Genomic DNA, 141,636 nt, shown 5'->3' on the forward strand with positions numbered 1-141,636 from the left:
CTAGAGGATGCTGGGGATGCTTCAAGAACCATGGGGTTTATAGCAAAGCTCTAGAACGGGCGGGAGAGTGCGGATGACTCTGCAGCACCGATTGACCAAACAAGAGGTCCTCATCAGCCAGGGTATCAAACTTGTAAACTTCGTAAAGGTGTTTGATCCCGACTAAGTAGCATCTCGGCAAAGGTGTAATGCAGAGACCCCTCGGGCAGCCGGCCAGGATGAGCCCACCTTTCTGGTAGAGTGGGCTTTCACCGATTTCGGTAACGGCAATCCTGCCGTAGAATGAGCCTGCTGAATCGTATTACAAATCCAGCGCGCAATAGTCTGCTTAGAAGCAGTAACCCCAATCTTGTTGGGAGCCCATAGGACAAACAGAGCCTCTGTTTTCCTAATATGAACCGTTCTGGCGACATAGATTTTTAAAGCTCTGACCGCATCGAGAGACTTCGATTCCGCCAAGGTGTCAGTAGACACTGGCACCACAATAGGCTGGTTTACGTGAAACCACTTTGGCAGAAATTGCTGACGAGTTCTTAACTCCGCTCTATCTGCATGGAAGATTAAATAGGGGCTTTTGTGAGACAAAGCCGTCAATGCAGATGGCCGTCTTGCGGATGCTAAGGCCAACATTATGGCTACTTTCCAAGTAAGAAATTTTAATGCAACCTTACGTAAAGGTTCAAACCAATGAGATTGCAGGAACTGCAACACCACATTAAGATCCCATGGAGCCACAAAGGGAGGTTGGATGTGCAACACGCATTTCAAGAAGGTCTGTATTTCTGGAAGGGAGGCCAATTTCTTCTGAAAGAAAATTGATAAGGCCGAAATTTGTACTTTAATGGAGCCTAACTTTAGGCCCGCATCCACACCTGCTTGCAAAATATGGGGCAACTGCCCCTGCGGAAAATCCTCCATAGGAGCTTTCTTGGATTCACACCAAGACACATTTTCTCCAAATACGGTGGTAATGCTTTTCTAGCCTGAAGAAGTGTGGTAATGACTTCACTGGGAATACTTTTCCGGGCTAGGATTTGGCGTTCAACCACCATGCCGTCAAACGCAGCCGCGGTAAGACTTGATACACGCACGGCCCCTGTCGTAACAGGACCTCTGGAAGAGGAAGAGGCCAGGGATCTTCTAAGAGCAACTCCTGAAGATCTGGATACCAGTCCCTCCTTGGCCAGTCTGGAACAATGAGCATCACCTGAACCCTTGTACCCCATATGATCTTTATCACCTTGTAATGAGTGGAAGTGGAGGGAACACCTAGACTGACTGAAACACCCACGGTGTTCCCAGGGCGTCCACCTCTATTACTTGAGGGTCCCTCGACATGGAACAATATCTTTGAAGTTTCTTGTTGAGGCGAAACGTCAACATGTCTATTTGAGGAATTCCCCAACGACTTGACACTTCTGCAAAGACCTCTTGATGAAGACCCCACTCTCCTGAATGGAGATCGTGTCTGCTGAGGAAGTCTGTCTCCCAGTTGTTTACACCCGAAATGAAGATCGCTGACAGAGCGTTTACATGCCTTTCCGCCCAGCGGAAAACTTTTGTGGCTTCTGCCATATCCGCTCTGCGATCCACCCTTGCGGTTTACGTAACCCACTGCTGTATGTTGTCCGACTGAATTAAGATGGGCAGATCACGAACAAGATGTTCCAGAATGTTTATGTGCCGACAAGCTTCCTGGCTTGACCATTTTCCCTGGAAATTCGTTTCCCCCAGAATGACTGCTCCCCAGCCCTGGAGACTTGCATCCATGGACACCAGGATCCCATCCTGGATCCTGAACCTTCGTCCCTCTAGGAGGTAAGAACTGAGCAGCCACCACAGGAGAGAAATTCTGGTCCTGGAAGATGAGATTATTTTCCGGTGCATGTGCAGGTGAGACCCGGACCACATGTCCAATGGGTCCCGCTAAAAACCACTCTGGCATTTAACCTGCTTACATAACAAAAAAGGAAAGCCAAGCTAACCAACTTGGAACAATTCAGCAACGGCTGAAACAATACTGAACCAAGTAACAATGCAGGAATACGAAGCACTGGGCGGGTGCCCAGCATCCTGGACTACTATAAAAAAGGATTTACTGGTAGGTAATTAAAATCCTATTTTCTCTTACGTCTTAGAGGATGCTGGGGTCCATTTAGTACCATGGGGATATACCAAAGCTCCCAGTACGGGAGGGAGAGTGCTGATGTTCCTGCAGAACAGATTGACCAAACTGTAGGTCCTCAGAGGCCAAAGTATCGAACTTGTAGAACTTAGCAAACGTGTTCGACCCAGACCAAGTAGCTGCTCGGCAAAGCTGTAAAGCAGAGACACCCCGGGCAGCCGGCCTGGAAGAACCCACTTTGCGAGTAGAGTGGGCCTTAACAGATTTTGGACACGGCAAGCCTGCCGCAGTATAAGCATGCTGGATAGTAAACCTGATCCAACCTTGTTGGGATCATAAAAGGACAAACAGAGCGTCTGACTTCCTGTGACGAGAAGTTATCTTCACAAATTTTCAAAGCCATCACCACATCCAAGGACTTTGAGGTAATTGAGTAGTCAGGTTGATATGAAAAGCAGACAACCGTCGGAAGAAACTGCTGACGAGTTCTGAGCTCAGCCCTATCTTCATGGAAAATCAAAATCGGGGCTCTTGCATGATAAAGCCCCCAATTCAGACATACGTCTAGCAGATGCCAATGCCAACAGTGTGACAACCTTCCAAGTAAGAAACATGAGGTCCACCTCCTGCAAAAGTTCGAACCAATCCGATTGCAGGAACTGCATCACCACATTGAGATCCCAAGGTGCCGTAGGAGGCACAAAGGGAGGCTGGATGTGCAGAACCCCTTTCAAGAAAGTCTGAACCTCAGGGAGGGCAGCCAATTGTTTCTGGAAGAAAATGGACAAGGACGAAATCTGGACTTTTATGGAGCCCAAGCCTAGGCTCACATCCACATCAGCCTGCAGAAAGAGGAGAAACAGTCCTAGTTGAAACTCCACCGTTTGATACTTCTTGGATTCACACAAAGACACATGCTCTTTCCAAATTCAATGGTAATGTTTAGACGCAACTCGTTTCCTAGCATGAATTAGGGTAGGAATGATCTTTTTCAGAATGCCCTTCCTAGCTAAGATCTGGCGTTCAACCACCATGCCGTCAAACATAGCAGCGGTAAGTCTTGATAAGCGAATGGCCCCTGTTGAAGGTGGTCCTCGTGAAGAGGAAGAGGCCTCGGATCCTCCAGGAGTAACTCCAGAAGATCCGCGTACCAAGCCATCCTTGGCCAGTCTGGAGCAATGAGGATCACCTGAACTCTTGTTCTTTTTATTAGTTTGAGAATTCTTGTGATGAGTGGAAGTGGAGGAAACACATACACTGACTGGAACACCCATGGAGTTACCAGTGTGTCCACCGCCACTGCCTGTGGGTCTCTCGACCTGGAGCAGTACCTGCAAAGCTTCTTGTTGAGGCGAGAGGCCATCATGTCTACCTGAGGTACGCCCCATCAGCTTGTCACCTCTGCGAACACCTCCAGGTGGAGGCCCCATTTCTCCTGGATGGAGATCGTGTCTGCTGAGGAAGTCCGCTGATAGCGCCACCGTGTGCTTTTCTGCCCAGAGGAGGATTCGTGTTACCTCTGTCATTGCTGCTCTGCTCTTCGTTCCGCCCTATCGGTTTATGTAGGACACTGCCGTCACATTGTCCGACTGAACCTGAATGGCCTGATATTGAAGTAGATGTGCCCCTTGTAGAAGGCAGTTGTATACGGCCCTTAGTTCCAGAATGTTTAAATCGGAAGGATTGATTCCAGACTTGACCACTTTCCTTGGAAAGTTTCCCCTTGGGTGACTTCTCGCCAACCTCTGAGACTTGCATCAGTGGATAGAAAGATTAAATTCTGAATAACCGAACCTGCGGCCCTCGAGTAGGTGAGACGTTTGTAGCCACCAGCAGAGTGAAATTCTGGCTTTCGGCGACAGGCGTATCCGCTGGTGCATGTGAAGATGTGATCCCGACCACTTTTCTAGGAGATCCAGTTGGAAGGACCTCAGTATGGAAGATTCCATACTGAAGAGCCTCGTAGGAGGCTACCATCTTCCCCAGAAGGCAAATGCACTGATGAACCGATACCTGGGCTGGCTTCAGGACATCCAGTACCATTGATTAGATCACCAACGCTTTCTCTACCAGTAGAAACACCCTTTGCACTTCCGTGTCGAGTATTATCCCCAGGAAGGGCAATCTCCTTGTCAGTTCCAAATGTGACTTTGGGAGGTTCAGGATCCACCCATGATCCTGGAGTAGTCGAGTTAAGAGAGCAATACTCTGCAACAACCTCTCCCTGGAAGACGCTTTTATCAGGAGATCGTCCAGATATGGAATTATGTTCACTCCTTGTCTGCGGAGTAGCACCATCTCTGCCATGACCTTGGTGAACACTCTCGGTGCTGTGAAGAGGCCAAAAGGCAGCGCTTGGAACTGATCGTGACAATCCAGCAGCGTAAATCTGAGATAAGCCTGGTGAGGCGGCCAGATCGAAATGTGAAGGTACGCATCCTTGATATCCAGTGATACTAGGAATTCCCCTTCCTCCAGACCAGAGATCACCACTCTCAGAGATTCCATCTTGAATTTGAATTCCCTTAAGTAGGGGTTCAATGACTTTAGGTTTAAAATCGGCCTTACCGTACTATCCGGTTTCGGCACCACAAATAGGTTGGAATAATAACCCCTGTGGTGTAGGTGAGGTGGAAGTGGGACATTATCATCTGTTTTGATCAATTTTTTAATGGCTTCCTGTAGGATAGCACTTTGTCAGTGAAACTGGTAAGCCTAATTTGAAGAACCTGTGAGGTTGGAGTTACTGAAACTCCAGTCTGTAGCCCTGCGTAACAATGTCTGTCACCCAGGGGTCTAGGTCTGATGACGCCCAGATATGTCCGAATTTTTTTTGTCTTGCTCCCACCTGCCCGATCACCAGACTGGGAGGTCCACCGTCATGCTGAAGATTTTGAGGAAAAAGAACCTGGTTTCTGTTCCTGAGAACCTGTTGGAGCAGGTTTTTTGGATTTTCCCTGACCACCCCTAAAGGTGGTGGAAGGGGACTTAGATTATTTACATTTTGCGGTCCGAAAGGACTGCAGTGTGGACATAGGATAAGACTTCCTAGTCGATGGAGCTGCTGAGGGAAGGAAGGTTGACTTACCCGCAGTTGCCGTGGAAATCCACGCATCCCCAAACAGAGCCTGACCTGTGAAGGGTAGTTTCTTCACACTTTTCTTAGATTCTGCATCCGCAGTCCATTGGCGTAGCCAGAGTTCTCTGTGTGCAGAGACCGCTGTCAAAGTCAGAAAAATCTCTACACACACTGCCATATTTGCACCTCATACTGGTCCGCGCTGCGCATGCGTACGCTCTCCCGTACGTGCACATACTCACAGTCGCGGGCACCCGCAGGCGCACGGTATGCGTATTTACGGTAGAGTTTATGTAATCGTAGCGTGCGACTCATTCGTTACATATTTTCACTATTAATGTATTTTGTAGATCATGGTCCCTTTGATAGATACTGAAAGTTTAGTTAACATAGCACGTTCCTGAACAGAGAGATCCCTCTTTGTATTGTACGAAGGGTCTAACAGGGGTCATACAGTAGTGTTTGGTACCCATTGGAAGAGTATTTAAATAGCAATATTCCGGTGTTGGTTTGGAGCGGATTAATCGCTCGTGCGAATAGTTATGGACATAAGAAGTTTATGTCCATTTACTATTATTTGTTCTTACTTAGTCATGCGGCGGGAAACTCAGTATCCCACCCACCTGAACAGTTGGAAACAGTCACAGCCCACCTGTATGAATCAACCTATGACCTTTTGTTATAATGCGAAGCCGAATTCCTGTGTCCAATGAACAATGAGATTGTAGGGACCATTGAATTGTATTGTGTGTGGGGCATAAATAGGCAGGCCGACCATATCCAGTTCACTCTCTTCAACGGTTCTCATTGCTGATAATCGGGAGCTGGATATCGAGGCGCATGCGATCGTTTCCCCTTGTGCGTAAGTGTTTCTCCGCAATCATATTGTCTTGATGTTATTGTGAGCCATCTCATTTCTCTCTCTCTCTTCTATTTCTCCCGTATTTTTCCCTTAATTGTATTGTATTGTATTGTATTTCCTGTGTAGTTATCTGGTTAGTTAGTCTATGTTATATTGTAGTGTATGCTTTGTACTGTGATTCTTTTGCAAGTATAATAGTCATAATACATATAATAGGTTTTGGACCCTAAGCCCAGGTATCTGTGTATTTCTTATAGTGTTAAGTATTCCCTGAGCGTCGGTGACGCCCAAGCAGCTTTGTAGTTAATCAGGTTACACCAGGTTGCACTTACACTCTGTCACCACACTAAGGTTTACTGTATATTTCGTTGTTAAAGTTATAGATATAAAGGTTTAACGTTATAAGCGTCTGCACCGCTGGTGATCTCCTCGTGGTCCCGAGCGTCCGCTACGCTATAGCGAATTATTACGTTAGTCGGCAGCCAATAGCGTGCCTGCCTGTGATCTCTGGGCCGTAAGCGAACGTGACGCTTGAGCGTCTCGACTACGGTTGAGCGATCGTTACGCAACTTGCGTACCCTTACGGTACTTCTTACGTAGATAGCGTACAGTGTTCTTAGACCTCTTAAAGTGTTTTATATACGATAAATATTTAGCTTTATCAATTGCGGGCTCGTCCAGTCCTTCACATATCTGCACTAGGTAGATCAGCAGACATTATCCCTCAGCAAAGGGCGGGAGGTTGTATCCCTCGTAGTGCTGACGGGATAAGCGTCTGCTTCGCTTAGGTAAAGGGTGCTGAAGGAATCCGGGAACCGGAGGTAAGAGCAAAACGCTAGTGTCTTTTAAAACTGTTTATTTTTCTATCTTGCGTACACACGCACACATATATATCTGCATTCCTTTTTCATTTGTGTATTTTCGTATATCACTCTCCTGTCTGCCAGTTTTATAGTTGATAAAAGTGCTAAAAGAGATTTGCTGTTATTTCATAATTTAAGAATAGAGGTAATAAAGTTAAAATATAGACAAACACACAGTTTTGCCTGGGAGATAAGGCGAAGTCAGTGTGGTGTGTGGTAGATGATCAAGGATCATCTACATTGATAAAAGTATAAATTGTGTTACGGTGGATCTTTGCTTTGCGTGCACGTGTCCCTAACAAAGACTTGCGTACGCAATCCAAAGGCCGACGCACGCAGCGTATATTACGCAACGGAGCGTCCGGTTACGCCCACGTAGCTCAAGTCACGATAAGTTGATTTTTAACGCAAAGCGATAAATAACGCAAAGCGATAAATAACGCAAAGCGATAAATAACGCGAGGCGAGAAATAACGCAAGTCTATTTTTGGGTGTCCGAAATTTAAATTAACAGATCCTGCTCCTAATTGGTAACACATCTGGTCTAAAGAAAAATTTCTGCGCAGAAATAGAAATAGAAACAAAAGTGTACATGTGATGAGTGAGTGTTTTTGTATTACATAAGTTTATATAACTTGGAGGTTGAACCAAAAGAAATCACCGAGTACTCGTGAGGAACATACGTGTAAGTGACATGCACGGTGGCTAGGGAGGCATCCTTAGTTAAACATACAATTTGAGCATTAGAGTATAGCGGACCAGGAGGTCGTATAAAACAAGACCAGGAGGTCGGACCAGGAGGTCGTATAAAACAAGACCAGGAGGTCAGACCAGGAGGTCGTATAAAACAAGACCAGGAGGTCGTATAGAACAAGACCAGGAGGTCATAGTAGACCAGCAGGTCCAGGTACAGTAAACAAGGAAGTCCGCTATACAGTCCACAGGCACAACACCGAAAAGGGTTGGTGCAACACCCATATAGGCCATACAAGCTCTCGCTGAAGGAATTCGCAGCCGCAATTTTCGATTCCATTGGTCTTTCCGTACATAAGCTTAGTTGCTTGTGTGCTGAACGATTGGACCGCACGTAATTGTGTACAGTAGTTCGTAATCTGACCTAGTACCATTAGAGTAAAGGGGTCACAAACGCTATTTGTACATTCTAACGTGATTTGTGTAATTTTTTATTTTTTCAAAAAGGGAAGTTCGCTGGTCACTCAGGAACTATCTGACAACCCCACCTTTACTGGAAAGGGTAGTGCTCTTCGGATCACACTCGCATTTTTCAAGTAAACAAAGGTTAATAGGTGCCCTGGGTCGAGTGCGCCAGCACCATATCGGTGTGATCAGGTCGCATTGGTCGGCGTGGGCGAGCGAGTGGGGTGCTCGGTAAACTTCACCGTCTGCCTATCGTGAATATTTTGGTTTTCTGTAAGGGTTCGCTGAAGACCCTGATATAGAGATCAGAGGTAGAGCAAGCAACACCTGCAGATTATGGGGGCCAGTTGTTCAGGAAGGGGGCGATCAACCTCGGTTCGGGTTGACTCTGTAAACCGACCAGTAGGATCGGCCAGATACGTAATGTGTGAGAAATATGGAAATCACACAGAGGTTTTATGTGATGAATGGGAGAGAATGACGGTACATGACGGGGAGAAATTCCCAAGAATAGGTAGCTTCAGCCCAGAAGTGTTACAAAATTTAAGGAGGAGGATATGTCTCATAAAATCAGCAAAGAGACGAATCAAGCATTATGATTATTTGCAGTTGTGGCAACAGGAAGGTGAGATACAGAGAGGTTTGGCTCAGGCGGCGGGATCTGGGTCGGTCAGGAAACTGATAGCCACGGCCCCGCCGCCACCATATATAGCGGGAGAGAAGTTGATTGCGGAGAAAGACGCACTAAGGTGTAACACACAATCACTTAGTAACCATGTAAATGTTAAAGATAATGTTGAACCATTAACCCATGCAAGTATTAACCCGTGCAAGTTGTACCCTGTTTTGAACTTTCCTCAGGAGTGTGATCAAGAAGACGATTCGGCAACAATTTCAGCGCTCTCTCTAGCGGCCACCATATCGGAAACCACAGTAGGAACTGCTCCACCCCCGAGATTAGTAACAAAGGCCCCTAGCGGAGGGATAGGTGAGGTCGTGTCAACGGGTAAGTACGGCACCATACATTATGCTGAAACAATTTCACCAGAGGCTGTAGAATCTACACAGAATGAGGTTGTTAGAGTAAATCCTGTTAAGGTAATAGTAGTTCCCAATGGGAAAACAGACACGTCAGGAGCCACACCCGTTAGGAACATTGCCATGTATTGCCCGTTTACCCGAATGGAATTGAGGACCATAGTGTCTGAATTCCCTGACCCTAGAAAAGATTTAGTTGCTAGCCAAAAATACATCAGGGACCTAGGAAACACTTTAGAGCCCAATAATAAAGATTGGCAGATATTGCTAAGAGCTTGTTTACCCTCCAATGTCGACGCAGCTCAATTCTTAGTTGACTGTGGATTAGATCAGGATGTACCTCTTACAGATGTGTACAACAAAGATAACGTAAAAAGGATAAATTTACAGTTAAAGGAGTATTTCCCAGCCGTTGTTAAATGGAACAAAATATTCTCCATTAAACAAAAGGAGTCAGAAACGGCAGCAGAATATTTTCACCGGGCACTATTAGAAATGGCAAAGTACACTGGTATAGAGGACATTAAGACCAATGCAAACCATCAAGAAGTAGCAGTATCTGTACTAATGGATGGTTTAAAGGAAGCATTAAAGGCAAGGGTACAGACCACGCAACCATGTTGGCGAGGTCTGTCAGTGGCCACTTTGAGAGAGGCTGCTATTGATCACGACCGGAACATCACCAGACACAGGGAGTCACAAGGTGATAAGTTAATGTCAGTAAGTATACAGGCCCTGACCACAAAGCAGCCTGTGGTAATATCACCAAACCCTGTGGGTAAGTCAACTGTGGTAACATGTTATTTTTGTCACAAACAGGGACACTTTGCACGAGACTGTAGATCAAGAAATCGACAAAAGTCTTACCAACCCCCTAGACAACGACACGACACACGACATTGGGATCAGGGTCCACAGAGACGGAGTTATGAGCCACATACAGGGGAAACAAAAAGATATCCCCCGAACAGAGACTGGCATGCCTCTGGTAGTTCCCAGCTATCTCCCTCACAAGTAGTTGCTGCCAGCGGGATTCAGGGAGGTCACCATACCCAATAGGGGTGTGGCCATACCTGTAATCTGCAGCCAGTAAAATTGATTGCAAGCCTTGGAAGTGAACCCGAAATTGCAATTAATGTAGCTGGTAAAACTTTAAACTTTCTTGTAGACACAGGGGCGGCCAAGTCAGTGATAAATTCGACAGTGGGCATGAGAACCACTGGTAGGACAATTCCAGCCACGGGAGTAACAGGAGTAGTCCAGCACTACCCTGTTAGCAAACCAGCCGAGATTACAATAGGGCCTTTGCATACCAAGCATTCCTTTTTGCTGGCTGCATCGGCACCAACTAATCTCCTGGGAAGAGACTTACTGTGTAAAATGGGGTGCGTCATTTATTGTACTCCTGAAGGTGTATTCTTGGACATACCTGAGAATCACGCTCAGGAAGTGCGAGACATGTTAGACTCCCCATCAAAATTAATGTCGCATACCATTATGACAAATAGGAATCCATCCCAAGTAGAAGAGATGACATCTCAGATACCAGAGTCACTTTGGACAAAAGACGGACAGGACACTGGATTAATGGCAAACGTAGCTCCAGTAGTTGTACAAGTAAAAGATGGTAGGATAGCTCCAAAAATCCCACAGTACCCTCTGAAGCCAGAGGTGGAGTTAGGAGTTTACCCAGTAATAGAGCGCTTGCTACAACAGGGCATTCTGGTAAGAACGTCCAGCACTGCCAATAGTCCTATCTTCCCTGTGAAAAAGAGTGGGGGGAGGGGTTACAGACTAGTGCAGGATCTAAGGGGGATTAACAAAATAGTTGAGAGTCAGTTCCCCGTAGTGCCAAATCCAGCTGTCATCCTAATGCAAATCCCTCCCACTGCCAAATTTTTCACTGTCATTGACCTCTGCTCCGCTTTCTTTTCGGTACCTCTGCACCCTGACAGCCAATATTTATTCGCATTCACATACAGAGGAGTCCAATACACATGGACTCGATTACCACAAGGATTCATAGATAGCCCAAGTATATTTTCTCAGGCTTTGCATGATTGTTTACAGTCTTTCCAACCAGTGAGTGGATCAGTATTAATACAGTACGTGGATGATCTACTACTGTGTTCTGATTCATTGGAGGCATCCCTGAAGGATACGAAACAGCTCCTGTTTCATCTTTCAGACACAGGACACAAGGTTTCCAAAGACAAGTTACAATTATGCCAAACTAAGGTAAAATATTTGGGACACTGTCTAACACAAGGACTGAGACACCTGACCGCTGATAGAATCCAAGCAATTAGAGACATGACTCTGCCACAAACCCAGCAACAGATCAGAACATTTTTAGGAATGTGTGGGTATTGCCGTAATTGGATCCCAGGGTTTTCCATTTTAGCGTTACCTTTGCAGGAAATGGTCTCCTCAAACAAACCTGATCGGATTTCGCATACAGACGAGTCTGAGGCAGCATTTGAGAGACTTAAACAGTGCCTAACGCAGGCACCAGCACTAGGTATGCCAGACTATGGGAAACCCTTTGAACTATACGGAACAGAAAGTGCTGGTTGCGCGGCAGGCGTACTAACCCAAAAGCACGGTGATGCCAGCAGGCCAGTTGCATACTACAGCGCTCAGCTAGACACGGTAGCGCGATCCCTCCCCACATGCTTGCGAAGCGTTGCTGCGATAGCATTGCTAGTGACAAAAAGCGAAGATGTCGTGCTAGGCCACAACCTCACAATCCATACGCCACATGCAGTGTCAGCCTTATTGAATTCTGCCCAAACCAGACACGTATCATCAGCGAGGTTTACAAGATGGGAATTGGCCCTAATGGCCCCCGTAAACATCACCATAAGGAGATGCAGTGCATTAAATCCTGCAACATATCTCCCAGGTGTGCCTGGTCAGGCACAAAGGGTGGAAGGTTAGAGTGATGGGGAAGGAGGATTTAATACAAAGGAAGATACACATGATTGTATGGAATATTTGACCCAAAATTTTACCGCAAGGCCTGACATCAGTGACAACCCACTGGAAGATGCAGAACTCACGTTCTACACGGACGGTAGTTGTCATAGACAGTCAGACTCGGGAGACTTGTGTACTGGATACGCAGTCGTAGATGACCAAGACACCATAGAAGCGGAACCGCTAGGCCCACCTCACTCAGCCCAGGTTGCTGAACTGGTCGCCCTAACCAGAGCATGTGAATTGGCTAAGGGTAAGTCAGCCAATATCTACACCGATTCTAGATACGCCTTCGGGGTAGTTCATGATTTCGGAGCCCTATGGCGCCTCAGAAATTTCATGACGGCAGCTGGTACACCGGTAGCGCATGCAGCTCACATAAAAAGGCTTCTAACAGCGATACAGGAACCCAACAGAGTGGCTGTTATCAAATGTAAAGCACATACATATAGCCAGGACCCAGTATCGCTTGGTAACAGCCGAGCAGACGAAGCAGCTAAGTTAGCAGCTGCTACCCCCAGACAGACAGACACCACACAACTGATGGTATTTAATACCATCAACACACAGAAGTTGTGTGAGATGCAAAATTTGTGTTCCACACAGGAAAAGGCAGTCTGGAGGGCAAAGGGATATGGCCAGGAGTCCTCAGGACTCTGGACGGATGGACATGGTAAACCAGTGGCCCCCAGAGCATATCTTCCATGTCTGGCTGAAGCAGCTCACGGGCTGACTCATCTAGGCAAGGAAGGGATGTGCAAATTGGTAAGAGCATATTGGTGCGCCCCAGGATTCTCCTCTCATGCGAGTAAAAGAGCAATGTCATGCCTTACCTGTTTGAGAAAGAATATTGGAAAGGCAATACCTACAGAACCATCCCATATCCCACCTGCCGGCGGCCCTTTCCAGGTAATACAAATTGACTTTATACAATTACCCCCTTGTCGGAATTTGAAATATGTACTTGTCTGTATAGATGTTTTCTCAAATTGGGTCGAAGCATTTCCTGCGGCTACAAATACCGCTATGTTTACTGCTAAGAAAATTGTGCAGGAATTTGTATGTAGATATGGTATCCCTAGAATAATCGAAAGTGATAGGGGTACCCATTTTACAGGTGATGTCTTTCAAGGAATGTGTAAGTTGATGGGAATTGATAGCAAGCTGCACACTCCGTACCGTCCACAGGCGAGTGCGAAGGTCGAAAGAGTGAACAGCACTATTAAAAATAAATTGAGTAAAGTGATGGCAGAGACAGGATTGACATGGCCAGAAGCTTTACCCATTGTATTGTACAGTATCAGAACCACTCCCAGGTCCCCTCTTAATCTGTCCCCTTTTGAAATCTTGTTTGGTCGACAACCGCATGTCATGATTAACCCTCAGGATGATTTGAAATGTAACAATGAAGTGACTGTAAAGTACTTGATTAACATGAGTAAACAGTTAAGGAATCAAAATGATAATCTGAAGTTGGTGATTCCTGATTTACCAGATAGTAATTGTCATGACATTGAACCTGGGGATTATGTGATGATACGGAATTTTCTACGCTCAGGTTGCCTTATTGACAGATGGGAAGGACCATACCAGGTCTTATTGACTAGCACTACAGCATTGAAGGTTGCTGAGAGAGAGACTTGGGTCCATTCATCCCACTGCAAGAAGGTTGCTGATCCAGAGAAGTCCCGTGATAAGGAACAGACGGTAGAGGTTGTATCACTGGAGTGTCTGTTCCAGGAGGACTGAGGCGGCACCTGAGCCGTGAAAATCTCAAGACCAAGAGCTGTTGTCGACTCCCCACTCCCTTTTATTGTTTTTCTCCACTTCCCATCCCCTCTCCCTAAAATTTCTTTTTCCCCCTTCTCATTCTTCTCCGTTTCCTCCTATAAGATGGACTTGCCCCAAGAGACTGTGATCCGGATTTTCCGGTTAACCATGATGTTGACCAGAGCAGTCTGTTCCGGCGAGAGTACCATGGAGGTTGAGAGAGGTTCTGGAATGGGTTCTGATGATAAAGATGGAGGCGTAGTTTTCCAAAATCAACCTAACCAACAAGCAAAGGCGAGTATCAGAAAACGATCCGATAACATTGACCATAGAAGAAATTGCGACGGATTGTTAGCTGAAGAAAACTGTATCTGTAGGCTCTGTAACAATGTCATTGAGGATGGGTGCATTAAGAAATGCCAATCCAGTTTTAATATCCATATGGACCGGCATCCATTGAGTGACTATCACTCCTTAGTGGGTAGTGTGTTAAACAAAACAGATTGTTGGGTATGCTCTCAAGTACCTCAAGGTCATAGCAAATCAGGGCTAGTACCATTTCCTTTAACGTTAGGGGAGGTACTTGAGTTAAGTGGTGGGAGACCGGTGGACAGGAGGTTTAATATCTCCAGCCCTCCTAGTTTGAAGCTCCACCAATACCATGTGGATAGGTCCCTATTATGTTTTAACCTCTCCAATCCCCGAAAGCCGGGAAATTGGGAAGTGTCATGGAGTAACCACACCATGACCTTTTCGCATAGAGCAGATAGAATGCCTACAGATACAGAGCTTGTACGCCACATAGCCAGTAGAGGAAAATCTTTCCGGTATAGGTACACCTTAGGAAATAGAATTACGAGAGTTGGAGAAGTATCACCAGGATACTGTGCACATATCGTACAACCTGATACGTGTACTAAGCAGATGGAAGAATTAGGGTCAGGAGATTTCACATGGAAGGTGTGTAATATGGTTATGTCCTACTCCGTCCCATATGTTCTCCCCGATGATGCATATTTCATATGCGGGAGAAAGGCGTACAAGTGGCTTGCCCCAAACTCTGAAGGATTGTGTTATATTGGAAAAGTACTGCCTGAAGTAATGACTGTATCACATGACAAAATGAAAGACATACACCGTGGTGCCCAAGCTCCTTATACTCACACCCATTACGAGCACGTTGTTAAAAGGCACCTGATAGAGAAGACAGAGCATCCGGCCTCTGATCTGATAAGTGAATCCACCGGGATTCAATTCTTAATCGCGTTAGATTTCACCCGCACCGCTAGAGGAGTGCTGAATTATAAATACATATCGGCGCTCGCAAATTTGTTAGATAATATCACTGAAATGTATGATGACACGTTTAGATATACTGGAAGGGAACTTCAAGCTTATAAAACAGAACTGGTGCAGCATAGAATGGTTCTTAATTACCTCACAGCAGTGACAGGCGGATATTGTGTTACATTGGCAACACAGTATGGCGTGAAGTGTTGCACGTATATCACGAATAGCACCGAGGATCCGGTTGAGGTCATAGACCAAAAGATGGACGATATTCTCCAATTGAAGTGGGAATTTCGCCGAAAACACAATCTCACTCTTGCTGCTGTAGGTAATGAGCTGACTGGTTGGGTGTCATGGTTGAACCCGCGAAATTGGTTCTCCGGTTTAGGAGACTGGGCTCAAGGAGTCATAATGGATGTTGGGAAGTTTCTCCTATGTATCTTAGGTGTTGTTATATCAATTGGCTTGATATTTAGATGCGGTCAGGCTTTAATGAAGTGCAATCATCGTACTAGGGTAATGAGTTTAAGGAGTGAGGAAACTGTAATTAACCTGGACTTGATTTATGACCCAAATGTAGAAACAATGATGTGATGAAAATGCGATTTCTACGGTCCGTTTCTTTCACCTGTTTTTCTGTTTTTTTTCTCCAAGATAAAAAGACCCACTTGGACAAGGAAGTTGACGAGACGCTATACAGACAACGGATTGACCAAAGAAGAAGTTTTGACCACTGTAGATACGGACATTTGATGACCTTTGCCATGGATCTCCAGTTTCCCTAGAATTCTTAAACTTACGCTAGCCCAACATTTTTTTTTTGTAAATCTAATGGCATTGACAAAGCTTTTTGCTCGCACCTAATGGGCAAAACAGCGCAAAGAAGACGACTTTCAACTGATACCGAACAAAACTTCAACCGACAGATGTACATTAACCTGACATAGAATACCACTGCATTTTCCATAAGTGTTCTTTATCTTCATCTCTACAACCCTCAGGTAATAACACACATAGTCGATAGGGAATACAGGCACAGATATCAGCAACCACATATCTCCCCCATTCATGTATCATCAACTAAAATGTGCTCCCCCATTTTGTTACAACCAAAGCCAAAAAGAGCTCGGTAAAGTTTGACAGCCCATCCACAGACCCGTACCACGGGATAAGAAGGAATTCACATGTATACTTCGCAATACCTCGAAGCTTGATTTACAACACGTACGGCACGATGATACATGACCCCCCAAACATGGACTCATACACACATGCTTCTGCTATCTCACTAGGTCATACCCTCTTCCCACCTACTCCTCTCTCCTCCCTTACCCAACCATGGAAATGAATTAACCCCTGACATATATTTTTCTCCTTTTGAAATGTTTTAGAAGGTGGCAGTTATTATTGACTGCCAAAGGGTGGACTGTCAAAGTCAGAAAAATATCTCTACACACACTGCCATATTTGCACCTCATACTGGTCCGCGCTGCGCATGCGTACGCTCTCCCGTACGTGCACATACTCACAGTCGCGGGCACCCGCAGGCGCATGGTATGCGTATTTACGGTAGAGTTTATGTAATCGTAGCGTGCGACTCATTCGTTACATATTTTCACTATTAATGTATTTTGTAGATCATGGTCCCTTTGATAGATACTGAAAGTTTAGTTAACATAGCACGTTCCTGAACAGAGAGATCCCTCTTTGTATTGTACGAAGGGTCTAACAGGGGTCATACAGTAGTGTTTGGTACCCATCGGAAGAGTATTTAAATAGCAATATTCCGGTGTTGGTTTGGAGCGGATTAATCGCTCGTGCGAATAGTTATGGACATGAGAAGTTTATGTCCATTTACTATTATTTGTTCTTACTTAGTCATGCGGCGGGAAACTCAGTATCCCACCCACCTGAACAGTTGGAAACAGTCACAGCCCACCTGTATGAATCAACCTATGACCTTTTGTTATAATGCGAAGCCGAATTCCTGTGTCCAATGAACAATGAGATTGTAGGGACCATTGAATTGTATTGTGTGTGGGGCATAAATAGGCAGGCCGACCATATCCAGTTCACTCTCTTCAACGGTTCTCATTGCTGATAATCGGGAGCTGGATATCGAGGCGCATGCGATCGTTTCCCCTTGTGCGTAAGTGGTTCTCCGCAATCATATTGTCTTGATGTTATTGTGAGCCATCTCATTTCTCTCTCTCTCTCTCTCTCTTCTATTTCTCCCGTATTTTTCCCTTAATTGTATTGTATTGTATTTCCTGTGTAGTTATCTGGTTAGTTAGTCTATGTTATATTGTAGTGTATGCTTTGTACTGTGATTCTTTTGCAAGTATAATAGTCATAATACATATAATAGGTTTTGGACCCTAAGCCCAGGTATCTGTGTATTTCTTATAGTGTTAAGTATTCCCTGAGCGTCGGTGACGCCCAAGCAGCTTTGTAGTTAATCAGGTTACACCAGGTTGCACTTACACTCTGTCACCACACTAAGGTTTACTGTATATTTCGTTGTTAAAGTTATAGATATAAAGGTTTAACGTTATAAGCGTCTGCACCGCTGGTGATCTCCTCGTGGTCCCGAGCGTCCGCTACGCTATAGCGAATTATTACGTTAGTCGGCAGCCAATAGCGTGCCTGCCTGTGATCTCTGGGCCGTAAGCGAACGTGACGCTTGAGCGTCTCGACTACGGTTGAGCGATCATTACGCAACTTGCGTACCCTTACGGTACTTCTTACGTAGATAGCGTACAGTGTTCTTAGACCTCTTAAAGTGTTTTATATACGATAAATATTTAGCTTTATCACCGCCATGGAAGTAGCCATTGCATTCAGCATTCCAAGGTCTTTCATGGCCTCTATCATGAACTCAGCAGAATCCTGTATGTGACGCAAAAACAACACAAATCAATGTCACTCCTATCCATAGTATCTAAATCCTCTAGTAATGTGCCGGACCACTTTACTATGGCTTTATAAATCCACGCACAAGCAATAGTGGGCCTTAAAGCCACGCCTGTAGCAGTGGCTAAAGATTTGAGCGTAGTCTCAATCTTGCAGTCAGCCGGCTTTTAGTGCGGTTGAACCAGGGACAGGTAAAACCACCTTTTTAGACAACCTAGATACAGAAGTGTCTACTATAGGCGGGTTTTCCCATTTCTTCCTATCCTCTTCAGGGAAAGGAAAAGCAATGATAAGTTTTTTTTAGGGATCTGGAATTTTTTCTCTGGGTTTTCCCAGGATTTTTCAAATAAATCATTTAGCTCTTTAGAAGCTGGTAAGACGAGAGGGGATTTCTTATTTTCCGTAAAATAAGATTCCTGTTCCGGCTCAGGTACCTTCTCAGTAATATGTAAAACATCTCCAATTACTTCAATCAACTACACCCCCTTAGCAAGGGAGGCATCCCCCGCATGCATAGCCCCATCACCGTCCCCTGTATCAGAGTCGGTATCCGTGTCAACTTGCATTATTTGGGCAAGTGCACGTTTTTTTAGGGTATGTAGGTGGGATATTTGAGGAAGTAGGAGCTGAATGCTGCAAACCCTCTACATTCTCAAAAACTGCATCTCTTTCTCATCATGTGACAATCCACCCATGGGGGTTCAGCTTCAGAGGGTGGGGAAAGCATATTGCAGTCCTGGGTACATGGGATAGACTCTTCAGGAGAAGGTACACACTCTGCAGCACATGATACAGAGCCCTTAAACATAGTAATGTGTATTAATACACACACAGACAGGAAAATGTCAGACACAGTTTCCCCCAGTGTACCTTCAGAGAGTCTAAGGAGCCAGCCACACAGCACCCCAGTGAGCAGTTATTAAGATAACAGCCTGGCGCTGACTAAAGAACCTTAATAGGCTAAATAGTACAGATTACACTCCCCCCGTCTATAAAACCCCCGGTACCGCAGTAACTGGAGTTATCTGGAGGGTCAGCGCTCCCTGTCAGCGTGTCTCGGCGTTCTGCAGGGAGAAATTGGCGCTGGTGAGTGCTGGATCTGCTCTGAGAAGCCCCGCCCCCTAAAATGGCAGGCGGCTTCCCGCACATTGTATCTATACTGGCTTGAGGTTTCAATGCTAACAGGGGGATTAGCCCATTGGCTACATTACCAGTGTCATGGTGATCGCGCTGGCCCAGGATGCCCCTCAGCCGCATCTACAGTAAACAGTTGCTGAGCCTTCCTGGAGCGCAGCCTGACAGAGCAGAGCTCCCACCCTTTTGCCGCCATTCCCGCAGCGACCCGCTAACCGGGCAGCCAGCGTTGAACTCACCACTCTATCTTCTGGCTCTGTTAGGGGGTGGCGGCCGTGCTGTGGGAGTGAGCGGTCACCTCGTGGGATTGCGATCAGCACCCTCAGGAGCTCAGTGTCCTGTCAACGGAGATAGAGAACCATTAACTTCAAGAGTTGGTTCCTACTCCCCCTTAAGTCACACGAAGCAGGAAGGCTGTTGCCAGCAGCTTTCCTGTACCCAACAACTCTTAGAAAAACAACAAAACTAGAAAAACTCCTAGGAGCTCCCCTAGCTGTGACCGGCTCCTCCGGGCACATTTTCTAGACTAAGGGGTCTATTTACCAAACCTTGGATGGAGATACAGTCACTGGAGATAAAGGACCAGCCAATCCACTCCTAACTGCCACAGGCTGTGTTTTAAAAATTACAGTTAGGAGCTGATTGGCTGGCACTTTATCTTCAGCGACTTTATCTCCATCCACGGCTTAGTAAATAGGCCCCTGAGTCTGGTAGGAGGGACATAGAGGGAGGAGCCAGCCCACACTATTAAACTCTTAGAGTGCCCATGGCTCCCAAAGGACCCGTTTATACCCCATGGTACTAAAATGGACCCCAGCATCCTCTAGGATGTAAGAGAAATTACAATTTATTTGTGTTGGTAAAAAAATAATAGGATTTTAATTACCTACTGGTAAATCATTTTCTCGTAGTCCGTAGAGGATGCTGGGGTCCATATTAGTACCAGGGGGTATAGACGGGTCCACCAGGAACCATTGGCGTTTAATAGTGTGGGCTGGCTCCTCCCTCTATGCCCCTCCTACCAGACTCAGTCTAGAAACTGTGCCCAAGGAGACAACATACTTTGAGAGAAGGAATTACACAAATAGTGGCGAGAGTCATACCAGCTCACACAACAGGCAAATCCGGCTAACATGCCGGAAAACTCAGCAACAGCTGAAACAGTAAATAACGCAGAACTTACCTAGGAACCAGGCAGTACTGAACTATAAAAACCAAATGCAGGAAAACGCAGCACTGGGCGAGCGCCCAGCATCCTCTACGGACTGCGAGAAAAGGATTTACCGGTAGGTAATTAAAATCCTATTTTCTCTTACGTCCTAGAGGATGCTGGGGTCCATATTAGTACCATGGGGATGTATCAAAGCTCCCAGTACGGGAGGGAGAGCGCGGTGGCTCCTGTAAGACTGCTTGGCCTCCGATGACCTCAAGATTGGTCAAAGTATCGAACTTGGAAAACTTGGCAAACGTGTTCGACCCAGACCAAGTAGCTGCTCGGCAAAGTTGTACAGCCGAGACACCCCGGGCAGCCACCCAGGAAGAGCCCACCTTACGAGTACAGTGGGCCTTTACAGATCTTGGACACTGCAATCCTGCCGTGGAATAAGCATGCTGGATAGTGAACCTGATCCAGCGTGAAATAGACTGCTTAGAAGCAGGACACCCAATTTTCTTGGGATCATAGAGGACAAACAGAGAGTCACTTTTTCTATGATGAGCTGTCCTCTTCACATAAATCTTCAAAGCCCACACAACATCCAAGGCCTTTGAAGCAATTGAGGAGTCAGTAGCCACTGGCACCACAATAGGTTGGTTGATATGGAAAGCCGATACAACCTTAGGCAAGAACTGTGGACGAGTCCTAAGTTTACAAGATAAAAGCCCCGAATTCCGACACGCGTCGTACAGAAGCCAAGGCCGACAAAGTGACCGCCTTCCACGTGAGAAACTTGATATCAGCCTCCTGTAGAGGCTCAAACCAAGCTGAATGCAGGAACTGCAACACCACATCAAGATGCCAGGGTGCCGTTGGCACCACAAAGGGAGGCTGGATGTGCAGAACCCCTTTCAAAAAGGTCTGAACCTCAGGGAGAACAGCCAATTGTTTTTGGAAGAAAATGGACAAAGCAGAGATCTGGACCTTGATGGAGCCCAATCTCAGTCCCATATCCACACCTGCTTGCAGGAAAAGGAGAAAACGTCCAAGTTGAAACTCCACCACAGGAAATTTCTTGGATTCACACCAATAAAAATATTTTTTTCCAAATGCGACGGTAATGTTTAGACGTTACCCCCTTCCTAGCCTGTATCAGAGTAGGAATGACCTCACTCGGGATACCCTTCCGAGCTAAGATCTGGTGTTCAACTGCCATGCCATCAAATGTAGCCGTGGTAAGTCTTGATAAGCGAACGGCCCCTGGAGTAGTAGATTCTCCTGAAGAGGTAGAGGCCTTGGATCTTCCAGCAGAAGATCCGCATACCAAGCCCTCCTTGGCCAGTCCGGAGCAATGAGGATTGCCAGAACCTTTGTTCTTCTTACCAGTTGAAGAACTCTTGGTATCGGAGGAAGTGGAGGGAACACATACACTGACGTGAACACCCACCGCCACTGCTTGTGGGTCTCTTGACCTGGAACAGTACCTCCGCAGCTTCTTGTTGAGGCAGGAGGCCATCATGGCTATGTGAGGAACCCCCCATCAACCGGTTACCTCCTCGAACACCTCCGGATGGAGGCCCCACTTTCCTAAATGGAGATAGTGTCTGCTGAGGAAGTCTGCTTCCCAGTTGTCTACTCCCGGAATGAAGAATGCGGACATCGCCACCGCGTGCCTATCTGCCCAGAGGAGGATTCTTGACACCTCTGACATGGCAGCCCTGCTCTTCGTTCCGCCTTGTCGGTTTATGTAGGCCACTGTGGTCACGTTGTCCAACTGCACCTGAACAGCCCGATCCCGTAGAAGGTGTGCTGCCTGCAGAAGGCCGTTTTACACGGCTCTTAGCTCCAGAATGTTTAATCGGGAGAAGGGATTCTTGATCCGACCACCTTCCTTGGAAGGTCTCCCCCTGAGCGACTGCTACCCATCCTCTTAGACTTTCATCTGTGGTTAAAAGGATCCAGTCCTGAACTCCGAACCTTCGGCACACCAGAAGGTGGAGTAGTTGTAGCCACCACAGGAGCGAAATCCTGGCTTTCGGTGACAGACGTATCCTCTGGTGCATGTGTAAGTGAGATCCCAATCACTGGTCCAAGAGATCCAGTTGAAAGGATAGAGCATGAAACCTTCCGTACTGTAGAGCCTCGTAGGAGGCAACAATCTGCCGCAAAAGGCGGATGCACTGATGAACCGATACCCGGGTAGGCTTTAAGACATACCGGACCATTGATTGAATCACCAATGCTTTCTCCAACGGTAGAAACACCCTCTGCACTTCCGTGTCTAGGATCATCCCCAGGAAAGACAGCCTCCTTGTCGGCTCCAGATGAGACTTTGGAAGGTTCAGGATCCAACCGTGCTCCTTGAGCAGATGTGTTGTGAGAGCAATGGATCACAACAACTTCTCCCTGAACGACGCCTTGATCAGGAATTATGTTCATCCCCTGCTTGCGTAGGAGAACCATAATTTCCGCCATCACCTTGGTGAAGACCCTTGGTGCTGTGGAGAGGCCAAATGGCAGCGCCCGAAACGGATAGTGATCGTCCAACAGTGCAAACCTGAGTTATGCCTGATGCGGTGACCAGATGCGAATGTGGAGGTACGCATCCTTGATGTCCAGGGACACCAGAAACTCCCCCTCCTTCAGACCTGTGATGACAGCTCTCAGAGACTCCATCTTGAATTTGAACTCCCTGAGGTAGGGGTTCAGAGATTTTAAAGTTCAGAATTGGCCGTTCCGAACCATCCGGCTTCGGTACCACGAAAAGGTTTGAATAGTAAGCTTTGTTCCACTGATGAGGTGGAACTGGACAATGACCCTGGATACCACCAATTTTTGGATACCTTCCAGAAGAATTGTTCTGTCTGCCGGCAGAGCTGGCAAGCCTGACTTGAAGAAACGGTGAGGTGGGAGATCTTGAAACTCCAGCCTGTAAGCTCTGGACAGAATATCCAGCACCCAAGGGTCCAGGCCAGACGTGGCTGAAATGCCGGAGTCTTGCCCCCACCTGACCTTCCTCCAGGCCTAGCTGTCCACCGTCATGCGGAGGACTTTGGGGTATCAGAAGAAGGTTTCTGGTTCTGGGAGCAGGCTTCTTTCCTTTAGCACGACCACCTCTGAAGGTGTTCGAAGGCTTGTTTTTTCTAGGCCTCGCGGGCCGAAAGGGCTGTGACGTGGCTGGTGCAAAAGGCTTCTTCGTAGCCGATGCAGCTGAGGGGAGAAAAGGAGACTTACCCACGGTAGCCGTGGCAATCCACGCATCCAGCGCCTCCCCAAAGAGAGCCTGACCTGTATATGGTAGGCCCTCCACTCTTCCTGGATTCCACGTCCGCAGACCATTGGCGCAGCCAGAGACCCCTGCAAGCCGAGACGGACAAGGAGGAGCTCCCCGCAGCCATGGAACCCAAGTCCTTCATGGAGTCTACCAGGAACCCTGCAGAATCCTAAATATTACGTAAAAATAAATGTACGTCACCTTTATCCATCGTAGTCGATTCCTCCTGCAGAGTGATTGACCACCTGGCAATAGCCTTAGAAATCCAAGCACAGGCTATAGATGGCCGCAGTATAGCCCCTGAAGCAGTGTAAATTGTTTTTAGCGTAGCATCCACCGTGCGATCTGCCAGGTCTTTCGACGCGGTAGATCCTGGGACTGGTAATACCACCTGTTTGGACAGCCTAGAGACTGAGGTGTCTACTATCGGCGGAGACTCCCACTTTTTTCTATCTTCTTCTGGGAAGAGAAAAGCAACCAAGACCCTCTTATGGATCTGGAATTTTTTTTCTGGATTTTCCCAGGCTTTTGCAAAGATAGCATTTAATTCCTTAGATGCTGGGAAAGTGAGGGAGGGGGGGAAACCTTTTGACTGTGTGAAAAAGGCCTCATCAACCTGCTCAAGAGTTGTGTCAGTAATGTGCAACACATCCCTCACGGCCTCAATCATCAACTGCACCCCCTTAGCAAGTGATGCTGTCCCCCTCGACACGTCCCTATCACCTTCTGCAGTGTCAGAATCTGTGTCCGTGTCATCCTGCATAATCTTGGCAAGTGCACGTTTGTGAGAATATACCGCAGGGGACCCCAAGGAAACAGTATCAGACCATACAACCATAGAGGATTTCAGTACCCGAGTGGAATGCTCAGTTCTAGCAACCCTATCTGAAATCTGAGAAATAGTCCCCCTAAGAGGCTAACCATTCCGGCTCTCTAGCTGGGATCTGCGCTAGAACAGTGCAATCCTGATTACATGGGATGGGATCTTCCTGGGAAGATAAATCCTCTGCAGCATATGAAACAGTCTCTAGACAGGTTTGCAATTTCACACCAATCACCCCACATACACACAGGGTACTGGGCAGACAGAGTTTCACCCCCCAAGAATGGCAGAGAGACACAGATTGGAGCCAACCCACACACAGCGCTATTATAGGTATAGGGAGACCCCAAACCAGCGCTGACTGTGTCCCTTAATAGGTGACACAGTCTATACACAGCCTCCCCTCCCTTCTACAACCCCCTGGTACCATACAGATAGCTGGAGGTGCTCTGGAGTGACTGTTCTTCCACTGGCGTGCCTGCAGGCAGGAAAATGGTGCTGAACGCTGCTGGGTCCACTCTGAGAAGCTCCGCCCCCTTAATGGTGCTATCTTCCCGCTCTTCTGAGATTATACTGGCCTGAGGATTTTGTGCTGGCTGAGATCTGCAGACCCCGACAGGCTTGATTTGGTCAGTGTAGGGTTAGGTGCTGACTCAGGGCGCCGCACCGAAGTACCGCTGCGCCATCCGGGAACGCAGTTAATACGGTGCTCCTACCCTTACGCCGCCATCTTCACACTGACCTGCCGCTTGTCAGGGGGGGGACAGTGACTCACTCGCCACACTTAAGCTCTGCAAGGGGGTGGCGGCCTGCTGCTGCGGTGAGCGTTCCCCTGTTGCGGGGCGCGATCTGTCCCCTCTGGAGCTTAATGTCCAGTCAGCGGAGACAGTGGCTCAGACCCCGCAGGGCAGACACTGCTCCCAACAGCAGTGTCCCAACAGCCTCCTGTAAAAAAAAAAAGAAACTCTAAAATAAACTTTTTCTAAGAAAGCTCTGTAGAGCTCCCCTAGCTGTGACTGGCTCCTCTGTGCACATTTTCTAAACAGAGTCTGGTAGGAGGAGCATAGAGGGAGGAGCCAGCCCACACTATTAAACTCTTAAAGTACCAATGGCTCCTGGTGGACCCGTCTATACCCCATGGTACTAATATGGACCCCAGCATCCTCTAAGAGAAAATACATTCAAAACAAGTTGCTATTTGTCTTGTTTCTGATCCTCAAGATTTGCTGCTATTTTTACTGACTAGAGTCCCAATTACCAACCTTGCCACACACTAAAAGATTTTATTTTTAAAGTTACCAATTTTCTGCTACATCACACTGCATTTGCATATGTCCGCCCACAAGTAGGATGATGTAGTGAGAGGAAAACATAGGAAATATAGGCAGATTGAGAACACACACACTGCTCAATATCTGGAGATTGTGGCAGATATTTTTGGTTTGGTACGATAGACCTGAAAATCGATTGTTAGAATGTGTGTTTGCAAGATTTTCCTGAATTATCAGCGAAACGCCGACACAATCATTCGTACACACTATACAATAATTTTGGCCGTTCTTTCAATTATTGGCAAATAGGCTCACTAATTGTATAGTGTGTACCTAGCTTAAGAACTTATTCACATTGACTAGGCGAGATCTCAATCTGCAAAGCTAGAGTCAAAACCATCAAAAACGCCTATCCATTTTGTTCACAAAACAAGTCTCCCATATTTTTCACTTCTCCACAAGCTCATGGAAGGCTTTTGAATAGTATTGCCACCTTCATCCGAGTGTAAAAGTAGCAATACTGTCATATGAGTCACTACCAGGCAGACCGACCAATTATCTAACATTGCCATAGACTGTCAGGTAATTGGTCTCCCTGTCTGATGGGTAGCCTGAGCATAAAGTGTCGCATCCGTCAAGCATGCAGGAAGTTTTTTTTTATGCCCAACAGACCAATAATTGGTGCGCAGTTACAACCACACACTACAATTAGCGGCCTTTATGGCCAGCATCACCTTTAGATTATAACGCCCAATAGATGCCTGGAAATAATCTATGTAGTTCATACCATCCAGCATAAGAAAATGTAATACCAGGTATTTATATAGCACACATATTCGGCAGCACTTTACAGAGGAAAATTTGCAAATTCACATCAGTTCTTGCCCCAGTGGATCTTATAAACTATATTCCCTACCACATGTACACACATTTACGATAGGGTCCATTTTTGTTGGAAGTCAATTAACCTACCAGTATATTTGTGTGGAAGGAAAGAGCACCCAGAGGAAACCCACGCAAGTACGGGGAGAATATACAAACTCCACACAGTCAGGGCCATGGTGGGAATCAAACCCATGACCTCAGTGCTGTGAGGCAGTAATGCTAACCATTACTGTTTATGCCGCCCAATAAGGCAGATGGCATCGCTGCCCATCCTATCCCTGGCATTCCCCCTTCAAAAGAGTTCGTTTTTGTTTTAGCCCTTAAAACCTTTCTGCAAAGTTGGAGGTAACCAGGTACTAGGTACAATAGGTGTACAATTAGACAGCAGTAAGCACATCAGGCAATGTTCTTCTACAGAGCCATTCCACACTGGCTTTAAATCCAGTATGTAAATGAACTAAAAGCCATTCCATGCAATAATATGAATCTCTTTGTTATTTGTGCTGTCGAGTATATAACATTTGCAGGCATACTGGTGCCTGTTACATGCCCATATACGCTGCAAAATTAGATTGACAGCATTTATGGGACCAAACCTCGAGTCAAATCAGATGTCAGTCCGCACAGAAGGCAGATGTCAGAAAAAAAGGACTGTATCCGACAGTGCTTACAGTACTTTATTGGCTCAGGTTATCCAGCCCTGGATAGATTCCATTTTGGCAAAACCTACACTTGCTACATAGAAAATTGTATAACAAGCCATTGGTATGAGGTTATGTTCATATGCTGCGCAACATGTGAATTTCTTCAATAAGTAGAAAGGAAGAAACCGATCTGGCACAAATGTAAAAGGGACAAATGGAAATGAGCGTGTACAGATAAGAGAAACCCACATTCTTTATTTCCAATAACATAATGGTGTTACATTTTTGGTGGTTTTAAGAGAAAAAACAACCATTTTCCAAAAGAAATGTTACATCTTTCCCCCACCATGTCCTCAAAGTCTTGGTTACAGTAATAGGACTATAAAATTAAATAGTGACTGTACATACGATGCAACCTATCAGCTCCACAGGCTTATCTTACATTTCTAGCAAATTACATTGGCTTGAACAGATGTGCACCGGTTACACTTTAATATACATACAATATATTAAATTCAAGTGTCTGAGCATTTACCTCAAGTATTTTGTCATTATACGGAGAACTCCTAAAACAAAAAGGCAGAAGACAAATTAAGAGGGCAATACCAACACAGAGTAAGACTCCATTAGCCAGGGTCGTGTCCAAAGTCTCTTCTCCCGGGTAACGCGCCTGGAGTTACTGGAGACTTGCGAGGAACCCCAAGGCAGCTGCTCACACTTATACTAAGGAGAAGAGACCAGGCCACAAAACCCAATGCAACTCTTTAGTCTATGGGCAAATTCAGGCACTGTGTTAGCTGTACTTTATTAAACCAATCAGTCCCCTAGGCATGAATGACATCACCGAGACAGTGACGCCAATTGTTCCTAGTGCATTATTAGGCTGCACTTACAAGACAAATTACTACCTGGTGTGAAATGGTTAGATTGAAATGACCGTTAGCAGCTTTCACAGGGCATTCAGATAATAAATGTATTATAATCTTTCACTATGCAGCACCATTCCTAACAGAATACATACAATATCCCAGCAGACAGGATGTCATCTGGCGTCAGTCTCCTGAACGCCGGGATCCCAACAGCCAGTACATTGACTGCATCCCTTACTTACAGCAATAAACACCCAATTGTTTTTTTCTTTTTTGATGATATTAAAAGCACATTTGTCTACACATAGTGGAGGCAGCCATTTTGGAGCTCAACGAACACTCATAAGAAAGTTCCTAGTAAATTCATAGGATTCAATCATCACAGAAACAGGACAAGCATGACTGGTGGATAGGCCGCATATGGTCTCCATGGCACGGATGTGAAAGGAGCACTGTAAAGCATACAAAAAACAAAAAAACTTCCACAAAAAATCCTTGACCGTGCTTACTATACACAAATGTACCTCTCTATGGGGACAGCAGCCAAGAGAATGCATATAAGGTCAGAGTTGTTCGCTAGCTGTTTAGTTCGCAGCGATCCGGCAAAAAAACGGCAGTTCTGCGCATGCGGATCAATGAGCACGCGCATCGTACTATTACAACAAACGATGTAGTTTCACGCAAGGTCTAGCAAAGCTTTTCAGTCGCACTGCTGGCCGCAGAGTGATTGACATGAAGTGGGCGTTTCTGGGTGTCGACTGATCGTCTTCAGGGAGTGATTGAAAAAAACCCCAGAGGCGTGCCAGGAAAAACGCAGGCATGGCTGGATGAACGCAGGGCGTGTTCGTGACGTCAAAACAGGAACTGAACAGTCTGAAGTGATCGCAAGCGCCGAATAGGTCTGAAGCTACTCTGAAACTGCACAAAATTATTTTGTAGCCGCTGTGCGATCCTTTCGTTTGCACTTCTGCTAAGCTAAAATACACTCCCAGTGGGAGGTGGCATAGCATTTGCACGGCTGCTAAAAACTGCTAGTGAGCGAACAACTTGGAATGAGGGCCATTGTGCACCAGTGTGAACAATCAATTCATTATTATATTTTTCCTCTATACTAGAGAATCCTGTGTGGGTATGTTGCTATTTAATTATTATTTAAAACCCATGCTTGGCTCCTACATACTAAGGGGCTGCTTCTGAATTGGGAGAAAAGCAAAACAAAAAATAAAATAAATCATAATAAGTAACTTTGTCCCTGGACAAACCATGTTGCATATACATGTATTTTTTGGCATGCAGGGTAAATAGCGGCAGTGGGCAGCTTTATTGTTCCAGCACACTGTAGATTTGAGTTTGGACACACCTCACACATCTAAACCTCTCTGCACCTAAGTATGCCCCACCTGCAGTGCAGCATGGTTTTGCCAAGGTGTAAACCTACTTCCTAAGTAATTGCTTTTCTCCCAGAATCAGCCTTGGGGGAGCATAAAAAACAAATAAGGCACACAACCATTACAATGAAAACTAGCATGAATTTCAAATGCCTCCCCCATCATATAGATATAACCGTGTGCAGCTCCTTACTGTGCAATGATTACTAAGCTTGTAAACACACAGTATCCACTTTAAAAGTTCAATGTATTCTTGTGTAAATGTATATAAACATAAATACATATTATATACACAGAGATGCACATCCTAAAACCATTAACAAACCCTGTCTCCTATAACAAGCACATACAATTAACTAAAAATTAGACAAGACTCCTCCCCAAAGCCACTGTAGAACACAGAAGAAATACTAAAATAAAATAAAAACCAGCCTCTGCAACATCACTAGTACCTAGTAAATGGGCACGGGTACATTCACATGAATATTCATTAAGGCTGCCTTTACTGAGCCTAGGCCAGTGATCGGGAACCTTTGGAACTCCAGCTGTTGTGCAACTACACATCCCAGCATGCCCTGCTACAGTTTTGCTATTTGGCCATGCTAAAACTGCAGCAGGGCATGCTGGGATGTGTAGTTCAACAACAGCTGGAGTGCCAAAAGGTATCCCATCACTGGCCTAAGCAATAGGTATGATTTGACGGGTGTAGTACTGGTGACCGGCGGTCTCCTGACCGCCGGTCACCTTACAGACGCCGGGATCCCGGCGGGGAGGGGCGAGTGCAGCAAGCCCCTTGCGGGGTCGCTGCGCTCGCCACGCTGCGGGCTCGGTGGCGACCGGTCGCCACGGGTTCTATTCCCACTCTATGGGTGTCGTGGACACCCACGAGTGGAAATAGTCCCTGTTGGTCGGCATGCCGACCATCGGGATAGTAAGCCGTCGGGCTCATGGAGGAGGTCATGTGACTGTCGGTCAGCTGACCGGCGGTCACATGAATACCACCCTGATTTGACAGGTAACACACGATACAGAGAGGGAGGTAAAATGTATTTAAGACCAAGGCTGTGGCACCTTACACACATGTAGATAATGCTGTACGAGCATCCGCTATGCCACATCACACATATCCTGAAAGGCAACATGAAGCCCCGTATTAGTCTGTCCTCGATTTGTTACTTCTTGGCTGAATTTGCCTTTACAAAGTTATTGCAGCCCGAGACCATTCACAGCCCCTTTCCTGGGTTACACTACTGTGCTCTTGCACCTGCAATATTTCATGAACTTACACACTTTAATGGAGTTATTGATGATGAGACATGCACTTGTGTGATCTATAAAACCGTAAGTAACATGGCAAGATCTCGTGCCTGAGCAGTAGCAGACATAAAATGCAGCATTATACTGTTGGTATGGAGAGCTCCTGGAACACCGGCTCTACGCTGGTGTGCTGCAAATGGCCACACTCCACCCAGGGTGAGCAGACCTGATGAATCTTACTTTAGATGCCAGTCAGCGGAAAGCATGAGCACACCAAACCTCAAACACTAACAATTAGCAGCATCACTCTAATGCATTTACTTAGACTATTCTGCTTAATTCAGTGGTTCTCAAACTGGTTGCCTCGGGGTACTTACAGGGATGCCCTGGGTTAGTGGTCCAGGAGCAATTCAAATTATTTACGGTCAATGAAACTCATAAAAACCTGTGTCTGTGGCTTCCAACCATGAACAGAAGTGAATCCTGTCCCTTGTCACATAACGGAAGCCAAGGATGACAAACACAATTTATGTAACTTCATATTTTTCTCAACAAGAAACATTTGGCCTAAGACTGCCGTGAAAAAAAAATAAAAAAAATGTTATGACTCAAAAGTTTGGGAACCACTGGCTTAATCCCATTGTAAAAGTAACCGCTCAATACTTAAGAGTCCATTAAAAGCCTAAAAATTAGAAAAGAAAACCAATACACGAAATGAAGAAACGGATCGGTCCCAGGCAACTTGATCACCAAACATCACTTGTTATTGCCACCGTCATCAATGTCCTGGCCTGGAGCTAGCTACCTCTGGTAAGGGCAACCTTGCCCACGATGTTGTGGACCAGAGGCACGAGCTGCTGTACCCTGTTTACCAGTAAATCGCTGTGGAAAGGCCTGTACTGGAGCGCTGTTCCCCGAATTAACTCCATTCTGCTGAGAAAAGCTGGAATCAGACACTTGTGCCCAAGTGGCGCCTCCCTGTGGTGAAAAGTGTCTGTTACGATGATGATTAGGTCTGCTATGACCACCTCTACAGCGAGAGAAAAAGAGAGGTATTAATGACAAATCTACAAATTGATAAAATAAAAAATGAAACATGGTGCAAAGATTTGCATACATTTTGTAATTAAATACAAAACTAAGACTGCAGTTATGTTGGGTAAAAGGTTGATGCCAGTGAAAATGCATTGAGGGAATTTGCTCTATTCAGGCATGTGGAAACCAACATTGCACTATGACCCAGATTCAGAGATGGGCACTATTTCCCCCCCCCCCCCCTCCCTCTTACAATCCTTGCAGAACTTTAGGATTGTCCCTTGGAAATAGGACGAATAGCTATTCCAACCACTTTGCCATCCTAAGACTATGGCTAAAATGAGGCAAAAGGGTAAATTTACTAGGATGGGAGTTCTATTTAAGATGGGATATTGCCCATAGCAGCCAGATTCTGCTTCTCATTTATCTAGCACCTTCTAGAAGATAATACCTGGAATCTGATTGATTGCTATGGGCAACATACATTTTAAATAGAACTCCCATCTTAGTAAATCTACTCCTAAGAGTCCTCTACAGCAAAATATGTGGCCTTAAGAATGGCATGGATCAGAAATCTGGATTTTGGTACTTACCGATAAATCCCTTTCTCCGATTCCACAGGGGACACTGGAGCGCAGTTACAATGGGAAATAGTAGGCAGTAACTGGGAGCTGGCACTTTAAAACGAACACTGTGGCTAGCTCCTCCCCTACTATGTCCCCCCTCCAAGCCAGTATATGTAAAACTGTGCCCGAGGAGAGCTGAAATAGACCAACATTAAAGTAGAGGAGGTTAACGCCACCATGTAAACCGGGATAACACGAAACAAACCGGGAAACCTAACCAAACAAAATGTTAACCGGAACCAAACAAGCAGTCACATAGTGACCTGGAAACCATTAAGCGAAAAAGGAGGAAACAGCGCTGGGTGGGCGTCCAGTGTCCCCTGTGGAATCGGAGAAAGGGATTTATCGGTAAGTACCAAAATCCTGATTTCTCCTTCATCCACTAGGGGACACTGGAGAGCAGTTACAATGTCCTGTAAAACCTGTCAAAGTCAGAAAAATATCTCTATGCACACTGCCATATTTGCACCTCACACAGGTCTGCGCTGCGCATGCGTGCGCTCTCCCGTGCGTGCGCATACTCGCTGTTGCGGGCACCCGCGGGCGCGCGGTATGTGCATTTACGGTAGAGTTCATGTGTTCGTAGCATGCGACTCAATCGTTACATATTTCCACTATATAATGTATTTTGTAGATCATAGTCCCTTTGATAGATTCTGAAAGTTTGGTTAATGTAGGATGTTCATGAACAGAGAAATCCCTCTTTGTTTGATACGAAGGGTCAGACAGGAGTAATACAGTGGTGTTTAGTACCCATCGGAAGAGTATTTAATTAGCAATATTCCGGTGTTGGTTTGAAGCGGATTAATCGCTCGTGCGAATAGTTATGGACATAAGAAGTTTATGAACATTTACTGTATTTGCACTTACTTATCCATGCGGCTGGAAACCCAGTTTCCCTCCCACCTGAGCTGTTGGAAATAGTCACAGCCCACCTGTATGAATCAACCTATGACCTTTTGTTATAATGCGAGGAGGAATTCCTGTGTCCAATGAACAATGAGATTGTAGGGACCATTGAATGGTATTGTGTGTGGGGCATAAATAGACAAGCCGATCACATCCAGCTCTCACTCTTCAACGGTTATCATTGCTGAAAATCGGGAGCTGGATGTCCAGAGGCACATGCGATCGTTTCCTTTGTGCGTAAGTTTCTCCGCAATCATATTGTCTTTCTAGATGTTATGGGCCATTTCTCTCTCTCTCTCTCTCTCTTCTCTTCTTTCTCTCGTACTCTCCTAAACGTAATAGTATTGTATTGTATTTCCTGTGTAGTTATCTGGTTAGGTAGTCTATGTTATATTGTAGTGTATGACTTGTATTGTATTAATTCTTTTGCAAGTATAACATTCATAATATATATATATTAGGCGTTGGACCCTAAGCACGGTATCTGTGTATTTCTTATAGTGTTAAGTATTCACAGAGCGTCGGTGACGCTCAAACAGCTTTTAAGTTAATAAAGGTTACACTGTGTTGCACCTACACCCTATCTCCATACTAAGGTTTTACAGCATATTACATTGTTTATGGTTTAGATTTAAAGGTTTAACATTGTGAGCGTCAGCGCCGCTGGTGATCTCCTCGTGGTCCCGAGCGTCCGCTACGCTATAGCGAATCATTACGTTAGTCGGCAGCCAATAGCGTGCCTGCCTGTGATCTCTCGGCCGTGAGCGAACGTGACGCTTGAGCGTCTCGACCACGGCTAAGCGATCATTACGCAACGAGCGTACCCTTACGGTACTCCATACGTAAATAGCGTACAGTGTTCTTAGACCTCATAAAGGGTTTTATATAAGATCAATGTTTAGCTTTATCAATTGGCGGCTCGTCCTGTCCTTCACATATCTCTGCTAGGTAATTTCAGCAGACATTATCCAGCAGCAAAGGGCGGGAGGTCATATTCCTCGTAGTGCTGTTTGGATAAGCGTCTGCTTCGCTTAGTAAAGGGTGCTGAAGGAATCCGGAACCGGAGGTAAGAACAACACGCTAGTGTCTTTTAAAACTGTTTATTTCTGTCTTGCGTACACACGCACATATCTGCATTTCTTTTTCATTCGTGTATTTTCATATATCACTCTCCTGTTTGCCATTTTATAATTGATAAAACGTGCTAAGAGAGATTTGTCGCTATTTCATAGTTAAAGTGTAAAACCCACATGCAACTCTACCTAAGGTAAAAGGAGAGATTGGTGTGTTGCGCGGTAGACGATCGAGGATCATCTACATTGATAAAAGTGTTAGTTGTGTTGCGGTGGACATTGGTTTTGTGTACACGTGTCTCTAACAAAGGGCTGAGACTCGCGTACGCCAAGGCCGACGCACGCAGCGTAAATTACGCAACGGAGCGTCTGGGTACGCCCACGTAACTCAAGTCACACGACAGTTGATTTTTAAGTAGCGCAACAGGCGATAAGTAGCGCAACAGGCGATAAGTAGCGCAACAGGCGATAAATAGCGCAAATCTATTTTAAATCCGAAATTTAGATTAACAGATCCTTCTCCAAATTCACAACACACCTGGTCTAAAGATAATTTCTGCGCAGAAATAGAAATAGAAGCAAAAGTGTACGTGTGGTGAGTGAGTGTTTTGTATATATAAGTTTATACAATTTTACAGGTTGAACCACAAGAAGTCGAGTTCTCGCAGAGGTACATACATGTAAGTGACGTGCATGGTGGCTAGGGAGGCATCTCTGGTTAAAAATAAAATTTGAGCAGTAGAGAATAGTAGACCAGGAGGTCATACTACAGACCGGGAGGTCCAGGTACAGCAGACTAAGAAGTCTGCCAAAAAAGAGAAAAGGGCACAACCCAGGGGGTTGGTGCAAAACCCATATAGGCCAATAAAGCTCTGGCTGAAGGAATTCGCAGCCGAAATTTTCGATTCCACTGGTCGCTCAGTACATAAGATTAGTTGCTTATGTGCTGAACGATTGTACCGCACGTAATTGTGTACATTAGTTAATCTGACCAGTACCATTTGTGTACGATCCCGGTCATAAAACTATTTGTACACTCTGATGTGATTTGTGTAATTTTTTATTTTCTGAAGGGAAGTTCGCTGGTCACTCAGGAATTGTCCAACAACCAATAGTTACTGGAAAGAGTAAGTGTTCTGCGGATATCCCTCGCATGTTCCAGTAAATAGAGGTTCATAGGGGCCCTGGGTCGAGTACGCCAGCACTAAGGCAGTGTGTGGGTCGTATTGGTCGGCGTGGGCGAGTGAGTGGGGTACTCGGTAAACCGCCACCGTCAGCCTATCGTGAACATTTTGGTTTTTGTAAGGGTTCGCTGAAGACCCTGAAATAAGGTCAGAGGTGGTGAAAGCAACGCCTGCAAGTTATGGGGGCCAATTGTTCAGGAAGGGGGCGATCAACCTCGGTTCGGGTTGATTCAGTAAACCGACCAGTCGGGTCGGCAAGGTACGTAATGTGTGAAAAATATGGCTCACATACAGAGGTTTTATGTGATGAATGGGAGAGAATGACAGTGCATGACGGGGAGAAATTCCCAAGAGTAGGTAGCTTTAGATCAGAAGTGTTGCAAAATTTAAGGAGGAGGATATGTCTCATTAAATCAACAAAGAGACGAATCCAACATTATGATTATTTGCAGTTATGGCAACAGGAGGGTGAAATACAGAGAGGATTGGCTCTGGCGGCGGGATCTAATCCTATCAAGAAATTGATAGCGACAGCCCCGCCGCCACCATACATATCAGGAGAGAAATTGGTTGCGGAGAATGACGCATTAGGGTGTAACAAACAAACACTTAGCAACTGTGTAAATGTTAATAAGTTAACTAATGCAAGTATTAACCCGTGCAAGTTGTACCCTGTTTTGAACTTTCCCCAGGAGTGTGATCAAGAGGACGAATCGGCAACAATATCGGCGCTCTCTCTAGCAGCCACCATAGCAGAGACAACAGTAGGCACGGCTCCACCCACGAGATTAGTAACAAAAGCCCCTAGCGGAGGGATAGGTGAGGTCGTATCTACAGGTAAGTACGGCACCATACACTACGCTGAAACCATTTCACCACAGGCTGTAGAACCTACACAGAGTGATGTTAGTAAACTTAATCCTGTTAGGGTAATAGCAGTGCCAAATGGGAAAACTGACACGACAGGAATCACTCCTGTTAGGAACATTGCCATGTACAGCCCATTTTCCCGAATGGAATTAAGAACCATAGTGTCTGAGTTCCCTGACCCTAGGAAAGACTTAGTTGCCAGCCAGAAATACATCAGAGACCTAGGGAACACTTTAGAGCCCAATAACAAAGACTGGCAGGTATTGCTGAGGGCATGTTTACCCTCAAATGTCGACGCAGCTCAATTTTTGGCTGACTGTGGATTAGATCAGGATGTACCTCTTACAGATGTGTACAACAAAGATAACGTAAAAAGAATAAGTTTACAGTTAAAGGAGTATTTCCCAGCAGTAGTTAAGTGGAACAAGATTTTCTCCATTAGACAGAAAGAGTCAGAAACTGCTGCAGAATATTTTCACAGGGCATTACTAGAAATGGCAAAGTACACAGGTATAGAGGACATTAAAACAAACATAAACCATCGAGAAGTAGCAGTATCTGTACTAATGGATGGGTTAAAAGAGACATTAAAGACAAGAGTACAGACCACGCAACCATGTTGGCGAGGTCTGTCGGTGGCTACTTTGAGAGAGGCTGCTATTGATCACGACCGGAATATCACCCGACACAGGGAGTCCCAAGGTGATAAGTTAATGGCCGTAAGTATACAGGCCCTGACCACAAGGCAGCCTTTGTATAAATCACCAAACCCTGTGGGTAAGTCAAATGTGGCAACTTGTTTTTCATGTCATAGACAGGGACACATGGCACGAGACTGTAGAGTGAAAAATTCACAAAACTCATATCAACCCCCTAGACAACGACACGACACACGACATTGGGAGAAAGGTCCGTAGAGACGGAGTTATGAGCCACATACAGGGGAAACAAAAAGATACCCCCCGAACAGAGACTGGCAAGCCACTGGTAGTTCCCATTGCACCCCTTCACAAGTAGTTGCTGCCAGCGGGATTCAGGGAGGTCACCATACCCAATAGGGGTGTGGCCATACCTGTAATCTGCAGCCAGTAAAATTGATTGCAAATCTTGGAAGTGAACCAGAAATTGCAATCAATGTAGCTGGTAAATCGTTAAACTTTCTTGTAGACACAGGGGCGGCCAAATCAGTGATAAATTCGACAGTGGGCATGAGAACCACTGGTAAGACAATTCCAGCTATAGGGGTAACGGGAGTAGTCCAGCACTACCCTGTTAGCAAACCAGCCGAGATTACAGTAGGGCCGTTACATACCAAGCATTCCTTTTTGCTAGCTGCATCGGCACCGACTAATCTCCTGGGAAGAGACTTATTGTGCAAAATGGGGTGCGTCATTTATTGTACTCCTGAAGGTGTATTCTTGGACATACCTGAGAATCACGCTCAGGAAGTGCGAGACATGTTAGACTCCCCGTCAAAATTAATGTCACATACCATTATGACAAATAGGACTCCATCCCAAGTAGAAGAAATGACATCCCAGATACCAGAGTCACTTTGGACTAAAGATGGACAGGACACTGGATTAATGGCAAACGTAGCTCCGGTAGTTGTACAAGTAAAAGATGGTAGGATAGCTCCAAAAATCCCACAGTACCCTCTGAAGCCAGAGGTGGAGTTAGGAGTTTATCCCGTAATAGAGCGCTTGCTACAACAGGGCATTCTGGTAAGAACGTCCAGCACTGCCAATAGTCCCATCTTCCCTGTTAAAAAGAGTGGGGGGAGGGGTTACCGGCTAGTGCAGGATCTAAGGGGGATTAACAAAATAGTTGAGAGTCAGTTCCCCGTAGTGCCAAATCCAGCTGTCATCCTTATGCAAATCCCTCCCACTGCGAAATTTTTCACCGTTATTGACCTCTGCTCCGCTTTCTTTTCGGTACCTCTGCACCCTGACAGCCAATATTTGTTTGCATTCACATACAGAGGAGTCCAATACACATGGACACGATTACCACAAGGTTTCATAGACAGTCCAAGTATCTTTTCCCAGGCTTTGCATGATTGTTTACAGTCTTTCCAACCAGAGAGTGGATCAGTATTAATACAGTACGTGGATGATTTACTACTGTGTTCTGATTCATTGGAAGCATCCCTGAAGGATACGAAACAGCTACTGTTTCATCTTTCAGACACAGGACACAAGGTTTCCAAAGACAAGTTGCAATTATGCCAAACTATGGTAAAATATTTGGGACACTGTCTAACACAAGGACTGAGACACCTGACCGCTGATAGAATTCAAGCAATTAGAGACATGACTCTGCCACAAACCCAGCAACAGATCAGAACATTTTTAGGAATGTGTGGGTATTGCCGTAACTGGATCCCAGGATTTTCCATTCTAGCGTTACCTTTGCAGGAGATGGTCTCCTCAAACAAACCTGAGCGGATTTCGCATACAGACGAGTCCGAGATGGCATTTGAGAGACTTAAAACAGTGCCTAACGCAGGCACCAGCATTAGGTATGCCAGACTATGGGAAACCCTTTGAGCTGTACGGAACAGAAAGTGCTGGTTGCGCGGCAGGCGTCTTAACCCAAAAGCACGGTGATGCCAGCAGGCCGGTAGCATACTACAGCGCTCAGCTAGACACGGTAGCGCGATCCCTCCCCACATGCTTGCGAAGCGTTGCTGCGATAGCATTGCTAGTAACGAAAAGCGAAGATGTAGTGCTAGGTCACAACCTCACAATTCATACACCACATGCAGTGTCAGCCTTACTAAATTCTGCCCAAACCAGGCACGTCTCATCAGCGCGGTTTACAAGATGGGAATTGGCACTAATGGCCCCCGTAAACATCACCATAAGGAGATGCAGTGCATTAAACCCTGCAACATATCTCCCAGGTGTGCCTGGACAGGCACAAAGGGTGGAGGATGAGAGTGGTGGGGAAGGAGAATTTAACACAAAGGAAGACACACATGATTGTATGGAATATTTGACCCAAAATTTTACCGCAAGGCCTGACATCAGTGACAATCCACTGGAAGATGTAGATCTAACTTTCTACACGGATGGTAGTTGTCACAGACAGTCAGACTCGGGAGACTTGTGTACTGGATACGCAGTCGTAGATGACCAAGGCACCATAGAAGCGGAACCGCTAGGCCCACCTCACTCAGCCCAGGTTGCTGAACTGGTCGCCCTAACCAGAGCATGTGAATTGGCTAAGGGCAAATCAGCCAATATCTACACCGACTCTAGATACGCATTCGGGGTAGTCCATGATTTCGGAGCCCTATGGCGCCTCAGAAATTTCATGACGGTAGCTGGTACACCGATAGAAGCCTTTTGATGTGAGCTGCATGCGCTAACAGCGATACAGGAACCCGACAGAGTGGCTGTTATCAAGTGTAAAGCACACACATATAGCCAGGACCCAGTATCACTTGGTAACAGCCGAGCAGACGAAGCAGCTAAGTTGGCAGCTGGTACCCCCAGACAGACAGACACCACACAACTGATTGTATTTAATACCATCAACACACAGAAGTTGTGTGAGATGCAAAATTTGTGTTCCACACAGGAAAAGGCAGTCTGGAAGGCAAAGGGATATGGCCAGGAGTCCTCAGGACTCTGGACGGATGGACAAGGTAAACCGGTGGCCCCCAGAGCATATCTCCCATGTTTAGCTGAGGCAGCTCACGGGCTGACTCATCTGGGCAAGGAGGGAATGTGCAAGTTGGTAAGAGCATATTGGTGCGCCCCAGGATTTTCATCTCATGCAAGTAAGAGAGCAATGTCATGCCTTACCTGTTTGAGAAAGAACATCGGAAAAGCAATACCAACAGAACCATCTCATATCCCACCTGCAGGCGGCCCTTTCCAGGTAATACAGATTGACTTCATTCAATTACCCCCTTGTCGAAATTTGAAATATGTACTTGTTTGTATAGATGTTTTCTCAAATTGGGTCGAAGCATTTCCTGCGGCCACAAATACCGCTATGTTTACAGCTAAGAAAATTGTGCAAAAATTTGTATGTAGATATGGTATCCCTAGAATAATTGAAAGTGATAGGGGTACCCATTTCACAGGTGATGTCTTTCAAGGAATGTGTAAGTTGATGGGAATTGATAGCAAGCTGCACACTCCATACCGTCCACAGGCGAGTGCGAAGGTAGAAAGAGTGAACAGCACTATTAAAAATAAACTGAGCAAAGTTAAGGCAGAAACAGGATTGACATGGCCAGAAGCTCTACCCATTGTACTGTACAGCATCAGAACCACTCCCAGGTCCCCTCTTAATCTGTCTCCCTTTGAAATCTTGTTTGGTCGACAACCGCATGTTATGATTAACCCTCAGGATGATTTGAAGTGTAACAATGAAGTGACTGTAAAGTACTTGATTAACATGAGTAAACAGCTAAGGAATCAAAATGATAATTTGAAGTTGGTGATTCCTGATTTACCAGATAGTAATTGTCATGACATTGAACCTGGGGATTATGTAATGATACGGAATTTTCTACGCTCAGGTTGCCTTATTGACAGATGGGAAGGACCATACCAAGTCTTATTGACTAGCACTACAGCATTGAAAGTTGCCGAGAGAGAGACTTGGGTTCATTCGTCCCATTGTAAGAAGGTTGCTGATCCAGAGAGGTCCCGTGATAAGGAACAGACGGTAGAGGAAGTTGTATCACTGGAGTGTCTGTTCCAGGAGGACTGAGGCGGCACCTGAGCATTGAGAATCACAAGATCAAAAGCAGTTGTCGATTCCCTGTTCCCTTTTATTGTTTTCTCCACTTCCCATCCCCCCTCCCTCAAATTATTTTTCCCCCTTCTCATTCTTCTTCGTTTCCTCCTATAAGATGGACTTGCCCGAAGAGACACTGATCCGGATTTTCCTGTTGACCAGAGCAGTCTGTTCCGGCGAGAGTACCATGGAGGTCGAGAGAGGTTCTGGAATGGGTTCTGATGACAGAGATGGAAGCGTAGTTTCCCAAGAACAACATAATCAACAAGCAAAGGCGAGTATCAGAAAACGATCCGATAGCATTGACCATAGAAGGAATTGTGAAGGATTGTTAGCTGAAGAAAACTGTATCTGTAGGCTCTGTGACAACGTAGTTGAGGATGGGTGCATCAAGAAATGCCAATCCAGTTTTAATATCCACATGGACCGGCATCCATTGAGTGACTATCACTCCTTAGTGGGTAGTGTTAAATCAAACAGATTGTTGGGTATGCTCTCAAGTACCTCAAGGTCATAGCAAATCAGGACTAGTACCATTTCCTTTAACGATAGGGGAGGTACTTGAGCTAAGTGGTGGGAGGCCGGTGGACAGGAGGTTTAATATCTCCAGTCCTCCTAGTTTGAAGCTCCACCAATATCATGTGGATAGATCCCTCATATGTTTTAACATTTCCAATCCCCGAAAGCCGGGAAATTGGGAAGTGTCATGGAGTAACCAAACCATGACCTTTTCATATAGAGCAGATAGAATGCCGACAGATACAGAGCTTGTACGCCACATAGCCAGTAGAGGAAAATCTTTCCGATATAGGTATACCCTAGGAAATAGGATTACGAGAGTTGGAGAGGTATCACCAGGATACTGTGCACATATCGTACAAGCTGATACGTGTACTAGACAGATGGGAGAATTAGGGTTAGGAGATTTCACATGGAAGATGTGTAATATGGTTATGTCCTACTCCGTCCCATATGTTCTCCCCGATGATGCATATTTCATATGCGGGAGGAAGGCGTACAAGTGGCTTGCCCCAAACTCTGAAGGATTGTGTTATATTGGAAAAGTACTGCCTGAAGTAATGACTGTATCACATGCCAAAATGAAAGATATACACCGTGTTGCCCAAGCTCCTTATACTCACACCCATTACGAGCACGTAGTTAAACGGCACCTGATAGAAAGAACAGAGCATCCGGCCTCTGACATGATCCATGAATCCACCGGGATTCAGGTTCTAATCGCGTTAGATTTCACTCGCACCGCCAGAGGAGTGTTGAATTATAAATACATATCTGCGCTCGCAAATTTGTTAGACAATATCACAGAAATGTATGATGACACGTTTAGGTATACTGGAAGAGAACTTCAAGCTTATAAAACAGAACTGGTTCAGCATAGAATGATTCTCAATTATCTCACGGCAGTAACAGGTGGATATTGTGTCACACTGGCAACGCAGTACGGCGTGAAATGTTGCACATACATTACAAATAGTACCGAGGACCCGGTCGAGGTCATAGACCAAAAGATGGACGATATTCTCCAACTGAAGTGGGAATTTCGCAGGAGACACAATCTCACCCTTGCTGCTGTGAGTAATGAGCTGACTGGTTGGGTGTCATGGTTGAACCCGCGAAATTGGTTCTCTGGTTTAGGAGAATGGGCTCAAGGAGTCATAATGGATGTAGGGAAGTTTCTCCTATGTATCTTAGGTGTTATCATAACGATTGGCTTGATATTTAGATGCGGTCAGGCTTTAATGAAGTGCAAACGAAGTACCAGGGTGATGAGTTTAAGGAGTGAGGGAATTGTAATTCCAATGGATTTGATTTATGACCCAAATGTAGAAACAATGATGTGATGAAAATGCGATTTCTACGGTCCGTTTCTTTCACCTGTTTTTCCGTTCTCCTCCAAGGTAAAAAGACCCACTTGGACGAGGAATTTGATGAGCCGATATACAGACAACGGATGGATTAAAGAAGAAGTTTTGACAACCTGATACACAGATTTTTGATGAACTTTGCCATAGATCCCCAGTTTCCCTAGAAATTTTAAAATTACGCTAGCCCAACACTTTTGTAAATCTATGGACATTGACAAAGCTTTTGCTCGCACCTTATGGGCAAAAGCACAAAGAAGACTGCATTCAACAGACACCGAACAAGACTTCAACCGACAAATGTTCATTTACCTGACATAGAATACCACTGCATTTACCGTAATTATGTCTTTTCTTCATCTCTACAACCTTCAGGTAATTACACACATAGTATAGGGAATACAGGCACAGATACCAGCAATCACATATTCCCCCATTCATGTATCATCAACTAAAATGTGCTCCCCATTTTGTTCAAAATCCGAAAAGAGCTCGGTAAAGTTTGACAGCCCATCCACAGACCCGTACCACGGGATAAGAAGGAATTCAAATGTATACTTCGCAATACCTCGAAGCTTGATTTAAAACACGTACGGCACGATGATACATGACCCCCAAGCACGGATTCATACACACATGCTTCTGCTATCACACTAGGTCATACCCTTTTCCTACCTTCTCCTCTCCTCCCCTACCCAACCATGTAAATGTATTAACCCCTGACATATATTTTTCTCTTTTTGAAATGTTTTAGGAAGTGGCAGTTATTGTTGACTGCCAAAGGGTGGACTGTCAAAGTCAGAAAAATATCTCTATGCACACTGCCATATTTGCACCTCACACAGGTCTGCGCTGCGCATGCGTGCGCTCTCCCGTGCGTGCGCATACTCGCTGTTGCGGGCGCGCGGTATGTGCATTTACGGTACAGTTCATGTGTTCGTAGCGTGCGACTCAATCGTTACATATTTCCACTATATAATGTATTTTGTAGATCATAGTCCCTTTGATAGATTCTGAAAGTTTGGTTAATGTAGGATGTTCATGAACAGAGAAATCCCTCTTTGTTTGATACGAAGGGTCAGACAGGAGTAATACAGTGGTGTTTAGTACCCATCGGAAGAGTATTTAATTAGCAATATTCCGGTGTTGGTTTGAAGCGGATTAATCGCTCGTGCGAATAGTTATGGACATAAGAAGTTTATGAACATTTACTGTATTTGCACTTACTTATCCATGCGGCTGGAAACCCAGTTTCCCTCCCACCTGAGCTGTTGGAAATAGTCACAGCCCACCTGTATGAATCAACCTATGACCTTTTGTTATAATGCGAGGAGGAATTCCTGTGTCCAATGAACAATGAGATTGTAGGGACCATTGAATGGTATTGTGTGTGGGGCATAAATAGACAAGCCGATCACATCCAGCTCTCACTCTTCAACGGTTATCATTGCTGAAAATCGGGAGCTGGATGTCCAGAGGCGCATGCGATCGTTTCCTTTGTGCGTAAGTTTCTCCGCAATCATATTGTCTTTCTAGATGTTATGGGCCATTTCTCTCTCTCTCTTCTCTTCTTTCTCTCGTACTCTCCTAAACGTAATAGTATTGTATTGTATTTCCTGTGTAGTTATCTGGTTAGGTAGTCTATGTTATATTGTAGTGTATGACTTGTATTGTATTAATTCTTTTGCAAGTATAACATTCATAATATATATATATTAGGCGTTGGACCCTAAGCACGGTATCTGTGTATTTCTTATAGTGTTAAGTATTCACAGAGCGTCGGTGACGCTCAAACAGCTTTTAAGTTAATAAGGTTACACTGTGTTGCACCTACACCCTATCTCCATACTAAGGTTTTACAGCATATTACATTGTTTATGGTTTAGATTTAAAGGTTTAACATTGTGAGCGTCAGCGCCGCTGGTGATCTCCTCGTGGTCCCGAGCGTCCGCTACGCTATAGCGAATCATTACGTTAGTCGGCAGCCAATAGCGTGCCTGCCTGTGATCTCTCGGCCGTGAGCGAACGTGACGCTTGAGCGTCTCGACCACGGCTAAGCGATCATTACGCAACGAGCGTACCCTTACGGTACTCCATACGTAAATAGCATACAGTGTTCTTAGACCTCATAAAGGGTTTTATATAAGATAAATATTTAGCTTTATCAAACCGCTCGGCCAAACTGCGATGCAGAGGCCACAAAAGTGTCAAACCTGTAAAATTTGACAAACGTATGTCGGCCCGACCAAGTAGCCGCCCAACAAAGTAGTCATGGAGACCCCAACTGCCCACGAGGGCCCCACAGAGCGCGTAGTGCACGCTGAAATTGAAGACGGAGGTTCACGAGAAGCTGCCAAATAAAGCCTGTCTGATGGTCAGCCGAATCTATCGGGACAAAGTCTGCTTAGAAGCCCGCCAACCACGGCAGGCAGCATCGTATAGAACAAATAAATAGTCCGACTTCCGAATAGCCGAAGTCTTATCCACATAGACCTTGAGCGCCCTGACAACGTCCAACGATCTCAAATCCGAACAGTCCACGAGAGGGTCGAAACCACAAGTGGCTGATTGATGTGAAAATCGGACACCACCTTAGGTAGAAAAAAGACATGCGAGTACGGAGCTCGGCCCTATCCGCATGAAACACCAGGTAAGGAGGTCGACAAGAGAGAGCCCCAAGTTCCGACACCCGTCTGGCCAGAGCCAGGAGAAGGACCACCTTCCAGGTGAGATATTTCATCTCCACCGATTCCAGAGGCTCAAACAACGAAGACTGCAGAAAAGAGAGGACCAGATATAGAGGTCCCATGGTGCTGTCGGAGGGTGAAAGGGAGGCTGTATTCGTAGAACCCCCTGAAAGAAAGTCTGAACTTCCGGCAGCAAGGCTAACTTTTTATGGAAGAAAACTGAAAGAGCAGAGACCTGCACCTTTAGTGAACCCAGTCTTAAGCCTGCCGAGAAACCCGCCTGCAAAAAACTGAGAAGGCGGGCTAAGCGAAAAACCGAAGGAGAAAACTCTCGACGTTCACACCAGGCCACATAGGCCTTCTAAATGCAGTAGTAGTGAGACGATTTGACTGACTTTCTAGCCTGAAGCATAGTAAGTATAACCGTACAAGGAATCCCCTTCCTTTTCAAGATGGCCTTCTCAACAGCCATGGTGCCAAATGTAGCCTGCGTAAGTCTGGATAAAGAAAAAGGACCCTCTTGTAGCCCCGTAGTGGCAGGGGCCAAGGCTCGGCTACTGACAACAGGTGTTGGGTGGAGTACCAAGCCCTGCGCGGCCAATCTGGAGCCACCAGGAGGACCAGAGCGTTCTCTCTTGATGCGTTGCAGAACCCGAGGCAACAACGGGAAAGGAGGAAAGAGGTAAACGAACCGGAAATTCCAAGGAGCCGTGAGGGCATCCATGCCCGCCGCCAGGTCCCTCGTTCGAGAGTAATACAGAGGCAGTTGATGGTTCAGGCGGGACGCCATGAGGTCAATCTGTGGGTTTTCCCCACCGGCGGACCAGCTGACAAAACACCTGGGGATGGAGTGATCACTCTCCCGGGTGCATGTCCTGTCAGCTGAGATAATCGGCTTCCCAATTGTCCACTCCTGGAATGAATATCGCAGAGAAGGACAGAGCATACTCCTCCGCCCAGAGAAGGATGTTACAGTGATGCAAGTGCCGCCATGACGGTTGATGTACAGTACCGTCGTGGCGTTGTCGGACTGAACTCTGACCGTTTGACCGCGCAGCAGGTGATGTGCCTGAAGTAGGGCGTTGTATACCGCCCGTAGTTCGCAAATGTTTATGGGGAGACCGGATTCGTGAATCGACCAGCGCCCCTGAAACCAATGTTCGAGGGTCACTGCCCCCCAGACTTGCGTCTGTGGTGAGGAGAGTCCAATCCCAAACGCCGAACCGCCTTCCTTCCAACAGATGCGACAACTGTGCCTTTGGAGTCAGCGTCACCCGCTGATGAAGGAATAGATGAGATCCTGACAACTGATGTATAAGACACAGCTGAAACAGTCGAGAGTGGAAGCAACCGTACGGCAGAGCTTTGAACGCCGCTACCATCTTTCCCAGAAGGCGAATGCACAGATACACTGACACCCGACGGTGTCGAAGTACTGACCTCACCAGCATCTGCAGAGACAGGATCTTGTCCTGAGGAAGGAAAACCCTCTGATGGACCATGTCGAGAACCATCCCCAAAAACAGCAACCGTTGTGAGGGGCATAAGCGAGACTTATCCACCCGTGCCGAATCAGAAGGTCCTGCGTTATCCGGATATTCTGAAGTAACAGGTCTGCAGAGCGTGCCTTTATTTGCAGATCGTCCAGATAGGGGACAATCGTCACACCCTGCTTCCGAAGCAGGGCCATCATGACCGCCATGACCTTTGTGAACACTCTAGGAGCAGAAGAGAGACCGAACGGAAGGGCCTGGAACTGGAAATGAGGGTCATGTATCGCGAACCTGAGAAAAGCCTGATGAGGAGGCGAAATGGGAACATGTAAGTATGCATCTTTGATGTCTAAGGACACCAGAAACTCGTTTTGCTCCAACCCAGCAATAACAGACTGAAGGGACTCCATCTTGAACTTGGATACCCTCAAAAACGGATTGAGATCCTTCAAGTTCAGAATTGGCCTGACAGAGCCGTCCGGCTTCGGTAAGAGAAACAGGCTTGAGTAATAGCCCTGTTTCCGATGATGAGAAGGAACAGGGATCAGTACCTTTGTGGACAGAAGCTTCTGAACCGCTGCCTGCAAGGCAACTCTACGGTCATCGGAAACTGAAACCTGTGGTGAAGAAACGCTGGGGCGGTCGGGTTTGAAAATAGAGCTTGTAACCGCAAATTATGAGATCCCTGACCCAAGCATCTGGACAGGATTGTACCCAGGCCTCCCTGAAATCCCACAGACGAGCTCCAACCCTGTGGTCCCCCAGGTGGGAGAGAAGTCCGTCATGCGGTGGAAGACTTAACCTCTGACTGGGCGGCAGCTGTGGAACCTCTGCCTCTATGGCCACGGGAGACGGAAGCTCCACCCCTGGCCTGGCCTCGAAACCTGGAAGGGGCACGAAAGGACCCGTATAGCCTCCAAGAGGATGGAGCAGCAGAGTGAAGATAAGTGGACTTGCCTCCAGTGGTCTGAGAAATCCAGGCATCCAAAGCCTTTCCGATTAGGACCTCTCCCGTAAAGGGAAATGCTTCTGCTGCCCTCTTGGATTCAGCATCCGCCTGTCACTGCCGCAGCCAGAGAGCTCTGCGGGCCGAAATTTCCAAAGTGGAAATCCTAGCTCCAAGGATACAGGCGTCCTAGGAAGCCTCGCAAAGATAACGAGCTGATTCGCGAATGTGTTCAGCCAACGGTATCAGCTGATCCGAAGGCAAATCTTCACATAGTCCAGAGGACAATCGTTCCGCCCAAGCTTCCATAGCCTTGTTGACCCAACAACCTACCTGCGCCGGGCGATGTAAAACCCCCGCCGCGAGTAAATAGGAAGTTGGAAACCACCTTGAAAACGATCAGACGCTTCTTCCAGTGAAGTCGCTCCAGGAACCGGCAGAACAGTCTTCTTGGATAGACGAGACACCAAAGGATCCACAATTGGAGAGGTCTCATAACGCTTCCAGGCTATCTGCGGGAAAAGGATAGGAAGACAAAATTTTCTTTGATACCTGAAATTTTGCATCCGGATGTTTCCAGGCTGCCGTTATGAGTGCATCCAGCTCCTCCGAAACTGGAAAGGTCATCGGCAGTGTTTGGTTGGTGCCAAACCTTGAAGGACGCAAGGTATCCTGTTCCGTCTCCTCTACATGCAAGACTGAGCGAATAGCAGTAATAAAGCGCCTATATACCCTGAGTCGCTGGTTAAGAGTCCTCATAAACCTGATAGTCATCAGTATCCTGTACATCCACCAATAGTAGCATATCATTGTCAGATTTGTGTAACACTGAGGCTAGCAACCTCTTTTTTGAAACCTGGGGAGGGGGAAGTTAAGGACGGGGTCTGGGAAGGGAGTACCACCCTGGAGAGCCCTTCAACTGATTTCGCCAGGGACCGAGCCCATGCTGGCTCTGGCATCGGGACAAGGTGTTGGAACCGGGCCGCCTCTCTATCTTCCTGAGAAGCCCTCAGTTCCCTAGTTAACAACAACATAACCTCCGTATGTTGTGTCGTCCAAACAGGAGTGTTCTGCGGCTGTGATGAGGGCTGAATAGATGGCTCAGACCCACAATCCTCACATAACAGGGGATTCTCAGACTGCCCCTGAGTAAAACTTTGCAGAACATTTCTTACACTGAAAATCTTTGTGCAGCCTTGGAGCCCTTTCCAGCCATGGCAGCACCTGTCACCCATCCATACACATAGTAACAGGCAGAAGGGCAGTGGGGGGGGGGGGGGGGGGAAGCAGGAAAGGAGCACAGCCACAGCCCTGTGAGTACTGCACGCTACTGTGCAGTGTCAGGCACGATCAATAAAAAATAGGTGCCTCACCCCTAAGCGCCTCCAGCCCCCACTGAAACTGCTCACTGCGTCCAGATGAAGCTGCTGATCTCCGATGCAGCATTGTAAGATGGCCGCCAGCGGGTGCTGAGCTGCCGGAAGCTGTAAACCAAAGAGCGGGATTAGGCTCCGTCCCCCCTCCCCCATTATGGTGACCTATTCAAACATGCAAGGGTGCCAGCGGTAAAGTCCTGCATCCCCCGCCAGCAATGTGAGCCGCGGCCGGGGGTGCCTCTTATACTTACCGCTGCCCTGCTGCCAGATTCTTCCACTGATGGAGTGGCCCCGACACGCGCCGCATGCAGCGGTGTCTGGCCATCTCCAAAGAGCTGTGTCTCCTTAAGCCGGGGACCATCTCGAGCCGCACGCAGCTGCGATGGGACCCCGCCGGCAGCTCCCGCAGTGCAGACTGGCAGAGGCAGGGCTGCCAGTCTGTGAAGAAAAAAATAATTCAGGAGCAATGAAAAAAAATAAAAATTACAGCTCCCTTGGGCACAAAACAAAGACTGGCTTGGAGTGGGGCAGAGCCGGATTAAGGGGGGTGCCATGGGGTTAAGTACCCCAGGACCCCCTTCCTAAAAGGCCCCCCCCGCCACAGATCGGAGCTCATACCGATCTGCGGTGCTTCCGTCTCTCCTTTGGTTGCCGTGGAAACCTAACAGCCGCGGCGCCGGCGCCACGGCCATCTGACAGTACAGGACAGCTGAGCGACGGCTCAGCTGTCCAATACCGTGCAAAGTAGCAGCCTGCGGCTCAGTTATTATTGGCTGAGCGCGCAGGCTGCAGGATACTGGCAGTGTGTGGATCAGCCGCGAGTGGTTTGGAGGAGACAGAGAAGAGTGATCTCTCACTCTCCTGTCTCCTGTGACAAAGCAACCTGCCAGCAAAAAGTAAGGCTGGCACTGGATGTATTATGATAGATCTGGTAGAGTTTATTTATATATGTGTAAATATGTTTGTGTATATTTATTTGTCTATATCTGTGTGCAAGTATGTGAAATTATATTATATATATATATATATATATATATATATATATATATATATATATATATATATATATATATATATATATATATATATACATATATATACACACACACACACACACACACACACGTATATATGGAGTGATTGAATACACTTGAATCTTTTTTCACAAGACCCTGAGTGCCGCTGTTTGCTTCGAGTATTTCGTAGCCTACTGCTTATATATATATATATACATACATACATACATACATATATGCACACACATGCATATATACACATTCATATACATTTCTATATTGATAAAGAGATTATATATATATATATATAGATAGATAGATATAGAGATAGATAGATATAGAGATAGATATAGAGAGATAGATATAGAGATATAGAGAGATATAGATATATATATATATATATATATATATATATATATATATATATATATATATATATACATACATACTCATCTGGCTCTGTATTAGGGGCCCCTCTATCTGAAGGGCCCCGGGCCCCCCATAGCCTTAATCCGGCTCTGGAGTGGGGGACATAGTAGGGGAGGCGCTAGCCACATATATAGAGTTTTAAAAGTGCCAGCTCCCAGTTACTGCTTACTATTTCCCCACTGTGACTGCTCTCCAGTGTCCCCTATTGGATGAAGGAGAAATTGCCTTCATTCACGCTGGTCTGTCATCTACAGAGGAAGCTACCGTGTGTGATGGGGTGTGGTATTGAAAGTCGACAGTAACTAGGTCGACCACTATTGGTCGACAGTAACTAGGTTGATAGGGTGTCTAGGTCGACATGTTCTAGGTCGACAGGTCAAAAGGTCGACATGAGTTTTTAATGTTATTTTGGTGTCGTTTTCTTCGTAGAGTGACCGGGAACCCCAATTAGTGCACCGCTTCGCTCGCCATGCTTCGGGCATGGTGCCTTTGCTCCGCTACCGCTTCGCTCGGCACAGATTGCCGTTCCAATCGTAGTCCACGTGGATCGTTAAGTTGAAAAGGTTCAAAAAAAAGAAAAAAAAAATTGTGAAAAACTCATGTCGACCTTTTGGCCTAAAGACCCTGTCGACCTAGACACCCTGTCGACCTAGTTACTGTCGACCAATAGTGGTCGACCTACACATCGTCGACCTAGTTACTGTCGACTTTAAGGCCGGATCCCGTGTGATGGCCTGATCTGGTCACTAGTTCAGTGACTACACCAAACCTAGGACACAGAACCTGGAATCACAATCCTCCATCTTTCCCCTTCTTTTTGTAAATACTGATACAGTCAGGAATTAGAGTGGAGCCTGGTACATATCATACTGTTTGGATTTTTCTTCCGGGTATATTTTTACTATATGTTATACTATTATAATTTCAGGAAGAAAACTTCATACAAACAGATAAGATTTACATAATTTTCACTATTGGAGACACATCCATATTTTCGTTCATAGAGCCATTACGCCAAACTGTCATTACATCATGTGATATATTTAGATAATAATATTATCTTTAATTATTAGGAGTTATCCTTTTTTTCTTTTTGCCTCATAGCCACTATTTTAAGAAGGTTGATAATAAAAGTTATATTTTAAACAGAACCCATCATTCCATCATCAATAAAAGTGTGCCCCAGAAAAGACAGTCTTTTTTTTTTTTTCTCTTGGCTCCGGTGCTATACGGGAACCAATCTTTTTTCCATTAGTTTACTGAACTATCTCTGGGAGCACCACCAACACAGCGCCTAATACCAGTTATTTGTTTTGTACATTGGCCAGATGTTGGTTCATACTAGAGCTATTGCTTTAATGATATTATCCTAAAATATCAAACACTTAGATTGAGTGATCCTGTGCAGACTCTACCAATCCTTCCCGTACACCGGGGTTTATTCATGAATGTTCAGCCCACAAAAGGAGTGCCGTAATGTGTGCAGAGGAGGGCTTTTTAAAACGATTGAAATGAAGTTTAACATGTTGGGTAAAATATCTAAATTGAAAATAGGATTTTAATACCTACCAGTAAATCCTTTTCTCTTAGTCCGTAGAGGATGCTGGGGTCACCATTAGAACTATGGGGTATAGACTGGATCCGCAGGAGACATGGGCACTTTAAGACTTTGAAAGGGTGTTAACTGGCTCCTCCCTCTATGCCCCTCTTCCAGACTCCAGTTATAGGAACTGTGCCCAGGGAGATGGACATTTCGAGGAAAGGATTTATTGTTAAACTAAGGTGAGATTCATACCAGCTCACACCTCAAGCATGCCGTACAACGTGGTATTCAACAGAACACAAGCCAACGGCATGAACAAATGCAGCAACATACGGACAATAACGTAACACAACATGTGTGTAACCACAACTAATAACTGCAGATACAGTACGCACTGGGACGGGCACCCAGCATCCTCTACGGACTAAGAAAAGGATTTACAGGTAGGTATTAAAATCCTATTTTCTCATACGTCCTAGAGGATGCTGGGGTCACCATTAGAACCATGGGGTTATACCAAAGTTCTAGAACGGGCGGGAGAGTGCGGATGACTCTGCAGCACCGATTGACCAAACTTAAAGGTCTTCATCGGCCAAGGTGTCAAACTTGTAGAACTTTGCACATGTGTTTGACCCCGACCAAGTAGCTCCTCTGCAAAGTTGCAATGCCAAGACCCCCCGGGCAGCCGCCCAGGATGAGCCCACCTTTCTAGTAGAATGAGCCTTCACCGATTCCGGTAACGGCAATCCAGACGTGGAATGAGCATGCCGAATCGTGTTGTTACAGATCTAGCATGCAATGGCCTGCTTGGAAGCAGGACACCCAACCCTGTTGGGAGCAAACAGGATAAACAGAGCCTCTCTGTTTTCCTAATCTGAGCCGTTCTGACGACAAAGCTCCAAAGCTCTGACCGCCGAGTCAAAATCTCTGGATGTGAAGGAGTCAGTAGCCACAGGCACCACAATAGGTTGGTTTATGTGGAAAGAGGAAACCACCTTCGGTAGAAATTGTTGACGTGTCCTCAATTCAGCTCTATCTTCATGGAAGATCAAATAAGGGCTCTTGTGAGACAAGGCCGCTAACTCAAACACCCGCCTTGCAGATGCCAAGGCCAACAGGATGACCACTTTCCAAGTGAGGAATTTCAACTCCACCTTCCGTAAAGGTTCAAACCAATGTGATTGAAGGAACTGCAACACCACATTAAGATCCCATGGTGCCACTGGAGGCACAAATGGAGGTTGGATGTGCAACACGCCTTTCACGAAAGTCTGTACTTCTGGAAGGGAGGCCAATGGTTTCTGAAAGTAAACCGATAAGGCCGAAATCTGTACCTTAATTGAGCCTAATTTTAGGCCCGCATCCACACCTGCTTGTAGAAAATGGAGAAACCGTCCTAGCCGAAACTCTTCCGTAGGAGCCCCCTTGGGTTCACACCAAGAAACATTTTCTCCAAATACGGTAGTAATGTTTAGATGTTACCCCTTTTCTTGCCAGAATAAGTGTGAGAATGACTTCACTGGGAATACCCGCACGGGCTAGGATTTTGCGCTCAACCGCCATGCCGTCAAACGTAGCCGCGGTAAGTCCTAATACACGCACGGCCCCTGTTGTAACAGGTCCTCGCGCAGAGGAAGAGGCCAGGGATCTCCTATGAGTAATTCCTGTAGATCTGGATACCAAGCCATCCTTCGCCAGTCTGGGACAATGAGGATCGCCCGGATCTTTGTTCTTCTTAGGATCTTTAGAACCTTTGTAATGAGAGAAAGTCGAGGGAATACATACACTGACTGAAACACCCACGGTGTCACCAGTGCATCCACTGCAATTGCTTGAGGGTCCCTTGACCTGGAACAATATCTCTGAAGCTTCTTGTTGAGACGAGATGCCATCATGTCTACTTGAGGAACTCCCCAACGACTTGTCACGTCTGCGAAGACTTCTTGGTGGAGCCACCACTCTCCTGGATGGAGATAGTGTCTGCTGAGGAAGTCTGCTTCCCAGTTATCCACTCCTGGAATGAAGATCGCTGACAGAGCACTTGTATGCTTTTCCGCCCAGCGGAAAATCCTTGTGGCTTCTGTCATTGCCGCTCTGCTTTTCGTTCCGCCTTGGCGGTTTATGTACGGTACTGCTGTTACATTGTCCGACTGGATCAGTACAGGCAGATCTCAAAGAAGATGTTCCGCTTGCAGAAGACCGTTGTAAATGGCCCTTAACTCCAGAACATTTATTTGGAGACAAGTTTCCTGACTTGACCATATTCCTTGGAAGTTTTCTCCCCTTGTGACTGCCCCCCAGCCTCGGAGGCTTGCATCTGTGGTCACTAGGATACAGTCCTGTATCCCGAACCTGCGCCCCTCTAGGAGGCGAGAGCTGTGAAGCCACCACAGGAGTGATACCCTGGTTTTGGAAGACAGGATTTTCCTCCGGCGCATGTGTAGGTGGGACCCGGACCACTTGTCAAACAGGTCCCACTGGAAAACTCTGGCATGGAACCTGCCAAACTGAATGGCCTCGTAGGCCGCAACCATCTTCGCCAGCAACCGAATGCATTGATGGATGGACACTCTTGCTGGTTTCAGAATTTGTTTGACCAGACTCTGAAGTTCCAGAGCCTTTTCCACTGAAAGAAAGACTCTCTGTAGTTCTGTGTCCAATAACATTCCCAAAAACGACAACCGCGTCGTCGGAATCAACTGTGATTTTGGCAAGTTTTGGAGCCAACCATGTTGCTGAAGAACGGTCAGGGAGAGTGCAACTTTTTGCAACAACTGGTCCCTGGATCTCGCCTTTATCAGGAGATCCAAGTATGGGATAATCGTGACTTCTTGCTTGCGAAGGAGAACCATCATCTCTGCCATCACTTTGGTGAAAATCCTCGGAGCCGTGGACAGACCAAACGGCAACGTTTGAAATTGGTAATGACAATCCTGAATTGCAAACCTCAGGTAAGCCTGATGCGTAGGATAAATGGGAACAAGTAGGTAGGCATCCTTTATGTCCACCGACACCATACAATCCCCTTCCTCCAGACTGGAGATCACTGCTCGGAGAGATTCCATCTTGAATTTGAATTTCTTTAGGTAGAAATTTAGGGATTTCAGGTTTAGGATTGGTCTGACCGAGCCGTCCGGCTTCGGGACCACAAACAGGCTCGAATAAAAACCTTCTCCCTGTTGCGACTGGGGAACCCCGACGATAACTTGATTTTGACACAACCTTTGTATTGCGTCGCAAACTACCTCCCTGTCCGGAAGAGAAGCTGGTAAGGCAGATTTGAAAAAACGGCGAGGGGGAACTTCTTGAAACTCCAGCTTGTACCCTTGGGATACTATTTGTAAAACCCATGGGTCTAGGTCCGAACCAACCCAAAACAGACTGAAGAGTTTGAGACGCACCCCACCGGTGCGGACTCACGCAAAGGAGCCACAACGTCATGCGGTGGAATTAGCAGAAGCCTGGGAGGACTTCTGCTCCTGGGAGCCTGACAAGGCTGGTGATCGTTTACCTCTTCCCCTTCCTCTAGTAGCAAGGAAAGAAAAACCTCGTCCCTTTCTGTATTTATTGGGCCGAAAGGACTGCATCTGATAGTGATGAGTTTTCTTTTGTTGTGGAGGTACATATGGCAAAAAGGATGACTTACCCGCGGTAGCTGTAGATACCAAATTATCAAGGTAGTCACCATATAAGGCCTTACCTTTATATGGTAGAGATTCCATACTTTTCTTGGAATCAGCATTCCATTGGTGAATCCACAATGCTCATCTGAGACTGCCATGGCATTGGCCTTTGATCCCAAAAGACCAATATCTCTCGCAGCTTCCTTAAGTAAGGTATGCTGCAGCGTCCTTGATATAACCCAGCGTCAAGAGGATGCTATCCCTATCTAGGGTATCTATTTCAGAAGACAAGTTGTCTGCCCACTTTTCGATAGCACTACTTACCCACGCAGACGCAATGACAGGTCTGAGTAGCGTACCTGTGGTCGCATAAATGGACTTTAACGTAGTTTCTTGTTTATGATCCGCAGGATCCTTAAGGGCCGCCGTGTCAGGTGACGGGAGAGCCACATTTTTAGACAAACGTGACAGGGCCTTGTCCACGGTGAGGGGTGACTCCCACTTTTCCCTATCTGCCGAGGGAAACGGATAAGCTACCGTAATTTTTTTGGGAATCTGAAATTTTGTCAGGAATTTCCCAGACTTTTTCAAATCGCGTGTTCAGTTCATGAGAGGGAGGAAACGTCATCTCAGGTTTCTTCTCCTTATACATACAGACCCTTTTATCTGGAACAGCAGGGTTCTCCGTGATATGCAATACCTCTTTAATAGCCACAATCATGTACTGAATGCTCTTTGCCAATTTCGGATCTAATCTGGAATCGCTATAGTCGACACTGGAATCAGTGTCCGTGTCGGTATCAGTGTCCGCCAACTGGGTAAACGTACGTTTCTGTGACCCCGAGGGGACCTGAACTTGTAATAACATATCTTCCAAAGATTTCTTCCATGCCTGGGTCTGAGACTCAGACTTGTCTAATCTCTTATTAATACGAGCCACATTAGCATTCAAAGCATTCAACACATTTACCCAATCAGGAGTCAGCGATGCCGACATGGTCACCTCCACCGCCTTTTGTGTCTCTTAATACAGCCTCCTCCTGTGAAGAGCACTCAGCCTCAGATATGCCGACACACGTGTAAGAAACACCCACAGACACAATGGGCTTATAGGGGACAGACCCACAGAAAAGCCTGTCAGACACACACACAGAGGGAATTTGCCAGCTCACACCCCAGCGCCAAATCAATGGGTCTGAAGCGATTACCAAAATGCCCCAGACCTGTAGCGCTTTTTATATTATATTATTGCACCAAATAACCTGACCCCCCCCCCCCCGTTTTGCACCCTGATACTTGTTCAGTAGTGTGAGGAAGGACCAGCGTCTCTGCAGCCACTGGAGATGAAATGGCGCCGAGTGAGCTGTGGGGACGAAGCTCCGCCCCCTTAATGGCGCGCTTCCGTCCCGCTCTTTGTAATACTGATTATACTGGCGGGGGTTAGGACAGTGCCTTCGCACTAATGTCCTCTCTTGCTAGTTTATGCTGAGGATTTTTAGCTGCCCAGGGCACCTTCCCCCGCGCCCTGCACCCAGTAGTGCTGTGTGTGTGAGCGGGAACTTGGCGCGCAGCGTCCGCTCGCTATGCGGCACCTCAGGGAAATGCAGTCACTGAAGTCTTCTTTCTTCTTCTACTCACCCGTCTTCTGACTTCTGGCTCTGTAAGGGGGGTGACGGCCGGCTGTGGGAGCGAGCATCTGAGCGTACCCAGCGATCAAACCCTCAGGAGCTAATGGTGTCCTGTAGCCAGAAGCAGAGCCATTAAACTCACTAGAAGTTGGTCATACTTCTCTCCCCTCAGTCCCATGAAGCAGGGAGGCTGTTGCCAGCAGCCTCCCTGAACATAAAAAAACCTAACAAAAAGTATTTTCAGAGAAACTCAGTAGAGCTCCCTGTAGTGCGGCCAGTCTCACTGGGCATAATTCTAAAACTGGAGTCTGGAGGAGGGGCATAGAGGGAGGAGCCAGTTCACACCCTTTCAAAGTCTTAAAGTGCCAATGTCTCCTGCGGATCCCGTCTATACCCCATGGTTCTAATGGTGACTCCAGCATCCTCTAGGACATATGAGAAATAATATTAACTGTGTACTTTGTTCTTGTTCCCCATTCAGCCATTTTCCTGAAGGATCATGATGCCCTTGGAGAACTCAATATACCTGCAAGTGGAAGGGCCATTCCCTAAATAATGGAGTTCTAAATTATTGCATTAGACTACTTTTTATTACCCTCCTGCATTATGGTTGTTTGTCGCCAACTAACTACTCTGTAGGACTTGTACAGTGTAGGTGTAACTGCATATATTGCAGCAAAGAACAAAAAGCTCTCCCTAGCCAGCGACTTATAACTATTTATACTCCACATAAATAAAAAGGAATCGGTGTCAATTACTAACCTTAAGACCTCCAATCATCAAGGTGTTCATAATTAAATCTACTCAGCATGTTGTGTTATGTAGCACACTGCAACCATCAGCTTTTGGACAGGTATAAGACTTTATAGTGCAGTTTGCAAAAATCCCCCTCAATCTGTGATTTAGTACAAGGATCTGTGCATGTAGCATGGTCTCTGCCATACTCCTTGCTGTGTACCGCCTGTAACTGCATAAGACAAGTCAGGCCCCCAGCATCAGGACTGGATAAATGCAAGGCGGTGGTCCGACTGCTACAGTGTTCCTGGTGTACATTCACACCATCATTACCGGGTCCCACTCCCAAATTGCTTTCATTGCCTCTTAAATCTTTGGTCATGTACATCGACCACTTAATACATAAGAGAACTAGGGTTGGTTGTATACATGTGCTTCTGCAAGGTAGAGGATCATTGTACTGGCAAAAAGTACATGTACTCACCGAGGTCCACCACCAATCTGGGGAATACGGTGCTGTGGTCCTGGCATATAGAACCCAGGTGGCTGGGTATACACTGGTGTAGGTAACAAGCCTCCTCTGCCTGATATAGCACTAGTAGTATTATGGCTGTAGAAGATGAATATAATAAGAATTTACTTACCGATAATTCTATTTCTCGGAGTCCGTAGTGGATGCTGGGGTTCCTGAAAGGACCATGGGGGAATAGCGGCTCCGCAGGAGACAGGGCACAAAAAAGTAAAGCTTTACTAGGTCAGGTGGTGTGCACTGGCTCCTCCCCCTATGACCCTCCTCCAGACTCCAGTTAGGTACTGTGCCCGGACGAGCATACACAATAAGGGAGGCATTTTGAATCCCGGGTAAGACTCATACCAGCCACACCAATCACACCGTACAACTTGTGATCTAAACCCAGTTAACAGTATGACAACAGAAAGGGCCTCTTAAAGATGGCTCCTTAACAATAACCCGAATTAGTTAACAATAACTATGTACAAGTATTGCAGATAATCCGCACTTGGGATGGGCGCCCAGCATCCACTACGGACTCCGAGAAATAGAATTATCGGTAAGTAAATTCTTATTTTCTCTATCGTCCTAAGTGGATGCTGGGGTTCCTGAAAGGACCATGGGGATTATACCAAAGCTCCCAAACGGGCGGGAGAGTGCGGATGACTCTGCAGCACCGAATGAGAGAACTCCAGGTCCTCCTTTGCCAGGGTATCAAATTTGTAAAATTTTACAAACGTGTTCTCCCCCGACCACGTAGCTGCTCGGCAGAGTTGTAATGCCGAGACCCCTCGGGCAGCCGCCCAAGATGAGCCCACCTTCCTTGTGGAGTGGGCTTTTACAGTTTTAGGCTGTGGCAGGCCTGCCACAGAATGTGCAAGTTGAATTGTGTTACAAATCCAACGAGCAATCGACTGCTTAGAAGCAGGTGCGCCCAACTTGTTGGGTGCATACAATATAAACAGCGAGTCAGATTTTCTGACTCCAGCCGTCCTTGCAATGTATATTTTTAAGGCTCTGACAACGTCCAACAACTTGGAGTCCTCCAAGTCGCTAGTGGCCGCAGGCACCACAATAGGTTGGTTCAGATGAAATGCTGATACCACTTTAGGGAGAAAATGCGGACGAGTCCGCAGTTCTGCCCTATCCGAATGGAAGATTAGATAAGGACTTTTATAAGATAAAGCCGCCAATTCAGATACTCTCCTGGCAGAGGCCAGGGCTAGTAACATAGTCACTTTCAATGTGAGATATTTCAAATCCACCTTTTTCAATGGTTCAAACCAATGGGATTTGAGGAAATCTAAAACTACATTTAGATCCCACGGTGCCACCGGAGGCACCACAGGAGGCTGTATATGCAGTACTCCCTTGACAAAAGTCTGGACCTCAGGGACAGAGGCCAATTCTTTTTGGAAGAATATTGACAGGGCCGAAATTTGAACCTTAATGGATCCCAATTTGAGACCCATAGATAATCCTGATTGCAGGAAATGTAGGAAACGACCCAGTTGGAATTCCTCCGTCGGAACCCTCCGATCCTCGCACCACGCTACATATTTTCGCCAAATGCGGTGATAATGTTTCACGGTGACTTCCTTCCGTGCCTTAATCAAGGTAGGAATGACTTCTTCTGGAATGCCTTTCCCTTTTAGGATCTGGCGTTCAACCGCCATGCCGTCAAACGCAGCCGCGGTAAGTCTTGAAAAAGACAGGGACCCTGCTGTAGCAGGTCCCTTCTCAGAGGTAGAGGCCACGGTTCGTCCGTGAGCATCTCTTGAAGTTCCGGATACCAAGTCCTTCTCGGCCAATCCGGAACCACTAGTATTGTTCTTACTCTTCTTTGCCGTATGATCTTCAATACCTTTGGTATGAGCGGCAGAGGAGGAAACACATACACTGACTGGTACACCCAAGGAGTTACCAGTGCGTCCACAGCTATTGCCTGTGGATCTCTTGACCTGGCGCAATATTTGTCCAGTTTCTTGTTGAGGCGAGACGCCATCATGTCTACAATTGGTCTTTCCCAACGGTCTATTAACATGTTGAAGACTTCTGGATGTAGACCCCACTCTCCCGGATGAAGATCGTGTCTGCTGAGGAAGTCTGCTTCCCAGTTGTCCACGCCCGGGATGAACACTGCTGACAGTGCTATCACGTGATTCTCCGCCCAGCGAAGAATCTTGGCAGCTTCTGCCATTGCACTCCTGCTTCTTGTGCCGCCCTGCCTGTTTACATGGGCGACCGCCGTGATGTTGTCCGACTGAATCAACACCGGCTTTCCTTGCAGGAGAAGTTCCGCCTGGCTTAGAGCATTGTAGATTGCTCTTAGTTCCAGAATGTTTATGTGAAGAGACTTTTCCAGACTCGTCCATACTCCCTGGAAGTTTCTTCCTTGTGTGACTGCTCCCCAGCCTCTCAGGCTGGCGTCCGTGGTCACCAGGATCCAATCCTGAATGCCGAATCTGCGGCCTTCTAATAGGTGAGCCTTCTGCAACCACCACAGAAGTGACACCCTTGTCTTTGGTGACAGGGTTATTTGCAGGTGCATCTGCAGATGCGACCCTGACCATTTGTCCAACAGATCCCTTTGGAATATTCTTGCATGGAATCTGCCGAATGGAATTGCTTCGTAAGAAGCCACCATTTTTCCCAGGACTCTTGTGCATTGATGTACTGACACTTTTCCTGGTTTTAGGAGGTTCCTGACCAGATCGGATAACTCCTTGGCTTTTTCCTCTGGAAGGAAAACCTTTTTCTGAACCGTGTCCAGAATCATTCCTAGGAACAGCAGACGAGTTGTCGGGATTAAATGGGATTTTGGAATATTCAGAATCCACCCGTGTTGTCTTAGCACCTCTTGAGATAGTGCTAAAGCTGTCTCCAGCTGTTCTCTGGACCTTGCCCTTATTAGGAGATCGTCCAAGTATGGGATAACTAATACGCCTTTTCTTCGAAGAAGAATCATCATCTCGGCCATTACCTTGGTAAAGACCCGAGGCGCCGTGGACAATCCGAACGGCAGCGTCTGAAACTGGTAGTGACAGTTTTGAACAATGAACCTGAGGTACCCCTGGTGTGCGGGGTAAATCGGAACGTGTAGATACGCATCCTTGATGTCCAAGGATACCATAAAGTCCCCTTCTTCCAGGTTCGCTATCACTGCTCTGAGTGACTCCATCTTGAACTTGAACTTTTTTATGTAGAGGTTCAAGGACTTCAGATTTAGAATAGGCCTTACCGAGCCATCCGGCTTCGGTACCACAAATAGAGTGGAATAATACCCCTTTCCTTGTTGTAATAGGGGTACTTTGACTATCACCTGCTGAGCGTACAGCTTGTGAATGGCTTCCAACACCCTCTCCCTTTCGGAAGAGACGGTTGGTAAGGCAGACTTCAGGAAACGATGAGGAGGATCCGTCTCTAATTCCAACCTGTACCCCTGAGATATTATCTGCAGGATCCAGGGGTCTACCTGCGAGTGAGCCCACTGCGCGCTGTAATTTTTGAGACGGCCCCCCACTGTCCCCGAGTCCGCTTGAGAGGCCCCAGCGTCATGCTGAGGTTTTTGCAGGAGCCGGGGAGGGCTTCTGTTCCTGGGAAGGAGCTGCCTGTTGGTGTCTCTTCCCTCTTCCTCTGCCTCGTGGCAGGTACGACAAGCCCTTTGCTCTCTTATTTTTGTAGGAGCGAAAAGGCTGCGGTTGAAAGGTCGGTGCCTTTCTCTGTTGGGGAGTGACTTGAGGTAAAAAAGTGGATTTCCCGGCAGTAGCCGTGGCCACCAAGTCTGATAGACCAACTCCAAATAACTCCTCCCCTTTATACGGCAAAACCTCCATGTGACGTTTTGAATCCGCATCGCCTGTCCACTGTCGTGTCCATAAGGCTCTTCTGGCTGAAATGGACATAGCACTCACCCGAGATGCCAGTGTGCAGATATCCCTCTGTGCATCACGCATATAGATAAATGCATCCTTTATTTGTTCTAACGACAGTAAAACATTGTCCCTATCTAGGGTATCAATATTTTCAATCAGGGATTCTGACCAAACTACTCCAGCACTGCACATCCAGGCAGTTGCTATAGCTGGTCGTAGTATAACACCTGCATGTGTGTATATATTCTTTTGAATAACTTCCATCTTTCTATCTGATGGATCCTTAAGTGCGGCCGTCTCAGGAGAGGGTAACGCCACTTGTTTGGATAAGCGTGTGAGCGCCTTGTCCACCTTAGGGGGTGTTTCCCAGCGCGCCCTAACCTCTGGCGGGAAAGGGTATAATGCCAATAACTTTTTTGAAATTATCAACTTTTTATCAGGAGCAACCCACGCTTCATCACACACGTCATTTAATTCTTCTGATTCAGGAAAAACTGTTTGTAGTTTTTTCACACCATACATAATACCCTGTTTTACGGTATCTGTAGTATCAGCTAAATGTAACGTCTCCTTCATTGCCAAAATCATATAACGTGTGGCCCTACTGGAAAATACGTTTGAATTTCTACCGTCGTCACTGGAATCAGTGCCCGTGTCTGGGTCTGTGTCGACCGACTGAGGCAAAGGGCGTTTTACAGCCCCTGACGGTGTTTGAGGCGCCTGGACAGGCATTAATTGATTGTCCGGCCGCCTCATGTCCTCAACTGACTGTTTAAGGGAAGATAAACCATCACGTAATTCCACAAATAAAGGCATCCATTCTGGTGTCGACCCCCTGGGGGGTGACATCTGCATATTTGGCAATTGCTCCGCCTCCACACCAATATCGTCCTCATACATGTCGACACCACGTACCGACACACACCGCAAACGCACAGGGAATGCTCTAATGAAGACAGGACCCACTAGCCCTTTTGGGGAGACAGAGGGAGAGTCTGCCAGCACACACCACAAAGCGCTATATATACAAGGGATATCCTTATATTAAGTGCTCCCTTATAGCTGCTTTAATATATATATATATAGCCATTAATGTGCCCCCCCTCTCTGTTTTACCCTGTTTCTGTAGTGCAGTGCAGGGGAGAGACCTGGGAGCCGTTCTGACCAGCGGAGCTGTGACAGAAAATGGCGCCGTGTGCTGAGGAGATAGGCCCCGCCCCTTTTTCGGCGGGTTCTTCTCCCGCTATTTTTCCAGTCAGGCAGGGGTTAAATATCTCCATATAGCCCCTATGGGCTATATGTGATGTATTTTTAGCCTTGTATAAGGTTTATATTTGCCTCTCAGAGCGCCCCCCCCCAGCGCTCTGCACCCTCAGTGACGTGTGCTGAGAGGAAAATGGCGCACAGCTGCAGTGCTGTGCGCTACCTTATGAAGACTGAGGAGTCTTCAGCCGCCGGTTTCCGGACCTCTTCACGCTTCAGCATCTGCAAGGGGGTCGGCGGCGCGGCTCCGGGACCGGACTCCACGGCTGGGCCTGTGTTCGATCCCTCTGGAGCTAATGGTGTCCAGTAGCCAAGCAGCAAATCCACTCTGCATGCAGGTGAGTTTACTACTTTCCCCCTAAGTCCCACGTTGCAGTGATCCTGTTGCCAGCAGGACTCACTGTAAAGAAAAAAACCTAAACTAAACTTTCTCTAAGCAGCTCTTTAGGAGAGCCACCTAGATTGCACCCTTCTCGTTCGGGCACAAAATCTAACTGGAGTCTGGAGGAGGGTCATAGGGGGAGGAGCCAGTGCACACCACCTGACCTAGTAAAGCTTTACTTTTTTGTGCCCTGTCTCCTGCGGAGCCGCTATTCCCCCATGGTCCTTTCAGGAACCCCAGCATCCACTTAGGACGATAGAGAAAAAATATTCTGTTACTTCATGTAGATAAAGTACATAAAATAAGAATTTACTTACCGATAATTCTATTTCTCGTAGTCCGTAGTGGATGCTGGGGACTCCGTAAGGACCATGGGGAATAGCGGCTCCGCAGGAGACTGGGCACATCTAAAGAAAGCTTTAGGACTATCTGGTGTGCACTGGCTCCTCCCCCTATGACCCTCCTCCAAGCCTCAGTTAGGATACTGTGCCCGGACGAGCGTACACAATAAGGAAGGATTTTGAATCCCGGATAAGACTCATACCAGCCACACCAATCACACTGTACAACTTGTGATCTGAACCCAGTTAACAGCATGATAACAGAGGAGCCTCTAGAAAAGATGGCTCACTACAGCAATAACCCGATTTTTTGGTAACAATAACTATGTACCAGTATTGCAGACAATCCGCACTTGGGATGGGCGCCCAGCATCCACTACGGACTACGAGAAATAGAATTATCGGTAAGTAAATTCTTATTTTCTCTAACGTCCTAAGTGGATGCTGGGGACTCCGTAAGGACCATGGGGATTATACCAAAGCTCCCAAACGGGCGGGAGAGTGCGGATGACTCTGCAGCACCAAATGAGAGAACTCCAGGTCCTCCTCAGCCAGGGTATCAATTTTGTAGAATTTTACAAACGTATTTGCTCCTGACCAAGTAGCTGCTCGGCAAAGTTGTAAAGCCGAGACCCCTCGGGCAGCCGCCCAAGATGAGCCCACCTTCCTTGTGGAGTGGGCATTTACAGATTTTTGGCTGTGGCAGGCCTGCCACAGAATGTGCAAGCTGAATTGTACTACAAATCCAACGAGCAATAGTCTGCTTAGAAGCAGGAGCACCCAGCTTGTTGGGTGCATACAGGATAAACAGCGAGTCAGATTTCCTGACTCCAGCCGTCCTGGAAACATTTTCAGGCCCTGACAACGTCTAGCAACTTGGAGTCCTCCAAGTCCCTAGTAGCCGCAGGCACCACAATAGGTTGGTTCAGGTGAAACGCTGAAACCACCTTAGGGAGAAACTGAGGACGAGTCCTCAATTCCGCCCTGTCCGAATGGAAAATCAGATAAGGGCTTTTACAGGATAAAGCCGCCAATTCTGACACACGCCTGGCCCAGGCCAGGGCCAACAGCATGACCACTTTCCATGTGAGATATTTTAACTCCACAGATTTAAGTGGTTCAAACCAATGTGACTTTTGGAACCCAAAAACTACATTGAGATCCCAAAGTGCCACTGGAGGCACAAAAGGAGGCTGTATATGCAGTACCCCTTTTACAAACGTCTGAACTTCAGGGACTGAAGCTAGTTCTTTTTGGAAGAAAATTGACAGGGCCGAAATTCGAACCTTAATGGACCCCAATTTCAGGCCCATAGACACTCCTGTTTGCAGGAAATGTAGGAATCGACCCAGTTGAATTTCCTCTGTCGGGCCTTACTGGCCTCGCACCACGCAACATATTTTCGCCAAATGCGGTGATAATGTTTTGCGGTTACATCCTTCCTGGCTTTGATCAGGATAGGGATGACTTCATCCGGAATGCCTTTTTTCCTTCAGGATCCGGCGTTCAACCGCCAAGCCGTCAAACGCAGCCGCGGTAAGTCTTGGAACAGACTGGGTCCTTGCTGGAGCAGGTCCCTTCTTAGAGGTAGAGGCCACGGATCCTCCGTGAGCATCTCTTGAAGTTCCGGTTACCAAGTCCTTCTTGGCCAATCCGGAGCCACGAATATAGTGCTTACTCCTCTCCATCTTATCAATCTCAGTACCTTGGGTATGAGAGGCAGAGGAGGGAACACATACACTGACTGGTACACCCACGGTGTTACCAGAGCGTCTACAGCTATTGCCTGAGGGTCCCTTGACCTGGCGCAATACCTGTCGAGTTTTTCCCAACGGTTTATAATCATGTGGAAGACTTCTGGGTGAAGTCCCCACTCTCCCGGGTGGAGGTCGTGCTGAGGAAGTCTGCTTCCCAGTTGTCCACTCCCGGAATGAATACTGCTGACAGTGCTATCATATGATTTTCCGCCCAGCGAAAAATCCTTGCAGCTTCTGCCATTGCCCTCCTGCTTCTTGTGCCACCCTGTCTGTTTACGTGGGTGACTGCCGTGATGTTGTCCGACTGGATCAACACCGGCTGACCTTGAAGCAGAGGTCTTGCTAAGCTTAGAGCATTGTAAATGGCCCTTAGCTTCAGGATATTTATGTGAAGTGATGTCTCCAGGCTTAACCATAAGCCCTGGATATTCCTTCCCTGTGTGACTGCTCCCCAGCCTCGCAGGCTGGCGTCCGTGGTCACCAGGACCCAGTCCTGAATGCCGAATCTGCGGCCCTCTAGAAGATGAGCACTCTGCAACCACCACAGGAGGGATACCCTTGTCCTTGGTGACAGGGTTATCCGCTGATGCATCTGAAGATGCGACCCGGACCATTTGTCCAGCAGGTCCCACTGGAAAGTTCTTGCGTGGAATCTGCCGAATGGGATTGCTTCGTAGGAAGCCACCATTTTACCCAGAACCCTTGTGCATTGATGCACTGAGACTTGGCTCGGTTTTTGGGAGGTTCCTGACTAGCTCGGATAACTCCCTGGCTTTCTCCTCCGGGAGAAACACCTTTTTCTGGACTGTGTCCAGGATCATCCCTAGGAACAGAAGACAAGTCGTCGGAACCAGCTGCGATTTTGGAATATTGAGAATCCAATCGTGCTGCCGCAACACTACCTGAGATAGTGCTACACCGACCTCCAACTGTTCCCTGGATCTTACCCTTATCAGGGAATCGTCCAAGTAAGGTAACTAAAATTCCCTTCCTTCGAAGGAATATCATCATTTCGGTCATTACCTTGGTAAAGACCCGGGGTGCCGTGGACCATCCATACGGCAGCGTCTGAACTGATAGTGACAGTTCTGTACCATAAACCTGAGGTACCCTTGGTGAGAAGGGTAACTTTTGACATGAAGGTAAGCATCCTTGATGTCCCGAGACATCATGTAGTCCCCTTCTTCCAGGTTCGCAATCACTGCTCTGAGTGACTCAATCTTGAATTTGAACCTCTGTATGTAAGTGTTCAAAGATTTTAGATTTAGAATCGGTCTCACCGAGCCGTCTGGCTTCGGTACCACAACAGTGTGGAATAATACCCCGTTCCCTGTTGCAGGAGGGGTACCTTGATTATCACCTGCTGGGAATACAGCTTGTGAATGGCTTCCAAAACTGTCTCCGTGTCAGAAGGAGACATCGGTTTTAGGAAACGGCGAGGGGGAGACGTCTCGAATTCTAATTTGTACCCCTGAGATATCACCTGAAGGATCCAGGGGTCTACTTGCGAGTGAGCCCACTGCGCGCTGAAATTCATTGAGACGGGCCCACCACCGTGCATGATTCTGCTTGTAAAGCCCCAGCGTCATACTGAGGGCTTGGCAGAGGCGGGAGAGGGTTTCTGTTCCTGGGAACTGGCTGATTTCTGCAGCCTTTTTCCTCTCCCTCTGTCACGGGGCAGAAATGAGGAACCTTTTGCCCCTTGTCCACGAAAAGACTGCGCCTGATAATACGGCGTCTTCTCATGTTGAGAGGCGACCTGGGGTACAAACGTGGATTTCCCAGCTTTTGCCGTGGCCACCAGGTCTGAAAGACCGACCCCAAATAACTCCTCCCCTTAATAAGGCAATACTTCCAAATGCCGTTTGGAATACGCATCACCTGACCACTGACGTGTCCATAACCCTCTACTGGTAGAAATGGACAACGCACTTAGACTTGATGCCAGTCGGCAAATATTCCGCTGTGCATCACGCATATATAGAAATGCATCTTTTAAATGCTCTATAGGCAAAAATATACTGTCCCTATCTAGGGTATCAATATTTTCAGTCAGGGAATCCGACCACGCCAACCCAGCACTGCACATCCAGGCTGAGGCGATTGCTGGTCGCAGTATAACACCAGTATGTGTGTAAATACATTTTAGGATACCCTCCTGCTTTCTATCAGCAGGATCCTTAAGGGCGGCCATCTCAGGAGAGGGTAGAGCCCTTACAAGCGTGTGAGCGCTTTATCCCCCCTAGGGGGTGTTTCCCAACGCACCCTAACCTCTGGCGGGAAAGGATATAATGCCAATAACATTTTAGAAATTATCAGTTGTTATCGGGGGAAAACCACGCATCACACACCTCATTTAATTTCTCAGATTCAGGAAAACTACAGGTAGTTTTTCCTCACCGACCATAATACCCCTTTTTGGTGGTACTCGTATTATCAGAAATGTGTAAAACATTTTTCATTGCCTCAATCATGTAACGTGTGGCCCTACTGGAAGTCACATTTGTCTCTTCACCGTCGACACTGGAGTCAGTATCCGTGTCGGCGTCTATATCTGCCATCTGAGGTAACGGGCGCTTTAGAGCCCCTGACGGCCTATGAGACGTCTGGACAGGCACAAGCTGAGTAGCCGGCTGTCTCATGTCAACCACTGTCTTTTATACAGAGCTGACACTGTCACGTAATTCCTTCCAGCAGTTCATCCACTCAGGTGTCGACCGCCTAGGGGGTGACATCACTGTTACAGGCAATCTGCTCCGTCTCCACATCATTTTTCTCCTCATACATGTCGACACAAACGTACCGACATACAGCACACACACAGGGAATGCTCTGATAGAGGACAGGACCCCACTAGCCCTTTGGGGAGACAGAGGGAGAGTTTGCCAGCACACACCAGAGCGCTATATATATATATATACATATATACACACATACATACATACAGGGATAACCTTATATAAGTGTTTTTCCCCTTATAGCTGCTGTATCTTTAATACTGCGCGTAATTAGTGCCCCCCCTCTCTTTTTTAACCCTTTCTGTAGTGTAGTGACTGCAGGGGAGAGACAGGGAGCTTCCCTCCAACGGAGTTGAGGGAAAATGGCGCCAGTGTGCTGAGGAGATAAGGCCGCCGATAAGGGGGCGGAGCCTATCTCCCGTTTTTCTATGTATTCTGGCAGGGGTTAAATGCATCCATATAGCCCAGGAGCTATATGCGATGCATTTTTTGCCATCCAAGGTGTTTTTTATTGCGTCTCAGGGCGCCCCCCCCCCAGCGCCCTGCACCCTCAGTGACCGGAGTGTGAAGTGTGCTGAGAGCAATGGCGCACAGCTGCAGTGCTGTGCGCTACCTTGTTGAAGACAGACGTCTTCTGCCGCCGATTTTCCGGACCTCTTCTGCCTTCTGGCTCTGTAAGGGGGCCGGCGGCGCGGCTCTGGGACCCATCCAGGCTGGGCCTGTGATCGTCCCTCTGGAGCTAATGTCCAGTAGCCTAAGAAGCCCAATCCACTCTGCACGCAGGTGAGTTCGCTTCTTCTCCCCTTAGTCCCTCGATGCAGTGAGCCTGTTGCCAGCAGGTCTCACTGAAAATAAAAAACCTAAACTAAAACTTTCACTAAGAAGCTCAGGAGAGCCCCTAGTGTGCACCCTTCTCGTTCGGGCACAGAGATCTAACTGAGGCTTGGAGGAGGGTCATAGGGGGAGGAGCCAGTGCACACCAGATAGTCCTAAAGCTTTCTTTAGATGTGCCCAGTCTCCTGCGGAGCCGCTATTCCCCATGGTCCTTACGGAGTCCCCAGCATCCACTTAGGACGTTAGAGAAATTAGAAATTATAAAAAAATAAATAATCACCCCCCCCCCCCCCCCACCACACACACAAAAGACACCCACCACAGTCCCTGTGACCGTCTATGATTTAGTCTATAAAATCAGGACACTGTCTGCAGCTTTAATCGCACCGGTGTAATAACTGGAGTTATGTCCAACATGTTAATGCCCTATTTGATCAGAGAACATTTTGTCAATTGCAGGTCTACAACCTTCGCGAGCACATGCAAATACACAGGTTGGTAGAGACTTCTGTCATCCTCTTACAACCTTAAATTACTTTCTTTCTGAAATGGGTCTGCAACCATTACACACAGGGGGTAAATTCAATTAGGTGCAATGAAACGGTCATCACAGGTCAGAACCCCTACAACACCAAATTCTATTTGTTCCCATAGAGATTTCAAACATTTCATATATAGTAAGTATAGGCACATGTCTAACGGCCATCATTTAGCACCTGTAAATTAAGGGTCATTGAAATGACCCCATAATACTTTTCATATACTGGCAGAATAGGTCTAATGTTTAGCATACAAGATGCTGTGTAGATTGGGAAAAGGAAGCTTATAAATAAATCTAATTATACATTTTCAGAGCAATTGGCAGACCTGTCAAGGCACAATCACCCTAACAAACATCTATTATTTGGGATATAGAAATTACCCATTAAACCATGGCTGCTCCCCGTGCCATTGAGGTGGCCACCATCTAGGTGCTGAATGGAAATTCCTTCTTGGGTCGTGGTGAGGATGGCTGTACTGAGGCAATGATGGTTGGTTTATTCCAGCGTTGCTTTCATTAGAAGGAAAAATATAAAAAGTCAGCATGAAAGTGTAGACATGGAAACACATGCACTAATGGGCCCACTCACAAGTCTCAGACAACCTGTGCTTATTTCATTATTGACACTACTGCACCTAAAGCACCACAGATCCATCTTAAGAAATAATGTGTAGTCATTAGATAAGGTGTTCTAGGTTTGTGTATGGGCACATTTCAGATGTACACACAAATCCATAGCATGGCCCAATAATACAGAGACATCAGCGGCACTCCAACAGTCTTTGCGAAGTTTACAATCACATCCTATATTAGATCAATGGTGTTTCGGGGTCTAACACCATAGTCAGGGAACACTTGTCCAACGCGGTTAGACCACGAAACGCTGTTAGATCTTCCCCTTGAAAATGGGAAACAATACATAGTAGTTACAAGTTTGTTTTAAGGCGGCCATCCATGTATTTGTTGCTTTTCATATTTAGTTAGTTTAGGTAACCATGCAGGCAGATTTAAAAAAAAAAATTGCTGGCTCTCGGCAGGTGCGCAGATTTTCTGAAATACAGCTAGAACCTCCAGTTTTATTCTAGATAATATAGAAATCACTCCTCACACACTTGGAAAATAAAGCTAGCTTGCCCCTTAATGGGTTATATGCTATACCTGGGTATGATAGAAAATAGCTTACTTTCTAGTATTGCAATGTAAAAGATCATCTAGATAGTTCTCCCGTTCCATGCAGTGCCCACGGCTTTTGTTAAATTCTGCAAAGAATAATAATAAAAAAAATAATAATTCAATAATAATAATAAATAATAATAATTATTATTAAAAGTAAAATATACACCACAAATTGTAAAAAAAACAAAACAAAAACACACCAAAACAATACAATCGTGTACTATCAATTTCAGGCTTCACACTGACCGATTGCACTCTTAACTACAAGTTTACAGAGCATCTTCGTCTGAAATACTACTCTAACTGTTGCTGTGCTGCTTCTCAATTCACATCCAGAGACATTTGCGCAAGTGAATTGAGAGCTCAAACTCATCCCACCTTTGCGGTAATAAAAATGGGATTTTAAATTACCTACCGGTAAATCCTTTTCTCGTAGTCCGTAGTGCAGTGGTTCTCAAACTCGGTCCTCAGGACCCCACACAGTGCATGTTTTGCAGGTAACCCAGCAGGTGCACAGGTGTATTAATTACTCACTGACACATTTTAAAAGGTCCACAGGTGGAGCTAATTATTTCACTTGCGATTCTGTGAGGTGATCTGCAAAACATGCACCGTGTGGAGTCCTGAGGACCGAGTTTGAGAACCTGTGCCGTAGAGGATACTGGGGTCCACATTAGTACCATGGGGCAGACGGGTCCTCTAGGAGCCTTGGGCACTTTAAGAAATCAATAGTGTGCATTGGCTCCTCCCTCTATGCCCCTCCTACCAGATAGTCTAGTACATAGGTCTGCAAACTCAGTCCTCATTACCCCACAGTGCATGTTTTGCAGGTCTCCTCACAGAATCACAAGTGAAAATTAACTCCACCTGTGGACCTTTTAAAATGTGTCTGAGTAATTAATACACCTGTGCACCTGCTGGGTTACCTGCAAAACATGCACTGTGTGGGATAATGAGGGCTGAGTTTGCAGACTTATGGTCTAGAAACTGTGCCCGATGAGACAGACATATTCTGAGGAAGGCTGTAACAGAACAGTGGTGAGATTCGAACCAGCACACACAAACAAGAGGAAAGCCATGTTAACCAAACTGAACAGGAACAGCAATGGCTGAACCAACAACATTACTTAACAAAGTAACAGGGCAGGAAACACGAAGCACTGGGAGGGCGCCCAGTATCCTCTACGGACTAAGAGAAAAGGTTTTACCGGTAGGTAATTAAAATCCTATTTTCTTACGTACTAGAGAATACTGGGGGTCCACATTAGTACCATGGGGATGTACCAAAGCTCCCAAACCGGGTGTGAGAGTGCTGTGGTTCCTGCAGAACTGATTGGCCTCTGAGGACTTTCAAGTTTGGTCAAAGTATCGAACTTGTAGAACTTGGCAAACATGTTTGATCCTGACCAAGTAGCTGCTCGGCAGTGCTGTAAAGCAGAGACACCCTGGGAATCCGCCCAGGAAGAACCCACAGACCTAGTAGAGTGGGCCTGCACTTTAGGAACAGTCAATCCTGCCGATGAATAAGCCTGCTGGATAATAAGCCTGATCCAGCGAGCCATAGACTGCTTTGAAGCAGGACACCCAATTTTCTTGGGATCATAGAGAACAAACAGCGAGTCAGATTTTCTGTGACGAGCCGTCCTCTTTGGGTATGGGTCGTTGGATAGACACTACTTAGGTCGATAGTAATTAGGTCGATATGCATTAGGTCGACAAGGACAATAGGTCGACATGGTCATTAGGCCGACACATACTAAGTCGACAGGTCAAAAGGTCGACATGGGGTTTGACTTTTTTCCTTCTTCGCAAAGTGATGGGGAACCCCAATTAGTGCACCTTGTTCCCTCGCATGGCTCGATTCGCTCGCCATGCTTCGGTCAAGGTGCCTTGCTTCGCTCGGCACAGGTTACCGTTCCAATCGTAGTCCACGTGGATCGTTAAGTATGAAACCCCCCCCCCCCCCCCAAAAAAAAGTGCAAACCTCATGTCGACCTTTTGACATGTCGACCTAATGCCCGTGTCAACCTAATGCATGTCGACCTTCAGTGGTCGACCCAAGATGGGTTGACCTAACGACCGTATCCCGTCCTTTTCACGTAGATCTTCAAAGCCCTCACAACATCCAGGAACTTTGAGGTAGCAGAGGTGTCAGTAAGCACCGGAACCACAATAGGTTGGTTGATATGAAACGCAGACACCACCTTAGGAAGAAATTGCTGACGAGTTCAGAGTTCAGCTCTACCCTCATGAAAAATCAAATAGGGGCTTTTGTGAGACAACGCCACCAATTCGGAAATACGCCTACAAGGCCAACAGTGTAACAGTCTTCCACGTAAGAAACTTAACTTCAACCTCCTGTAAAGGTTTAAACCAGTCCGATTGCAGAAATTGCAACACCACGTTAAGATCCCATGGTGCCGTGGGAGGCACAAAGGGCGGCTGGATGTGCATAACACCCTTCAAGAACGTTGAACCTCAGGGAGGGAAACCAATTGTTTCTGGAAGAAAATGGGCAAGGCCGAAATCTGGACCTTCAAGAAGCCCAAACGTATGCCCACATCCACACCCGACTGTAGAAAAAGGAGAAAACGTCCTAGTTGAAATTCCATTGCAGGACATTTCCTTTTTTCACACCGAGAGACATTTTTTGCAAATACTGTGGTAATGTTTAGACGTTACCCCTTTCCTAGCTTGGATCAGAGTTGAATAACCTTGTTCAGACAGCCTTTCCGGGCTAAAATCTGACACCCAACTTCCATGCCGTCAAAATGTTGCAGCGATAAGTCTTGATAGACAAACGGCCCCTGTTGCAGAAGATCCTCTCGCAGAGGCAAAGGTCACGGGTCCTCCAGGAGCAACTCCAGTAGATTCGCGTACCAGGCCCTTCTCGGCCATTCTGGAGCAATGAGAATTGCTTGAACTTTTTCTATTTTTATTCTTTTGAGAATTCCTGGGATCAGTGGAAGAGGTGGGAACACGTAAACCATCTGGTAAACCCACGTCACCATAACATCCACCGCCACTGCTTGTGGGTCCCTCGACCTGGAATAATAGCGCTTTAGGTTCTTGTTGAGACGAGAGGCCATCATGTCTATCTGTGGAATTCCCCACCGACTTGTCAAGGACTGAAACACCTGTGGGTGAAGGCCCCACTCTCTTGGGTGAAGGTAGTGTCTGCTGAGGAAGTCCGCCTCCCAGTTGTCTACTCCTGGAATGAATATTGCCGCCACCGCATGCCTTTCTGCCCAGAGGAGAATTTTTATTACCTCCGACATTGCAGCTCTGCTCTTTGTTAGCAGAATCCAATTTTGAAACCCAAACAGTCAACCCTCGGTCAGGTGAGAAGTTTGGAGCCACCACATTAGAGAAAGCCTGGCTTTTGGCGACAGACATATCCACTGGTGCATGTGAAGATGCGATCCGGATCATTTGTCCAACAGATCCAGCTAAAATGGCCTTGCATGAAACCTTCCGTACTGCAGAGCCTCGAAAGAGGCTACCATCTTTCCCAGAAGGTGAATGCAGAGATGCACAGATATCCTGGTTGGTTTTAGGACATCCTGCACCATGGATTGGATTACCAATGCCTTTTCCAATGGAAGGAACACCCTTTGTTCCACCGTATCCAGGATCATTCCTAGGAACGGAAGCCTCAGTGTTAGTTCCAGGTGGGATTTCGGCAGGTTCAGAATCCACCCGTGATCCTGGAGAAGTCTGGTTGAGAAGGCAATGCTGTCCAACAACCTCTCCCTGGAAGGCGCTTTTATCAGCAGGTCGTCCAGGTATGGTATTATGTTCACTCCCTGTTTGCGGAGGAGAAACAGCTCTTCCATTACCTTGGTGAATACCCTCGGTGCCGTGGAGAGGCCAAACGGCAGGGCCTGAAACTGGTAGTGACAGTCCTGTAGTGCAAACCTTAGATACGCCTGATGAGGTGGCCAAATCGGAATGTGAAGGAATGCATCCTTGATGTCCGGAGACACCAGGAATTCCCCCTCCTCCAGACCTGAGATCACCTCTCTCAGAGACTCCATCTTGAATTTGAACACCCTTAAATACGGGTTCAGAGAGATTTGAGGTTCAGAATGGGCCTCACTGAACAGTCTGGTTTCGGTACCACAAACAGGTTGGAGTAATAATAGGATTTTAGTACCTACCGGTAAATACTTTTCTCCTAGTCCGTAGAGGATGCTGGGTACTCCAAAAGGACCATGGGGTATAGATGGGATCCGCAGGAGCTTGGGCACACTGAAAAGACTTAGAGGGAGGAGTCAGTTCACACCCAGTCAATGCCCCTCCTCCAGACCTCAGTTATAGGAACTGTGACCAGGAGAGACGGACATTTCGAGGAAAGGATTTTTTTTTAAACTATGGGCAAGATACCGTACAACCGGAGTATCAGGAAACCAGATAACAGTATGAATAAACAGCAACAAGCTGAATACAACTAACACACAACTCGCGTGTAAACAAATTTAACCAGTAATCATACACTGCAAGTAACAGTCCGCACTGGGATGGGCGCCCAGTATCCTCTACGGACTAGGAGAAAAGGATTTACCGGTAGGTACTTAAATCCTATTTTCTCTTACGTCCTAGAGGATGCTGGGGACTCCAAAAGGACCATGGGGTCTATACCAAAGCTCCAGACCGGGCGGGAGAGTGCGGACGACTCTGCAGCACAGATTGAGCAAACATGAGGTCCTCATCAGCCAGGGTATAAAACTTGTAACACTTAGCAAAAGTGTTTGAACCCGACCACGTAGCTGCTCGGCAAAGCTGAAGTGCAGAGACCCCTCGGGCAGCCGCCCAAGACGAGACCACTTTCCTGGTAGAATGGGCCTTTACTGACTTCGGCAACGGTAGCCCAGACGAAGAATGAGCTCGCTGAACCGTACTACAAATCCAGCGTGCAATAGTTTTGCTTAGAAGCAGGATTTCCAATCTTGTTGGAAGCATACAGGACAAACAAAGCCTCAGTTTTCCTGGTAAGAGCTGTTCTGGCGACATACATTTTCAAAGCTCTTACAACATCAAGAGACTTTGGAACCGCCACAGCATCTGTAGCCACATGAACCACAATAGGTTGATTAATGTGAAACGAAGAAACCACCTTCGGCAGAAATTGTTAACAAGTCCTCAATTCTGCTCTACCCGAATGGAAGTTCAAATATGGACTCTTGTGAGATAAGGCCGCCAACTCAGACACTCGTCTGGCAGATGCCAGAGCCAACAGCATGACCACCTTCCAAGTGAGAAACTTTAACTCCACCTTAAGCAAAGGTTCTAACCAGGGAGACATAAGAAACTGTAAGACCAATTCAAGATCCCACGGCGCCACAAAAGGAGGATGGATATGCAGCACTCCCTTCACAAAAGTCTGCACCTCTGGAAGGACGGCCAATTCCTTTTGAAAGAAAATAGATAAAGCCGAAATCTGTACTTTGATGGAACCCAACTGCATCGACGCCTGCCTGCAAAAAATGGAGAAAACGACCCAAGTGAAACTCCTCCGCAGGAGCAGTTTTGGTTTCACACCACGAAACATACTTTCTCCAAATACGGTGATAATGTTTCGCCGTGACCTCCTTCCTAGCCTTAAGGAGAGTGGGGGATGACCTCCCCAGGAATACCTTTTCGAGCTAAGATTTGGCGCTCAACTTACACGACGTCAAATGCAGCCGCGGTAAGTCCGGAAACACGCATGGCAGCTGCAGTAACAGGTCCTCTCTTAGAGGAAGCGGCCAAGGATCTTCCACTAGTAATTCCTGAAGATCCGGATACCAGGCCTTGCGTGGCCGGTCTGGAACGATGAGAATCGCCTGAACCCTTGCTCGTCGTATGATACCCAGCACCTTTGTAATGAGAGGAAGCGGAGGGAACACATACACCGACTGAAACACCCACGGAGTCACCAGGGCGTCCACTGCACTGGCTTGGGGGTCCCTTGACCTGGAACAATACCTCGGAAGCTTCTTGTTGAGGCGAGACGCCATCATGTCTATCAGAGGAATTCCCCAACGCTTCGTCACTTCTGCAAATACCTCTTGGTGAAGACAATGGGAGGCGCAGATTTAATCTGTTTGCAGATTTTATTATATGATTATTATATATTAAAACACAAATGTGTTTTAATATATAATAATCATATAATAAAATCTGCAAACAGATTAAATCTGCGCCTCCCATTGTCTTTTTCTATTTTTTCCTGTTTAAAAAAAGGGGTTTTTAAACCAATTACCCCTGGGAAGGCTGCTAGGTTTTTTCTGGGTAATAAAGGCGCCTGGATTTTGCTGTTGTTCTCTTGGTGAAGAGCCCACTCTCCCGGATGGAGATTGTGTCTGCTGAGGAAGTCTGCTTCCCAGTTGTCCACACCCAGGAGGAAGACTGCTGACAGAGCGCTCACGTGCAGTTCCGCCCAGCGAAGGATTCTTGTGGCCTCCACCATAGCCGGCCTGCTCCTTGTTCCGCCTTGATGGTTTACATGCGCCACTGCCATTATGTTGTCCAACTGGATCAGGACAGGACGACCCTGAAGAAGACTCTTTGCTTATAGCAGGCCGTTGTAAATGGCTCTTAACGCGAGAACATTTATCTGGAGACAAGATTCCTGGTTTGACCATTTCCCCTGGAAATTTCTTCCTTGGGTGACTGCGCCCCAGCCTAGGAGACTTGCATCTGTTGTCAGTAGGACTCAGTCCTGGATTCCGAATCAACGCCCTCCTAGAAGGTGAGAGCTTTGTAGCCACCACAGGAGAGAAATCCTGGCCCTGGAAGATAGACTTATTTTCCGGTGCATGTGCAGGTGAGACCCGGACCATTTGCTCAGCAGATCCCACTGAAACACCCGGGCATGAAACCTGGCAAACGGAATGGCTTCGTACGCCGCAACCATCTTCCCCAGAACCCAAGTACATTGATGAATCGACACACTTGTCGGCCTCAGAAGCTCCCTGACCATTGTCTGTAATTCCAGAGCTTTGTCTTCCGGAAGAAACACTCTAACTCCGTGTCTAGAAACATGCCCAGAAAGGGTAGCCGAGTGGCCGGAATCAACTGAGACTTTGGCAAATTTAGAACCCAACAGTGTTGTCGCAGAACAGACAGATCCACATTTCTTAACAATTGTTCCTTGGACCTCGCCTTCATCAGGAGATCGTCCAAGTACGGGATAACTGTAACCCCTTGTTTGCGAACAAGAACCATCATTTCCGCCATGACTTTGGTGAAAATCCTCGGGGCCGTGGAAAGCCCAAACGGCAACGTCTGAAATTGATAATGACAATCCTGTACCGCAAATCTGAGGAAGGCCTGATGCGGAGGATATATCGGGACGTGTAAGTAGGCATCCTTTATGTTGACTGACGCCATAAAATCCCCCCCTTCTAGGCTGGAGATCACAGCTCGAAGAGATTCCATCTTGAACTTGAAAACTTTCAAGTATGGATTGAGGGATTTTAGGTTCAGAATCGGTCTGGCTTCAGTACAACAAAGAGGCTCGAGTAGAACCCCTCCCCCCGTTGGGACGGGGGAACTGGAACAATGACCCTCTGTTGACACAACTTTTGTATCGCTGCATTCACCACCTCCCTATCCGGAAGAGACACTGGCAAGGCCGAAATGAAAATGCGGTTTCTCCTGAAACTCCAGCCTGTATCCCTGAGACACCAAGTCTAGGACCCAAGAATCCAGGCCTGATTGAACCCAGACCTGACTGAAGATCCGCAGACGGCCCCCCACCGGACCGGACTCCCTCAGGGGAGCCCCAGCGTCATGCGGTGGACTTGGTAGAGGCGGGGGAGGACTTTTGGTCCTGGGCGCCTGATACTGCAGGCGACTTTCTTCCCCTTCCTCTACCCTTTGAAGCGAGAAAGGACGAGCCTTTTCCTCACTTGTATTTATTGGGCCGAAAGGACTGCATCTGCTGATGGGGTGACTTTTTCTGTTGTGTGGTAACATAAGGAAGAAAAGATGACTTACCCGCAGTCGCGGTAGACACCAGGTCAGCCAGGCCGTCACCAAACAAGACACTACCTTTGAAGGGAAGAGCTTCCATATTTTTCTTGGAGTCAGCATCAGCATTCCATTGATGGATCCACAGCGCCCTCCTGGCCGAGATCGCCATGGCATTGGCTCTTGATCCCAAGAGACCAACATCCCTCGCCGCATCCTTCAGGTAATCTGCAGCGTCCTTGATATAACCAAGAGTCAAAAGAATATTATCTTTATCAAGGGTATCTATATCAGAAGCTAAATTATCAGCCCATTTAGCAATAGCACTACTCACCCATACCGACGCCACAGCGGGCCTGAGTAATGCACCCGTATTAACGAAAATGGCCTTCAAAGACGTCTCCAGCTTGCAATCCGCCGGATCCTTGAGAGCTGCCGTGTCAGGAGACGGAAGCGCCACCTTCTTAGACAAACGGCATAGAGCCTTGTCGACATTCGGAGACGACTCCCATTTTTCCCTGTCAGAGGGGAAAGGATACGCCATGAAAATCTTCTTGGGAATCTGCCCCCTCTTATCTGGTGACTCCCAAGCCTTTTCACAAAGAGCATTCAGTTCATGAGAGGGGGCAAATTTCCCCTCAGGCCTTTTCCCTTTAAATAAACAAATCCTTGTTTCCTGCACCGCAGGTTCGTCAGAGATACGTAAAACATCTTTAATAGCCACAATCATGTACTGAATACTCTTAACTAGCCTTGGGTGTAAAGTAGCCTCATTGAAATCGACATCAGAATCCGTGTCGGCATCCGTATCTACCATCTGGGTAAACAAACGCTTTTGTGACCCTTACGGGGCCTGCACCTGAGTCAAAGCATCCTCCATGGATTTCCTCCACACTTGTGTCTGAGACTCAGATTTATCCAACCTCTTAGACAATGAGGTCACATTTGCATTAAGTGCACTTAACATAGTAACCAAATCAGGTGTTGGCTGTGTCGACAGAGCCATCTCTAGCCCCGTTTCTACGCCCCCAGCAACCTCCTCCGGGGAGGAACACTCAGCCTCAGACATGCCGACACCCACACACACTGCCTCAGCCAGGGGACAGACCCACAAAGAAGCCCGGAGAGAGAGAGCACAGAGGGAGTATGCCAGCTCACACCCCAGCGCCCATATATCACACCAAAACAATATATGACAATAGCGCTGCTCTTACTTAAACACCAAAATATCTGTGCCCCCCCCCCCCCCCCTCGTTTTGCTCCCTTTTACTTGACTGGAGCCTGGAGGTCCTGGGCCAGCGTCTCATGCAGCGGCTGTTGGATGAGAGAAAATGGCGCTGGTGAGCTGTGCGGCTAAGCCCCGCCCCTTCCGGGCGCACTTAAGTCCCACAAAAATTCAAACTGCTATGCTTGTCGGGGGTATGGAAAACGGAAAATGCCTGTCTGCCTGCCCTTTAAGACCCCAGTAACATGCTGCCCAGGGCGCATCCCCCCCAGCAGCCAGCACCGCCAAGTGCTGCGCTGCTACCTCGTTACTGAAGTCATCTGCCGTCTGATGTCTTCGGATCTTCACATACTCACCCGGCTTCTTTCTTCTGGCTTCTGTGAGGGAGGTGACGGCGCAGCTCCGGGAACAAGCAGCTAGGCGAACCAAGTGATCGAACCCTCTGGAGCTAATGGTGTCCAGTAGCCTAAGAAGCAGAGCCCTTAACTTAGTAGAAGTAGGTCTGACTTCTCTCCCCTCAGTCCCACGATGCAGGGAGCCTGTAGCCAGCAGGTCTCCCTGAAATGAAAAAACCGAACAAAAGTCTTTTCTAGAGAAACTCAGTAGAGCTCCGCTAGTGTGTGTCCAGTCACTCCTAGGCACAAAGTCTAACTGAGGTCTGGAGGAGGGGCATAGAGGGAGGACCCAGTTCACACCCAGTCAAAGTCTTTTCAGTGTGCCCAAGCTCCTGCGTATCCCGTCTATACCCCATGGTCCTTTTGGAGTCCCCAGCATCCTATAGGACGTAAGAGAAAACCCTTGTTTTGTAGTTGAAGTGGAACTGGGACAACGACCTGAGTCAGCACCAGTTTTTGAATTGCCGCCTGTAAAATTACACTTGCTTCCAGAGAAGCTGGTAAGCCAGATTTGAAGAATCTGTGAGGTGGGAGTTCCTGAAGCTCCAGTCTGTATCCCTGGGCGATAAGGTCTGTGACCCAGGGGTCCTGGCAAGACATTGCACAAACGTGACTGAAACATAACCGCGCTTCCTTCTGCCTGTCTTCCAGGCAGTGCGGTCCACCGTCATGCTGAAGGCTTTGAGGAAGCAGACCCGGAGGCCTGTTCCTGAGAACCTGCAGCTGCTGGTTTCCTGGTTTTACCTCTATTACCTTTGAAGGTAGAAGAGGAACCCTTGGATTTGCCTTTGAATTTTGCTGTCCGAAAGGACTGCAGAGTTGGAGCAGTTTAGGCTTTTCTAGCTGGGGGGGTGTAGCGGAAGGAAGGTACGTAGACTTACCCGCCGTAGGCTTGAATATTTGCTTATCCAGTTCATCCCCGAACAGGACCCCTCCTGTGAAAGGCAGATTTTCCAATCCTTTCCTGGAGTCCGCATCCGCAGTCCACTGGCGTAGCCACAATCCCCTGCGTGCTGACACTGCCATGGCAGTGGTGCGAGCGTTGAGCAAACCAATTTCCTTTAAGGTCTCCACCATAAAATTAGCAGAATCTGGATATGCTGCAGGAGTAAAACAAATGTCCCCCCTGGGTAAGGTATCCAAACTGTCAATTGGGTTACCTGACCATTTTGCAATGGCTCTAGTGATCCATGCACAAGCAATAGTGGGTCTCTGGGCCACCCCCGCCGACATGTATATTGATTTGAGAATGTTTTCAATTTTGTGGTCAGCTGTGTCCTTTAAGGATGCTGCCCCAGGCACGTGTAAGACAATCTTACGTGACAACCTAGATACCAATGCGTCGACAATCGGCAGGGTTTTCCCATTTCTTTCCATCATCCAGGGGAAAGGGAAATGATGTAATCAATCTTTTAGGGATCTGAAATTCCTTGTCAGGGTTAGCCCAAGTTTCTTCAAACAGGGCATTCAATTCCTTAGATGCAGGAAAAAAAAGCAGAGGGTTCTTTTTTTTTTATATTAAAAAAGGATTCCTCCTCCACCTCCGCCGTCTTGTCAGGACATTTCCGACAGAGGCCATCAGGGCCTGTACACTGTGACAAGACAGCATCCCCCACACACTCTTCTGGATCCGCATGTCCTTCTGAGCCCCCTGGAGCGCAGCCTGTACTCAGTGCTGCGCTCCTACCCTTTTGCCGCCATTACCGCCAGCGACCCGCTAACTGGGACGTCAGAGATGTACTCACCACTCTTCTCTCTTCTGGCTCTGTTAGGGAGGAGGCTGCGTGAGCATACGCTGCGCCATGGTGTGGCTTGCGAATATCTCCCTCAAGAGCTCAGTGTCCGGTCAGTGGAGAAACGGGACTATTAACTCTCCAGGAAGTTGGGCCGTTCTCCCCCCTAAGTCCCACGAAGCAGGCAGGTTAATGCCAAGCAGCCCTGCCTGAAAACAACAAAATAGAAAATAAATGCAGGAAAATCTTCAGGAGCTCCCCTAGCTATGACCGGCTCCTCCGGGCATATTTTCTAAACAAAGTCTGGTAGGAGGGGCATAGAGGGAGGAGCCAGTGCACCCTATTGATTTTTTAAAGTGCCCAAGGCTCCTAGTGGACCAGTCTATACCTCATGGAACTAATGAGGACCCCAGTATCCCCTAGGACGTAAGAGAAAGCATCAAAACACCAAACAAAAGATTCTGCGCTTGTAAATTGTAAGGTTTGGTAAAAATCTAGACACATATTCGGCTAAAAGTAATAGCCTATTGTGAAAATAGAGCTTTGATTATTCAAACAAAAGAAAAAAAGAACTATGGTAACATTTGAATAATTATTATGTATAAAAATTAAAGGCAACTCCAGCCTCTGCCCCACTACTTCCTACTTACTTAGCAGACGATGCTTACAGAAGTAAGCAGTAGAGTGTGCTGATCTTGTAGGAGCAACCTGCCCACTTGTGTGGACAGGGCTCTATGGTACAGGGGCAGCATCATAATGGGAGGGAGGATTCGGGGCAAATGGGAAGCCAGATTTAGGGGCTCATACAGAGATGGCTCAAAATGAGTGCAATTAAAACACATGTAAAATACTACATGCGAGATGTGTACGGCTCTGTACAAGCAGCGGAATAGTATGAGTGGCCGGGATCCTGGGGGCCAGCATACAGACAGCTGGGCGAGCGCTAATGAGCCCTCTGCGGACTCGCTACGCTCGCCACGCTGCGGGCACGGTGGCGCGCCACACTATTCATTCTCCCTCCAGGGGTGTTGTGCACCCCCAAGAGGGAGACTATGTGTCGGCATCAGGATCCGGCGCCGGTATACTGAAGACCACCCCAAGCAGCATATGCACCAGGATCACACCAGGCAGACAACACACATACAGTAATGCCCATGTTTTAAAGCATTTGCTTTGAGAAATATGTATTCGCTGTTAGGCATGATTCAAATGCATTTTCATGGTGCCAGTCGACCCATATTAATGCATTTACATCTGTCCCTGACCACCAAGATTTTAGTGGGTCTAAAGTTATAGGGTAAGGAGGCATTGCTACTAAGCAATCAAGTTTTCATGTAACAATTTCTTAACAGGCCAGTTTAAAAATAAAAAATTAAAAGCATGTGATGCACCAGGACTTTACGTTTACTTTCTGGAGAATCACCCTCATACATATATACAGTATACACCAAGCATTTCCCCCTAGCAACATGTCTATGACCCCCTAGTGTATTACAGTATATCAAGTACAACTACTGTAAAGATTATGCAAAGATAAATTTGGTTCTCACTGAAATGGGCTTGTCCTGTATTGTATGTATAGACTACTTACTTTCTATAGCCTCCGAAGGCTCCATTCCAATTACATCAATCAGATACCTAGAAGAGGGGAAATGTGAACATTAGAAGAGTAGGCTCACTGTTATTCAGAACACTGAAAAAGCACTTTGGGGGCTGGATTACACAAACCATCAATCACTGCCTCATGAGAGAAAAGAAGTGGATGGCTCACTTAAACCATGTTATACAATCTAGCCACTAACTCTGCTTTGCAGGAACATTACTATATGGAATACAAATTAACCCTTGCTAAACAATCTGAGGCTGCTGGAATTCTGACATATTGAACTTTGTTTTGTTAGAATCTTGTCATCTGAAAGTCAAAACTACCTCCTGCTCAATCAGATGATTAACAAATGAGGTTGTTGGAATATTTCCCTGCATGTTAATGCTTTTGCAGTGTGTGAAAGTGTTTCTCCATATTTTTGTGCTGCAACTGTGTCAGTTGGGATTATTTTAATAGCACACTGTGAAATACGATTTTGTTTATAATGTGCAATTAAGGTATTAATATACACTGCTCAAAAAAATAAAGGGAACACTAAAATAACACATCCTAGATCTGAATGAATGAAATATTCTTATAAGCTGCGGTGTGAAAGGGGTATTAAATAACACAATGTAACTCCAATACCCCTTTCACACCGCAGCTTATACCCGGTATTTTGCCGTTTTAACTGGCTTCCTAAACGGGTCAAGCTGCGATGTGAAAGGGTCCCCTTCAATTTACCGTTTTCAAAATACCGGTATTTTGAAACGGTAAAAAAGAAGGGTCCTACCCGTTTCAGTCCCATTTCACTGTGCAGTGTGAAAGGGTCTGAAACGGTATTTGCAAGCCCCAGAAGATGATAGGCTGTCTCCATGTGTGATGTCATTAGCCACAACCAGGAAACAGCTTGGAAAAAACAGGAGACACATGAGAGAGTGGCTTTATAAACGTTTAAATGTGAAAAACACTGAAAAAAATGGCGTGGGGTCCCCCCTCCAAAGCATAACCAGCCTCGGGCTCTTCGAGCTGGTCCTGGTTCTAAAAATGCGGGGAAAAAATTGACAGGGGATCCCCCGTATTTTTAAAACCAGCACCGGGCTCTGCGCCTGGTGCTGGTGCAAAAAATACGGGGGACAAAACGAGTAGGGGTCCCCCGTATTTTTCACACCAGCATCGGGCTCCACTAGCTGGACAGATAATGCCACAGCCGGGGGTCACTTTTATGCCGCGCCCTGCGGCCGTGGCATTAAATATCCAACTAGTCACCCCTGGCCGGGGTACCCTGGGGGAGTGGGGACCCCTTCAATCAAGGGGTCCCCCCCCCAGCCACCCAAGGGCCAGGGGTGAAGCCCGAGGCTGTCCCCCCCCATCCAATGGGCTGCGGATGGGGGGGCTGATAGCCTTTGTTGTAAATGAAAAGATATTGTTTTTTCCAGTAGTACTACAAGTCCCAGCAAGCCTCCCCCGCAAGCTGGTACTTGGAGAACCACAAGTACCAGCATGCGGGAGAAAAACGGGCCCGCTGGTACCTGTAGTTCTAATGGAAAAAAAATACCCAAATAAAAACAGGACACAGACACCGTCGACAGTAAAACTTTATTACACACTGCCGACACACACATACTTACCTATGTTCACACGCCGACATCGGTCCTCTTCTCCATGTAGAATCCAGGGGTACCTGAAAATAAAAGATCAGTATACTCACCTCAACCAGGCTCCAGAGATAAATCCACGTACTTGGAGAAAAAAACAAACCGGACAACCGACCACACGGACTGAAAGGGGTCCCATGCTGACACATGAGACCCCTATCCCCGAATGAGACCGGTCAGTGACAGCTGTCACAGAAAGGTCTCTTAAGCTAATCAGGAAGCGCTACTTCCGTGGCGCTCACCTGATTGGCTGTGCGCTGTCTGTGCTGTGACAGCGCATCGCACAGCTCCGTCCATTATATTCAATGGTGGGAAGTTTGCGGCTAGCGGTGGGGTCACCCGCCGGTCAGCGGCTGACCGGCGGGTGACCCCACCGCTAGCCGCAAACTTCCCACCATTGAAAGTAATGGAGCGGCTTTGCGATGCGCTGTCTGACAGCTCAGACAGTGCACAGCCAATCAGGTGAGCGCCACGGAAGTAGCGCTTCCTGATTGGCTGAAGGGACTTCAGTGACAGGAGTCACGTGATGTCCCGGCATTCGGGGAGAGGGGTCTCATGTGTCAGCATGGGACCCCTTTCGGTCCGCAGGTCCGGGTGTTCGTTTTCTTTTTTTGCCAAGTCCGTGGATTTATCTCTGGACCATGGCTGAGGTGAGTATATTGAACTTTTATTTTCAGGTACCCCTGGATTCTACATGGAGAAGAGGACCGATGTCGGCGTGTGAACATAGGTAAGTATGTGTGTGTCGGCAGTGTGTAATAAAGTTTTACTGTCGACGGTGTCTGTGTTCTGTTTTTATTTGGGTATTTTTTTTCCATTAGAACTACAGGTACCAGCGGGCCCGTTTTTCTCCCGCATGCTGGTACTTGTGGTTCTCCAAGTACCAGCTTGCGGGGGAGGCTTGCTGGGACTTGTAGTACTACTGGAAAAAACAATATCTTTTCATTTACAACAAAGGCTATCAGCCCCCCCATCCGCAGCCCATTGGATGGGGGGGGACAGCCTCGGGCTTCACCCCTGGCCCTTGTGTGGCTGGGGGGGGGACCCCTTGATTGAAGGGGTCCCCACTCCCCCAGGGTACCCCGGCCAGGGGTGACTAGTTGGATATTTAATGCCACGGCCGCAGGGCGCGGCATAAAAGTGACCCCCGGCTGTGGCATTATCTGTCCAGCTAGTGGAGCCCGATGCTGGTGTGAAAAATACGGGGGACCCCTACTCGTTTTGTCCCCCGTATTTTTTGCACCAGCACCAGGCGCAGAGCCCGGTGCTGGTTTTAAAAATACGGGGCATCCCCTGTCAATTTTCCCCCCGCATTTTTAGAACCAGGACCAGCTCGAAGAGCCCGAGGCTGGTTATGCTTTGGAGGGGGGACCCCACGCCATTTTTTTTCCTGTATTTAACCATTCCATCTAAAAAAAATAATAATTTTAAAAAATATATAAATAATACTTGTGCCTCCAAAAAAGACAAACCAAGTACCTAATCCCATCTAATAAAAATAGATATGCTTCAAGCTGCTGGGTTCCATCGTACGACTATCCAAATTATTAATAATGAATTAATTAGTGATTAATAATAATGTGTGGGCCAGAAAAGTCCATTTATAATGACAACCACTGTTTTCTATAGGTGAAACGGGTTCAGTGTGAAAGGTACCAAAACGGGAATGAAATAGTAATTTACTGGTTACAACATGAGATGTGAAAGGGGTTTAACTGCTCAGACCCGTTTTAAGAACCGTTTCAAATACCATTTCAAAAGCAGGTTTTGCGATGTGAAAGCAGCATAAGTGTTCCCTTTATTTTTTTGAGCAGTGTATTTATGGTAATTTTAAGAAAACACCGGCTGAGTGGATTATTATTAGTGATGAGCAGGTTCGGTTCCTCGGAAACCGAACCCCCCCGAACTTCACCCATTTTACACGGGTCCGAGGCATACTCGGATTCTCCCGTATGGCTCGGTTTAACCCGAGAGCGCACGAACGTCATCATCCCGCTGTCGGATTCTCGCGAGATTCGGATTCTATAAAAGCAGCCGCGCGTCGCCGCCATTTTCACTCGTGCATTGGAAATGTTAGGGAGAGGACGTGGCTGGCGTCCTCTCCGTTTATTCATTGTTGATGCAAATATTTGTGCTTGCTTATGTCTTAATTGTGGGGACTGGGGAGCAGCTGTATTATTAATATAGGAGGAGTACAGTGCAGAGTTTTGCTGATCAGTGACCACCAGTTTTATCCATTCTCTGCCTGAAAAAAACGCTCCTTATCTGTGCTCAGTGTGCTGCATATAGCTGTGCTCACACTGCTTAATTGTGGGGACTGGGGAGCAGCTGTATTATATAGGAGGAGTACAGTGCAGAGTTTTGCCGACAGTGACGACCAGTATACGTTGTCTGCCTGAAAAACACTCCATATCTGTGCTCAGTGTGCTGCATATATCTGTGCTCACACTGCTTTATTGTCGGGACTGGGGACCACCAGTATAATATTATATAGGAGGAGTACAGTGCAGAGTTTTGCTGACCAGTGACCACCAGTATACGTTGTCTGCCTGAAAAACACTCCATATCTGTGCTGCACTGTAGTATATAGTAGGAGTACAGTGCATAAGTTTGCTGACCACCAGTATATAATATATAGGAGAACGGTACAGAAGGCCACTGCTGTACCTACCTCTGTGTCGTCAAGTATACTATCCATCCATACCTGTGGTGCATTTCAGTTTTGCACAGTTTGCGGACCACCAGTATATAATATATAGCATTACGGTAAAGTAGGCCACTGCTGTACCTACCTCTGTGTCGTCAAGTATACTATCCATCCATACCTGTGGTGCATTTCAGTTGTGCGCAGTATATATAGTAGTAGGCCATTGCTATTGATACTGGCATATAATTCCACACATTAAAAAATGGAGAACAAAAATGTGGAGGTTAAAATAGGGAAAGATCAAGATCCACTTCCACCTCGTGCTGAAGCTGCTGCCACTAGTCATGGCCGAGCCGATGAAATGCCATCAACGTCGTCTGCCTAGGCCGATGCCTAATGTCATAGTAGAGAGCATGTAAAATCCAAAAAACAAAAGTTCAGTAAAATGACCCAAAAATCAAAATTGAAAGCGTCTGATGAGAAGCGTAAACTTGCCAATATGCCATTTACGACACGAAGTGGCAAGGAACGGCTGAGGCCCAGGCCTATGTTCATGGCTAGTGGTTCAGATTCACATGAGTATGGAAGCACTCAACCTCTCGATAGAAAAATGAAAAGACTTAAGCTGGCAAAAGCACAGCAAAGAACTGTGCGTTCTTCGAAATCACAAATCCCCAAGGAGAGTCCAATTGTGTCGGTTGCGATGCCTGACCTTCCCAACACTGGACGGGAAGAGCTTGCGCCTTCCACCATTTGCACGCCCCCTGCAAGTGCTGGAAGGAGCACCCACAGTCCAGTTCCAGATAGTCAAATTGAAGATGTCACTGTTGAAGTACACCAGGATGAGGATATGGGTGTTGCTGGCGCTGGGGAGGAAATTGACAAGGAGGATTCTGATGGCGAGGTGGTTTGTTTAAGTCAGGCACCCGGGGAGACACCTGTTGTCCGTGGGACGAATAAGGCCATTGACATGTCTGGTCAAAATACAAAAAAAAAAAAAAAAAAAAATATCACCTCTTCGGTGTGAAATTATTTCAACACAAATGCGGACAACAGGCGTCAAGCCGTGTGTTGCCTTTGTCAAGCTGTAATAAGTAGGGGTAAGGACGTTAACCACCTCGGAACATCCTCCCTTATACATCACCTGCAGCGCATTCATCAGAATTCAGTGACAAGTTCAAAAACTTTGGATGACAGCGGAAGCAGTCCACTGACCACTAAATCCCTTCCTCTTGTTGTAACCAAGCTCCTGCAAACCACACCACCAACTCCCTCAACGTCAATTTCCACCTTACACAGGAAAGCCAATAGTCCTGCAGGCCATGTCACTGGCAAGTCTGACGAGTCCTCTCCTGCCTGGGATTCCTCCGATGCATCCTTGAGTGTAATGCCTACTGCTGCTGGCACTGCTGTTGTTGCTGCTGGGAGTCAATCGTCATCGCAGAGGGGAAGTCGGAAGACCACTTGTACTACTTCCAGTAAGCAATTGACTGTCCAACAGTCCTTTGCAAGGAAGATGAAATATCACAGCAGTCATCCTGCTGCAAAGCGGATAACTCAGGCCTTGGCAGCCTGGGCGGTGAGAAACGTGGTTCCGGTATCCACCGTTAATTCAGAGCCAACTAGAGACTTGATTGAGGTACTGTGTCCCCGGTACCAAATACCATCTAGGTTCCACTTATCTAGGCAGGCGATTCCGAAAATGTACACAGACCTCAGAAAAAGAGTCGCCAGGGTCCTAAAAAATGCAGTTTCACCCAATGTCCACTTAACCACGGACATGTGGACAAGTGGAGCAGGGCAGACTCAGGACTATATGACTGTGACAGCCAACTGGGTAGATGTATTGCCTCCCGCAGCAAGAACAGCAGCGGCGGCACCAGTAGCAGCATCTCGCAAACGCCAACTCGTTCCTAGGCAGGCTACGCTTTGTATCACCGCTTTCCATAAGAGGCACACAGCTGACAACCTCTTACGGAAACTGAGGAACATCATCGCAGAATGACTTACCCCAATTGAATTCTCCTGGGGATTTGTGACATCGGACAACGCCAGCAATATTGTGCGTGCATTACATCTGGGCAAATTCCAGCACGTCCCATGTTTTGCACATACATTGAATTTGGTGGTGCAGAATTATTTAAAAAACGACAGGGGCGTGCAAGAGATGCTGTCGGTGGCCCGAAGAATGGCGGGCCACTTTCGGCATTCAGCCACCAAACATTCCTGAACCTGCCCTGCCATCATCTGAAGCAAGAGGTGGTAACGAGGTGGAATTCAACCCTCTATATGCTTCAGAGGATGGAGGAGCAGCAAAAGGCCATTCAAGCCTATACATCTGCCCACGATATAGGCAAAGGAGGGGAAATGAACCCGACTCAAGCGCAGTGGAGAATGATTTCAACGTTGTGCAAGGTTCTGTAACCCTTTGAACACGTGAAGTCAGTTCAGACACTGCCAGCCTGAGTCAGGTCATTCCCCTCATCAGGCTTTTGCAGAAGAAGCTGGAGACATTGAAGGAGGAGCTAAAACAGAGCGATTCCGCTAGGCATGTGGGACTTGTGGATGGAGCCCTTAAATCGCTTAACCAGGATTCACGGGTGGTCAATCAGTTGAAATCAGAGCACTACATTTTGGCCACCGTGCTCGATCCTAGATTTAAAACCTACGTTGTATCTCTTTCCGGCAGACACAAGTCTGCAGAGGTTCAAAGACCTGCTGGTGAGAAAATTGTCAAGCGGAACGTGACCCGTCAACATCTCCTCCTTCACATTCTCCCGCAACTGGGGGTGCGAGGAAAAGGCTAAGAATTCCGAGCCCACCCGCTGGCGGTGATGCAGGGCAGTCTGGAGCGAGTGCTGACATCTGGTCCGGACTGAAGGACCTGCCAACGATTACTGACATGTCGTCTACTGTCACTGCATATGATTCTCTCACCATTGAAAGAATGGTGGAGGATTATATGAGTGACCGCATCCAAGTAGGCACGTCAGACAGTCCGTACGTATACTGGCAGGAAAAAGAGGCAATTTGGAGGCCCTTGCACAAACTGGCTTTATTCTACCTAAGTTGCCCTCCCTCCAGTGTGTACTCTGAAAGAGTGTTTAGTGCAGCCGCTCACCTTGTCAGCAATCAGCGTACGAGGTTACTTCCAGAAAATGTGGAGAAGATTATGTTCATCAAAATGAATTATAATCAATTCCTCCGTGGAGACATTCACCAGCAGCAATTGCCTCCAGAAAGTACACCGGGATCTGAGATGGTGGATTCCAGTGGGGATGAATTAATAATCTGTGAGGAGGGGGATGTACACAGTGAAAGGGGTGAGGAATCGGAGGATGATGATGAGGTGGACATCTTGCCTCTGTAGAGCCAGTTTGTGCAAGGAGAGATTGATTGCTTCTTTTTTGGTGGGGGCCCAAATCAACCAGTCATTTCAGTCACAGTCGTGTGGCAGACCCTGTCGCTGAAATGATGGGTTCGTTAAAGTGTGCATGTCCTGTTTATACAACATAAGGGTGGGTGGGAGGGCCCAAGGACAATTCCATCTTGCACCTCTTTTTTCTTTCATTTTTCTTTGCATCATGTGTTGTTTGGGGACAATTTTTTTGAAGTGCCATCCTGCCTGACACTGCAGTGCCACTCCTAGATGGGCCAGGTGTTTGTGTCGGCCACTTGTGTCGCTTAGCTTAGCCATCCAGCGACCTCGGTGCAAATTTTAGGACTAAAAATAATATTGTGAGGTGTTCAGAATAGGCTGAAAATGAGTGTAAATTATGGTTATTGAGGTTAACAATACTATGGGATAAAAATGACCCCCAAATTCTATGATTCAAGCTGTTTTTTAGGGTTTTTTGTAAAAAACAAACAAAAAACACCCGAATCCAAAACACACCCAAAATCAGACAAAAAAAATTTCAGGGAGGTTTTGCCAAAACGCGGCCGCGGAACAGAATCCAAAACACAAAACCCGAAAAATGTCCGGTGCGCATCACTAATTATTATACACTAGTTAAAAGCCCGTCAAAACAACAGACAACAGGGCTGGATTATAGGGGGATGGGTGGTCGCTACTCACACAAGAGCTGCTGGGTTTCGTGTAAACTCAGCGGGTGTGGGAAGGGCAAGCATATGACTTCACCTCTGTCACACAGTATATATAAAGCAGCTGAGCTGGTTATCTGCCTCCTGACATCTTCAGCCAAAGCACCAACCCCTCCTCCCCCGGTCACCGCACTGCTCACCCCTTCCTGTCAGACTGAATCACCTACTACCCCAACTGTTAAGTGGCCACGTGTCCCCGATGCCTCCACTCCGAGCATTGAGGGACAGTTTGGTGGTTCATGCATCCATTTCCTGCTGCTATTTGTTGGCAAGTCCTGGGATGGCAAGTAGCCTGGGATTGCAGCTTAGTATATGGAGAAGGGGGTGCGGAGTATGTATGTGGTATATGGCGGGAGCAGTATATGGAAGAGGGAGTGCCCTGTATATAGGGGGCACTATATGGAAGGGCATGCGGGTGCAGTGTATATAGATGCAGTATATGGTGAGGGTGCAGTGTACATAGAGGTTGTGTGGGTCCTGAACGGAGCTTCATCAGGCACCCTACAGTGGCTGTCGGCGGCACCACAGAGGTGAGGAGCAGCATTAGCAATATACTTTATTATAATATATATATATATATATATATATATATATATATATATATATATATATATATATATATATATATATATATATATATATATATATCTCTATCTATCTATCCACACACACACACACACACAGAGAATATGTGCTATTACATGCAATATCTATAAAATTCATCACTGGTATTAATTGATATTTATGTGCAATAAATAATTGCCTGGTGGCTCATCCAGAAGGTTTAGCGCCTTTCTTTTGTTTTGGTTGAAAAGAAGAAAAAAAAGTAAAAATGCCCAATCAAAACCCAATTTCCTGTCCTTTAGTATCACTGCTTTCAATTAAGGGTTTCAGCTTTCCTTCTAAAATTCCTGGTAGCCCTTCTTATGGTAGAAAAAGTGCACAAGGTGACAGAGCTTCTCGTCGCATATGACACTGCGGGAGGGCTAGAATAGAGGAGTATTTTTTACACAAAAAAAAAAAAAAAATTATAAAAAAAATGGATAGCGGCTTTTTTCTGCCCCCATCATATACTATACCAGATCCAGAACTAGACAGGGTCTACCTACAGCGCACTTAATAGCTGTGAGGGACTCAATATAAAATAATTGCTCTATATTAAAGGTCTTCTATTTTTTCTGAATTGCAGGGATTCCATTTAATTAAGTCCCAGAACTGTTTCTGGGAGAAAGAAAAAAAAAAAGGGATACTGTATGTAACAAAAACGGAACTTTAGATGACAAATACAAAAGTATAATCTGACATTCTAAACAGCATTAGAAAATAGGATTTTATTTACCTACCGGCAAATCCTTTTCTCGTAATCCGTAGTGGATACTAGGGTTCTATTTAGTACCATGGGGTATAGACTGGTCCACTAGGAGCCATGGGCACTTTAAAAATTTGATAGTGTGGGCTGGCTCCTCCCTCTATGCCGCTCCTACCAGACTCCGTCTAGGAAACTGTGCCCGAGGAGACGGACATACTTTGAGAGAAGGAAAGGTAAAGATAGTGGTGAGATTCCGAACCAGCACAGAGGAAAGCTATGCTAACCCAACTTTAAACAGGAACAGCATCAGCTGAACCAACAATACTTTAAAGTAACAGTGCAGGAAGAACGAAGCACCGGGCGGGTGCCCAGTATTCTCTACGGCAGAGATTTTCAACCTTTTACAACTCGCGGCACACTGAACAAGATTTAAATCTGGCCAAGGCACATTCAAATATAATGGTTATGCATGATGCAGTTGCGTGTCCTAGGATGTCATGTCGCAGATTCTCCATAGGTAACGCCTGAGCCACATCTGAGAAAGCCAGAAGAGCCCAACACTGCCCGGTCCCAAAATTAGAGCTGGTTCTGCAACCACTAAACCCACCAGTATTGATCGTACCAGGGCCTGAGTAGCGGCAAAACACTGACAGGCCTGGCTGTGCTTCTATGGCGGCACACCTGGAGACTGCAGAGTGGTTGAAAAACACTGCTCTACGGACTACGAGAAAAGAATTTACCGGTAGGTAATTAAAATCCTATTTTCTCATACGTCCTAGAGGATACTGGGGTTCCATTTAGTACCATGGTGAAGTTCCAAAGCTCCCAAACCGGATGGGAGAATGCTGAGGTTCCTGCAGAACTGATTGACCAAACTGAAGGTCCCCAGAGACCAAAGTATCGAACTTGTAGAACTTACCAAACGTGTTTGAACCAGACCAAGTAGCCGCTCGGCCGAGCTGAAAAGCTGAGACACCCCAGGCAGCTGCCCAGGAAGAACCCACCGACCTAGTAGAGTGGGCCTGTACAGCTATAGAAACCGGCAAACCTGCCATGGAATAAGCATGCTGGATGGAGAGTCTGATCCAGCGTGCAATTGTCTGCTTTGAAGCAGGACACCCAATTTTATTGGTATCATAGAGAACAAACAGCGAGTCGGATTTCCTGTGACGAGCTGTCCTCTTTACGTATACCTTCAAAGCCCTCACAACATCCAAAGACTTTGAAGTAGCGTAAGTGTCGGTGATAACCAGAACCACAATAGGTTGGTTGATGTGAAACGCCGACACCACCTTCGGAAAAAATTGCTGACGAGTTCCAAGTTCAGCTCTGTCCTCATGGAGATTTAAATAGGGGCTCTTGTCAGACAAAACCCCCAGCTCCGACATAAGTCTTGCTTAAGCCAAGGCCAACAGTGTGACGGTCTACCACATAAAATATTTTATGTCCACCTCCTGTAATGGTTCAAGCCAGTCTGAGTTGAGGAACTGCAGCACCAAATTGAGATCCCTAGGTGCCGTGGGAGGCACAAAGGGAGGTTGGATGCGCAGAACACCTTTCAAAAACATCTGGACCTCAGGGAGAGAAGCCAATTATTTTTGAAAGAAAATGGACAAAGGCCGAAATCTGGACTTTTATGGAGAACAGACGTAGGCCCACATCCACACCTGCCTAGAGAAAAAGCAGGATACGTCACAGGTGAAATTCCACAGCAGAATAAGTTCTGCTCTCACACCAAGAGACGTATTTCTTCCAAATACGGTGGCAATGTTTAGACGTTAACCCCTTCCTGGCTTGGATCATAGTCGGGATAACTTTGTTAGGGATCCATCTTCTCGCTAGAATCAGCCGTTCAACTCCCATGCTGTCAAAAGTAGCCATGGTAAGTCCTGATAGATGAACGGGCCCTGTTGCAGAAAATGCTCGCGAAGAGGTAGAGGCCACGGATCTTCGAGGAGCATCTCCAGAAGTCTGCGTACCAGGCCCTTCTTGGCCAGTCCGGAGCAATGAGTATTGCTTGAACCTTTTCCCTTTTTATTCTTTTGAGAACTCCTGGGATCAGAGAAAGTGGAGGAAACCCGTACACCATCCGATAGACCCATGGAGTCGTCAGAGCGTCTACCGCCACTGCCTGTGGGTCTCTCGACCTGGAACAATACCGCTTGAGCTTCCTGTTGAGATGAGAGGCCATCATGTTGATTTGTGGATATCCCCACCGACGTGTCAAGCACCTGAACACTTCCGGGTGCAGGTCGTGTCTGCTGAGGAAGTCCGCTTTCCAGTTGTCTACTCCCAGAATGAAGACCGCTGACAACGCCACAGCGTTTTTTTCTGCCCAAAGGAGAATTCTTGACACCTCCGACATTGTTGCTCTGCTTTTCGCTGTGCCCAGTCTGTTTATTTACGTCACTGCCGTCACATTGTCCGACTGGACCTGAATGGCACGATCGTGAAGATAAGAGGCCTGCAGAAGGGCATTGTATATGGCCCCGAGTTCCAGAATGTTGATTGGAAGGAGGCCTTCCTGACTTTACAATCTTCCTTGAAACTGCACCCCCCGGGGTGACTGCTCCCCAACCTCCGAGGCTTGCGTACGTGGTTAACAGGATCCAGTCCTGAATTCCGAACCTCAGACCCTCGAAGAGGTGAGAAATCTGTAGCCACCACAGAAGGAAGATCCTGGCTTTTGGCGACAGACGGATCCTCTGGTGCATGTGAAGATGCGATCCAGACCATTTGTCGAACAGATTGAGCTGGAAGGGTCTTGCGTGAAACCTTCCGTATCGAAGAGACTCGTAAGAGGCCACCATTTTCCCCAGAAGGCGAATGCATAGATGCACAGATATCCGGGTTGGCTTCAGGACATCCCGAACCATCGACTGGATTACTAATGCCTTTTCCAACGGAAGGAGCACTTTCTGCGACTCCGTGTCCAGTATCATTCCCAGGAATGGGAGCCTCTGTGTTCTGTGTTGACTCTAGGTGAGATTTCGGAAGGTTCATAATCCACCAGTGATCCTGGAGTAGCTGGGTTGTGAGGCCAATGTTGTCCAGCAACCTCTCCCTGGACGGCGCCTTTATCAGAAGAAGATCGTCCAGGTACGGAATTACGTTCACTTCCTGCTTGCAGAGTATAAACATCTCCGCCATCACTTTGGTGAACACCCTCGGTGCCGTGGAGAGAGCAAATGGCAGGGCCTGGAACTGGTAGTGACAGTCCTGCAGTGCAAACTGTAGATAAGCCCGATGAGTCGGCCAGATCGGAATGTGAAGGTACGCATCCTTGATATCCCGAGACACTAGGAATTCCCCTTCCTCCAGACCTAAAATCACCACTCTCAGAAACTCCATTTTGAATTTGAACACTCTTAAGAACGTGTTCAAAGACTTGAGGTTCAGAAATGGTCAACCAAACTATCCGGTTTCTGTACCAAAAACAAGTTGGAATAGTTGTGCAGATGAGGTGGAACTGGAACAATGACTTGAGTCTGTACCAGTTTTTGGATGGTCTGCTGTTAAGTTATTGCCTCTTGTGAAGCTGGTAAAGCCCGATTTGAAGAATCTGTGAGGTGGGAGCTCTTGGAATTCCAGTCTGTAGCCCTGGGAAATAAGATCTATGACCCAGGGATCCTGGCACGAACGTGACCAGATGCGAATGAAGAATTTTAGTCGAGCTCCCACCTGACAGTCCTCCAGGCATCATGGTCCACCGTCATGCTGAAGGCTTTGAGGAAGCGGAGACTGAGCTCTGTTCCTGAGCACATGCAGTTGCTGGTTTGCGTGGTTTACCTCTTGTGCCTCTGGAGGCTGTAGAAGCACCTCTGGATTTTCCCTTACACTTGGCTGTCCGAAAGGACTGTAAATTTGAAGCTGCTGGATCCGTTCATAGTGAAGGCCCCGCCCCTTCAATGGCGCGCGGTCTTACCACTTTTTTTTATATTGTCTGAGGTAATCTGGTGCTTAAAATGGAGAGAACCCCGTTTTAAGGCTGTTTTTGCCAGTGTGGGTACTGTCTGGGGACGCATTCCGCCCCGGTTAGAAGCCGTGCGTCTCCATACCCTCATGCTGCCATAATGGCTGGTGACCCGCTAGCCGGGACGCCGGCTTAGTACTCACCACTCTTCATTCTTCTGGCTCTGTTAGGGGTGGCGGCGTGCTGCAGGAATGTACGCACGCCATGGTGGGGCTTGCGAATAGTTCCCTCAGGAGCTCAGTGTCCTGTCAGCGGGGAACGGGACCATTAGCCCTTCAAGAGGTTGGGCCATTTCTCCTCCCTCCCCCACCCAGTCCCACGAAGCAGGCAGGTTGGTGCCAACCAGCCCTGCATGAATACAAACATATAAAATAAAATGCAGAAAACTCTTCAGGAGCTTCCATTAGCATGACCAGCTCCCCCGGGAACATTTTCTAAACAGAGTCTGGTAAGAGGGGCACAGAGCGAGGAGCCAGCCCACACTATCAAATTCTTAAAGTGCCCATGACTCCTAGTGGACCTGTCTATACCCCATGTTGCTAAATGGAACCCCAGTATCCTCTAGGACACCGGTTCTCAACCTCGGTCCTTCATGTTTTGTAGGTCACCTGTACATTTTTAAACTATGACAGTTGGTGATACACAGTTCACCTGCTGGGTGACATGGAAAACATGAACCGTGTGGGGTCCTGAGGACCAAGTTTGAGAACCACTGCTCTAGGATGCAAGAGAAAGTACTGTTTACCTTAGAACAAATACACAGTTTGACACACTACATACAGCGTCAGCCATGACTGAAAATAGGCTTTACATGATGACTCGCATATGACTCACCTGCATACCAAATACCCTGTCCTGTTCAATCCATGTGTACAGTGAACTCCAACGAGGTTATCTATGACAGAAGTAAAATGGTAGGGTAAAATAATACTGCAGGTCAGCCATTTTGTCACTCATTCTATGCTGCTGTCCAAAAGAAAAGGGAATCCTGCAGTGCAACAGGCCTGCAGGAACGGAATTTGGGCAAAGGGCCTAATTCAGACCTGATCGCTCGCTAGGGTTTTTTGCAGCGCAGCGAATAGATAGTCGCCGCCTATAGGGGAGCGTATTTTAGCTTTGCAAGTGTGCGAACGCATGTGTAGCAGAGTTGTACAAACAAATGTTGTGCAGTCTCTGCACAGCCCAGGACTTACTCAGCCGCTGCAAACACTTCAGCCTGTCCGGGACCAGAATGGACGTCAGGAATCCTCCCTGCAAAAGCTTGGACACGCCTGCGTTTTTCCAACCACACACTGAAAATGGCCAGTTAACACCCACAAACACCTTCTTCCCGTCAATCTCCTTGCGATCGGCTGTGCAAATGGATTCTTTGTAAAACCCATCGCACAGCAATGATCCGCTTTATACCCAAGAGATGCGCCTGCGCATTGCGGTGCATACGCAGTTCTGTCCTGATCGCAGTGCTGCAACGCTAGCGAGCAATCAGGTCTGAATTACCCCCCAAGAGCGCTCATTCAACAGATGACATGCTATTTGCACCATAATACCAGTAAACTTAGAGCGAGAAAGAATTAAATAAAAAATGTATCATGTTTTGCAACCTCTTAAATTTGTTTCCAAGGATACATAAAAAAAAAAAAAAAAAAAAAACAAACAAATTATAATATATATCTATCTATCTATCTATCTATCTATATCTATCTATCCTCAGAGAATCGAAAACTTTACAGGAAAGACTCTATAGTGAAAATACAGTATTAATGTATCCAATAAACTCTTAAAGTACATAAACCACAGACATCAGGTTCACAATACAGTTTCCAGATCAGACTTTTGGTTGGTAAAATTAAAAACGTTATTAGGAAATAATTTGCGAGGGGGACCCTGAGATTTGTACTGCCTAGGAGCCTCTACAGGATTTAATCCGGAACTGTTTTTATGCTACCCTGATAATGGATTTTAAATTCGCCAATACAACCCATTTTGTTCAGCTAAATGCCATTCTGGCTACCTCAACTACAGTGATGTAACTAGGAGGCAGGTACATGCCCGTTTTCAGGAATGCTACCCAGCTCAACACAACCCTGCCTTTAAAAGCCCAAAGCCTGTCAGTCAGCAGCTCAGGGAGCACTGCGCACGAAGACACAGAACCCAAGCCGCATAAGTATATCCACATATGCCCCACCACCTGAGATGTACGGAAACCAGATGGCTTCCGTACATGCCCGAATTGTGCCCAGTGTACGAAAGACACCGATTCAAATAGACACTTTTAGCACAGCTCCGCAATTGAAGTGCAAGCTCATAGGATCAGGTACAAAATAAATATCAGTCTGTCCCCCTTGGTCAGATCCTTTGAGTTTGGCAGATTTGTTTTGTCTTGGTACAAGGACTCACCCAAAGATATGCACACCAATGGGGGTTAAAGTAATAGATTCCGAAATGACGGAACCAGCGGGAGTTCAATGAGTTTGCTACTAAATTTAAAGTAGCCATCAGGTATAAGGCACAACCAGCATTTCAATTTAGCAGTTTTCATCATCTTAAACTGGGACTATACTGGAACACAGAACCTTTCCGGAGATTCTTTATCCTCTCCAAGTAATTAACTGGCAGCTTCAGCTGTTAGAATTGTAGATCCACATTATTAACTAGTGTTTAATTAAAAATAAATACATAATAGACAAAATAAAGGTCAATTTTATTATTTAATTAGTCTAAAAATCAGTAAGTTACTTAGGGGTCTATTTACTAAGCCTTGGATGAAGATAAAGTTGACGGAGATAAAGTACCAGCCAATCGGCTCCTAGCTGCCATGTCACAGGCTGTATTTGAAAAATGACAGCTAGAAGCCGATTGGCTGGTACTTTGGGGGCTTTTCAATTAGCCCCCTCCCGGTTTCTCCGGGTTTTGCGGTCAGCCTATTCAAATTTGACCCGCTGTTAAAAAGTGCATTTTCACCCGAAAATACACAGGTTCAGTGAAACGTGTGTTTTCGGGTGAAATAGCCTCGTTCTCGGTTAAAAACTGGGCTGTTATCGGGGATTTTGCTTCTCCTGATTAGCCGCGGCACGCGCAGACTTATCGGGGCTAATTAGATAGCCACATGGCAATACTTTTACACCCGCAGTCGGTGCGAGGAATTGAATTTCCCCCCTAATCTCCATCTAAGGCTTAGTAAATAGACCCCCCCCAAGTCTGTTCTTACTCAAATCTCCCTGTGTTACGCAATAGACCGCACCGACGCTCAAAGCAGCTTTCTAATAAACTACACACAAAATTTCAGGATTATAGCTACCAACATCAAAAAATTTTTTTTTTTACCAAGGTCAAAATACTATGCCTCATTACAGGAACCTTGCTTGCACAGGGAAACTAGCTCAGATAACCCTACTAAATAACTACAATATATATTCTATAAAATACATTTAGTTTCATTACTGGATCAAATAGAAGACAGACACAATGTTACATAAAAGTTATCAAATAGATTCATCAGAAACAAGATTGAACACAAGCTTAAAAATCAGATAAAGAGGAGTTTTAATTACACACTCAGGCAGTAACGCCCCGACATTGGCGCACAATTTGCATTCGGGTCTGCTAATCTCATTCTGTATTTTTTTATATATTGAATATATCTAACGGAATGAAGTTCTACCTGCAAGTGGATAATTACACCTGTCGCTGATAACGAATTAAGTAGGTTTAAATAAGGATTGCCACACATCCAATCTTGACTTGACAAAGTAGTACAGGGTGAGGCAAAATAAACTCACAGATTTTAAGAGGTCAACATAAAAGGAGAGATGCACTAAGCCTTGGGGAGTGATAAAGTGGCGAGAGATAAAGGGGTCATTCCGAGTTGATCGCTGCAGAAAATGTTCGCTGTGCAGCGATGATGCAAAAAAACGGCACTTCTGCGCAAGCGTATATGGCGCAACGTACTTTCACAATGGCCGATGTAGTTTCACACAAGGGCTAGCAAAGCTTTTTCAGTCGCACTGCTGGCCGCAGAGTGATTGACATGAAGTGGGCGTCAACTGACAGTTTTCAGGGAGTGTTCGGAAAAACGCAGGCGTGCCAGGAAAAATGCAGGCGTGGCTGGGCGAACGAAGGGCGTGTTTGTGACATCAAAACAGGAACTGAATAGTCTGAAGTTATCGCAAGCACCGAGTAGGTCTGAAGCTACTCAAACTGCACAAAATTATTTTGTAGCTGCTGTGCGATCCTTTCGTTCGCACTTCTGCTAGGCTAAAATACACTCCCAGTGGGAGGCGGTATAGCGTTTGCACGGCTGCTAAAAACAGCTTGCGAGCGATCAACTCGGAATGACCCCCAAAGTACCTACCAATCAGCTTCTGTAATGATTCAAACACAGTCTGTAACATGGCAGTTAGGAGCTGATTGGCTGGTACTTTATTTTCGTTACTGGGCAGAAACAATCCTCATAAGCTTTATGAAAGGCCTCTACATGGGTTGGTTTCGGGTGACCGGCGGGATCACCATACCAATGCCGGGATCCCGAGCTTTAGATTGCCGAAGGGGAGGAGAACGGAATGAAACCCCTTGGGGGCTCTCTGCGCTCGCCACAGGTTCTATTCCCACTCTATGGGTGTCGTGTACACCTACGAGTGGGAATAGTCCCCGTCAGTCGGCATGCCGACTATCAGGCTATTAAGTGGGCAGAATCCAGATGCCTGTATAGTGACCGGCGGTCAGTCATCCCCTCTACACAGCCAACAGGACCATCCGAAAGCTGAAGTCTACAAACATCAACCAAGAGCTGCTGTACACCAAGAAAGGACTACCATATTCAGTACCAATTGAAACTAAACTGTATTACATGCATTTTTAGATTCCGTATTAACAATCTGAATAGCATTTAGCATGCCTTTTTGTTAACCTTTAAAATCTGGGACAATGTTTTTGCCACACCCTGTATTACAGCCTTGAAACGCATTCACAAAACACCAAGTGATTGTATACTAGCTGATTTATATCTATAACAAGGGCTATTTTGAGTGTTGGAACACGCATGCTCCCTGCTCTGCTATATCGTCTTGACACAGCAGCTACTGTACATGTCCTGGGCATCCATACAAGCAGAAACCCAGCTATATGGTTGCAGCTTTGCTGTTAGACTTCAGAACTCTGGATTACAAAATACAATACTGTGGAGGACTCATTTGCACTGTATCACAGGAGCATCAAAAGCTGTTCTATCAACAGGATAGTGAGGCTTCAATTGGTAACTATAGTAACACAAGTGACTTTTCAGCTGATAAGTTGTTCTTAATATGCATCCATCTATAGGAGTTTTCCCACTAACTTAGTGGGGTTACATAGATACTTAAACAATCTAAGCACTGACCCATACTTTGTGCAAAGTAACAATTGTTAGAGAAATGTAAAAAGGACATTTGAAGTTTTTTGTTCATTGTTAATAAGGTTTGGAGGCAGTCAGGTCCACCCCATGCACTTAGTTGGACATGTACTGTGTGTGCGGACAATGAGGTTTTTTTTTTTTTTTTTAATCAGCAGCTTGTTTTATTATATAGGTGTATATGGAGTGGGAAAAGCTGTCCCATGCCTTCAATAAAAGGGCTGAAAAAGCATAATTACGTGGTGTAGCCGCAAGCTTGGCAAGGAGGTGAGCAGAACAAGGGTTTATCATTTATGGTCACAATCTAGGCTTTGGAGATTAGCAATTCAAACCTAATGGTCAGAAACATGTACAGAACAGAAAAGGACTTACTGTTTCCAGAGTTCTCGCTCAGATACCGGTTCACAACGCTTCTAAACTCATGATAAACTTTATTGTTGGGTATTTGTTGTCCGGCTGTGAAGATTTTATGATACTTTATTGTTTTCGGCAACTCCTGTAGAAGAGAGAACACAAAACGTGGTACATGTGTTAGTAAAACTGCTCACTTGAGATCACGCAGTATATGGAGATTTATGTACACTACTTTTTGCCAGTATTTAAAATAAATAAATAAATAAATAATAAATACTGCTTAATTTAAATACTTTTTGGGCAATTTTCTATATTTTCTACATGCCAAATATTTGTCTGCACCGATTACAGTTAGTTTGTTCTCCATCTATCATGGTCCACAACAAAGTATTGTTACAAATATGGACAAGTTAGTTGGTACCTTTACAGCTCATTGAAACAATGTTTCATTACTCCTAAAAATGGATTAAATTGAAAGCTATCATCTCGTGCATACAGGTACACCACTGATTTTCCGGCAACCGATGATCCAGAACCTCTTCTAATCCAGACAAATTTAGCTTTGTCCGGATTAAAGGGTGTTAGGGACGTCTTAATCCGGGACATTTTCTGCGCATGGGCATAACACGCAATACGCGCAAGTGTCAGCGAGTACAGCTTCCATGGACACTGCAGGTGACACAGCAATCAGTGGGGCCGTTACGGCGCCCAAGGTCACAGCAAGTACAAAAAAGTTTCCACAGTTAATTTGGCAAAATCGATAATTCGACACACAGCTCTGGAACAGAGGATGCTGGGAAATCGGTGGTGTACCTGTATCTGCATGTCTTTGGTATGTCATAGAATATAGCAAAGAAACGGAAGACATAAATGATTGCTTATTCTCCAAAGATATTCTCAAATAGCCTGAACAGATTTTTTGGTACCCTTTAAAAATAAATAATTGGATTATAGTGAGGTTTTAAAAGAATTGTGTTCTTGAATTAGCATCACACCTTAATTTTTCAGTCAGTCTATTTAAATTGAGAAAAGAAGTCACTGCTGTTTGGTATCACATGAAAAGTCCCCATATGCGCGATACAAGTTGGGGTTTCTCAATCTACCAACTCGTCTCTCACATTAAAACTGCTAAGCAAAAGGTAACATTTGGCCATTGCTAGTTGAGGACATTTTAAGAATACCAGGTCACAGTGCAAGGGCACTTGAATATATATATGATCACCACTTTTTATACCAATTCCTGAGCGACAAGAGTGTATGAAGCCGCAGGTTAAGCATGTTGATAGATGGCAGAAGGCGTGGCACTGCTGCTCGGATGAGTGCCATTGTTTGCCTTTTTACCCAAATGCAACTTTGTTGCCCACATACTAAAGGTCATGCCAGCCCCAGTAGTCTGTGTACCCTTGCACTGTACTTTATGCGAATAAAAAGGAGATTTATGGTAGACTTACCATGGTTAAATCTTTCTGCGAGGTACATTGGTTCCACAGGGAAACATCGGGGTGTAGAGATGGAGCTTGATCCAGGCACCAACAGGCTAAAGCTTTAGACAGTCTCAGGATGCACTGGGGACTCCTCTATAACCCCGCCTCCAGGCACTGGAGCTCAGTTTCGTTAACCAGTCTAATGCAGGAGCAAGTAAAAGACAGTAGATGTTAGTCACATAGAACCACGTTCTCATGACAGGAAAAGGGACTAGCGGCTAATGCCATACAAACCCATAGAAGCTAGGTGCATCAGGGTGGGCGCCCTGTGGAACCAATGTACCTTGCAGAAAGAGATTTAACCATGGTAAGTCTACCATAAATCTAATTTTCTGCAGCGGGGTACATTGGTTTCCACAGGGAAACATCGGGGATGTCCTACAGCAGTTCCTCATGGGAGGGGACGCGCCGCCACGGGTATGAGAACAGAGTGTACAAAGGAAGCCTCCTGGGAGGCGGAAGTATCGAAGGCATAGAACCTAATGAACGTGTTCACTGAGGACCACGTAGCCGCCTTGCACAATTGTTCAGCGGACGCGCCTCGGCGGGCCGCCCAGGAGGGTCCAACAGACAGATTAGAATGTGCTTTGATAGCAGCAGGAGCAGAGAGGTCAGCCTGCGCATAGGCTTGTGCAATCACCATTCTAATCCATCCAGCCAAGATTTTGTTTCGCAAGCCAGCCACGTTTGTGAAAACCAAAAAAAGTACAAAAAGGATATCTGACCTTCTGATAGAGGCAGTCCTCTCCACAAATACGGAGAGTCCTTACCACATCAAAAGACTGTTCTTTGGAGGACAAACCAGGAGAGATAAAGGCCGGAACCACAATCTCTTGGGTAAAGGTGAAAAGATGACACCACCTTAGGCAAACAACAAGAACGAGTTCTAAGAACTGCCCGGTCACAGTGAAATATCAGAAAGTGTGGACGACAGGACAGAGCGCCTAGGTCCAACACCCTTCTAGCAGAGGCAATAGCCAGTAGGAACAGGACCTTGAGCCATTTAAGGTCCACTGACTCAAGAGATTCAAATGGAGACTCTTGCAGGGCATTTAGGACAACAGACAGATCCAATGGAGCCACAGGAGGGACATCGGGAAGCTGAATCCGTGAAACACCCTGAATGAAAGTATGAATGTCAAGAATAGATGCAAGTTTTCTGTGAAACCACACCGACAAGACAGAGATATGAACCTTGAGGGAGGCCAGACAAAAGCCTAAGTACTAAATTTGTAAGTATCGTAATTCTTAGCAGCACACCAGGTAAAGTAAAAATTCCAGACCCTGTAATAAACCCGCAGATACCGGTTTGCAGGCCTTCAGCATAGTTTGGATAACCGCCTCAAGAGAATCCTTTGGCCCTTAGGAGTGAAGCTTCAAGAGCCACGCCGTCAAAGCAAATCTGACCAGGTCCGGGTAGACACAAGGGCCCTGAATGAGGAGGTCTGGGCATTGAGGAAGTAGAAGAGGGCGCTCTATCGATAGACCCTGCAGGTCTGAGAACCAATGCCATCTTAGCCATGCTGGAGCGACTAGAAGTAGTATTCCTCCTTCTTGTTTGAACTTCCATAGTACCCTGGGCAGGAGTAACACGAAGCCGAAAGTTCCATGGAAATGCCAGTGTGTCCACGAACGCTGCTGGAGGATCCCTGGTTCTTGATCCAAAGACCGGAACACTGCGATTGTGTCGAGACGCCATCAGGTCTACATATGGTAGGCCACATATGTCCGCTAGAAGATGAAAGACTTCCTGATGAAGGCTGCACTCTCCGGCGTGCACATCCTGACGACTGAGGAAACCCGCTTCCCAGTTGAGGACTCCCAGAATGAACACTGCCGATATTGCTGGCAGATGGCGTTCCGCTCAACGAAGGATTTTTGAAGCTTCCATCATTGCCATGCGGCTTAGAGTGCCACCGTGGCGGCGTTGTTTGACCGTTTTCGAACATGCCTGTTCTGTATCCGAGGCAGGTCTAGAGACAAAGCATTGAACACTGCCCGCAATTCCAGAATGTTTAATCGGGAGGAGCGATTCCTCCATGGTCCACTGACCCTGGAAAGAGTGTTGCTCCAACACCGCGCCCCAACCCCTCAGACTGGCGTCTGTAGTCAGTAGGACCCAGAATCATAATCAGCTTTATTGGCCAGGTATACTTGCGTATACTAGGAATTTGTCTTCGGTTTGCTATACAACAGCCAAGTAGGTAACAGATATGCAGGTGGGGGGGGGGGGGGGAGCGCAAGTAAAGTCAAACAGATAGGCATACCGTAGGGACACAAGTGAGTTACTTGTACGTCTAGTCAGTTAACGTTCAGGAGTTCAGCAGGCGGACTGCTTTGGGAAATAATTTTTTGAGGCTTCTGGTGGACCTGGCTGGGACGGCCCTGTAACGCCTGCCTGGAAGCAGGTTAAACATGCTGTGGCCGGGGTGTTGCTGGTTCCAAGTGGGACGGCCCCTGCTCAACTGCTGGTCCTGTAGCCACCAGGTCAGAGACAGACGAACCTCCGGAGTCAAGGAGATCATGCAAGACCCGATCTGATGAGGTAGGCCGTTCCACTTGGAAAGGATTAACCTCTCTGCAGGGGGCGGAAATTAAATTGAGCGTACTCTACCATATCGAACACAGACACCATGAGGCCTAGTACTTGCATCGCCGAATGTATCGACACTCTTGGGCGAGAATCTGATCCTATCCTGAAGTTTCAGGACCTTCTCTGGAGACAGAAACAGCCGTTGACTGTGCATGTCTAGCAGTGCCCATGGGTGCACCATGCTCCGAGCAGGGACCAGCGAGGACTTCTTCCAGTTGATGAGCCACCCGTGGGCTTGTAGGAAGTTTACCATCAGTTGTAGATGACTGAGTAGGACATCGTGGGAGTTTGCCAGAATCAGTAAGTCGTCCAGATACGGCAGGATCCTGACTCCCTGGCGACGGAGATGAGCCATCATCACGGCCATAACCTTGGTGAAGATCCGAGGAGCCGTGGCCAGTACAAACGGCAGAGCCTGGAATTGACAGTAAAGGTTGCCAATCGCAAACCGCAGATATTGCTGATGAGATATGGCAATAGGTATATGCAGGTAAGCATCTTGTATATCCAGGGATTCCATATTGTCTATCGGTTCCATGACCAGTACAATTGAGCGCAGTGTTTCCATAAGGAACTTGGACACTAACTTACTTGTTCAGTGACTTGAGGTTGAGTATAGGCCGGAAAGACCCATTGGGTTTCGGGACTAGAAACAGGTACTGTATCCAGGAGAGAACGCACAACCAGTTGTAGAGCTTGCACATTCAACGGATCTGAAGGGATAACTGCTGTGCAGAACTGGGGGGGGGGGAAAAGAGTCTCTTGAAAGAGATTGCGTACCCATGAGAGACAACGTCTCGCACCCATGTGTCTGTAATGGTCTTCAACCAGACCTGGGAGAAATGCAGAAGTCAGCCTCCCACCCCGGGGTCCCCCAGGGGGAGGCCCGCCCTGTCATGCAGCAGGCTTGTCGTGTTTAGAACCAGGCCGACGGGCTGCCCAGGATTGTTTTGCCTTGGGCTTTGGGAGCACAAGATTGTCTCGGGTATGCCTGACCTTTTGCTTTCCCTCGAGGTCGAAAGGAGCGAAAAGTGGTACCTTTTGCCTTATGTGCAGAAGGATTTGTATTTGGGAGAAAAGCAGTCTCAGAAACCGCTAAGTCAGTAACAATTTTATTGAGATCTTCCCCAATTAGGATGTCCCCTTTAAAAGGGAGTACCGCCAAGGTCTTTTTGGAGTCCATGACCTCAACCACAGAATACGGCGAGGCAGGATGGACGTAGGCTGCTAACACACCCACCTCAGAGGACGCCTCCTGAATGTAATAGGCGGTGGTGGTAATATGAGACAGGTATTGTCTGGCAGTGTCAGAGATAACGTGAGGCAGCTCTTCCTCTAATGCCTGAACCCATGCTTCAATTCCTTTTGCAGCCTAGGAGGCTGCTATAGTGGGTCTATGTACAGCACCTGTAAGGGAGTAAATAGATTTCAGGCATCCTTCCACACGCTTATCTGTCGGTTCCTTCAGTGAGGTGACAGTCAGTAGATGACACCATGAGACGGGTGACATGGGAATGCACCGGCGGTGAGTTTTCACATTTGTTACATACCTCTGAAAGGAGAGGATAGCGAGCTACCATCCTTTAAGATGGAGAATTTCTTTCCTGGAGAAGACCAGTGTTCTTTACGTATATCTACTAAATGGTCAGAATGCGGTAATCAAGTTTTAGTTACCTTCTGACGTTTAAATTTATCAGGTTTCTTAGACACCGTAGTGGAATCCTCATCATCAGTTATCTGCAGGATCTGCTTAATAGCAACCACTAAGTCAGGGACATCAACCTGAGTAGTAGATTCCTCGTCAGAAGCAACTGTGTCAGTGTCCGACGGGGCAGTATACTCCATATCCTCATCAGAAGAATCTTCCGAGAGATTAGTGGATTGTGAGGAGGAAGGAGCACGCTCAAATGACCCCCGTGACACGAGAGTGACTTGGGGCAGTTTTATGTCTAACCAAGGATTGATTCAATTGCTGCCACTGGGTAGACAAATTGTCCACCCAAGGCGGATTTACCATCGGGACAATATGTGACTAATGGCACAGGAGGTCCCGTAGGGGGCTTAAATAAGGCGTGTCACAACCGTATTTAACATAGATGAGAACACCGCCCAAGGTGACTCCTGATTAGTTACAGGAGCTGCGGACTGACTGGGAGATGTATGGCACACAGTACACAGACAGACATACAAAACTTCCCCCTCAGGCAAATCCTTGGCGCATGGTCTGCATGATACAGAAGCATCCGCAGATTTCCCATCCTTTGTGTTAGACATTTTCAGTGAATGTAACCGCAGAGCGTATGAGTACGATACAGCCAGATAGAGTACAATACTTGCGAATAAATCCCCTAGTATGTGACAGCGCACACAGTACACAGTAAAATACACTTAACAGTAAATACTGTGAAGCACTATATATGTGACCAAGACGCACCTAGTCCCTTAGGGTACAGAATACAGTGATAGCTAAAGCTGGGATACACTGAAAGTGAAAAACACACAGCAGATACACAAACACACACACACACACACACACACACACAGTCACAATGAAGATAACTAATTTAGTAAGACAATAAAACAGCACTAAAATTATAGAGATAGATAGATAGATAGATAGATAGATAGGAGAGACATGGGCACTCTAAGCCTTTAGAATGGGTGTGCACTGGCTCCTCCCTCTATGCCCCTCCTCCAGACCTCAGTTAAAGAACGGTGCCCAGAGGAGACGGACAGTACGAGGAAAGGATTTTTGTTAATCTAAGGGCGAGATACATACCAGCCCACACCATACATACCGTACAACCTGGCATACACTAAACCAGTTATCAGCATGAACAAACAGCATCAGCCAGAGACTGATCACAACTGTAACATAACCCTTATGTAAGCAACAACTATATACAAGCCTTGCAGAAAGAGTCCGCACTGGGACGGGCGCCCAGCATCCTCTACGGACTAGGAGAAAAAGATTTACCGGTAGGTTTAAAATCTTATTTTCTCTTACGTCCTAGAGGATGCTGGGGACTCCGTAAAGGACCATGGGGATTATACCAAAGCTCCAGACCAGGCGGGAGAGTGCGGATGACTCTGCAGCACAGATTGAGCAAACATGAGGTCCTCATTAACTAGGGTACCAAACTTGTAGAATTTTGTAAAAGTGTTTGAACCCGACCAAGTAGCTGCCCGGCAAAGCTGTAATGCCGAGACGCCTCGGGCAGCCGCCCAAGAAGAGCCCACCTTCCTAGTGGAATGGGCCTTTACCGAATTAGGTAACGGCAATCCAGCCGTAGAATGAGCCTGCTGAATCGTGTTACAGATCCAGCGAGCCATAGTCTGCTTAGAAGCAGGAGCGCCAACCTTGTTGGCCGCATATAGGACAAACAGGGCCTCTGTTTTCCTAACTCGAGCCGTCCTGGCTACATACATTTTTAAGGCCCTGACTACATCAAGGGACTTTGAATCCTCCAAGTCACCCGTAGCCACAGGCACCACAATAGGTTAGTTCATATGAAACATTGAAACCACCTTAGGTAGAAATTGAGGACGAGTTCTCAACTCCGCTCGATCCACATGGAAAATGAGATAGGGGCTCTTGTGAGACAAGGCCGCCAATTCGGACACCCGCCTCGCAGATGCCAAGGCCAACAACATGACCACTTTCCAAGTGAGAAATTTTAATTCAACCGTTTGAAGAGGTTCAAACCAGTGTGACTTAAGGAACTGTAACACCACGTTAAGGTCCCACGGTGCCACTGGAGGCACAAAAGTAGTTTGGATGTGCAGCACTCCCTTTACAAAAGTCTGGACTTCTGGGAGAGAAACCAATTCCTTCTGAAAGAATATAGAAAAGGCCGAAATCTGCACCTTAATGGAGCCTAACTTTAGGCCCATATCCACTCCTGTCTGAAGAAAATGGAGAAAACGACCCAGCTGAAAATCTTCCGTTGGAGTATTCTTGGCTTCACACCAAGACACATATTTCCTCCAGATACAGTGATAATGCCTCGCCGTTACCTCCTTCCTAGCTTTGATCTGAGTAGGGATGACTTCCCCCGGAATACCTTTCCTAGCTAGGATTTGGTGTTCAACCGCCATGCCGTCAAACGTAACCGCGGTAAGTCTTGGAACACACAGGGCCCCTGTTGCAACAGGTCCTCCCTGAGAGGAAGAGGCCACGGATCTTCTGCGATCATTTCCTGAAGATCTGAATACCAGGCCCTTCGAGGCCAATCTGGAACAATGAGTATTGTCTGCACTCTTGTTCGTCTTTTGAGTCTCAATATTTTTGAGATGAGCGGAAGAGGGAACACATATACCGACTGAAAAACCCATGGTGTCACCAGGGCGTCCACTGCTACTGCCTGAGGATCCCTCGACCTGGAACAATACATCCAAAGTTTTTTGTTGAGGCGTGACGCCATCATGTCTATTTGGGGAAGTCCCCAGCGACTTGTTATCTCTGCGAAAACTTCTTGATGAAGACCCCACTCTCCTGGATGGAGATCGTGTCTGCTGAGAAAGTCTGCTTCCCAGTTGTCCACTCCCGGAATGAAGACTGCTGATAGAGCGCTTACGTGATTTTCCACCCAGCGAAGAATCCTGGTGGCTTCCGCCATTGCCACTCTGCTCCTTGTTCCGCCCTGGCGGTTTACATGCACCACGGCTGTGACATTGTCTGACTGAATCAGAACGGGTAGGTCGCGAAGAAGATTCTCTGCTTGTCGTAGGCCGTTGTAAATGGACCTTAATTCCAGCACGTTGATGTGTAGACAAGCCTCCTGGCTTGGGGAAAGAAGGATCAGATCAAAGAAAATCACAGCGCTGTTTCTAATAGGCCAAATCTCACAGGAAAAATATGCAGTCCAAATTTCTTCACGTATATAAAGAACACTGTACCACATCGGTGTATATAAAAGATAATCCTTACTTTATTTCAAACATCCATTTAAAAGTCTTTTTATGCAATCTCGGCAAGAGAAGCGGTACAAGCGTTGGATTTCAGATATAATTAATGGAGCTCACCAGACCCTCAGGACGCAGTTGATAATCGCGGTGCTATCCGTTACAGGTTTTGCTCACCCGCAGTTGTTATCTGTACACCGCTAGCCGTCCTTCGGTCACGGACCCTCCAGGCGCTGCAGCCGCCTCCACACTCCTCCGCTCTCCCCCGTTAGATGCTCCCTGCTGCACATGGTTAAATGACCAGGTTCACCTACGGCTGCCGACGCGTTTCTACCCTCTACGGGTCTTTGTCGAGGCACATATCCACCCAAGGCACATGGCGGTGCCGACAGAGACACCACAATCATCTGCTCTGCCTCCTCCCTAGACGAGCCTTCCGCTTCAGACATGCCGACACACACGTACCGACACCTCCACACACACTGGGATATACAAAATATGGGGACAGCCCCCCAAAAAGGCCCCTTGGAGAGACAGAGACAGAGAGAGTATGCCAGCACACACCCAGCGCCACTGGAACAAAGTCCCAGTCTGTACAGCGCTTTTATAGATATATAATACGCCAATTAAATGTGCCCCCCTCGTTTTTGCCCTCTGTACTTGTGTTCAGCAGGGGAGAGTCCGGGGAGCAGCTTCTATGCAGCTTGCTGTGGAGAAAATGGCGCTGGTTAGTGCTGGAGGATCAAGCTCCGCCCCCCTCAACGGCGGGCTTCGGTCCCGCTCAAATTCTTTATACTGGCGGGGGTTTTGTAATATACTGCCTCCGCAGTATCTATTATGCTGGCCAGTGTCCCTTGAGGTTATTATTGTTGCCCAGGGCGCCCCCCCTGCGCCCTGCACCCTTACAGTGCCTTATGTGTGTGTGAGTGCGGGAGCAATGGCGCGCAGCGTGACCACTGCGCGGTACCTCAGTGAAGATCTGAAGTCTTCTTTCTTCTTATACTCACCCGGCTTCTATTTTCCGGCTCTGTGAGGAGGACGGCGGCGCGGCTCCGGGACGAACAGCGAGGATGACACCTGTGTTTTCCGACTCTCTGGAGCTAATGGTGTCCAGTAGCCTAAGAAGCAGAGCCTATCATTTAAGTAGGTCTGCTTCTCTCCCCTCAGTCCCACGATGCAGGGAGCCTGTTGCCAGCAGTGCTCCCTGAAAATAAAAAACCTAACAAAAGTCTTTTCAGAGAAACTCAGTAGAGCTCCCCTGCAGTGCATCCAGTCTCCTCTGGGCACAGGATCTAACTGAGGTCTGGAGGAGTAGCATAGAGGGAGGAGCCAGTGCACACCCATTCTAAAGTCTTAGAGTGCCCATGTCTCCTGCGGAGCCCGTCTATACCCCATGGTCCTTACGGAGTCCCCAGCATCCTCTAGGACATAAGAGAAAGAGAGAGATATCTATCTATCTATCTGAGACCAGATGGATATATCAGAATACTCGTACAATATATTCTGGCACAGGTACACTTGTTCTTAACCAACGCAGTCTCAATATCGACATGTAGAACACTTAAGTGTGTGTAAAATCACGGCGCTGATATACAGGCGAATTTACAGAGGAGACCTTGCCCTGCAGTCCCGGAGACCAGTAGCAGCTATTCTTAGAAGATGGCACCCAGCGTCTCAGTCAGGGAGTGAGAGAGAGAATGAGGCAGCTCCGGAGCGGGAACACCAGCAGTAGTTAGAGCCAGGAGCTGGGGGAGGGGCTACAGGTCAAGCGCCTTCTCCCCTATGCTAGTCCACACCACCTGGTACTACGGAGTCTTAGTAAAGTGGGCATTAGTACACCCGACCTGTACTCCTGTGCCCTGGTGAATATAGTGGGGTCCCTGCTCGGTTACAGTGTCCACGCCAGCGCCGCAGTCCGTCTCCTTAGACTGATTGGAACGCTATTTAATGGCGGGTCCCGCCTGGGGGACCCTCTTACCTCCTCCCTTCTGTAGCAGCCACGCGAACCAGGAGAGCATCTGCGACCGTGTGCCTAAGCCGGAGGGTCTCCGCCGCAAGTACCCAGGAACAGAGCCAGCGGGAGTATGCAACACCGCTGGTGAGGTGACGGAGCCGCAGCACAGTGTGTCACACTGACATATAAGTGTTGCAGCTCTTGAAGTCTTCTAAAAGCTTTTTCAGGGCTGTCCAGTGCAGCCCCCTGCTCTGCAGGGCACCAACTTGAAACGGAGCTCACAGTGCCTGAAGGCGGGGTTATAGAGGAGGCCCCAATGCATCCTGGGACAGTCTAAAGCTTTAGCCTGTTGGTGCCTGGATCAAAATCCATCTCTACACCACGATGTTTCCCTGTGGAAACCAATGTGCCCCGCTGCAGAAATGCATGTTATAAGAAATAGATGACTGACACAAAGTCCATAGAACAGCAAATGGACCTACAGGTTGAGTATTCCTTATCCAAAATCCCACATTTTTGGGTCCCCTACTGAGATAATGACACGTATAGTGTGTGTGTGTGTGTGTGTGTGTGTGTGTGTGTGTGTGTGTGTGTGTGTGTGTGTGTGTGTGTGTGTGTGTGTGTGTGTGTATTATTATTTTTTATTATTATATATCTATCATATATAATATATCTATATATGCACATACTATACAGTACATGTCATTATCTCAGTAGGGGACCCAAAAATGTGGGACTTTACATTTTGGATACGGGATACTCAACCTGTATTTGGTTTGATTTGAGCAAAGGTGTATGTGAACACAACAAGAAATGACCAGCTAGTCTGTCAAATATTGGAGCAATTTGTATTTTCAAGGTAATATCATCATCATCATCTACTTTTGATTATCTGTGTTATAGCGCTATCAGTACACCCGTTTACTCATCTCAATGAGGACATACAGTTTGTCCCAGTTTACAGAGAACATCTTTTTACAATCATTCTCTACCCAGATGCGCTCTTTGCACAATTACTAGACTTTAAAAAACAAATGCAACATTTTTTCCTAGTCAACAGCGGTACTGGATCTCTGAGACATAACCTAATCCAAGTTATTATTTTCATTTGCATTTTCTACACCTTTTTAGTGCCCATAGACTAGGTCTTCTATGGTTGAGAATTTAGGGTGACAGAGACCCCCAGCATATTTTCGCACAATGTAGTTCTGTGCCTAGATAAGACTGTGGTGGTAAACGTGGCTAATGCTTAAATGGAAATTCTCTGTATCTGAAGCCTTTGCATACTGGAAGAATACGATAAATATTGTTAATCCCATATACTCCTTCTTAACTCCTGTAAAAATGTATTTTGCAATCGGTTCAATGGACTGACTCTTCCAAACATTGATAATATAGCCCAATAGAATTTTTCCGGGATCAGTATGTTTTACTGCCGGGCGGGATGCAGGCGCTCACAATACAGACGCCGGCATCCCGATATTTGAATTCCCGACAGGAGCGAGGTAAATATGTTACCCATTCTACCCCTAACCCCTCCCCCCCCTTCCCACAGCCTAACCCTAACCTCCCCCTTCTGGTACAGAAACCAACCCCCTGCCCCCCAGGTGGTGCCTAAACCTAACACCCCCCCCCCCCCCCCCCCCCCCTAAACCTGCCCGCTTCACTTACGGTTGGCATGCCGGCTGTCAGGATTCCGGCGTCAGTCCCCTGAACCCTGTCAGGATTGCAGCAGCAATATTCTGACGGGTGTCGAAATTAAATTCTGGCATCTTAACAGCTTCCCATTTTTACTTTAGTATTAGGGGTCTTTGATCATAAATTAACTTTAATCATGATCTTGAGTTCAGTATTCAATGCTGTAGTAAAGCAAAGTCGCCCCCCCCCCCCCAATTAACAATTTTCATTTTCTTTGCTCTGGTTTATGAAATGTTTTGTTGTAAGAAGAAAATATGATACAATGTAATTTTTTTCACATGTACTTAATTACTGGTCACTATATATGCAAGCCTTAAATTTTACCTCTGGGAAATAATATCGCTTGGTGCATGTCAGGTCCACAATCAGTCCCAGCGTTTCATTTTGTTTCTCAATTTCTGTGATAAGATCGGTAGGTGAGAACCGCTGGCAGGGCGTGAGCTTGTTATCGTAATTCTATAAATGTAGAGAAGAACACAGTGACCTACACAGCAGCACTTACATCAGAAGTAACACGTGGGTATGAATTAGAAACTCAGGGCTTACTTTTTTTAAAGGAACTTTAAAAGCAATGAAACGAGTTCCGGGAATACGTTTTCCAACTGGTACGTACTCTGTCCAACTACAATAAAGGCAAGCCAGTTAGACAAATGCACAAGTATATTGATTGGCTTCTTCTAGCATTCACTTGAGTGCCATTAACATGCATTCTCCAAGTCGCAAATCATCCACCCTGTGCCCATTTCTGCTGGGTTGTGTCTATGTTACTGGAAGGGACAAAACGAGAGGGCAGGAGAGAACTTCCGTCCTTACAGCACCTAAATGTTTTCTCTGCTCTCCGTTCGTTTGGGGTAATTTTTTTTCTGTGCAGCATTGCACCCTCGCAGGCTCGCTTTGGTCGTCACACTTCGGGCTCGGTGTCTCGCTCCGCTCTGATTCGCTCGCCACAGGTTACTATTCAAAATAGTTTGGGACATGGACCCAGGGGGTTATGGGAAAGGTCCTCTCCACAAAGGGAAACTAGACGCTACCATTAAGAATCAAGTTGGAGAAAGGACCTCTGATGTCAGGGGGAGGAGCCACAACACCAGAGGGAGGAGCTAGGTCAGCAGGATAGTTCTTCTACTATCCATGCCACTAACTACTCCCTTTAGAAACCCGGTGGCGAGCGAAGAGAGCCCACAAGGGTACATTTTGGGTACCCTGTTTGAGCATGGATCCTCCCCCTGGTGACATCAGTGGTCTTTTCTCCAAGTTGGTTTTAGGCATAACCATTTCTGCTGTCTCCCCATACTTTCACACTCAACAGACAGGACCAGTATTTAGCCCTACCTCCATAACATGGTTTCTCTGCACAAACCAATCCACAAATAATCCTCCATATTTCATTTTCCTTAATGTGCTCTTCATCTATTCCCTTCTATGAAATATTTTAATACAAAGTTTTATCTCCTTCCTTCAAACATCTGCTCAAGATCAACCAGGAGCAGCTTTTCCTGATGAAGCTTTCTATTAAGGGTCCCAGCTCGGCCCATCTACCCCCTGAAGTGCCTGCTCTCCCAGCTGTGACCCCGCAGAGCCCACTCACCCGTCAGGCAGGTCGGTCTTCATGGCGGCGGCGGGGATCCCGATGTGGATGTGATGGGGGACAAGGGGCCGGAGAAACGAAACTGGAAACTTAGAGAGAAAGCACAGCCCCATCCACGCCGCACACCGTGACTGTGTGGCAGCAGCACGGCCACGTCAAGCCGGTGTTGAGGCGCAGAATATGACGTCACCGGCCGATACCAGCCGCGCCATTTTTGCTTTGGGCAAGACAGAGACATTTGCAGGATGAAATGGGTTAAACATACTTGCCTACCTGACCCTCTCCATGAGGGAGAAAATGCTCTGTTCCTGGACTTTCCTGGTAATGTATGATTGCCATCACCTGTGGTGAAACACCTTTCTTATCAATTAACTAGCTCACCACAGGTGATGGCAATCATACATTACCAGGAAAGTCCAGGAACAGAGCATTTTCTCCCTCATGGAGAGGGTCAGGTAGGCAAGTATGGGGTTAAAAGAGGTTTTTTTTCTTGGTTTTCGGTCGAAATTGCATATGGAGGCCATTACTGATACAGGGAATTAATGAAGAGGCTATAGCTAGCTTCTTATTTGGCCAGCTTCTTATTCATTTCAGAGCATGTTGTATTACGTTAAAACAAATCAAGTTGGGGGGCGTGGCTTGGTGGCAGACCCAGGCAGTTGTACAGTGCTGGAGCTCCTGCCTGAGGCACTTATTATACGCTTATTTCTTGCTACTAATTACACAGGACGCTTATTCCTAGACCCCCGTACCACGCCTGTATCGTGTAGAGCAGCCTGCGGAGCCAGCGGGTGCCTCCTGCACCCGTGCGGGTTGTGGCCTACCTGCCCGCCTGAAGCAAGGGGCTCAATTTCCCCTCGGACCAGGACCGGAAGTGGAGCGCTAGTACCCCGCGAGCGCTGAATTACCTCCCTCCCTCCTTCCACCGCCTTTATATCTCCCCCCTCACCTGACGGACCCGACCAGAGAACTCCCTTTTGCCTGCACTGCCTGGAGCGGGGACCCGCTGACCGGCGCGGGAGTAACAGCGGTGCGCCGGGGATCAAGACGCCGCGCACAAGCGTGTGCCGGACCTTGCCTGCTCCTCCGACCTCGAACCGTCTCAGTGGCGGGGAGAGCCCTCTCCACTCCCACCAATGCTTCAGCCCGTTCTCAGGAGGCACCAGGTACCCCGGCCACAGAGGCCTTGTATTAGAGGCCAGCGGCACCATTTTGTTTAAGGGCTGCATGCCCTTTTTGCTTGGTATTGCACAGAGGGGAGGTGAGACTTTATTTTTTCATACTTTACTGGCCGTGGGGGTTACTGAGCACCATCCTCCTTACTGTGCTCTCACCCTGGCTGCTTTTGATGCTCTTTGCAAGGAGTGCCGCCATACTGATCATTTACAGACAATAAAGTCTCTTAAAATCAGTCTCCCTACGAGACTATCTATACGGAGGCGACTTCTAAGCTGGAGAGACGCCCCTATTCCGCCCTCATAAATTACATTCTGTCAAACCAACCTTATTCTCGGGAGCCGAAGCTTTTTCCACTGACCTCCTGCACATAGCTACCAGTACTGCTTATTGCGAGTTCTATCTGTACAGCCCTCCTGCTCGGCTACCCCTGGCTAGAGGTGTTGCTCCATGCGAAGATTGTTCTTGTTTTGTGATGCTCCATAATCTGCCCACCATCTTGCTCCACCTGAGCCACGTGGGGGGCCAATGCATGACAATGACTTATTTTCCTCATATGATATTCTACATGATTGCGCAATTTCTATTCTTGAATTGGTCCTCTGATACGGCGGGTCTACCCACGGATAAACCCCGAGATGTTATATGCAGACACCACTACTGCACGCAAAAGGAGGACATTCTAAGGAAAACGCGCCAACTCGATGGCGTGGTCTTTAATGGGGTCAAGATCCAAATATTTCCAGATCTGGCATAGTCCACCCTTCAACAATGCTGTGCATTGAGGCCACTAACTGATGTCTTGCGCAAGTCGGAATTTAAATATTGTTGGGGATATCCTTTTTCATTGCAAATCACTGACAACGGTAGATACTTTATTCTTCAAAAACCAGCGGAATTGCCTACTTTCCTATCCTCGATCGGCCTACAACCGCTGGAGCTTCCAGATTGGGAAGCGTTCCATGGTCAAGTGGAACTCCCACCAATTCTGTCTAAGGATGACCTTTGGAAGCAATCCTCTACATCGAGGAGAAGGCGCAAATCTCCACTTCGATCTCAACGTACAGAAGTACCCTGAACTCTTCTACTGATCCTGCAAGAAACCGTATTATTACTAACTCTTACTTTCTAACATGACATATATATGTTTTCTTACCTATCACATTTCAATCAGTAGTTAGTTATTAATACTTATTATGCTTCTGCTTTGAAACCTGATGTTTCGCTTGGAGGCTGTGTATATTTCTTTTTTGTTTTTACGTTCTCTGAATTATTCAGGTTTATTCTCTTTACCATTGTTTAAGTTGAGAGTTTCCTTATAACGGATATCCAGTTATATACAAGCTTATTTCTTTCTTTATATTCATGTCATAATATTTTGTCGTCGGGGTCACAGGCCCCCCCTTTACCCCCTTGTTCGCTGCATTTCTGAGTTTATTGGACCAGGAGCTGGTTGGATACCACTTTTGGCCCAATCGCAGTGTGCTCCTCGTAATTCTTTGAATTCTGTGATTTCAATTTTTCATCTTTTGAATTGTATTTTTTGTTGTATTATGTTTCTATCGCTCTCTCTCTTCCTCTTTCCCCTTTTTCTATTTTCTTCCTGGGAACCGGTGGACCGACTCACTCCTACATACCTCACCGTACTCACATCCACATATGGCGGGACAAAATAATTTGAAGGTTGCCACTTTTAATGTTAAAGGGCTAAACATCCCAGAGAAAAGATCGAAAATGTCTCCGGGAGGATAGGGTTGACATTGCCCTTATCCAGGAACACATTTCAAATCTGGGAATTCCCCCTCACTTAAATGTCATTACTACCCACATATTTTTACGTCAAACAACCCATCTGGGAAAACATTGGGAGTGGCGATCTTAATAGCTAGGCATCTCCCTATCACAGACGTTGCTTCTCACAAACTGGCGGAGGGGAGGAACTTATTGGTCTTGTGTCAGATCTACAACCAGCCTTATTCCTTTCTAAATATTTATGTCCCTAATGCCAAACAACCGTCCTTTATCTCTTCCATACTGGTATCTGCAGAACCCCTATTGAGGGATAGTGGTAATGGGAGGAGATCTGAATTGGCATCTAGATCCGACTAAGGACACCTCTAACAAATCTTCACATAGACCTGGGAAGGCGTACAGACGGTTGAGATGCACCCTGTTAGATCACCAACTGATGGATGTTTGGAGACTGTCCTATCCAACTGATCTAGACTACACCTTTTTTTCCTATGCACATCAAACCTATTCCAGGATAGACTATTTGTTCCTAAATCATCACTACCTACATCTCCTTACTGATGTTTCTATAGGTTCGATCACTTGGTCCGACCATGCCCCAGTTTTTCTACAACTCTCGCTTCCTCAGCCTACACAGAAACAATGGAATTGGCGTTTTAATGACACACTCCTACAGGACCCCTACAGCAAATCACACCTTGACTCGGCTATAGACACATATATTGCCACTAATGATCTAGAGGATATTTCTAAACTGTCAGTGTGGGAAGCTCACAAATGTGTTCTAAGAGGTACTTGCATTCAACTGGCCTTTGTTGAAAAAACAGAACACTCAGAAGAAAGCGGACCTACTTGCCAAAATTAAATCGCTCGAAACGACCCATAAACAATACAGATCCCCCACTTACTGTATTGAGCTTGAGGAAGCACGTGCCTCCCTTAATAGCCTTCTTCGAGATCAACTTAAGCTCTCTTATAGCAAATGTCGGAGTCGTTTCTACCAATGGGCCAACAAACCTGGGAGACTTCTGGCACAGACTCTTCGTGAACGGAGGGCCACTACATTCATACACTCTTATCAAAGACGACCTCAGTCAGACTCATAATGACACGACATCGATAGCCGAGACATTCAAAGCATACTACTCCAAGCTTTACAACCTTTCCAGTAGTTTAGACACTTCAAATTTGGAATCTTCTAAGATGTCGATCTCAAATTATCTAGAGTCAATAGATTACCCCACTCTGACGCAAGGTGAGGCGGAATTTGTTGATGAACCTTTCCTTGTTGAGGAAGGGGTAAAAGCTATTGAATCTTCCCCTGTGGGTAAAAGATTTACCATCGCGTATTATAAAGCGTTCAAAGATAAGCTTGCCACTCTTCTTACACGCGCTTTCAATTCCATTTCTGATACAACGCATTTTTCAGCATCTACACTGGAAGCCCACATCACAGTTCTTCCCAAAGACAGCAAAGACCCAAGTTTGTGTCCCAGCTACCGTCCCATTTCATTACTGAATGTCGATCTGAAATTGCCAAATTGATTTCTAACCGCTTAAAATTATTCCTTCCAACATTGATTCATGGAGAGCAGGTCGGCTTTGTCCTGGGGAATGAAGCCAAAGACAACACTACTAAAGTCATAAATATGATACATTATGCGCTACAATCCCCAACTCCCTCAATATTGATTTCCACAGACGTTGGAAAAGCTTTCGATAGGGTTGATTGGGAATTCATGACTGGCATTCTACGACACCTGGGGCTTGGTCGTACCTGTCTCCATAGAATCATGGCCCTATACGACTCCCCAACAGCGAGGGTCAAGGTTAACGGTTCACTTTCTGACCAATTTGGAATATCCAGTGGCACTAGGCAGGGCTGTCCCCTATCTCCCTTACTATTTGTATTATGTATGGAGGCTCTGGCTAGGGCGATACAATTGAACCCGAACATCTCGGGCTTAAAGTTGGGTGAACACGAATACAAACTTGCCTTATTCGCAGATGATCTAATGGCGTTGATAACTAAGCCTGTTCTCTCCCTCCCAAATTTGGTCACGGAATTTTATAAATTCGGAGAGCTATCCAATTTTAAAATTAACTATTCCAAATCGGTCGTCATGAATCTTAATACTCCGACGTCTGTGGCCGACAACCTGAAACATTCATTTCCCTTCTCTTGGAGCGACACCAAATTAAAATATTTAGGAATACAAATTCCCAGGGACCTTTCTCAATTATTTTCCTTAAACTACCCCCCATTGTTAAATTCTTTACGATCAGACTATCAGAAATGGCGTTCTTTACATATATCCTGGTTTGGTAGGATTAATGCGGTTAAATGAATTCCCTTCCAAAAATTCTATATTTTCTTCAGACGCTTCCCATCCACATCCCCACCACATGGCTCCAGGCAATTCAAAGTCTTATACGTAAATTTGGGGAAGATCTCACACAAGATTCAAACATGATATTCTTTTCAGACGGAAACACATGGGTGGCATGCAGCTTCCTCATATCCCCGGTTATTATCAGGCCATACTTTTTTAAACCGAGTTCTAGATTGGACTCGTGCAAAAGACAGAAGAAAGAAGCTTTGCCCACTATATTGAAATAGTTCCATGGTTACCTAACCTTCCGAGAATTGACCATCCCACTATTACCCCTACTCTTGCTATGTGGAAGAAACTGCGTTTACTTCCACACATTTCCTCCAAATTGTCACCCCTGACTTCCTTTCTTTACAAGCCTGACTTCCTCCCAGGTCTTCACACTGCTTCATTTAAATTATGGGCGGAGGCAGGGATTTTTAGAGTGGGCCAAATGATTGGCCCGGGAGGCCTACGTTCATTTTCTGAAATCCAATCACTGTGGCCCCTACCACACTCTGAATTCTGGAAGTTCTTGCAATTACGTCATTTTCTGATCTCAGTTGGGAAACACTCCAAATTATCAAGAAATCTCACACATTTTGAACGACTATGTATGGACCCTAAACCTCCTACACATATTATTTCACAGCTCTATGCTAATATTATTGAGGGTCTTTTTGTCAATCCTCCCTCATTTGAGGCGGCATGGGAGAAGGATCTACAGGGTTTGATTTCTGACCTGGATTGGGGGGCGATATTTCATAACGCCCAAGCTAGCTCCATGTGCTTGGCTACGCTAGAGACTCTCTATAAGATCATATACCGATGGTATAGGATCCCAGCGGGATTGCATAAAATGTTCCCTACAATACCCAACACTTGCTGGAGATGTAGGTCACATGTAGGTAGCTTTTTACATATTTGGTGGGAATGCCCGGCGCTCACAGATGTATTTACATGTACTGAAGCAATATTGAAAGGCGATATACTCAAAGATCCGGGATTCTGGTTACTAAATATTACCACTGCAGACGCTAAGACGTATAAACATTCGACACTCCGACATCTCAATAATGCGGCTAAAGCGGTTATTCCCACGCTGTGGAAATCAACAAGGGCCCCTTCAATGAGAGATTGGTTTAAGAGGGTCGACTACTACATGGAGATGGAGGATATTATTACGTTTACAAAGGGCAATGTTTCTGAATTTGGGCAATATGGTTCCCTTGGCTGGAATTCAAAACTACTTTGTTATACTCTCTGCTCCATCTGGTAGTTGATCATATAATTTTCATGCGACTCTGTTTGCAGATGCTACTAGAGCTATCCATTTTTGATTCTGTTTTACTGGTCTTTCGGAATCCCCGGTTCTCAGGTCCCCTTACTTTCCCCCCTTCCTTCTCACTATCCTTGTTTATTCTTCTTTCTCCCATGCTGGGTCTCGACCCAGTATGTTCTTTTCTTTCTATCATCCTCACTATTACTGTTTTCTATTATTCTAAAATAAAAATGTACATGAATTCGGTTTGATGTCAAATGTCGATTTTATTACTGTAAGTGATTGTTGTTTATTGAATCGAATTTAATTAAAACAGTTTATACAAAAAAATAAAACAAATCAAGTTGGAACACTCAACATTGTCTAAACAAAAATCATACCCCTTACACAAATCTGAATTGTATTTTGCCTGTTCCAAAATACTTTTGGGCATGAAGTAGGCTGGCAAAGTGGGCACATTCACCAAATGTTATAATTTTGAATAAGCGACTGTAGTTTTGCAAGGGTTAAATAGGCTTTGACCACTAAATTTACGCCTGAAACCAAGGTGGTCAACTGGCGTCACGTTATGTGTAATGCATAAACTTCCATCAGGGCCTGGGTTCAGCATTTCGTTTCCCGACCACCCAATAATTCCACACACCCAAACTATTAGTCAGTTTACTATGCACAGTGATGGGAGCAAACTAACTAAAAAATACACTGCAACATAGACTAATGTGGTGCTGGAATGCTTCTGAGGTGTTTTTGCAAACTAAAAAAAAAACAATGTTCACACTCGTATCTTACTAAAAGCTAGCGCAAACATTATGTAACTTAAAACAAGCTAGAGCCTATTTGGATTGTCACCACCCGGTTATATCGGTGGTACTGTGCGGTGTCTCTCGCCGGCAGCACGGTGTTCATACACAGACACCTGTCTGGCAGGGACTCCTGCAGTCGAGTGCTGGCTTCTTACAGGAGATGTATGGAACATCTTCCGGTTGGCCATACTGCACTATCAACCGGAAGATTTTGCATGTGACCCGGTTCTTTGTAATTAAGGACAGAAAAGTGATTGTTCTGTCCTTCATTACATCAAGGTGGTGTGTATGGATATTCGGGCATGGTCCGGGCGAAAGGGAATTTGGTCCGGCCATTAGATTGCCCATCGTTCAGGTGTGTAACCACCCTTTTAATTTTTAATTGCATTCTCATAACTAATTTTTATACAGCAGAGTATTTTTGAAAAGCAAGTTCCAAAGTGTATCATTTGTTTATGTGTGTATGTTTATATGTGTAATTTTAATTCATATACTCTATATTTCTATGTCACCATCCTCCACTGTGTATGACACATCCTCTTTGTTGTCACCACAACATCTAATAAATATACATATATTGGAATCACCTTTCTGCACCCTAGGTTTTTTCTGATACTATCTTAACATTGGTGAACACAATTAGAGTTTTCCACTAACCAATAGCAGCACAGTAATCTAGCATCATACTAAACACCTAACAATTGCACATTGTAATAGGGAGTGCAGAACACAACCAGGGCCGGCTCTACCATTAGGCAGCTTTAGGAGGCTGCCTAGGGGCGCTGGCCACTGAGGGCACCACTAAATTCATCTAGCAAAACACTGAAGGATGTTTCTGTATGCAGGTAATTTCATTTAAAATGTCTGTATTATAGAGGTCAGGATGCCTCTGTCGGGATTCTGAGTGGCGGCATCCCATACCCAACCCCACTTACATTTCCTCACCAGACCCCATATACAGTATTATACAGTACATAAAGAACAGGCAGCACTCAATGACTTTTAAAGTGAAAGTATATTGTGAACAAAGTGAAAAAAAAAATTGCGACTTTGTTTACAATACACTTTATCACTTTAAAGTCCTATTGCCTGAAAGCTAGGGGGAGTTAGGCTATAGGTTTGCTTAGGGTGCAGAGAGTCCTTGCACCGGCCCTGAACACAACACACCAGTACCTCCTGTAACTGGTTATTGTTGCATAAAAACCTCTGGTGACATAGTAAAAAGGATTTAATATGTATCTACTACCCTCTAGTGGAAAGTATTTAGTATGACAAGCTTATCTGATATTTTATTTTTTATATGGATGTGCTTAAAGTATATAAAAAAACAAACAAGCAATCCCTAGTGCTTATAAAGCCACCAATTCTGTTTGGTCTCTTAAAATATCTATATCCACTGTTATGCAGCTCCCAATTGTCACCACTGTAGCTGTAGTGACAAAAAGAAAACACTAAGAATAATAGTAAGTATAATATAATACCAAGGGAGCGCTTTTACAGTTAATATAGAAAATATTTTATTGATTAAAAAAAATATTAATACAAGTTGAGTATCCCATATCCGAATATTCCAAAATACGGAATATTCCAAAATACAGAATTTTTTGAGTGAGACTGAGATAGTGAAATCTTTGTTTTCTGATGGCTCAATGTACACAAAAAATTGTTAAAAATATTGTATTAAATGTGTATAAGGTGTATAAGAAACATAAATGAATTGTATGTATGTACACAAACTTTGTTTGGCTAGAATGACCTTCAGGGCAGGCTGTGTGTATAAGGAGTATATAGAACATAAATGCATTCTGTGCTTAGACTTGGGTCCCATCGCCACGATATCTCATTATGCATACTTGCCTACCTGACCCTCTCCATGGGGGAGAAAATGCTCTGTTCCTGGACTTTCCTGGTAATGTATGATTGCCATCACCTGTGGTGAGCTAGTTAATTGATAAGAAAGGTGTTTCACCACAGGTGATGGCAATCATACATTACAAGGAAAGTCCAGGAACAGAGCATTTTCTCCCTCATGGAGAGGGTCAGGTAGGCAAGTATGTCATTATGGTATGCAATTATTCCAAAAATACGGAAAAATACGATATCCAAAATACTTCTGGCCCCAAGCATTTTGGATATGGGATACTCAACCTGTAAATAGCCAAATTTAATTTCATACACACTAGTACATACCCCAAAAAAGTATTCAAAATATTTCATAAACACCGGAAGACAACAGTCCTCTAAGGACTAAGGGGTCTATTTACTAAGCCTTGGATGGAGATAAAGTCGCTGGAGATAAAGCACCAGCCAATCGGCTCCTAACTGCCATGTCACAGGCTGGGTTTGAAAAATGACAGGAGCTGATTGGCTGGTACTTTATTGCCAGCGACTTTATCTCCATCCAAGGCTTAGTAAATAGACCCCTTAGGGCCTAATTCAGACCTGATCGTAGATGTGCTAAATTTAACACATCTACGATCAGTCACATAGACATGAGGGGGGACGCCCAGCACAGGGCTAGTCCGCCCCACATGTCATGCCCGAGCCCCCCACACAAGTACAAAAGCATTGCACTAAATAAAAGTAAGTATTACATAATACCAAGGGAGCGCTTTTACAGTTCATAAAGAAAATATTTTATTGATTAAAAAATATTAATAATTAGCACAAATTGAATTTCATACACACTACATACACAAAAAAAAGGTATTCAAAATATTTCATTAACACAGATGTATCCGGAAGACAATAGTCCTCTAAGGACTATTGAATCAGTGAAACGGTAAACGGGGCTTTTCTCCGCTTCCCTCAATTCACAAACCGGGTTTCCGTGGAGACGCTTATTACTTCTCCTGTGGGTTCCCTGCTCTGTGCTGGAATCGCATTACCATACAGTTGTATGGTAACTGCAGTTCATGTAGGCGCGGAATGCACTGCTTTCCGCTTCTCTCTCCTGTGTAGCTTCACCATCTCAGGATGGCATAGTCAACACCAGCATGACGAGAGCTTCACGGTATTGTTTTTATTCACCCCTGCTTCAGCCACTCTTGTCCATTAGCTCCGCCCATTTCCCCCAGCCTGCACCGCTCCTGTCTTCTGGTAGCAGGCAGACCAAAATTCTGTTTGGCTGGGGGCAGACAGATGTCCTATGCGGGGCACGGCGCTCTGTAAGGTAATGCGCATGTGCAAGAGACATTCTGGCGAAGCAGGCGCGGCATCAGCAGAGAAGAGGGCATCATGGACGGGCAGGTTAGCACTACGCAACAGAGTTCAGGCAGGGATTAATGAATTGTGGTAAAGATATGCTAAAAACCCAGACATACAAATGCGATGCATTGGTGAGGAGTTAGACCAAAACATCGCATTTGTTCATGAATAGACCCCTTAGTGGTATAATATTATTGACGAAGAACTTTGCTTTGATGTTAGACTCTGGTCACTGTCCGTAATGCAGATTAGAATGGTATGTGCAAAAGATACTTGTAACAAAAGAGGAAGAGAATCCAAATGAATAAATAGCACAGTATTCTGCTCACCTCCTGTGTAGGCATCCGTGCCAGTATATAAATTCTGGTGGAGGGACAGCGTTATTTAGCTCTATGCAATATTTGTAACGCTGTGCTCACCTCTTCGATGTATATCGGTTTAGCTGGAAATGCATGTGGAGTGGCAGAGGGAGAACGCTGCTGTCCTTTAAAAATTAGTGCAGTGCTGGAGTCCACCTTTGCCTGTTGAAAAATGCACAACTACAGTATTTGAAAAGCCGTCCTCGCAATGGTAATTACGGATGACGCTATGGAGCTTGAGCACAGCATTACAAATATTGCACAGAGCTAAATAACGCTGTCCCTCCATCAGAATCTATATACTGGCACGGAGGACTACACAGGAGGTGAGCAGAATACTGTGCTATTTATTCATTTGGATACAGTACTCTTCCACTTTTGTCACAAGTATCATTTGCACATCTCATTCTAATCTGCATTACGGACAGTTACCAGAGAGGTTCTTGGTCAATAATGTTATACCACTAAGGGCCTTCAGACCTGATCGGTGCTGTGCGTTTTCGCACAGCAGCCGATCAGGTCTGAACTGTGCATGTGCCGGTGCCGCAGTGCGATGTCGCATGCCAGCCAGCCAACGGCCATCTCAGCCCTGCGATCTCCTCTGCCTGATTGACAGGCAGGGGCGTTCGCTGGGCGGGATGGGGCGGGCCGACGGTGTTTGGCTGGCGTTTAGGGGGCACGGTCCGGCCAACGCAGGTGTGCCCGGACTGTACAGGGGGCGGGCCGCGGTGGCTGCGTGATGTCACATGCTGCCATTGTGACCCTCACAGCGATGAGTAGCTCCCTGCCAGCGCGCAGGAGCTGCGCTGGTAGGGTGCTTCTCCTAAAGTACAAAAGCATCGCCGCTGTACGATGCTTTTGTACTTGTGCGGAGGGGTCGAGCCTGACATGCAGGGCGGACTAGCCCTGTGCTGGGCGTCCCCCCTCATGTCTGTGGGGCTGATCGTAGATGCGCTAAATTTAGCACATCTACGATCAGGTCTGAATTAAGCCCTAAGTCCTGAGAGGACTGTTGTCTTCCAGTGTTTATGAAATATTTTTAATACCTTTTTTTGTGTATGAAATTAAATTTGTGCTATTTCTTAATACTTTTTTTTGATCAATAAAATATTTTTGATAGGAATTGTAAAAGTGCTCCCTTGGTATTATATAATACCTACTTTTATTATTAGCTTAAAGCAGTGGTTCTCAAACTCGGTCCTCAGGACCCCACACAGTGCATGTTTTGCAGGTAACCCAGCAGGTGCACAGGTGTATTAATTACTCACTGACACATTTTAAAAGGTCCACAGGTGAAGCTAATTATTTCACTTGCGATTCTGTGAGGAGACCTGCAAAACATGCACCATGTGGGGTCCTGAGGACCGAGTTTGAGAACCTGTGGCTTAAAGCATATGTCTACTGTACTTTGGAACTTTATAATCTAGCAAAGATTATGTCTGTTTTGGGATAAATTTTATGTCTGTTTTGGGATAAATTTGATGGTGTTGGAGGGATGACGGTTTTATTTTAGATCTCCCATCTCCTCTTCCAAGCAGCTCCATGACCATCTCTTCGACATCTTTAATTCCCTCATCTGCACACCCCCTCCACCTCTCCCCACTTCCCTCACAGCCCTTGATTTCACTGCTTGCGTTTCCTTCCAAATTGCTATCATCTGCCTGGACAGTCCTCTAAAAATCTTTTTCCTGCTTCTCCACAACCTCTTAATGCTGGCCATCCGATCGTTTCCTTCTTCTCCATCATCACTGCCAATTAAATCTGTTCTCTCCTCTCCCCTTGACCCTATTTTCTCCCACCTCCCCTGTTCTCTCTCAATGCTTGCGACAACCTTAAGCTGGGTACACACCTGGCCGACAGATCCGCTGACCTATCTGACGATTGAAAAGTGCATACACACTTAACAATTGTCTACCCGTTGTGTCATTTAAATGTGCCCGCACAGTTGAGGTGTCAGTAACTGGCGGTTCCTACAGCAGGTGTACGCGACTGCCCATACACACAGCCAGATGCCCCAATACATCTATAGATCTATCGGCCATCAGCTGTGTTGCAGGATCAATGCGATAAGTCTGTGAACAACAGACATACCACTGGTACACACCCAACAATGGGCTCGCAATTGAACGGTCAATATATCAGCCACTGTGAGCCCAGCATTACTCACCTGTTTACCTTTCTCTCTCATTCCTCTGGAACTGCCCACTCCTTTAAACATTCTAAATAAAAAAAAAATGCCAACTTACTCTTTAAGTACCAAGCCATCCTTCTTTGTCCATTTACCTTCAAACTGTTGGAATGACTTTTCTCCAACACCTGTCCATCTTCCCTGAAAACTCTATCTTTGGTCCCATTCTTCGTTTACTGTAATTTCCCCCTTGATGATCTCATCAGCTCCTTTGGTCACAATTACCACTTCTGACGATGCACAAATCTACTTCTCCTCCCCTTCCACCCTTTCTCACATATCCAGCTGGTCTCCAACATCTCTTCCTGGATAACTCAGTGCTTTCTTAAACTTAACATGTCTATGGGGGTATTCAATTAGCTCTGACAATTTCGGAGCTATTAAATTCAGCCCCCTGCGTATTAACTTGTGGGCAATTTTTGCCCTATTTTTAAGGCATTTTCAACAATGCCTTTTCACTTTTTTTTAAGTGAAAAGCCATTGGTGAAAAATGCCTCAAAATCGGCGAAAGCGGCCCGCGTTTGTGCCGGCGCAGGTACAAAAACACATGGATTCGGCGATCCACATGTTTTTCGCTCCTGTCAAATTTTTCACCTAGGCAAAAAACGTCCCTGATATCCCCATTCACCCTAAAAAATAGAGAAAAAGTTACTTTTTTTTCGCCTAGGTGAGAAAACTGGCCTAATTGAATACCCCCCTAAGACTGAGCTTATTGCCTCTCCCCCTCCCCTCCAGGGTCTTTTCTCCTTCCCACCTCTCTTTTTCTGTTGCTAAAACTGACCCTCATTCAGTATCAGTTGTAAAACTGATATTTTCACATATGGAAGATTTTCGGCCATCTGTGCATGTGCAGACTGTTATGACCCACAGGTAGTGGTTCATTCCTGTTTTCCGTTTATGTATTTTATGTGTTAGTTCTCTTGCAGGCCAGGATTTCCCTTTGCTCTGGTTTAGAAGACTCTTGTTTGCTGCCGGTGGTGAGTCTGTGTAATTGCAGCCTGTTCCCATGTGTTCAGCCTCACCTGTCTGTTAATTGCACCTGTCAGTTGTGCAGCAGGGCAGCTGCACAACATAATTAATTAGGTTCTCTGCAGCTATTGGAGGGCTGCCTGTTATATTCTGTCTCAGTGCATTTCACAGACGCCAGTGATAGTTCCTGTCCAGTTTCTGAGCTTCTGTCTAGCAGTTTCTGTCTAGCTGCTTCCAGCCCTGATCCAGTGTCTGATCCAGTGTCTGATCCAGTGTCTGATCCAGTGTCTGATCCAGTGTCTGATCCAGTGACTGATCCAGTGTCTGATCCAGTGTCTGATCCAGTGTCTTGCTTTGAAGCGTTCCTGTCCTGAAGTCCAGTGGCTTTGTCTATTCCTGATCCTGATTCGGTATCCTGTTCCTTGGTGTCCACTGCTCAGTCGTTGGAACTCTGCCTGTCCTCTGGTCCTGAGAGCCTGTGTCAGCTACATTGGGGGTTCCTGTCCGTTTGCCAGTATTGGTACCGGTTCCGTGAGTAGCGGCTTTGCCAAGGCCGCTGTATTCTTTAGTTTCTAGTTTCTGGTGTTTTGCAGAGGGTTCTGCATATGCTGTCACCGCCGGTACACAACAGTATTGTGTCGGCGTGTGGACAGCATTTCCTTTGTTGTTGTTTATCCTGGCGGCTGTGCCGCACATACTTTATTTAAGTACTGTAGCACCCCTAACTCTGTATTTCTGTCTTTAGTTAGAGGTTCCCCTTGTCATCACCCCGTCTCAGTTTGCGCCTTGTCTCCAACTAAGACCGGGGGGCATCGGAGTTAGGCAGACATAATCCGCCCTTCAAACGCGGCTGCCGTGGGCCCAAGAAACCATAGTCACGCAGGCGTAGGCTGACAACGAGGGTGAGACAACGGAGTCAGGTTTCCATAGGGGTTGCTGCTGAGCTCCGTATCTATTGCAGCTTCACGTTCCTGTACTTGGGGCTCATCCGCCCAGTTCCAGGAGTACCAAGTACAGTGAACGTAACATTATCAGCGGCCATACAAACAAAAAAGAAACAAAGCTAAATAGTAGTTTTTTCTTTTTTGGCCCAGTCCAGTCCTGTCTAGAACCTAGTCCAGTGTGCAGAACCCAGTCCAGTGCGCAGAACCCAGTCCAGTGCGCAGAACCCAGTCCAGTGTGCAGAATCCAGTCCAGTGTGCAGAACCCAGTCCAGTCTTGTCTTGTTTAGTTTAGAAGTTCAGTCCAGTCTCGTCTTGTCTAGTTTAAAAGTCCAGTCTCGTCTTGTCTAGTTTAAAAGTCCAGTCCAGTCTCGTCTTGTCTAGTTTAAAAGTCCAGTCCAGTCTCGTCTTGTCTAGTTTAAAAGTCCAGTCCAGTCTCGTCTTGTCTAGATTAAAATCCTCCCATGTCAACTATGCAAGCCCTGCAGGCATCTCTCTCAGCCCTGAACTCTGCTTTCAGTGCTTTGAAACCTGAGTGGCTGGAAGTTTTGCAGCAATCCTTAAAGCAACTGCAAAACCTCCTGACCAAAATTTTGCTTATCTTGCCAGAAGTTGTTGAGAGTACATCTATCTCTAAAGAGACTCTTGCTCACAATATGGTGACAAGAGAATCCTCAGGTTTAATTGGAGAGAAGGTTTAAAAGTTTTCCGCGGCCCAGGCTCTCAGAAGAGGAGCGTCTGCATCGCAGAAACTTAAATTTATGCCTATATTGTGGGGGTTTAGGCCACTATCTGCAGACCTGTGAGTTGCGCAAGCCAAAGTGTGGCGACAAGTCCTGCCCTCTGGCCAAGTTGAGTCAGAATTCAAGACCTACTCCTGTCTCTACTGTGGCAGAGGTACTTGTCACAAAACCCACACTAAAAAGCACTCTGTCCCATAATTGGGGTCCTTGGGCTAGGGAGCCCCATTATAGATTCAGGAACCAAAGGAGAATATTTCTCTCCTCTCTTGACTTTCCTGTTGAATCAGAGTTGCAAACCCCGGTAGTGGAAGCCCAGAGTCCTGGAGCGGTACCCGATGCTCGGGGTCCTGGAGCGGTACCCGATGCCCGGGGTCCTGGAGCAGTACCCGATGCCCGGGGTCCTGGAGCGGTACCCGATGCCCGGGGTCCTGGAGCGGTACCCGATGCCCGGAGTCCCGAAGCGGTACTCGATGCCCATGGTCATAGAGGGACATTAGATATAATAGCTCAGGTGTCAATACCAGAAGGGGTCTCAGAAGCTGTTACCCCAGGTAGGGACTTGAAAAGCGCAACCCCAGAAAGGGTATCTAAAACCATAGTTCTAGAAGGGAACTCGAGAAGCGAAACCCCAGAAGGGATGTTTGAAGTAATATCCCCAAGTGGGGTCTCGAGAGACACAGCCCCAGAGAAGGGTCTAGAGGTCGCTTCCCCAGGAAAGGACTCAAGAGGAATAGCGTTAATGGAGGTTCTGAAGTTTATAGCTTCAGCAAAAGTCCCGGAGGTCATAGTCCCGGGAGAAGTTTCAATAATTATCGACTCAGAGAGGGAGGCTGACGGCCCGGTCCCAGAGAGGGAGGCTGACGGCCCGGTCCCAGAAAGGGAGGCTGACGGCCCGGTCCCAGAGAGGGAGGCTGACGGCCCGGTCCCAGAGAGGGAGGCTGACGGCCCGGTCCCAGAGAAGGGAGGCTGACGGCCCAGTCCCAGAGAGGGAGGCTGACGGCCCGGTCCCAGTAGAAGAATCCGAGGTGCTGACCCAAGCGGGGTTCCCGAAGGCCACTGCCCCAGCGGGGTTCCCGAAGGCCACTGCCCCAGCGGGGTTCCCGAAGGCCACTGTCCCAGCGGGGTTCCCGAAGGCCACTGTCCCAGCGGGGTTCCCGAAGGCCACTGCCCCAGCGGGGTTCCCGAAGGCCACTGCCCCAGCGGGGGTTCCGAGGGCCACTGCCCCGGTTGGGGTTCAGAAAGTCACTACCCCGGGTGGGGTTCCGAGGGCCACTGCCCCAAAGAGGGTCCCAAAGGCCACAGCCTCGAGTAAGGTCAGTAGTGACCTGGTCCTAGCAAAGCACTCTAGTCAGTCAGATGGGAAGGAAGCAGATCCTGACTCTGTTGATATCTCAACATCTATAATCTTTGATAGGGACTTAGTCCAATTTCTGGCGCTTTACAAACACTACTACGCCATTTTGTTGTCTAGACCATTTCTGGGCATCACTTCAGAGAACCTTGTGCTCTATCTGATATATTCCTTTAGAGGGGAGCCTTTTGAGTGGGCGTCCAACTTAATGAAAGCTGAAGATCCCATTCTTCAGGATCCTCCGGCATTCAGTGATGCAGTTATTAAGAGATATGGTTCCAAAGAAATTGGTTCAGGTTCCTCTAGGTCACCCATCTTATCTGCTGAGTCCACCGTATACTGTAAACTCGGCACAAAAGTCTCAGCCCATTGTTTTGACTGCAGGATGTGCTTTTCTGTCTTCTTCTAGTAGTAGTACTTTGCCTGAAAGTTCAGCTCCCAAGGTTAAGAAACCAATCTCTGATTTGAACCAAGCCGTGCTGGAAGGTACCATTAGTTCAGACAATGTTTGGGGAATTACCTTGGTCAGACCTCAAGAACTTTGTAAAAAAAAGAAGAAAATAAATAATCTTGCCTTGTGTAAAAAAAGATTTTTTTTTATTTTTTTTCCTTGTCTTGTGTCCAGTCGCCACCGTCAAGGAAGGGCACTGTTACAAGCTGTTGCCACAGCTTGTTTCTGTTTCTTGTCTTTGTCTGTTTGTTCCAGTGTCAGGTTTTTTAGTGCATCCCTTGTTTTGGAAAACCTGAATTTTTGGGTCCGTTGACCCCTCCTCAAGGGGGGGGGGTACTGTTGTGAGCCACGGCAATGGCTCATTCCTGTTTTGCATTTTGGTTATGTATTTTATGTTATACTTCTGTTTCTGTTCCCCGTGGGTGTCATGGGCTGTCCGGAGCCCACCCTTAAGGAGAGGGTACTGTTATGAGCCACAGGTAGTGGTTCATTCCTGTTTTCCGTTTATGTATTTTATGTGTTAGTTCTCTTGCAGGCCAGGATTTCCCTTTGCTCTGGTTTAGAAGACTCTTGTTTGCTGCCGGTGGTGAGTCTGTGTAATTGCAGCCTGTTCCCATTTGTTCAGCCTCACCTGTCTGTTAATTGCACCTGTCAGTTGTGCAGCAGGGCAGCTGCACAACATAATTAATTAGGTTCTCTGCAGCTATTGGAGGGCTGCCTGTTATATTCTGTCTCAGTGCATTTCACAGACGCCGGTGATAGTTCCTGTCCAGTTTCTGTCTAGCTGCTTCCAGCCTTGACCCAGTGTCTGACCCAGTGTCTTGCTTTGAAGCGTTCCTGTCCTGAAGTCCAGTGGCTTTGTCTATTCCTGATCCTGATTCGGTATCCTGTTCCTTGGTATCCACTGCTCAGTCGTTGGAACTCTGCCTGTCCTCTGGTCCTGAGAGCCTGTGTCAGCTACATTGGGGGTTCCTGTCCGTTTGCCAGTATTGGTACCGGTTCCGTGAGTAGCGGCTTTGCCGTGTCCGTCGGCCAAGGCCGCTGTATTCTTTAGTTTCTAGTTTCTGGTGTTTTGCAGAGGGTTCTGCATATGCTGTCACCGCCGGTACACAACAGTATTGTGTTGGTGTGTGGACAGCATTTCCTTTGTTGTTTATCCTGGCGGCTGTGCCGCACATACTTTATTTAAGTTCTGTAGCGCCCCTAACTCTGTATTTCTGTCTTTAGTTAGAGGTTCCCCTTGTCATCACCCTGTCTCAGTTTACGCCATGTCTCCAACTAAGACCGAGGGGCATCGGAGTTGGGCAGACATAATCCGCCCTTCATACGCGGCTGCCGTGGGCCCAAGAAACCATAGTCACGCAGGCGTAGGCTGACAACGAGGGTGAGACAACAGAGTCAGGTTTCCATAGGGGTTGCTGCTGAGCTCCATATCTATTGCAGCTTCACGTTCCTGTACTTGGGGCTCATCCGCCCAGTTCCAGGAGTACCAAGTACAGTGAACGTAACACAGACTTTCACTTTTGTCAGTGATTAACATATTGGGCGGCCTTGCCCTGTGCTCAGCGGCCCCCAGCATGTGATTGTAAGCAGTAGCAGGTTTACTTTTTTTAAGCAAAACTGCTACGGACGCTAAATAAGGGCTCACTATCCACCCTCTTGTCCCTCAAACCCACTGCCTGGGTGTCATCCTTCCTTTCCTTTACCCATTATATTCATACTCCCAATCCTAAAGCTTTCACTGACACAACATCTATATCAAACCTTTCCTCAAACTCGTGGCTACCTACTGCAACCCACTACTCTCTGGTTTTCTTTTCTTCCACCACTCTTAAATCTGTCCTCCATGCTGCTGCTCTCCTCATCTTACATTCTATTGTTCTGGTCCCCTCCTCTGGAACTCACTCCCTCACCCAGACTTTGTACCAACCTGCGTGGATTAAATGCGAAGATGTGCGCCATTGTAAGACAAATCTTTTCTTCTTGCCTTCAGGTTTATTGTATATGGGTAACCATATTGTCTATGGCAGCACCCCCGAGTATGATTTAATTTGAGAGATTACATAAATATGTGATACCATCAATTGTTACTAGTGCAGTGATTTCTCCAATGCCCTTTTCCCATAATTGCTAGTGGATTAAATGTGCCCTGAAAACCCACTAGGCCCCCTCAGTCTCTTAATTGACACCCTCTATCCTCTACGTCATCTTTTCCCAGTTCACCTCCTCATTATCCCCCATTTTCCTAGACCAGTGGTTCCCAACCTCGGTCCTCAAGTACCCCCAACAGTTCATGTTTTCCAGGTCACCTAGCAGTTTAACAGGTGTATTCATTACTCACTGACACATTTTTTTTTTTTTTTAAATATGTTTATTAGGGAAAAAAATATAGGTGTAACACACATATTATTTTTTTTATTTTATTTTTTACGATAACTGTATAGCAACAATAGTATCAATGCCAATATCCAAGCTAAGGATGTGCAGGAATGTACAACATTACGTCTGTTCAAGAGCCATCACATAGAGCAATCACATACGGTAGTAAAGGAATGACATTAAAAGGATATAGAGGGTAACACAAAACATATAGTAGGAGACGGTAGTCTCTCGGTGACATTAACAGTATAAATAAGCCAAACAAAAAGGTGATCATGAAAACAATAAAGTTAAAGTTAGAAGGGCGGTGATCCCCTCGTAAGTATCTCTGTATTGTACCATGTAGTATATTTAACTACTTTACGCATGCTATCACGAATTGGTTGTGGCAGAGTTACCACATAGGGTAGCCATATTGCAAAGAACTTGGGAGAGTTGGATTCCGCTCTAAGAGAGCATTCTATCCAGTTCATTTGGTATAGATATGTCAGTCTAGGGAGTAGGAGAGTTATGGGTATAGGAGTTTTGTGAATCCACTGAGACAGTATGGTCTTTTTTGAAGCTGCCGCTATCCGTGCTAATAATAATTTATTACCTGGAGATACTGAACAACACTCAGGATCATACTGATTCCAGAAAGCCCAGAGTAAAGTAGGTGTGAGAGGAATATTTAAAGTCGCTGTAATGTAGTTACAGACATCATTCCAAAACAATTGTACTATAGGGCATGACCAAAGGCAATGAATAACGTCTGCATCAGGTGAGGAGCACTTGAAGCAATGGGAGTTATCAGAGATGCCCGTGAGATATCTGAGACGAGGAGTATAATACGCCCTGTGTAAAATTTTTAAATGCATTTCTGCATAGGAAGAAGACACCAAATATTTATTAAGTAGTAAGTGCCAATGTATTATGGTCTGCAGAGGGATGCCTGGTACACTGACACATTTTTAAAAGACCCACAGATGGAGCAAATTATTTCACTTGCAATCCTGTGAGGAGACCTGGAAAATATAAACTGTTGGGGGTACTTCAGAACCGCGGTTGGGAACCACTGCCCTAGACTGTAAACTCTGATTCTTTCTGTCTGCCCTTCCCAGGTCCTTAGTGCTAACGCTATTTACCATCACTTATTTAGTTGTCTACACATATAGCTGTTTAATTATATAGCAGTACAACTCACATTGGGGGTGATTCAGACCTGATCGCTGGGCTGCTAATTTTGCTGTCCTGCGTTCAGATAGTCGCCGCCCAAGGGGAGTGTATATTCACTAGTGATGTGCACCGGACATTTTTCGGGTTTAGTGTTTTGGTTTTGGGTTCGGTTCCACCGCCGTGTTTTGGGTTCGAACGCGTTTTGGCAAAACCTCACCAAATTTTTTTTGTCGGATTCGGGTGTGTTTTGGATTCGAGTGTTTTTTTCAAAAAACCCTAAAAAACAGCTTAAATCATTGAATTTGGGGGTCATTTTGATCCCATAGTATTATTAACCTCAATAACCATAATTTACACTCATTTTCAGTCTATTCTGAACACCTCACACCTCACAATATTATTTTTAGTCCTAAAATTTGCACCGAGGACGCTGGATGGCTAAGCTAAGCGACCCAAGTGGCCGACACAAACACCTGGCCCATCTAGGAGTGGCACTGCAGTGTCAGGCAGGATGGCCCTTCCAAAAAATACTCCCCTCCCCAAACAGCACATGACGCAAAGAAAAAAAGAGGCGCAATGAGGCAGCTGTGTGAGTAAGCTAAGCGACCCTAGTGGCCGACACAAACACCTGGCCCATCTAGGAGTGGCACTGCAGTGTCAGGCAGGATGGCCCTTCCAAAAAATACTCCCCAAACAGCACATGACGCAAAGAAAAAAAGAGGCGCAATGAGGTAGCTGTGTGAGTAAGCTAAGCGACCCTAGTGGCCGACACAAACACCTGGCCCATCTAGGAGTGGCACTGCAGTGTAACGCAGGATGGCCCTTCCAAAAAATACTCCCCAAACAGCACATGACGCAAAGAAAAAAAGAGGCGCAATGAGGTAGCTGTGTGAGTAAGCTAAGCGACCCTAGTGGCCGACACAAACACCTGGCCCATCTAGGAGTGGCACTGCAGTGTCACGCAGGATGGCCCTTCCAAAAAATACTCCCCTCCCCAAACAGCACATGACGCAAAGAAAAAAAGAGGCGCAATGAGGTAGCTATGTGAGTAAGCTAAGCGACCCTAGTGGCCGACACAAACACCTGGCCCATCTAGGAGTGGCACTGCAGTGTCACGCAGGATGGCCCTTCCAAAAAATACTCCCCTCCCCAAACAGCACATGACGCAAAGAAAAAAAGAGGCGCAATGAGGTAGCTGTGTGAGTAAGCTAAGCGACCCTAGTGGCTGACACAAACACCTGGCCCATCTAGGAGTAGCACTGCAGTGTCACGCAGGATGGCCCTTCCAAAAAATTAGAGATGAGCGCCTGAAATTTTTCGGGTTTTGTGTTTTGGTTTTGGGTTCGGTTCCGCGGCCGTGTTTTGGGTTCGAACGCGTTTTGGCAAAACCTCACCGAATTTTTTTTGTCGGATTCGGGTGTTTTTTTCAAAAAACACTAAAAAACAGCTTAAATCATAGAATTTGGGGGTCATTTTGATCCCAAAGTATTATTAACCTCAAAAACCATAATTTACACTCATTTTCAGTCTATTCTGAATACCTCACACCTCACAATATTATTTTTAGTCCTAAAATTTGCACCGAGGTCGCTGTGTGAGTAAGATAAGCGACCCTAGTGGCCGACACAAACACCGGGCCCATCTAGGAGTGGCACTGCAGTGTCACGCAGGATGTCCCTTCCAAAAAACCCTCCCCAAACAGCACATGACGCAAAGAAAAAAAGAGGCGCAATGAGGTAGCTGTGTGAGTAAGATTAGCGACCCTAGTGGCCGACACAAACACCGGGCCCATCTAGGAGTGGCACTGCAGTGTCACGCAGGATGTCCCTTCCAAAAAACCCTCCCCAAACAGCACATGACGCAAAGAAAAAAAGAGGCGCAATGAGGTAGCTGTGTGAGTAAGATTAGCGACCCTAGTGGCCGACACAAACACCGGGCCCATCTAGGAGTG

General features: G+C 46.5%; 1 protein-coding gene across 2 annotated transcripts; it reads right to left on the reverse strand.

Annotated features, from left to right (window-relative positions):
- Positions 1-27,499: 27,499 nt before the first annotated feature.
- Positions 27,500-118,741, reverse strand: DUSP11 (dual specificity phosphatase 11). 2 transcript variants are annotated; one of them, XM_063932124.1, is made up of 10 exons: positions 118,558-118,741; positions 117,516-117,591; positions 117,294-117,425; positions 104,354-104,477; positions 99,430-99,490; positions 84,911-84,957; positions 72,018-72,093; positions 71,216-71,344; positions 59,077-59,202; positions 27,500-31,808 (listed from the first exon to the last, which is right to left on the reverse strand). In XM_063932124.1, the coding sequence occupies exons 1-10, from the start codon at positions 118,668-118,670 to the stop codon at positions 31,580-31,582; spliced, it is 1,113 nt and encodes a 370-aa protein (XP_063788194.1). In that variant the 5' UTR covers positions 118,671-118,741; the 3' UTR covers positions 27,500-31,579. The 2 variants fall into 2 exon arrangements, with proteins under 2 accessions (XP_063788194.1, XP_063788195.1); XM_063932125.1 differs by lacking the exon at positions 59,077-59,202.
- Between the last annotated feature and the right edge of the window lie 22,895 nt (positions 118,742-141,636).

This window comes from Pseudophryne corroboree, chromosome 6 (assembly GCF_028390025.1).
Source record: "Pseudophryne corroboree isolate aPseCor3 chromosome 6, aPseCor3.hap2, whole genome shotgun sequence".
Lineage (NCBI taxonomy): Eukaryota > Metazoa > Chordata > Amphibia > Anura > Myobatrachidae > Pseudophryne > Pseudophryne corroboree.

What these genes read in the sequence shown, in the direction of transcription:
- DUSP11 (XM_063932124.1), bottom strand. Translation starts at nt 118,670, where the DNA reads ATGGGGCTGTGCTTTCTCTCTAAGTTTCCAGTTTCGTTTCTCCGGCCC. An exon ending in AGCGATATTATTTCCCAGAG is followed by an intron (nt 104,478 to 117,293) that starts GTAAAATTTAAG and finishes TCTCTTCTACAG; the next exon opens with GAGTTGCCGAAAACAATAAA. An exon ending in ACAGGGTATTTGGTATGCAG is followed by an intron (nt 84,958 to 99,429) that starts GTGAGTCATATG and finishes CCCCTCTTCTAG; the next exon opens with GTATCTGATTGATGTAATTG.